We start from the raw sequence: 144,179 nt of genomic DNA, 5'->3' as shown, positions 1-144,179 counted from the left end.
TCAGTGAGCCTCATGGCACTGGAAAGTGTAGAGCAGACAGTGAGATCTGTAGAATCAGCCCTCGCTGGGATTCACAGAGCCTTCCTTTCTTATTCCATTTGGTGATCATCAGTGAGCCTCATGTCACTGGAAAGATTAGAGCAGACAGTGAGATCTGTAGAAGCAGCCCCCGCTGTGACACCCAGAGCCTTCCTTTCTTATTCCATGCCGTATAATCAGTGAGCCTCATGTCACTGGAAAGTGTAGAGCAGAAAGTGAGATCTGTAGAAGCAGCCCCTGCTGTGATGTACGGAGCCTTCCTTTCTTTTTCCATTTGTTATCATCATTGAGCCTTGTGTCCTGGAAATTGTATAGCAGACAATAAGATCTGTAGTAGCAACGCCCTCTGTGATGCGCAGAGCCTTCTCTTCTTATTCCATTTGCTATCATCAGTAAGCCTTGTGTCACTGGAAAGTTCAGAGCAGTCATTGAGGTCTCTAGAAGCAGATCCTGCTCTGACGCACAGAGCCTTCCTTTCTTATTCCATTTGGGGATCATCAGGGAGCCTCGTGTCACTGGAAAGTGAAGCGCAGACAGGGAGACCCGTAGAAGCAGCCCCACTGTGATGCACAGAGCCTTCCTTTCTTATTCCATTTGGTATCATCAGTCAGCCTTGTGTCACTGGAAAGTTTAGAGCAGACAGTGAGATCTGTCAAAGCAGCCCCCGCTGTGATACATGGAGCCTTCCTTTCCGATTCCATTTGGGATCATCAGTGAGCCTCATGGCACTGGAAAGTGTAGCGCAGACAGTGAGATCTGTAGAAGTAGCCCTGCTGTGATGCACAGAGCCTTCCTTTCTTATTCCATTTGGTGATCATCAGTGAGCCTCATGTCACTGGAAAGAGTATAGCAGACAGTGAGATCTGTAGAAGCAGCCCCCGCTGTGATGCACAGAGCCTTTCTTTCCTACTCCATTTGGTGATCATCCGTGAGCCTCATGTCACTGGAAAGTGTAGAGCAGACAGTGAGATCTGTAGAAGTATCCCCGCTGTGATGCACAGAGCCTTCCTTTCTTATTCCATTTGGTGATCATCAGTGAGCCTCATGGCACTGGAAAGTGTAGAGCAGACAGTGAGATCTGTAGAATCAGCCCTCGCTGGGATTCACAGAGCCTTCCTTTCTTATTCCATTTGGTGATCATCAGTGAGCCTCATGCACTGGAAAGTGTAGAGCAGACTGTGAGATCTGTAGGAGCAGACCCCGCTGTGACGCACAGAGTCTTCTTTTCTTATTCCATTTGGTGATCATCAGTGAGCCTCATGTCACTGGAAAGATTAGAGCAGACAGTGAGATCTGTAGAAGCAGCCCCCGCTGTGACACACAGAGCCTTCCTTTCTTATTCCATGCCGTATAATCAGTGAGCCTCATGTCACTGGAAAGTGTAGAGCAGAAAATGAGATCTGTAGAAGCAGCCCCTGCTGTGATGTACGGAGCCTTCCTTTCTTTTTCCATTTGTTATCATCATTGAGCCTCGTGTCCTGGAAATTGTATAGCAGACAATAAGATCTGTAGTAGCAGCCCCCGCTGTGATGCGCAGAGCCTTCTCTCTTATTCCATTTGCTATCATCAGTAAGCCTTGTGTCACTGGAAAGTTCAGAGCAGTCATTGAGGTCTGTAGAAGCAGATCCTGCTGTGACGCACAGAGCCTTCCTTTCTTATTCCATTTGGTGATCATCTGTGAGCCTCAAGTCACTGGAAAGTGTAGAGCAGGAAGTGAGGTCTGTAGAAGCAGCCCTCTCTGTGATACACAGAGCCTTCCTTTCTTATTCCATTTGGTGATCATCAGTGAGCCTTATCTCACTAGAAAGAGTAGAACAGACAGTGAGATCTGTAAAAGCATCCCCCACTGTGGCACTCAGAGCCTTCCTTTCTTATTCCATTCTGTATAATCAGTGGGGTTCATGTCACTGGAAAGTGTAGAGCAGGCAGTGAGATCTGTAGAAGCAGCCCCACTGTGATGCACGGAGCCTTCCTTTCTTATTCCATTTGGGGATCATCAGGGAACCTCGTGTCACTGGAAAGTGTAGCGCAGACAGGGAGACCCATAGAAGCAGCCCCACTGTGATGCATGCAGCCTTCCTTTCTTATTCCATTTAGGGATCATCAGTGAGCCTCATGGCACTGGAAAGTGTAGATCAGATGGTGAGATCTGCAGAAGCAGCCCCCACCGTGATGCACGGAGCCTTCCTTTCTTATACCATTTGGTATCATCAGTGAGCCTCGTGTCACTGGAAAGTGTAGAGCAGACAGTGAGATCTGTAGAAGTATCCCCCAGCTGTGATGCACAGAGCCTTCCTTTCTTATTCCATTTGGTATCATCATTCAGCCTTTTGTCACTGGAAAGTGTAGAGCAGACAGTGAGATCTGTAGAAGCAGCCCCCGCTGTGAAGCATGGAGCCTTCCTTTCTTATTCAATTTGGTGATCATCAGTAGGCCTCATGTCACTTGAAAGTGTAAAGCAGAATTGAGATCTGTAGAAGCAGCCCCCACTGTGGCACACAGAGCCTTCCTTTCTTATTCCATTCTGTATAATCAGTGAGACTCATGTCACTGGAAAGTGTAGAGCAGGCAGTGAGATCTATAGAAGCAGCCCCACTGTGATGCACAGAGCTTTCCTTTCTTATTCCATTTCGGGATCATCAGGGAGCCTCGTGTCACTGGAAAGTGTAGGGCAGACAGGGAAACCCATAGAAGCAGCCCCACCGTGATGCACAGAGCCTTCCTTTCTTATTCCATTTAGGGATCATCAGTGCGCCTCATGACACTGGAAAGTGTAGAGCAGACGGTGAGATCTGCAGAAACAGCCCCCACTGTGATGCACACAGCCTTCCTTTCTTATTCCATTTGGTATCATCAGTGAGCCTCGTGTCACTGGAAAGTGTAGAGCAGACAGTGAGATCAGTAGAAGCATGCCCCAGCTGTGATGCACAGAGCCTTCCTTTCTTATTCCATTTGGTATCATCAGTCAGCCTTTTGTCACTGGAAAGTGTAGAGCAGACAGTGAGATCTCCAGAAGCAGTCCCCACTGTGAAGCACAGAGCCTTCCTTTCTTATTCCATTTGGTGATCATCAGTAAGCCTCAAGTCACTGGAAAGTGTAGAGCAGACAGTGAGATCTGTAGAAGCAGCCCCTGCTGTGATGCACAGAGCCTTCCTTTCTTATTCCATTTGGTGATCATCAGTGAGCCTCATGTCACTGGAAGTGTGGAGCAAACAGTGAGATCTTTCAAAGCAGCCCCCACTGTGATGCACAGAGCCTTCCTTTGCGATTCCATTTGGGATCATCAGTGAGCCTCATGGCACTGTAAAGTGTGGTGCAGACTGTAATATCTGTAGAAGCAGTCCCAGCTGTGATGCACAGATTCTTCTTTTCCTATTCCATTTGATGATCATCAGTGAGCCTCATGTCACTGGAAAGAGTAGAGCAGACAGTGAGACCGGTAGAGCAGCCCCCACTGTGATGCACAGAGCCTTCCTATCCTATTCCATTTGGGGATCATCAGTGAGCCTCATGTCACTGGAAAGTGTAGAGCAGATAGTGAGATCTGTAGAAGCATCCCCCGCTGTGATGCACAGAGCCTTCCTTTCTTATTCCATTTGGTATCATCAGTAAGCCTTGTGCCACTGGAAAGTGTAGAGCAGACAGTAAGATCTGTAGAAGCAGCCCCTGCTGTGATATAAGGAGCCTTCCTTTCCTATTGTGATTGGTGATCATCAGTGAGCCTCATGTCCCTGGAAAGTGCAGAGCAGTGAGATCTGTAGAAGCAGCCCCTGCTGTGATACACAGAGACGTCCTTTCTTATTCCATTTGGGGATCATCAGTGAGCCTCATGGCACTGGAGAGCAGATAGTGAGATCTGTAGAAGCATCTCCCGCTGTGATGCACAGAGCCTTCCTTTCTTATTCCATTTGGTATCATCAGTACGCCTTGTGCCTCTAGAAAGTGTAGAGCAGACTGTGAGATCTGTAGAAGCAGCCCCCGCTGTGATACATGGAGCCTTCCTTTCCTATTTTATTTGGTGATCATCAGTGAGCCTCATGGCACTGTAAAGTGTAGAGCAGACAGTGAGATCTGTAGAAGCAGCCCCCGCTGTGACGCACAGAGCCTTCCTTTCTTATTCCATTTGGTGATCATCAGTGAGTCTCATGTCACTGGAAAGTGTAGAGCAGACAGAGAGATCTGTAGAAGCATCCCCCGCTGTGATGCATGGAGCCTTCATTTCTTATTCCATTTGGGATCATCAGGGAGCCTCGTGTCACTGGAAAGTGAAGCGCAGACAGGGAGACCCGTAGAAGCAGCCCCACTGTGATGCACAGAGCCTTCCTTTCTTATTCCATTTGGTATCATCAGTGAGCCTCATGGCACTGGAAAGTGTAGAGCAGACAGTGAGATCTGTAGAAGCAGCCCCCGCTGTGACGCACAGAGCCTTCCTTTCTTATTCCATTTGGTGATCATCAGTGAGTCTCATGTCACTGGAAAGTGTAGAGCAGACAGAGAGATCTGTAGAAGCATCCCCCGCTGTGATGCATGGAGCCTTCATTTCTTATTCCATTTGGGATCATCAGGGAGCCTCGTGTCACTGGAAAGTGAAGCGCAGACAGGGAGACCCGTAGAAGCAGCCCCACTGTGATGCACAGAGCCTTCCTTTCTTATTCCATTTGGTATCATCAGTGAGCCTTGTGTCACTGGAAAGTTTAGAGCAGACAGTGAGATCTGTAGAAGCAGCCCCCGCTGTGATGCACAGAGCCTTTCTTTCCTACTCCATTTGGTGATCATCCGTGAGCCTCATGTCACTGGAAAGTGTAGAGCAGACAGTGAGATCTGTAGAAGTATCCCCGCTGTGATGCACAGAGCCTTCCTTTCTTATTCCATTTGGTGATCATCAGTGAGCCTCATGGCACTGGAAAGTGTAGAGCAGACAGTGAGATCTGTAGAATCAGCCCTCGCTGGGATTCACAGAGCCTTCCTTTCTTATTCCATTTGGTGATCATCAGTGAGCCTCATGCACTGGAAAGTGTAGAGCAGACTGTGAGATCTGTAGGAGCAGACCCCGCTGTGACGCACAGAGTCTTCTTTTCTTATTCCATTTGGTGATCATCAGTGAGCCTCATGTCACTGGAAAGATTAGAGCAGACAATGAGATCTGTAGAAGCAGCCCCCGCTGTGACACACAGAGCCTTCCTTTCTTATTCCATGCCGTATAATCAGTGAGCCTCATGTCACTGGAAAGTGTAGAGCAGAAAGTGAGATCTGTAGACGCAGCCCCTGCTGTGATGTACGGAGCCTTCCTTTCTTTTTCCATTTGTTATCATCATTGAGCCTCGTGTCCTGGAAATTGTATAGCAGACAATAAGATCTGTAGTAGCAGCCCCCGCTGTGATGCGCAGAGCCTTCTCTTCTTATTCCATTTGCTATCATCAGTAAGCCTTGTGTCACTGGAAAGTTCAGAGCAGTCATTGAGGTCTGTAGAAGCAGATCCTGCTCTGACGCACAGAGCCTTCCTTTCTTATTCCATTTGGTGATCATCTGTGAGCCTCAAGTCACTGGAAAGTGTAGAGCAGGAAGTGAGGTCTGTAGAAGCAGCCCTCTCTGTGATACGCAGAGCCTTCCTTTCTTATTCCATTTGGTGATCATCAGTGAGCCTTACCTCACTAGAAAGAGTAGAACAGACAGTGAGATCTGTAAAAGCATCCCCCACTGTGGCACTCAGAGCCTTCCTTTCTTATTCCATTCTGTATAATCAGTGGGTCTCATGTCATTGGAAAGTGTAGAGCAGGCAGTGAGATCTGTAGAAGCAGGCCCACTGTGATGCACAGAGCCTTCCTTTCTTATTCCATTTGGGGATCATCAGGGAACCTCGTGTCACTGGAAAGTGTAGTGCAGACAGGGAGACCCATAGAAGCAGCCCCATTGTGATGCACGCAGCCTTCCTTTCTTATTCCATTTAGGGATCATCAGTGAGCCTCATGGCACTGGAAAGTGTAGATCATATGGTGAGATCTGCAGAAGCAGCCCCTACCGTGATGCACGGAGCCTTCATTTCTTATTCCATTTGGTATCATCAGTGAGCCTCGTGTCACTGGAAAGTGTAGAGCAGACAGTGAGATCTGTAGAAGCATCCCCCCGCTGTGATGCACAGAGCCTTCCTTTCTTATTCCATTTGGTATCATCATTCAGCCTTGTGTCACTGGAAAGTGTAGAGCAGACAGTGAGATCTGTAGAAGCAGCCCCCGCTGTGAAGCAAAGAGCCTTCCTTTCTTATTCAATTTGGTGATCATCAGTAGGCCTCATGTCACTTGAAAGTGTAAAGCAGAAGTGAGATCTGTAGAAGCAGCCCCCACTGTGGCACACAGAGCCTTCCTTTCTTATTCCATTCTGTATAATCAGTGAGACTCATGTCACTGGAAAGTGTAGAGCAGGCAGTGAGATCTGTAGAAGCAGCCCCACTGTGATGCACAGAGCTTTCCTTTCTTATTCCATTTCGGGATCATCAGGGAGCCTCGTGTCACTGGAAGGTGTAGCGTAGACAGGGAGACCCGTAGAAGCAGCCCCACCGTGATGCACGGAGCCTTCCTTTCTTATTCCATTTGGGGATCATCAGTGAGCCTCATGGCACTGGAAAGGGTAGAGCAGATAGTGAGATCTGTAGAAGCATCCCCCGCTGTGATGCACAGAGCCTTCCTTTCTTATTCCATTTGGTATCATCAGTACGCCTTGTGCCTCTAGAAAGTGTAGAGCAGACTGTGAGATCTGTAGAAGCAGCCCCCGCTGTGATACATGGAGCCTTCCTTTCCTATTTTATTTGGTGATCATCAGTGAGCCTCATGGCACTGTAAAGTGTAGAGCAGACAGTGAGATCTGTAGAAGTAGCCCCCGCTGTGACGCACAGAGCCTTCCTTTCTTATTCCATTTGGTGATCATCAGTGAGTCTCATGTCACTGGAAAGTGTAGAGCAGACAGAGAGATCTGTAGAAGCATCCCCCGCTGTGATGCATGGAGCCTTCATTTCTTATTCCATTTGGGGATCATCAGGGAGCCTTGTGTCACTGGAAAGTGAAGCGCAGACAGGGAGACCCGTAGAAGCAGCCCCACTGTGATGCACAGAGCCTTCCTTTCTTATTCCATTTGGTATCATCAGTCAGCCTTGTGTCACTGGAAAGTTTAGAGCAGACATTGAGATCTGTAGAAGCAGCCCCCGCTGTGATGCACAGAGCCTTTCTTTCCTACTCCATTTGGTGATCATCCGTGAGCCTCATGTCACTGGAAAGTGTAGAGCAGACAGTGAGTTCTGTAGAAGTATCCCCGCTGTGATGCACAGAGCCTTCCTTTCTTATTCCATTTGGTGATCATCAGTGAGCCTCATGGCACTGGAAAGTGTAGAGCAGACAGTGAGATCTGTAGAATCAGCCCTCGCTGGGATTCACAGAGCCTTCCTTTCTTATTCCATTTGGTGATCATCAGTGAGCGTCATGCACTGGAAAGTGTAGAGCAGACTGTGAGATCTGTAGGAGCAGACCCCGCTGTGACGCACAGAGTCTTCTTTTCTTATTCCATTTGGTGATCATCAGTGAGCCTCATGTCACTGGAAAGATTAGAGCAGACAGTGAGATCTGTAGAAGCAGCCCCCGCTGTGACACCCAGAGCCTTCCTTTCTTATTCCATGCCGTATAATCAGTGAGCCTCATGTCACTGGAAAGTGTAGAGCAGAAAGTGAGATCTGTAGAAGCAGCCCCTGCTGTGATGTACGGAGCCTTCCTTTCTTTTTCCATTTGTTATCATCATTGAGCCTTGTGTCCTGGAAATTGTATAGCAGACAATAAGATCTGTAGTAGCAACGCCCTCTGTAATGCGCAGAGCCTTCTCTTCTTATTCCATTTGCTATCATCAGTAAGCCTTGTGTCACTGGAAAGTTCAGAGCAGTCATTGAGGTCTGTAGAAGCAGATCCTGCTCTGACGCACAGAGCCTTCCTTTCTTATTCCATTTGGGGATCATCAGGGAGCCTCGTGTCACTGGAAAGTGAAGCGCAGACAGGGAGACCCGTAGAAGCAGCCCCACTGTGATGCACAGAGCCTTCCTTTCTTATTCCATTTGGTATCATCAGTCAGCCTTGTGTCACTGGAAAGTTTAGAGCAGACAGTGAGATCTGTCAAAGCAGCCCCCGCTGTGATACATGGAGCCTTCCTTTCCGATTCCATTTGGGATCATCAGTGAGCCTCATGGCACTGGAAAGTGTAGCGCAGACAGTGAGATCTGTAGAAGTAGCCCTGCTGTGATGCACAGAGCCTTCCTTTCTTATTCCATTTGGTGATCATCAGTGAGCCTCATGTCACTGGAAAGAGTATAGCAGACAGTGAGATCTGTAGAAGCAGCCCCCGCTGTGATGCACAGAGCCTTTCTTTCCTACTCCATTTGGTGATCATCCGTGAGCCTCATGTCACTGGAAAGTGTAGAGCAGACAGTGAGATCTGTAGAAGAATCCCCGCTGTGATGCACAGAGCCTTCCTTTCTTATTCCATTTGGTGATCATCAGTGAGCCTCATGGCACTGGAAAGTGTAGAGCAGACAGTGAGATCTGTAGAATCAGCCCTCGCTGGGATTCACAGAGCCTTCCTTTCTTATTCCATTTGGTGATCATCAGTGAGCCTCATGCACTGGAAAGTTTAGAGCAGACTGTGAGATCTGTAGGAGCAGACCCCGCTGTGACGCACAGAGTCTTCTTTTCTTATTCCATTTGGTGATCATCAGTGAGCCTCATGTCACTGGAAAGATTAGAGCAGACAGTGAGATCTGTAGAAGCAGCCCCCGCTGTGACACACAGAGCCTTCCTTTCTTATTCCATGCCGTATAATCAGTGAGCCTCATGTCACTGGAAAGTGTAGAGCAGAAAATGAGATCTGTAGAAGCAGCCCCTGCTGTGATGTACGGAGCCTTCCTTTCTTTTTCCATTTGTTATCATCATTGAGCCTCGTGTCCTGGAAATTGTATAGCAGACAATAAGATCTGTAGTAGCAGCCCCCGCTGTGATGAGCAGAGCCTTCTCTCTTATTCCATTTGCTATCATCAGTAAGCCTTGTGTCACTGGAAAGTTCAGAGCAGTCATTGAGGTCTGTAGAAGCAGATCCTGCTGTGACGCACAGAGCCTTCCTTTCTTATTCCATTTGGTGATCATCTGTGAGCCTCAAGTCACTGGAAAGTGTAGAGCAGGAAGTGAGGTCTGTAGAAGCAGCCCTCTCTGTGATACACAGAGCCTTCCTTTCTTATTCCATTTGGTGATCATCAGTGAGCCTTATCTCACTAGAAAGAGTAGAACAGACAGTGAGATCTGTAAAAGCATCCCCCACTGTGGCACTCAGAGCCTTCCTTTCTTATTCCATTCTGTATAATCAGTGGGGTTCATGTCACTGGAAAGTGTAGAGCAGGCAGTGAGATCTGTAGAAGCAGCCCCACTGTGATGCACGGAGCCTTCGTTTCTTATTCCATTTGGGGATCATCAGGGAACCTCGTGTCACTGGAAAGTGTAGCGCAGACAGGGAGACCCATAGAAGCAGCCCCACTGTGATGCATGCAGCCTTCCTTTCTTATTCCATTTAGGGATCATCAGTGAGCCTCATGGCACTGGAAAGTGTAGATCAGATGGTGAGATCTGCAGAAGCAGCCCCCACCGTGATGCACGGAGCCTTCCTTTCTTATTCCATTTGGTATCATCAGTGAGCCTCGTGTCACTGGAAAGTGTAGAGCAGACAGTGAGATCTGTAGAAGCATCCCCCAGCTGTGATGCACAGAGCCTTCCTTTCTTATTCCATTTGGTATCATCATTCAGCCTTTTGTCACTGGAAAGTGTAGAGCAGACAGTGAGATCGGTAGAAGCAGCCCCCGCTGTGAAGCATGGAGCCTTCCTTTCTTATTCAATTTGGTGATCATCAGTAGGCCTCATGTCACTTGAAAGTGTAAAGCAGAATTGAGATCTGTAGAAGCAGCCCCCACTGTGGCACACAGAGCCTTCCTTTCTTATTCCATTCTGTATAATCAGTGAGACTCATGTCACTGGAAAGTGTAGAGCAGGCAGTGAGATCTATAGAAGCAGCCCCACTGTGATGCACAGAGCTTTCCTTTCTTATTCCATTTCGGGATCATCAGGGAGCCTCGTGTCACTGGAAAGTGTAGCGCAGACAGGGAAACCCGTAGAAGCAGCCCCACCGTGATGCACGGAGCCTTCCTTTCTTATTCCATTTAGGGATCATCAGTGCGCCTCATGACACTGGAAAGTGTAGAGCAGACGGTGAGATCTGCAGAAACAGCCCCCACTGTGATGCACACAGCCTTCCTTTCTTATTCCATTTGGTATCATCACTGAGCCTCGTGTCACTGGAAAGTGTAGAGCAGACAGTGAGATCAGTAGAAGCATGCCCCAGCTGTGATGCACAGAGCCTTCCTTTCTTATTCCATTTGGTATCATCAGTCAGCCTTTTGTCACTGGAAAGTGTAGAGCAGACAGTGAGATCTCCAGAAGCAGTCCCCACTGTGAAGCACAGAGCCTTCCTTTCTTATTCCATTTGGTGATCATCAGTAAGCCTCAAGTCACTGGAAAGTGTAGAGCAGACAGTGAGATCTGTAGAAGCAGCCCCTGCTGTGATGCACAGAGCCTTCCTTTCTTATTCCATTTGGTGATCATCAGTGAGCCTCATGTCACTGGAAGTGTGGAGCAAACAGTGAGATCTTTCAAAGCAGCCCCCACTGTGATGCACAGAGCCTTCCTTTGCGATTCCATTTGGGATCATCAGTGAGCCTCATGGCACTGTAAAGTGTGGTGCAGACTGTAATATCTGTAGAAGCAGCCCCAGCTGTGATGCACAGATTCTTCTTTTCCTATTCCATTTGATGATCATCAGTGAGCCTCATGTCACTGGAAAGAGTAGAGCAGACAGTGAGACCGGTAGAGCAGCCCCCACTGTGATGCACAGAGCCTTCCTATCCTATTCCATTTGGGGATCATCAGTGAGCCTCATGTCACTGGAAAGTGTAGAGCAGATAGTGAGATCTGTAGAAGCATCCCCCGCTGTGATGCACAGAGCCTTCCTTTCTTATTCCATTTGGTATCATCAGTAAGCCTTGTGCCACTGGAAAGTGTAGAGCAGACAGTAAGATCTGTAGAAGCAGCCCCTGCTGTGATATAAGGAGCCTTCCTTTCCTATTGTGATTGGTGATCATCAGTGAGCCTCATGTCCCTGGAAAGTGCAGAGCAGTGAGATCTGTAGAAGCAGCCCCTGCTGTGATACACAGAGACTTCCTTTCTTATTCCATTTGGGGATCATCAGTGAGCCTCATGGCACTGGAGAGCAGATAGTGAGATCTGTAGAAGCATCTCCCGCTGTGATGCACAGAGCCTTCCTTTCTTATTCCATTTGGTATCATCAGTACGCCTTGTGCCTCTAGAAAGTGTAGAGCAGACTGTGAGATCTGTAGAAGCAGCCCCCGCTGTGATACATGGAGCCTTCCTTTCCTATTTTATTTGGTGATGATCATCAGTGAGCCTCATGGCACTGTAAAGTGTAGAGCAGACAGTGAGATCTGTAGAAGCAGCCCCCGCTGTGACGCACAGAGCCTTCCTTTCTTATTCCATTTGGTGATCATCAGTGAGTCTCATGTCACTGGAAAGTGTAGAGCAGACAGAGAGATCTGTAGAAGCATCCCCCGCTGTGATGCATGGAGCCTTCATTTCTTATTCCATTTGGGATCATCAGGGAGCCTCGTGTCACTGGAAAGTGAAGCGCAGACAGGGAGACCCGTAGAAGCAGACCCCACTGTGATGCACAGAGCCTTCCTTTCTTATTCCATTTGGTATCATCAGTCAGCCTTGTGTCACTGGAAAGTTTAGAGCAGACAGTGAGATCTGTAGAAGCAGCCCCCGCTGTGATGCACAGAGCCTTTCTTTCCTACTCCATTTGGTGATCATCCGTGAGCCTCATGTCACTGGAAAGTGTAGAGCAGACAGTGAGATCTGTAGAAGTATCCCCGCTGTGATGCACAGAGCCTTCCTTTCTTATTCCATTTGGTGTCATCAGTCAGCCTTGTGTCACTGGAAAGTTTAGAGCAGACAGTGAGATCTGTAGAAGTATCCCCGCTGTGATGCACAGAGCCTTCCTTTCTTATTCCATTTGGTGATCATCAGTGAGCCTCATGGCACTGGAAAGTGTAGAGCAGACAGTGAGATCTGTAGAATCAGCCCTCGCTGGGATTCACAGAGTCTTCTTTTCTTATTCCATTTGGTGATCATCAGTGAGCCTCATGTCACTGGAAAGATTAGAGCAGACAATGAGATCTGTAGAAGCAGCCCCCGCTGTGACACACAGAGCCTTCCTTTCTTATTCCATGCCGTATAATCAGTGAGCCTCATGTCACTGGAAAGTGTAGAGCAGAAAGTGAGATCTGTAGACGCAGCCCCTGCTGTGATGTACGGAGCCTTCCTTTCTTTTTCCATTTGTTATCATCATTGAGCCTCGTGTCCTGGAAATTGTATAGCAGACAATAAGATCTGTAGTAGCAGCCCCCGCTGTGATGCGCAGAGCCTTCTCTTCTTATTCCATTTGCTATCATCAGTAAGCCTTGTGTCACTGGAAAGTTCAGAGCAGTCATTGAGGTCTGTAGAAGCAGATCCTGCTCTGACGCACAGAGCCTTCCTTTCTTATTCCATTTGGTGATCATCTGTGAGCCTCAAGTCACTGGAAAGTGTAGAGCAGGAAGTGAGGTCTGTAGAAGCAGCCCTCTCTGTGATACGCAGAGCCTTCCTTTCTTATTCCATTTGGTGATCATCAGTGAGCCTTACCTCACTAGAAAGAGTAGAACAGACAGTGAGATCTGTAAAAGCATCCCCCACTGTGGCATTCAGAGCCTTCCTTTCTTATTCCATTCTGTATAATCAGTGGGTCTCATGTCATTGGAAAGTGTAGAGCAGGCAGTGAGATCTGTAGAAGCAGGCCCACTGTGATGCACAGAGCCTTCCTTTCTTATTCCATTTGGGGATCATCAGGGAACCTCGTGTCACTGGAAAGTGTAGCGCAGACAGGGAGACCCATAGAAGCAGCCCCATTGTGATGCACGCAGCCTTCCTTTCTTATTCCATTTAGGGATCATCAGTGAGCCTCATGGCACTGGAAAGTGTAGATCATATGGTGAGATCTGCAGAAGCAGCCCCTACCGTGATGCACGGAGCCTTCCTTTCTTATTCCATTTGGTATCATCAGTGAGCCTCGTGTCACTGGAAAGTGTAGAGCAGACAGTGAGATCTGTAGAAGCATCCCCCCGCTGTGATGCACAGAGCCTTCCTTTCTTATTCGATTTGGTATCATCATTCAGCCTTGTGTCACTGGAAAGTGTAGAGCAGACAGTGAGATCTGTAGAAGCATCCCCCCGCTGTGATGCACAGAGCCTTCCTTTCTTATTCCATTTGGTATCATCATTCAGCCTTGTGTCACTGGAAAGTGTAGAGCAGACAGTGAGATCTGTAGAAGCAGCCCCCGCTGTGAAGCACAGAGCCTTCCTTTCTTATTCAATTTGGTGATCATCAGTAGGCCTCATGTCACTTGAAAGTGTAGAGCAGGCAGTGAGATCTGTAGAAGCAGCACCACTGTGATGCACAGAGCTTTCCTTTCTTATTCCATTTCGGGATCATCAGGGAGCCTCGTGTCACTGGAAGGTGTAGCGTAGACAGGGAGACCCGTAGAAGCAGCCCCATTGTGATGCACGCAGCCTTCCTTTCTTATTCCATTTGGGGATCATCAGTGAGCCTCATGGCACTGGAAAGGGTAGAGCAGATAGTGAGATCTGTAGAAGCATCCCCCGCTGTGATGCACAGAGCCTTCCTTTCTTATTCCATTTGGTATCATCAGTACGCCTTGTGCCTCTAGAAAGTGTAGAGCAGACTGTGAGATCTGTAGAAGCAGCCCCCGCTGTGATACATGGAGCCTTCCTTTCCTATTTTATTTGGTGATCATCAGTGAGCCTCATGGCACTGTAAAGTGTAGAGCAGACAGTGAGATCTGTAGAAGTAGCCCCCGCTGTGACGCACAGAGCCTTCCTTTCTTATTCCATTTGGTGATCATCAGTGAGTCTCATGTCACTGTAAAGTGTAGAGCAGACAGTGAGATCTGTAGAAGTAGCCCCCGCTGTGACGCACAGAGCCTTCCTTTCTTATTCCATTTGGTGATCATCAGTGAGTCTCATGTCACTGGAAAGTGTAGAGCAGACAGAGAGATCTGTAGAAGCATCCCCCGCTGTGATGCATGGAGCCTTCATTTCTTATTCCATTTGGGGATCATCAGGGAGCCTTGTGTCACTGGAAAGTGAAGCGCAGACAGGGAGACCCGTAGAAGCAGCCCCACTGTGATGCACAGAGCCTTCCTTTCCTACTCCATTTGGTGATCATCCGTGAGCCTCATGTCACTGGAAAGTGTAGAGCAGACAGTGAGTTCTGTAGAAGTATCCCCGCTGTGATGCACAGAGCCTTCCTTTCTTATTCCATTTGGTGATCATCAGTGAGCCTCATGGCACTGGAAAGTGTAGAGCAGACAGTGAGATCTGTAGAATCAGCCCTCGCTGGGATTCACAGAGCCTTCCTTTCTTATTCCATTTGGTGATCATCAGTGAGCCTCATGCACTGGAAAGTGTAGAGCAGACTGTGAGATCTGTAGCAGCAGACCCCGCTGTGACGCACAGAGTCTTCTTTTCTTATTCCATTTGGTGATCATCAGTGAGCCTCATGTCACTGGAAAGATTAGAGCAGACAGTGAGATCTGTAGAAGCAGCCCCCGCTGTGACACCCAGAGCCTTCCTTTCTTATTCCATGCCGTATAATCAGTGAGCCTCATGTCACTGTAAAGTGTAGAGCAGAAAGTGAGATCTGTAGAAGCAGCCCCTGCTGTGATGTACGGAGCCTTCCTTTCTTTTTCCATTTGTTATCATCATTGAGCCTTGTGTCCTGGAAATTGTATAGCAGACAATAAGATCTGTAGTAGCAACGCCCTCTGTGATGCGCAGAGCCTTCTCTTCTTATTCCATTTGCTATCATCAGTAAGCCTTGTGTCACTGGAAAGTTCAGAGCAGGAAGTGAGGTCTGTAGAAGCAGATCCTGCTCTGACGCACAGAGCCTTCCTTTCTTATTCCATTTGGTGATCATCTGTGAGCCTCAAGTCACTGGAAAGTGTAGAGCAGGAAGTGAGGTCTGTAGAAGCAGCCCTCTCTGTGATACACAGAGCCTTCCTTTCTTATTCCATTTGGTGATCATCAGTGAGCCTTATCTCACTAGAAAGTGTAGAGCAGGCAGTGAGATCTGTAGAAGCAGCCCCACTGTGATGCACGGAGCCTTCCTTTCTTATTCCATTTGGGGATCATCAGGGAACCTCGTGTCACTGGAAAGTGTAGCGCAGACAGGGAGACCCATAGAAGCAGCCCCACTGTGATGCACGCAGCCTTCCTTTATTATTCCATTTAGGGATCATCAGTGAGCATCATGGCACTGGAAAGTGTAGATCAGATGGTGAGATCTGCAGAAGCAGCCCCCACCATGATGCACGGAGCCTTCTTTTCTTATTCCATTTGGTATCATCAGTGAGCCTCGTGTCACTGGAAAGTGTAGAGCAGACAGTGAGATCTGTAGAAGCATCCCCCCGCTGTGATGCACAGAGCCTTCCTTTCTTATTCCATTTGGTATCATCATTCAGCCTTGTGTCACTGGAAAGTGTAGAGCAGACAGTGAGATCTGTAGAAGCAGCCCCCGCTGTGAAGCACAGAGCCTTCCTTGCTTATTCAATTTGGTGATCATCAGTAGGCCTCATGTCACTTGAAAGTGTAAAGCAGAAGTGAGATCTGTAGAAGCAGTCCCTACTGTGGCACACAGAGCCTTCCTTTCTTATTCCATTCTGTATAATCAGTGAGACTCATGTCACTGGAAAGTGTAGAGCAGGCAGTGAGATCTGTAGAAGCAGCCCCACTGTGATGCACAGAGCTTTCCTTTCTTATTCCATTTCGGGATCATCAGGGAGCCTTGTGTCACTGGAAGGTGTAGCGTAGACAGGGAGACCCGTAGAAGCAGCCCCACCGTGATGCACGGAGCCTTCCTTTCTTATTCCATTTGGGGATCATCAGTGAGCCTCATGGCACTGGAAAGGGTAGAGCAGATAGTGAGATCTGTAGAAGCATCCCCCGCTGTGATGCACAGAGCCTTCCTTTCTTATTCCATTTGGTATCATCAGTACGCCTTGTGCCTCTAGAAAGTGTAGAGCAGACTGTGAGATCTGTAGAAGCAGCACCCGCTGTGATACATGGAGCCTTCCTTTCCTATTTTATTTGGTGATCATCAGTGAGCCTCATGGCACTGTAAAGTGTAGAGCAGACAGTGAGATCTGTAGAAGTAGCCCCCGCTGTGACGCACAGAGCCTTCCTTTCTTATTCCATTTGGTGATCATCAGTGAGTCTCATGTCACTGGAAAGTGTAGAGCAGACAGTGAGATCTGTAGAAGTAGCCCCCGCTGTGACGCACAGAGCCTTCATTTCTTATTCCATTTGGGATCATCAGGGAGCCTCGTGTCACTGGAAAGTGAAGCGCAGACAGGGAGACCCGTAGAAGCAGCCCCACTGTGATGCACAGAGCCTTCCTTTCTTATTCCATTTAGGGATCATCAGTGCGCCTCATGGCACTGGAAAGTGTAGAGCAGACGGTGAGATCTGCAGAAACAGCCCCCACTGTGATGCACGCAGCCTTCCTTTCTTATTCCATTTGGTATCATCAGTGAGCCTCGTGTCACTGGAAAGTGTAGAGCAGACAGTGAGATCAGTAGAAGCATGCCCCAGCTGTGATGCACAGAGCCTTCCTTTCTTATTCCATTTGGTATCATCAGTCAGCCTTTTGTCACTGGAAAGTGTAGAGCAGACAGTGAGATCTCCAGAAGCAGTCCCCACTGTGAAGCACAGAGCCTTCCTTTCTTATTCCATTTGGTGATCATCAGTAAGCCTCATGTCACTGGAAAGTGTAGAGCAGACAGTGAGATCTGTAGAAGCAGCCCCTGCTGTGATGCACAGAGCCTTCCTTTCTTGTTCCATTTGGTGATCATCAGAGAGCCTTGTGTCACTGGAAAGTGTAGAGCAGACAGTGAGATCTGTAGAAGCAGCCCCCGCTGTGATACACAGACCCTACCTTTCTTATTCCATTTGGTGATCATCAGTGAGCCTCATGTCACTGGAAGTGTGGAGCAAACAGTGAGATCTTTCAAAGCAGCCCCCACTGTGATGCACAGAGCCTTCCTTTACGATTCCATTTGGGATCATCAGTGAGCCTCATGGCACTGTAAAGTGTGGTGCAGACTGTAATATCTGTAGAAGCAGCCCCCGCTGTGATGCACAGATTCTTCTTTTCCTATTCCATTTGGTGATCATCAGTGAGCCTCATGTCACTGGAAAGAGTAGAGCAGACAGTGAGACCGGTAGAGCAGCCCCCACTGTGATGCACAGAGCCTTCCTATCCTATTCCATTTGGGGATCATCAGTGAGCCTCATGTCACTGGAAAGTGTAGAGCGGATAGTGAGATCTGTAGAAGCAACCCCCGCTGTGATGCACAGAGCCTTCCTTTCTTATTCCATTTGGTATCATCAGTAAGCCTTGTGCCACTGGAAAGTGTAGAGCAGACAGTAAGATCTGTAGAAGCAGCCCCTGCTGTGATATAAGGAGCCTTCCTTTCCTATTGTGATTGGTGATCATCAGTGAGCCTCATGTCCCTGGAAAGTGCAGAGCAGACAGTGAGATCTGTAGAAGCAGCCCCTGCTGTGATACACAGAGCCTTCCTTTCTTATTCCATTTGGGGATCATCAGTGAGCCTCATGGCACTGGAAAGTGTAGAGCAGATAGTGAGATCTGTAGAAGCATCCCCTGCTGTGATGCACAGAGCCTTCCTTTCTTATTCCATTTGGTATCATCAGTAAGCCTTGTGCCACTGGAAAGTGTAGAGCAGACAGTAAGATCTGTAGAAGCAGCCCCCGCTGTGATATAAGGAGCCTTCCTTTCCTATTCTGATTGGTGATCATCAGTGAGCCTCATGTCCCAGGAAAGTGCAGAGCAGACAATAAGATCTGTAGAAGCAGCCCCCGCTGTGATGCGCAGAGCCTTCTCTTCTTATTCCATTTGCTATCAACAGTAAGCCTTGTGTCACTGGAAAGTTCAGAGCAGTCATTGAGGTCTGTAGAAGCAGATCCTGCTGTTACGCACAGAGCCTTCATTTCTTATTCCATTTGGTGATCATCTGTGAGCCTCAAGTCACTGGAAAGTGTAGAGCAGGCAGTGAGGTCTGTAGAAGCAGCCCTCTCTGTGATACACAGAGCCTTCCTTTCCTATTCCATTTGGTGATCATCAGTGAGCCTTATCTCAGTAGAAAGAGTAGAACAGACAGTGAGATCTGTAAAAGCATCCCCCACTGTGGCACACAGAGCCTTCCTTTCTTATTCCATTCTGTATAATCAGTGGGCCTCATTTCACTGGAAAGTGGAGAGCAGGCAGTGAGGTCTGTAGAAGCAGCCCCTGCTGTGATACACAGAGCCTTCCTTTCTTATTCCATTTGGTGATCATCAGTGAGCCTCATCTCACTAGAAAGAGTAGAACAGACAGTGAGATATGCAAAAGCATCCCCCACTGTGGCACACAGATCCTTCCTTTCTTATTCCATTCTGTATAATCAGTGGGCCTCATGTCACTGGAAAGTGTAGAGCAGACAGGGAGACGTGTAGAAGCAGCCCCTGCTGTGATGCACGGAGCCTTCCTTTCTTATTCCATTTAGGGATCATCAATGAGCCTCATGGCACTGGAAAGTGTAGATCAGATGGTGAGATCTGCAGAAGCAGCCCCCACCGTGATGCACGGAGCCTTCCTTTCTTATGCCATTTGGTATCATCAGTGAGCCTCCTGTCACTGGAAAGTGCAGAGCAGACAATAAGATCTGTAGAAGCAGTCCCCGCTGTGATGCGCAGAGCCTTCCTTTCTTATTCCATTTGTTATCATCAGTGAGCCTCGTGTCCTGGAAATTGTATAGCAGACAATAAGATCTGTAGAAACAGCCCCCGCTGTGATGCGCAGAGCCTTCCCTTCTTATTCCATTTGCTATCACCAGTAAGCCTTGTGTCACTGGAAAGTTCAGAGCAGTCATTGAGGTCTGTAGAAGCAGATCCTGCTGTGACGCACAGAGCCTTCCTTTCTTATTCCATTTGGTGATCATCTGTGAGCCTCAAGTCACTGGAAAGTGTAGAGCAGGCAGTGAGGTCTGTAGAAGCAGCCCTCTCTGTGATACACAGAGCCTTCCTTTCTTATTCCATTTGGTGATCATCAGTGAGCCTTATCTCACTAGAAAGAGTAGAACAGACAGTGAGATCTGTAAAAGCATCCCCCACTGTGGCACACAGAGCCTTCCTTTCTTATTCCATTCTGTATAATCAGTGGGCCTCATGTCACTGGAAAGTGGAGAGCAGGCAGTGAGGTCTGTAGAAGCAGCCCTCTCTGTGATACACAGAGCCTTCCTTTCTTATTCCATTTGGTGATCATCAGTGAGCCTTATCTCACTAGAAAGAGTAGAACAGACAGTGAGATATGCAAACGCATCCCCCACTGTGGCACACAGAGCCTTCCTTTCTTATTCCATTCTGTATAATCAGTGGGCCTCATGTCACTGGAAAGTGTAGAGCAGACAGGGAGACATGTAGAAGCAGCCCCACTGTGATGTACGCAGCCTTCCTTTCTTATTCCATTTAGGGATCATCAGTGAGCCTCATGGCACTGGAAAGTGTAGATCAGATGGTGAGATCTGCAGAAGCAGCCCCCACTGTGATGCATGGAGCCTTCCTTTCTTATTCCATTTGGTATCATCAGTGAGCCTCCTGTCACTGGAAAGTGTAGAGCAGACAGTGAGATCTGTAGAATCATCCCCCAGCTGTGATGCACAGAGCCTTCCTTTCTTATTCCATTTGGTATCATCATTCAGCCTTGTGTCACTGGAAAGTGTAGAGCAGACAGTGAGATCTGTAGAAGCAGCCCCCGCTGTGAAGCACGGAGCCTTCCTTTCTTATTCAATTTGGTGATCAATAGGCCTCATGTCACTTGAAAGTGTAAAGCAGAAGTGAGATCTGTAGAAGCTCCCCCACTGTGGCACACAGAGCCTTCCTTTCTTATTCCATTCTGTATAATCAGTGAGACTCATGTCACTGGAAAGTGTAGAGCAGGCAGTGAGATCTGTGGAAGCAGCCCCACTGTGATGCACGGAGCTTTCCTTTCTTATTCCATTTCGGGATCATCAGGGAGCCTCGTGTCACTGGAAAGTGTAGCGCAGACAGGGAGACCGGTAGAAGCAGCCCCACTGTGATGCACAGAGCCTTCCTTTCTTATTCCATTTAGGGATCATCAGTGCGCCTCATGGCACTGGAAAGTGTAGAGCAGATGGTGAGATCTGCAGAAACAGCCCCCACTGTGATGCACGCAGCCTTCCTTTCTTATTCCATTTGGTATCATCAGTGAGCCTCGTGTCACTGGAAAGTGTAGAGCAGACAGTGAGATCTGTAGAAGCATCCCCCAGCTGTGATGCACAGAGCCTTCCTTTATTATTCCATTTGGTATCATCAGTCAGCCTTTTGTCACTGGAAAGTGTAGAGCAGACAGTGAGATCTCTAGAAGCAGTCCCCACTGTGAAGCACAGAGACTTCCTTTCTTATTCCATTTGGTGATCATCAGTAAGCCTCATGTCACTGGAAAGTATAGAGCAGACAGTGAGATCTGTAGAAGCAGCCAATGCTGTGATGCACAGAGCCTTCCTTTCTTATTCCATTTGGTGATCATCAGTGAGCCTCATGTCACTGGAAAGTGTAGAGCAGACAGTGAGATCTGTAGAAGCACCCCCCGCTTGAAGCACAGAGCCTTCCTTTCTTATTCCATTTGGCAATCATCAGTGAGCCTCATGTCCCTGGAAAGTGTAAAGCAGACAGTGAGATCTGTAGAAGCAGCCCCCACTGTGATACACATAACCTTCCTTTCTTATTCCATTTGGCAATCATCAGTGAGCCTCATGTCCCTGGAAAGTGTAAAGCAGACAGTGAGATCAGTAGAAGCAGCCTCCACTGTGATACACAGAGTCTTCCTTTCTAACTCCATTTGGTGTCATCAGTGAGCCTCGTGTCACTGGAAAGTGTAGAGCAGACAGTGAGATCTGTAGAAGCATCCCCCGCTGTGATGCACAGAGCCTTCCTTTCTTATTCCATTTGGTATCATCAGTACGCCTTGTGCCTCTAGAAAGTGTAGAGCAGACTGTGAGATCTGTAGAAGCAGCCCCCGCTGTGATACATGGAGCCTTCCTTTCCTATTGTATTTGGTGATCATCAGTGAGCCACATGGCACTGTAAAGTGTAGAGCAGACAGTGAGATCTGTAGAAGCAGCCCCGGCTGTGACGCACAGAGCCTTCCTTTCTTATTCCATTTGGTGATCATCAGTGAGTCTCATGTCACTGGAAAGTGTAGAGCAGACAGAGAGATCTGTAGAAGCATCCCTCGCTGTGATGCATGGAGCCTTCATTTCTTATTCCATTTGGGGATCATCAGGGAGCCTTGTGTCACTGGAAAGTGAAGCGCAGACAGGGAGACCCGTAGAAGCAGCCCCAATGTGATGCACAGAGCTTTCCTTTCTTATTCCATTTGGTATCATCAGTCAGCCTTGTGTCACTGGAAAGTTTAGAGCAGACAGTGAGATCTGTCAAAGCAGCCCCCGCTGTGATACATGGAGCCTTCCTTTCCGATTCCATTTGGGATCATCAGTGAGCCTCATGGCACTGGAAAGTGTAGCGCAGACAGTGAGATCTGTAGTAGTATCCCTGCTGTGATACACAGCGCCTTCCTTTCTTATTCCATTTGGTGATCATCAGTGAGCCTCATGTCACTGAAAAGAGTATAGCAGACAGTGAGATCTGTAGAAGCAGCCCCCGCTGTGATGCACAGAGCCTTTCTTTCCTACTCCATTTTGTGATCATCCGTGAGCCTCATGTCACTGGAAAGTGTAGAGCAGACAGTGAGATCTGTAGAAGTATCCCCGCTGTGATGCACAGAGCCTTCTTTTCTTATTCCATTTGGTGATCATCAGTGAGCCTCATGGCACTGGAAAGTGTAGAGCAGACAGTGAGATCTGTAGAATCAGCCCTCGCTGGGATTCACAGAGCCTTCCTTTCTTATTCCATTTGGTGATCATCAGTGAGCCTCATGCACTGGAAAGTGTAGAGCAGACTGTGAGATCTGTAGGAGCAGACCCCGCTGTGACGCACAGAGTCTTCTTTTCTTATTCCATTTGGTGATCATCAGTGAGCCTCATGTCACTGGAAAGATTAGAGCAGACAGTGAGATCTGTAGAAGCAGCCCCCGCTGTGACACACAGAGCCTTCCTTTCTTATTCCATGCCATATAATCGGTGAGCCTCATGTCACTGGAAAGTGTAGAGCAGAAAGTGAGATCTGTAGAAGCAGCCCCTGCTGTGATGTACGGAGCCTTCCTTTCTTTTTCCATTTGTTATCATCATTGAGCCTCGTGTCCTGGAAATTGTATAGCAGACAATAAGATCTGTAGTAGCAGCCCCCGCTGTGATGCGCAGAGCCTTCTCTTCTTATTCCATTTGCTATCATCAGTAAGCCTTGTGTCACTGGAAAGTTCAGAGCAGTCATTGAGGTCTGTAGAAGCAGATCCTGCTGTGACACACAGAGCCTTCCTTTCTTATTCCATTTGGTGATCATCTGTGAGCCTCAAGTCACTGGAAAGTGTAGAGCAGGAAGTGAGGTCTGTAGAAGCAGCCCTCTCTGTGATACACAGAGCCTTCCTTTCTTATTCCATTTGGTGATCATCAGTGAGCCTTATCTCACTAGAAAGAGTAGAACAGACAGTGAGATCTGTAAAAGCATCCCCCACTGTGGCACTCAGAGCGTTCCTTTCTTATTCCATTCTGTATAATCAGTGGGCCTCATGTCACTGGAAAGTGTAGAGCAGGCAGTGAGATCTGTAGAAGCAGCCCCACTGTGATGCACGGAGCCTTCCTTTCTTATTCCATTTGGGGATCATCAGGGAACCTCGTGTCACTGGAAAGTGTAGCGCAGACAGGGAGACCCATAGAAGCAGCCCCACTGTGATGCACGCAGCCTTCCTTTCTTATTCCATTTAGGGATCATCAGTGAGCCTCATGGCACTGGAAAGTGTAGATCAGATGGTGAGATCTGCAGAAGCAGCCCCCACCTTGATGCACGCAGCCTTCCTTTATTATTCCATTTGGTATCATCAGTGAGCCTTGTGTCACTGGAAAGTGTAGAGCAGACAGTGAGATCTGTAGAAGCATCCCCCCGCTGTGATGCACAGAGCCTTCCTTTCTTATTCCATTTGGTATCATCATTCAGCCTTGTGTCACTGGAAAGTGTAGAGCAGACAGTGAGATCTGTAGAAGCAGCCCCCGCTGTGAAGCACGGAGCCTTCCTTTCCTATTCAATTTGGTGATCATCAGTAGGCCTCATGTCACTTGAAAGTGTAAAGCAGAAGTGAGATCTGTAGAAGCAGCCCCCACTGTGGCACACAGAGCCTTCCTTTCTTATTCCATTCTGTATAATCAGTGAGACTCATGTCACTGGAAAGTGTAGAGCAGGCAGTGAGATCTGTAGAAGCAGCCCCACTGTGATGCACGGAGCTTTCCTTTCTTATTCCATTTCGGGATCATCAGTGCGCCTCATGGCACTGGAAAGTGTAGAGCAGACGGTGAGATCTGCAGAAACAGCCCCCACTGTGATGCACGCAGCCTTCCTTTCTTATTCCATTTGGTATCATCAGTGAGCCTCGTGTCACTGGAAAGTGTAGAGCAGACAGTGAGATCAGTAGAAGCATACCCCAGCTGTGATGCACAGAGCCTTCCTTTCTTATTCCATTTGGTATCATCAGTCAGCCTTTTGTCACTGGAAAGTGTAGAGCAGACAGTGAGATCTCCAGAAGCAGTCCCCACTGTGAAGCACAGAGCCTTCCTTTCTTATTCCATTTGGTGATCATCAGTAAGCCTCATGTCACTGGAAAGTGTAGAGCAGACAGTGAGATCTGTAGAAGCAGCCCCTGCTGTGAAGCACAGAGACTTCCTTTCTTATTCCATTTGGTGATCATCAGTGAGCCTCATGTCACTGGAAGTGTGGAGCAAACAGTGAGATCTTTCAAAGCAGCCCCCACTGTGATGCACAGAGCCTTCCTTTACGATTCCATTTGGGATCATCAGTGAGCCTCATGGCACTGTAAAGTGTGGTGCAGACTGTAATATCTGTAGAAGCAGCCCCCGCTGTGATGCACAGATTCTTCTTTTCCTATTCCATTTGGTGATCATCAGTGAGCCTCATGTCACTGGAAAGAGTAGAGCAGACAGTGAGAACGGTAGAGCAGCCCCCATTGTGATGCACAGAGCCTTCCTATCCTATTCCATTTGGGGATCATCAGTGAGCCTCATGTCACTGGAAAGTGTAGAGCAGATAGTGAGATCTGTAGAAGCATCCCCCGCTGTGATGCACAGAGCCTTCCTTTCTTATTCCATTTGGTATCATCAGTAAGCCTTGTGCCACTGGAAAGTGTAGAGCAGACAGTAAGATCTGTAGAAGCAGCCCCTGCTGTGATATAAGGAGCCTTCCTTTCCTATTGTGATTGGTGATCATCAGTGAGCCTCATGTCCCTGGAAAGTGCAGAGCAGACAATAAGATCTGTAGAAGCAGCCTCCGCTGTGATGCGCAGAGCCTTCTCTTCTTATTCCATTTGCTATCATCAGTAAGCCTTGTGTCACTGGAAAGTTCAGAGCAGTCATTGAGGTCTGTAGAAGCAGATCAGATCCTGCTGTGACGCACAGAGCCTTCCTTTCTTATTCCATTTGGTGATCATCTGTGAGCCTCAAGTCACTGGAAAGTGTAGAGCAGGCAGTGAGGTCTGTAGAAGCAGCCCTCTCTGTGATACACAGAGCCTTCCTTTCTTATTCCATTTGGTGATCATCAGTGAGCCTTATCTCACTAGAAAGAGTAGAACAGACAGTGAGATCTGTAAAAGCATCCCCCACTGTGGCACACAGAGCCTTCCTTTCTTATTCCATTCTGTATAATCAGTGGGCCTCATGTCACTGGAAAGTGGAGAGCAGGCAGTGAGGTCTGTAGAAGCAGCCCCACTGTGATGCACGCAGCCTTCCTTTCTTATTCCATTTAGGGATCATCAGTGAGCCTCATGGCACTGGAAAGTGTAGAGCAGACAGTGAGATCTGTAGAAGCAGCCCCCACTGTGAAGCACGGAGCCTTCCTTTCTTATTCCATTCTGTATAATCAGTGAGACTCATGTCACTGGAAAGTGTAGCGCAGACAGGGAGACCCGTAGAAGCAGCCCCACCGTGATGCACGGAGCTTTCCTTTCTTATTCCATTTAGGGATCATCAGTGCACCTCATGGCACTGGAAAGTGTAGAGCAGATGGTCAGATCTGCAGAAACAGCCCCCACTGTGATGCACGCAGCCTTCCTTTCTTATTCCATTTGGTATCATCAGTGAGCCTCGTGTCACTGGAAAGTGTAGAGCAGACAGTGAGATCTGTAGAAGCATCCCCCAGCTGTGATGCACAGAGCCTTCCTTTCTTATTCCATTTGGTATCATCAGTCAGCCTTTTGTCACTGGAAAGTGTAGAGCAGACAGTGAGATCTCTAGAAGCAGTCCCCACTTTGAAGCACAGAGACTTCCTTTCTTATTCCATTTGGTGATCATCAGTAAGCCTCATGTCACTAGAAAGTGTAGAGCAGACAGTGAGATCTGTAGAAGCAGCCAATGCTGTGATGCACAGAGCCTTCCTTTCTTATTCCATTTGGTGATCATCAGCGAGCCTCATGTCACTGGAAAGTGTAGAGCAGACAGTGAGATCTGTAGAAGCACCCCCCGCTTGATGCACAGAGCCTTCATTTCTTATTCCATTTGGGGATCATCGGCCAGCCTCATGGCACTGGAAAGGGTAGAGGAAACAGTGAGATCTGTCAAAGCAGCCCCCACTGTGATGCACAGAGCCTTCATTTCTTATTCCATTTGGTATCATCAGAGAGCCTTGTGTCACTGGAAAGTGTAGAGCAGACAGTGAGATCTGTAGAAGCAGCCCCCGCTGTGATGCACAGAGCCTTCCTTTCTTATTCCATTTAGCAATCATCAGTGAGCCTCATGTCCCTGGAAAGTGTAAAGCAGACAGTGAGATCTGTAGAAGCAGCCCCCACTGTGATACACAGAGTCTTCCTTTCTAATTCCATTTGGTGTCATCAGTGAGCCTCGTGTCACTGGAAAGTGTAAAGCAGACAGTGAGATCTGTAGAAGCATCGACCACTGTGATGCACAGAGCCTTCATTTCTTATTCCATTTGGTATCATCAGAGAGCCTTGTGTCACTGGAAAGTGTAGAGCAGACAGTGAGATCTGTAGAAGCAGCCCCCGCTGTGATGCACAGAGCCTGCCTTTCTTATTCCATTTGGCAATCATCAGTGAGCCTCATGTCCCTGGAAAGTGTAAAGCAGACAGTGAGATCTGTAGAAGCAGCCCCTGCTGTGATACACAGAGCCTTCCTTTTTTATTCTATTTGGGGATCATCAGTGAGCCTCATGGCACTGTAAAGTGTAGAGCACACAGTGAGATCTGTAGAAGCAGCCCCCACTGTGATACACAGAGCCTTCCTTTCTCATTCCATTTGGTGATCATCACTGAGTCTCATGTCACTGGAAAGTGCAGAGCAGATAGAGAGATCTGTAGAAGCATCCCCCGCTGTGATGCATGGAGCCTTCCTTTCTTATTCCATTTGGTATCATCAGTCAGCCTTGTGTCACTGGAAAGTTTAGAGCAGACAGTGGGATCTGTAGAAGCAGCCCCCGCTGTGAAGCACGGAGCCTTCCTTATTCCATTTGGTGATCATCAGTAAGCCTCATGTCACTGGAAAGTGTAGAGCAAACAGTGAGATCTGTCAAAGCAGCCCCCGCTGTGATACATGGAGCCTTCCTTTCCGATTCCATTTGGGATCATCAGTGAGCCTCATGGCACTGGAAAGTGTAGCGCAGACAGTGAGATTTGTAGAAGTAGCCCTGCTGTGATGCACAGAGCCTTTCTTTCTTATTCCATTTGGTGATCATCAGTGAGCCTCATGTCACTGGAAAGAGTATAGCAGACAGTGAGATCTGTAGAAGCAGCCCCCGCTGTGATGCACAGAGCCTTTCTTTCCTATTCCATTTGGTGATCATCCGTGAGCCTCATGTCACTGGAAAGTGTAGAGCAGACAGTGAGATCTGTAGAAGTATCCCCGCTGTGATGCACAGAGCCTTCCTTTCTTATTCCATTTGGTGATCATCAGTGAGCCTCATGGCACTGGAAAGTGTAGAGCAGACAGTGAGATCTGTAGAATCAGCCCTCGCTGGGATTCACAGAGCCTTCCTTTCTTATTCCATTTGGTGATCATCAGTGAGCCTCATGCACTGGAAAGTGTAGAGCAGACTGTGAGATCTGTAGGAGCAGACCCCGCTGTGACGCACAGAGTCTTCTATTCTTATTCCATTTGGTGATCATCAGTGAGCCTCATGTCACTGGAAAGATTAGAGCAGACAGTGAGATCTGTAGAAGCAGCCCCCGCTGTGACACACAGAGCCTTCCTTTCTTTTTCCATTTGTTATCATCATTGAGCCTCGTGTCCTGGAAATTGTATGGCAGACAATAAGATCTGTAGAAGCAGCCCCCGCTGTGATGCGCAGAGCCTTCTATTATTATTCCATTTCCTATCATCAGTAAGCCTTGTGTCACTGGAAAGTTCAGAGCAGTCATTGAGGTCTGTAGAAGCAGATCCTGCTGTGACGCACAGAGCCTTCCTTTCTTATTCCATTTGGTGATCATCTGTGAGCCTCAAGTCACTGGAAAGTGTAGAGCAGGCAGTGAGATCTGTCAAAGCAGCCCCCACTGTGATGCACAGAGCCTTCATTTCTTATTCCATTTGGGGATCATCGGCCAGCCTCATGGCACTGGAAAGGGTAGAGCAAACAGTGAGATCTGTCAAAGCAGCCCCCACTGTGATGCACAGAGCCTTCATTTCTTATTCCATTTGGTATCATCAGAGAGCCTTGTGTCACTGGAAAGTGTAGAGCAGACAGTGAGATCTGTAGAAGCAGCCCCCGCTGTGATACACAGACCCTACCTTTCTTATTCCATTTGGTGATCATCAGTGAGCCTCATGTCACTGGAAAGTGTAGAGCAAACAGTGAGATCTTTCAAAGCTGCCCCCACTGTGATGCACAGAGCCTTCCTTTACGATTCCATTTGGGATCATCAGTGAGCCTCATGGCACTGTAAAGTGTGGTGCAGACTGTAATATCTGTAGAAGCAGCCCCTGCTGTGATGCACGGATTCTTCTTTTCCTATTCCATTTGGTGCTCATCAGTGAGCCTCATGTCACTGGAAAGAGTAGAGCAGACAGTGAGATATGTAGAAGCAGCCCCCGCTGTGACTCACAGAGCCTTTCTTTCTTATTCCATTTGCTGTCATCATTTAGCCTTGTGTCACTGGAAAGTCTAGAGCAGTCATTGAGATCTGTAGAAGCAGCCCCCTCTGTGATACACAGAGTCTTCCTTTCTTATTCCATTTGGGGATCATCAGTGAGCCTCATGTCACTGGAAAGTGTAGAGCAGATAGTGAGATCTGTAGAAGCATCCCCCGCTGTGATGCACGGAGCCTTCCTTTCTTATTCCATTTGGTATCATCAGTAAGCCTTGTGCCACTGGAAAGTGTAGAGCAGACAGTAAGATCTGTAGAAGCAGCCCCCGCTGTGATATAAGGAGCCTTCCTTTCCTATTGTGATTGGTGATCATCAGTGAGCCTCAGGTCCCTGGAAAATGCAGAGCAGACAGTGAGATCTGTAGAAGCAGCCCCTGCTGTGATACACAGAGCCTTCCATTCTTATTCCATTTGGTGATCATCAGTGAGCCTTATCTCACTAGAAAGAGTAGAACAGACAGTGAGATCTGTAAAAGCATCCCCCACTGTGGCACACAGAGCCTTTCTTTCTTATTCCATTCTGTATAATCAGTGGGCCTCATGTCACTGGAAAGTGTAGAGCAGGCAGTGAGATCTGTAGAAGCAGCCCCACTGTGATGCACAGAGCCTTCCTTTCTTATTCCATTTGGGGATCATCAGGGAGCCTTGTGTCACTGGAAAGTGTAGCGCAGACAGGGAGACCCATAGAAGTAGCCCCACTGTGATGCACGCAGCCTTCCTTTCTTATTCCATTTAGGGATCATCAGTGAGCCTCATGGCACTGGAAAGTGTATATCAGATGGTGAGATCTGCAGAAGCAGCCTCCACCGTGATGCACGGAGCCTTCCTTTCTTATTCCATTTGGTATCATCAGTGAGCCTCGTGTCACTGGAAAGTGTAGAGCAGACTGTGAGATCTGTAGAAGCATCCCCCAGCTGTGATGCACAGAGCCTTCCTTTCTTATTCCATTTGGTATCATCATTCAGCCTTGTGTCACTGGAAAGTGTAGAGCAGACAGTGAGATCTGTAGAAGCAGCCCCCGCTGTGAAGCACGGAGCCTTCCTTTCTTATTCAATTTGGTGATCATCAGTAGGCCTCATGTCACTTGAAAGTGTAAAGCAGAAGTGAGATCTGTAGAAGCAGCCCCCACTGTGGCACACAGAGCCTTCCTTTCTTATTCCATTCTGTATAATCAGTGAGACTCATGTCACTGGAAAGTGTAGAGCAGGCAGTGAGATCTGTAGAAGCAGCCCCACTGTGATGCACGGAGCTTTCCTTTCTTATTCCATTTCGGGATCATCAGGGAGCCTCGTGTCACTGGAAAGTGTAGCGCAGACAGGGAGACCCGTAGAAGCAGCCCCACTGTGATGCACGGATCCTTCCTTTCTTATTCCATTTAGGGATCATCAGTGCGCCTCATGGCACTGGAAAGTGTAGAGCAGACGGTGAGATCTGCAGAAACAGCCCCCACTGTGATGCACGCAGCCTTCCTTTCTTATTCCATTTGGTATCATCAGTGAGCCTCGTGTCACTGGAAAGTGTAGAGCAAACAGTGAGATCTGTAGAAGCATCCCCCAGGTGTGATGCACAGAGCCTTCCTTTCTTATTCCATTTGGTATCATCAGTCAGTCTTTTGTCACTGGAAAGTGTAGAGCAGACAGTGAGATCTCTAGAAGCAGTCCCCACTGTGAAGCACAGAGCCTTCCTTTCTTATTCCATTTGGTGATCATCAGTAAGCCTCATGTCACTGGAAAGTGTAGAGCAGACAGTGAGATCTGTAGAAGCAGCCCCTGCTGTGATGCACAGAGCCTTCCTTTCTTATTCCATTTGGTGATCATCAGTGAGCATCATGTCACTGGAAAGTGTAGAGCAGACATTGAGATTTGCAGAAGCACCCCCCGCTTGATGCACAGAGCCTTCATTTCTTATTCCATTTGGGGATCATCAGCCAGCCTCATGGCACTGGAAAGGGTAGAGGAAACAGTGAGATCTGTCAAAGCAGCCCCCACTGTGATGCACAGAGCCTTCATTTCTTATTCCATTTGGTATCATCAGAGAGCCTTGTGTCACTGGAAAGTGTAGAGCAAACAGTGAGATCTTTCAAAGCAGCCCCCACTTTGATGCACAGAGCCTTCCTTTACAATTCCATTTGGGATCATCAGTGAGCCTCATGGCACTGTAAAGTGTGGTGCAGACTGTAATATCTGTAGAAGCAGCCCCCGCTGTGATGCACAGATTCTTCTTTTCCTATTCCATTTGGTGATCATCTTTGAGCCTCATGTCACTGGAAAGAGTAGAGCAGACAGTGAGATATGTAGAAGCAGCCCCCGCTGTGACGCACAGAGCCTTTCTTTCTTATTCCATTTGTTAGTATCATTTAGCCTTGTCTCACTGGAAAGTCTAGAGCAGTCATTGAGATCTGTAGAAGCAGCCCCCACTGTGATACACAGAGCCTTCCTTTCTTATTCCATTTGGGGATCATCAGTGAGCCTCATGTCACTGGAAAGTGTAGCGCAGACAGGGAGACCGTGAGAAGCACCCCCCACTGTGATGCACAGAGCCTTCCTATCCTATTCCATTTGGGGATCATCAGTGAGCCTCATGTCACTGGAAAGTGTAGAGCAGATAGTGAGATCTGTAGAAGCATCCCCCGCTGTGATGCACGGAGCCTTCCTTTCTTATTCCATTTGGTATCATCCGTAAGCCTTGTGCCACTGGAAAGTGTAGAGCAGACAGTAAGATCTGTAGAAGAAGCCCCCGCTGTGATATAAGGAGCCTTCCTTTCCTATTTTGATTGGTGATCATCAGTGAGCCTCATGTCCCTGGAAAGTGCAGAGCAAACAGTGAGATCTGTAGAAGCAGACCCTGCTATGACACACGTAGCCTTCCTTTCTTATTCCATTTGGGGATCATCAGTGAGCCTCATGGCACTGGAAAGTGTAGAGCAGACAGTGAGATCTGTAGAAGCAGACCCCGCTGTGACACACTGAGCCTTCCTTTCTTATTCCATTTGGTGATCATCAGTGAGCCTCATGTCCTGGAAAGTGTAGAGCAGACAGTGAGATCTGTAGAAGCAACCCCCGCTGTGACACACAGAGCCTTCCTTTCTTATTCCATTTGGTGATCATCAGTGAGTCTCATGTCACTGGAAAGTGTAGAGCAGACAGCGAGATCTGTAGAAGCATCCCCTGCTGTGATGCACAGAGCCTTCCTTTCTTATTCCACTTGGTGATCATCAGTGAGCCTCATGGCACTGGAAAGTGTAGAGCAGACTGTGAGATCTGTAGAAGAAGACCCCGCTGTGACACACAGAGCCTTCCTTTCTTTGCTTATTCCATTTCGTGATCATCAGTGAACTTCATGTCACTGGAAAGTGTGGAGCAGACAGTGAGGTCTGTAGAATGTAGAAGCAGCTGCCTCTGAGATACACAGAGCCTTCTTTTCTTATTCCATTTGGTGATCATCAGTGAGCCTCATGTCACTGGAAAGAGTAGAGCAGACAGTGAGATCTGTAGAAGCAGCCCCCGCTGTGACACACAGAGCCTTCCTTTCTTATTCCATGCTGTATAATCAGTGAGCCTCATGTCACTGGAAAGTGTAGAGCAGAAAGTGAGATCTGTAGAAGCAGTCCCGTTGTGATTCACAGAGCCTTCCTTTCTTATTCCATTTGGGATAGTAGCGGAAAAAAGGTTGTTACTCCAAATGTATGCATATTAAAAATCTGACACTTTATCATCTGAAACCCATATCCCTGGTGCACATTTGTGCAAAATCTGGAAAGGTTTAGAGGTCGTGATCTGGATGAAAAGGGCAGAATTCTGTCATAAGTGGACACAACATCTTACAAAGACAGGGATCGGATGGTTTGGTGCTACAGAAAATATGTTAACTGGACGTATAATATTAGAAAAATGGTATATAGATAAATATGTATTTGGATCAGAAATAGATTTTTGTGCAATTTGACAAGGGGTGGATCCTCTGACCATAAACCTACCTCATCACTCTGACTCACAACCCAGTTTCCCCTATCAAGGAAGAGAGGAGGAACTGGCCAATGATAAGTTGAGAGGGTTGGGCATGCAGAATTAGCCGACCCACCCACTTTCTAAACACATTAAAAGAGCCACTGGAAGCAAGATAGGGTTTTTCTTTTTCACTTTCTGCGGAGCATTTTGACAGACAACTCCACATCCTGATTTCAGACTTCACATCCAAAAACTCCAAGAACTCTAGAACCCAACAGCTGAACTCCTATCAGCAGGCCTTCAAAACCTAGCAACCAAACCAAACTATTCAGACAGCCTGGCTGAGCTGTCTGATTCTGGCTAAAAGCCTGTGCCAGAAACACAAGGAAAGCAGAGCTGTACCTGGAACCAGAGACCAGACCGCCGTGCAGTGCCAAGAACTTTTGTCAGAACCAGAGATCCATACCGCTGTGCAGTGCCGCTAGCAGAGCTGACCCAGATCGCAGTGAGCAGAACCAGAAATCGTCCGTGGCGAGAGAACCACCAGGAGTCCAGTCCACCCGGTAGACCCGATCCGTGACGAAGTCGCATTCCTGTCCAAAATCTAGTGTGAGTACCCAGCTAGCACTGTGCCAAAACCAATCTCTTAGTTTAAAATAATCGAACCCAAATTATTTTAACCTATTTAGAACTGCCTCCTAGAATCGTGTCATCCTTTAAACCTGAAAACTGTCATCTGTCATTCTGAGCTTTCAAATTTCAAATCCGAAAAACTACCTTTACTAAATCGTCCGTTTCTCCGGAACCTTTTGTGCTAGAAGCGAGTTTTAACTGTCATCTTAAAGCTAAGATTCTAAGCTTTCCAACGGGCCTAAATACTTGCTAACCCTTATAGTGCCTCTGTAATTGCGCTTGACGCACGCGACTAAATTGCTGCGATTTGACATTTTGCTTCATTTTAGCCACGGGTAAAAATATGTGTCTTTGCTTCCTTCCCTGAAATCTGTTTTCAACCTAATAACCATCCCTGAATCATTGATAGGGCTGGCCTGAACTGATTCAAAGTATCTATCACCTACCCTGAACCTCCTATAGGGAATTAAAAGCAATTTGAGTATATGTTTCACTTCATTGCCACCACATTTAAAAGGATTTTGCCTGTGTTTAAAACTCCTACCTGTTTTCCTCTAAGCTTGCTAGGGGGGAACTGAATTATATTTGATTGCATTCCTGAGAACTGTGTGCTTTCCTTCCATCGCTTTACATTGCATAAAGGGGGGGTGGGAGGGGTTGAATTGCTACCAGGGGGAAAAGTGATTACATTGTTTTGGTTGAAATCATATCAAGTTTATTTTCTGTACTGCATTTCATTCATCATTGCATTGTCTTTGAAGCCATAAAAGCATTCTCAGCTACTTTATCCTCTCTATATCACTTCTAAGCCATCAAAAAGAGTGTACCACTGTAACATTATCCATTGTTGATCACTATCGTCTTCACAAGTGTGCTATCAAATATTAATTTATTATAAAAGTGATATATATTTATATTGTTTAATTTTCAAATACACCTTTTAATTTGCAAAACAAACCTACTTCTTGGCTCATTGGGGTCAGGGGGATTCTAAGAGAGGGGCGTTATATAAGGGTTGTCATCCAGAGTAAATGAACTGGACATAAAAATATATCAATAAGGGTTTCCCTCAGCATCCCAGACTAGGCATTGACTTAGCTGTAGGGTTGAATTGAATCCGCTTACAGTTATCATCAGTGAGCCTTGTGTCCTGGAAAGTGTAGAGCAGACAATAAGATCTGTAGAAGCAGCCCCCGCTGTGATGCGCAGAGCCTTTCCTTCTTATTCCATTTGGTATCATCAGTGAGCCTCGGGTCACTGGAAAGTGTAGAGCAGACAGTGAGATCTGTAGAAGCAGCCCCCAGCTGTGATGCACAGAGTCTTCCTTTCTTATTCCATTTGGTATCATCAGTGAGCCTCATGTCACTGGAAAGTGTAGAGCAGTCATTGAGATCTGTAGAAGCATCCACCTCTGTGATACACAGAGCCTTCCTTTCTTATTCCATTTGCTATCATCAGTAAGCCTTGTGTCACTGGAAAGTGTAGAGCAGACAGTGAGATCTGTAGAAGCAGCCCCAATGTGATACACGGAGCCTTCCTTTCTTATTCCATTTGGGGATCATCAGGGAGCCTCGTGTCACTGGAAAGTGTCGCACAGACAAGGAGACCTGTAGAAGCAACCCCACTGTGATGCACGGTGCCTTCCTTTCTTATTCCATTTAGGGATCATCAGGGACCCTCATGGCACTGGAAAGTGTAGAGCAGACAGTGAGATCTGTAGAAGCAGCCCCTGCTGTGATGCACAGAGCCTTCCTTTCTTATTCCATTTGGCGATCATCAGTGAGCCTCATGTCACTGGAAAGTGTAGAGCAGGCAGTGAGATCTGTAGAAGCAGCCCACTGTGATACACAGAGCCTTCCTTTCTTATTCCATTTAGGGATCATCAGGGACCCTCATGGCACTGGAAAGTGTAGAGCAGACAGTGAGATCTGTAGAAGCAGCCCCCACTGTGATGCACAGAGACTTCCTTTCTTATTCCATTTGGTGATCATCAGTGAGTCTCATGTCACTGGAAAGTGTAGAGCAGACAGTGAGATCCGTAGAAGCATCCCCCGCTCTGATGCACGGAGCCTTCATTTCTTATTTCATTTGGCGATCATCAGTGAGCCTCATGTCACTGGAAAGTGTAGAGCAGGCAGTGAGATCTGTAGAAGCAGCCCACTGTGATACACAGAGCCTTCTTTTCTTATTCCATTTAGGGATCATCAGGGACCCTCATGGCACTGGAAAGTGTAGAGCAGACAGTGAGATCTGTAGAAGCAGCCCCCACTGTGATGCACAGAGCCTTCCTTTCTTATTCCATTTGGTATCATCAGTGAGCCTCCTGTCACTGGAAAGTGTCAAGCGGACAGTGAGATCTGTAGAAGCATCCCCAAGCTGTGATGCACAGAGCCTTCCTTTCTTATTCCATTTGGTGATCATCAGTCAGCCTTGTGTCACTGGAAAGTGTAGAGCAGACAGTGAGATCTGTAGAAGCAGCCCCCGCTGTGAAGCACAGAGTCTTCCTTTCTTATTCCATTTGGTGATCATCAGTGAGCCTCATGTCACTGGAAATTATAGAGTAGACAGTGAGATCTGTAGAATCAGCCCCCGCTGTGATGCACAGAGCCTTCCTTTCTTATTCCATTTGGTGATCATCAGTGAACCTCATGTCACTGGAAAGTGTAGAGCAGACAGTGAGATCTGTAGAAGCACCCCCCGCTTGATGCAGAGAGCCTTCATTTCTTATTCCATTTGGGGACCATCGGCGAGCCTCATGGCACTGGAAAGGGTAGAACAGACAGTGTTATCTGTAGAAGCAGTTCCCACTGTTTTGCACGGAGCCTTGCTTTCTTATTCCATTTGGTATCATCAGTGAGCCTCGTGTCACTGGAAAGTGTAGAGCAGATCTGTAGAAGCATCCCCCGCTGTGATGCACAGAGCCTTCATTTCTTATTCCATTTGGTATCATCAGTGAGCCTTGAGTCACTGGAAAGTGTAGAGCAGACAGTGAGATCTGTAGAAGCAGCCCCCGCTGTGATGCACAGAGCCTTTCTTTCCTATTCCATTTGGTGATCATCCGTGAGCCTCATGTCACTGGAAAGTGGAGAGCAGAGAGTGAGATCTGTAGAAGTAGCCCCGCTGTGATGCACAGAGCCTTCCTTTCTTATTCCATTTGGTGATCATCAGTGAGCCTCATGGCACTGGAAAGTGTAGAGCAGACAGAGAGATCTGTAGAATCAGCCCTCGCTGGGATTCACAGAGCCTTCCTTTCTTATTCCATTTGGTGATCATCAGCGAGCCTCATACACTGGAAAGTGTAGAGCAGACTGTGAGATCTGTAGAAGCAGTCCCCGCTGTGACACACAGAGCCTTCCTTTCTTATTCCATTTGGTATAATCAGTGAGCCTCATGTCACTGGAAAGTGTAGAGCAGAAAGTGAGATCTGTAGAAGCAGTCCCGCTGTGAATCACGGAGCGTTCCTTTCTTATTCCATTTGGTTATCATCAGCGAGCCTCATACACTGGAAAGTGTAGAGCAGACTGTGAGATCTGTAGAAGCAGTCCCCGCTGTGACACACAGAGCCTTCCTTTCTTATTCCATTTGGTATAATCAGTGAGCCTCATGTCACTGGAAAGTGTAGAGCAGAAAGTGAGATCTGTAGAAGCAGTCCCGCTGTGAATCACGGAGCGTTCCTTTTTTATTCCATTTGGTGATCATCAGTGAGCCTCATGGCACTAGAAAGTGTAGAGCAGACAGTGAGATCTGTAGAAGCAGCCCCTGCCGTGATGCACGGAGCCTTCCCTTCTTATTCCATTTGCTATCATCAGTAAGCATTGTGCCTCTGGAAAGTTCAGAGCAGTCATTGAGGTCTGTAGAAGCAGATCCTGCTGTGACACACAGGGTCTTCCTTTCTTATTCCATTTGGTGATCATCAGTGAGCCTTATCTCACTAGAAAGAGTTGAGCAGACAGTGAGATCTGTAAAAGCAGCCCCCACTGTGGCACACAGAGCCTTCCTTTGTTATTCCATTCTGTATAATCAGTGAGCCTCATGTCACTGGAAAGTGTAGAGCAGGCAGTGAGATCTGTAGAAGCAGCCCACTGTGATACACAGAGCCTTCCTTTCTTATTCAATTTGGTGATCATCAGGGAGCCTCGTGTCTCTGGAAAGTGTAGCGCAGACAGGGAGACCCGTAGAAGCAGCCCCACTGTGATGCACAGAGCCTTCCTTTCTTATTCCATTTAGGGATCATCAGTGAGCCTCATAGCACTGGAAAGTGTAGAACAGATGGTGAGATCTGCAGAAGCAGCCTCCACCGTGATGTACGGAGCCTTCCTTTCTTATTCCATTTGGTATCATCAGTGAGCCTTGTGTCACTGGAAAGTGTAGAGCAGACAGTGAGATCTGTAGAAGCACCCCCCAGCTGTGAAGCACAGAGCCTTCCTTTCTTATTCCATTTGGAATCATCAGTCAGCCTTTTGTCAATGAAAAGTGTAGAGCAGACAGTGAGATCTGTAGAAGCAGCCCCCGCTGTGAAGCACGGAGCCTTCCTTTCTTATTCCATTTGGTGATCATCAGTAAGCCTCATGTCACTGGAAAGTGTAGAGCAGACAGTGAGATCTGTAGAAGCAGCCCCCGCTGTAATGAACAGAGCCTACCTTTCTTATTCCAATTGGTGATCATAAGTGAGCCTCATGTCACTGGAAATTGTAGAGCAGACAGTGAGATCTGTAGAATCACCGAATGCTTGATGCATAGAGTCTTCATTTCTTATTTCATTTGGGGATCATCGGCGAGCCTCATGGCACTGGAAAAGGTAGAGCAGACAGTGAGATCTGTAGAAGCAGCCCCCACTATGATACACAGAGCCTTCCTTTCTTATTCCATTTGGGGATTATCAGTGAGCCTCATGTCACTGGAAAGTGTAGCGCAGACAATGAGACTGGTAGAAGCAGCCCCCACTGTGATGCACAGAGCCTTCCTATCCTATTCCATTTGAGGATCATCAGTGAGCCTAGTGTCACTGGAAAGTGTAGAGCAGATAGTGAGATCTGTAGAAGTATCCCAGCTGTGATGCATAGAGCCTACTTTTCTTATTCCATAAGGGGATCATCAATGAGCCTCATGTCACTGGAAAGTGTAGAGCAGACAGTGAGACCTGTAGAAGCATGCCCCGCTGTGATGCACGGAGCCTTCCTTTCTTATTCCATTTGGTATCATCAGTAAGCCCTGTGCCACTGGAAAGTGTAGAGCAGACAGTGAATCTGTAGAAGCAGCCCCCGCTGTGATACATGGAGCCTTCCTTTCCTATTGTATTTGATGATCATCAGTGAGCCTCATGTCCCTGGAAAGTGTCGAGCAGACAGTGAGATCTGTAGAAGAAACCCCCGCTGTGACACACAGAGCCTTCCTTTCTTATTCCATTTGGTGATTATCAGTGAATCTCATGTCACTGGAAAGTTTAGAGCAGACAGAGAAATCTGTAGAAGCATCCCCCGCTGTGATGCATGGAGCCTTCATTTCTTATTCCATTTGGTGATCATCAGTGAGCCTCATGTCACTGGAAAGTGTAGAGCGGACAGCGAGATCTGTAGAAGCATCTCCTGCTGTGATGCACAGAGCCTTAATTTCTTATTTCATTTGGTGATCATCAGTGACCCTCATGTCACTGGAAAGTGTAGAGCAACCAGTGAGATCTGTAGAAGCAGCCCCACTGTGATGCACGGAGCCTTCCTTTCTTATTCCATTTGGTATCATCAGTGAGCCTCATGTCACTGGAAAGTGTAGAGCAGACAGTGAGATCTGTAGAAGCATCCCCCAGCTGTGATGCACAGAGCCTTCCTTTCTTATTCCATTTGGGGACCATCGGCGAGCCTCATGGCACTGGAAAGGGTAGAGCAGACAGTGAGATCTGTAGAAGCAGCCCCCGCTGTGAAGCATGGAGCCTTCCTTTCTCATTCCATTTGGTAATCATCAGTAAGCCTCGTGTCACTCTAAAGTGTAGAGCAGACAGTGACATCTGTAGAAGCAGCCCCCGCTGTGAAGCATGGAGCCTTCCTTTCTCATTCCATTTGGTAATCATCAGTAAGCCTCATGTCACTGGTAAGTGTAGAGCAGACAGTGAGATCTGTAGAAGCACCCCCCGCTTGATGCACAGAGCCTTCATTTCTTATTCCATTTGGGGACCATCGGCGAGCCTCATGGCACTGGAAAGGGTAGAGCAGACAGTGAGATATGTAGAAGCAGTAACCACTGTGATGCACAGAGCCTTCCTTTCTTATTCCATTTGGTATCCTCAGTGAGCCTAGTGTCACTGGAAAGTGTAGAGCAGACAGTGAGATCTGTAGAAGCATCCCCCACTGTGATGCACAGAGCCTTCATTTCTTATTCCATTTGGTATCATCAGTGAGCCTAGTGTCACTGGAAAGTGTAGAGCAGACAGTGTGATCTGTAGAAGCAGCCCCCGCTGTGATGCATAGGGCCTTTCTTTCCTATTCCATTTGGTGATCATCCGTGAGCCTCATGTCACTGGAAAGTGTAGAGCAGACAGTGAGATCTGTAGAAGCAGTTCTGCTGTGAATCACGGAGCGTTCCTTTTTTATTCCATTTGGTGATCATCAGTGAGCCTCATGGCACTAGAAAGTGTAGAGCAGACAGTGAGATCTGTAGAAGCAGCCCCTGCCGTGATGTACGGAGCCTTCCTTTCTTATTCCATTTGTCATCATCAGTGAGCGTCGTGTCCTGGAAAGTGTAGAGCAGACAGTGAGATCTGTAGAAGCATCCCCCGCTGTGATGCACAGAGCCTTTCCTTCTTATTCCATTTGTTATCATCAGTAAGCCTTGTGTCACTGGAAAGTGTAGAGCACACAGTGAGATCTGTAGAAGCAGCCCCCACTGTGATGCACAGAGCCTTCCCTTCTTATTCCATTTGCTATCATCAGTAAGCCTTGTGTCACTGGAAAGTTCAGAGCAGTCATTGAGGTCTGTAGAAGCAGATCCTGCTGTGACACACAGGGTCTTCCTTTCTTATTCCATTTGGTGACCATCAGTGAGCCTCAAGTCACTGGAAAGTGTAGAGCAGGCAGTGAGGTCTGTAGAAGCAGCCCTCTCTGTGATACACAGAGCCTTCCTTTCTTATTCCATTTGGTGATCATCAGTGAGCCTTATCTCACTAGAAAGAGTTGAGCAGACAGTGAGATCTGTAAAAGCAGCCCCCACTGTGGCACACAGAGCCTTCCTTTGTTATTCCATTCTGTATAATCAGTGAGCCTCATGTCACTGGAAAGTGTAGAGCAGGCAGTGAGATCTGTAGAAGCAGCCCACTGTGATACACAGAGCCTTCCTTTCTTAGTCAATCTGGTGATCATCAGGGAGCCTCGTGTCTCTGGAAAGTGTAGCGCAGACAGGGAGACCCATAGAAGCAGCCCCACTGTGATGCACAGAGCCTTCCTTTCTTATTCCATTTAGGGATCATCAGTGAGCCTCATAGCACTGGAAAGTGTAGAACAGATGGTGAGATCTGCAGAAGCAGCCTCCACCGTGATGTACGGAGCCTTCCTTTCTTATTCCATTTGGTATCATCAGTGAGCCTTGTGTCACTGGAAAGTGTAGAGCAGACAGTGAGATCTGTAGAAGCATCCCCCAGCTGTGATGCACAGAGCCTTCCTTTCTTATTCCATTTGGTATCATCAGTCAGCCTTGTGTCACTGGAAAGTGTAGAGCAGACAGTGAGATCTGTAGAAGCAGCCCCCGCTGTGAAGCACGGAGCCTTCCTTTCTTATTCCATTTGGTGATCATCAGTAAGCCTCATGTCACTGGAAAGTGTAGAGCAGGCAGTGAGATCTGTAGAAGCAGCCCCCGCTGTAATGAATAGAGCCTACCTTTCTTATTCCATTTGGTGATCATAAGTGAGCCTCATGTCACTGGAAATTGTAGAGCAGACAGTGAGATCTGTAGAATCACCGAATGCTTGATGCATAGAGTCTTCATTTCTTATTCCATTTGGGGATTCCATTTGGGGATCATCGGCGAGCCTCATGGCACTGGAAAAGGTAGAGCAGACAGTGAGATCTGTAGAAGCAGCCCCCACTATGATACACAGAGCCTTCCTTTCTTATTCCATTTGGGGATTATCAGTGAGCCTCATGTCACTGGAAAGTGTAGCGCAGACAATGAGACTGGTAGAAGCAGCCCCCACTGTGATGCACAGAGCCTTCCTATCCTATTCCATTTGAGGATCATCAGTGAGCCTAGTGTCACTGGAAAGTGTAGAGCAGATAGTGAGATCTGTAGAAGTATCCCAGCTGTGATGCATAGAGCCTACTTTTCTTATTCCATAAGGGGATCATCAATGAGCCTCATGTCACTGGAAAGTGTAGAGCAGACAGTGAGACCTGTAGAAGCATGCCCCACTGTGATGCACGGAGCCTTCCTTTCTTATTCCATTTGGTATCATCGGTAAGCCCTGTGCCACTGGAAAGTCTAGAGCAGACAGTGAATCTGTAGAAGCAGCCCCCGCTGTGATACATGGAGCCTTCCTTTCCTATTGTATTTGATGATCATCAGTGAGCCTCATGTCCCTGGAAAGTGTCGAGCAGACAGTGAGATCTGTAGAAGAAACCCCCGCTGTGACACACAGAGCCTTCCTTTCTTATTCCATTTGGTGATTATCAGTGAATCTCATGTCACTGGAAAGTTTAGAGCAGACAGAGAAATCTGTAGAAGCATCCCCCGCTGTGATGCATGGAGCCTTCATTTCTTATTCCATTTGGTGATCATCAGTGAGCCTCATGTCACTGGAAAGTGTAGAGCGGACAGCGCGATCTGTAGAAGCATCCCCTGCTGTGATGCACAGAGCCTTAATTTCTTATTTTATTTGGTGATCATCAGTGAGCCTCATGTCACTGGAAAGTGTAGAGCAGGCAGTGAGATCTGTAGAAGCAGCCCCACTGTGATGCACGGAGCCTTCCTTTCTTATTCCATTTGGTATCATCAGTGAGCCTCATGTCACTGGAAAGTGTAGAGCAGACAGTGTGATCTGTAGAAGCATCCCCCAACTGTGATGCACAGAGCCTTCCTTTCTTATACCATTTGGGGACCATCGGCGAGCCTCATGGCACTGGAAAGGGTAGAGCAGACAGTGAGATCTGTAGAAGCAGCCCCCGCTGTGAAGCATGGAGCCTTCCTTTCTCATTCCATTTGGTAATCATCAGTAAGCCTCGTGTCACTGGAAAGTGTAGAGCAGACAGTGACATCTGTAGAAGCAGCCCCGGCTGTGAAGCATGGAGCCTTCATTTCTTATTCCATTTGGGGACCATCGGCGAGCCTCATGGCACTGGAAAGGGTAGAGCAGACAGTGAGATATGTAGAAGCAGTAACCACTGTGATGCACAGAGCCTTCCTTTCTTATTCCATTTGGTATCATCAGTGAGCCTAGTGTCACTGGAAAGTGTAGAGCAGACAGTCCGATCTGTAGAAGCATCCTCCGCTGTGATGCACAGAGCCTTCATTTCTTATTCCATTTGGTATCATCAGTGAGCCTTGTGTCACTGGAAAGTGTAGAGCAGACAGTGTGATCTGTAGAAGCAGCCCCCGCTGTGATGCACAGAGCCTTTCTTTCCTATTCCATTTGGTGATCATCCGTGAGCCTCATGTCACTGGAAAGTGTAGAGCAGACAGTGAGATCTGTAGAAGTAGCCCCGCTGTGATGCACAGAGCCTTCCTTTCCTATTCCATTTGGTGATCATCAGTGAGCCTCATGGCACTGGAAAGTATAGAGCAGACTGTGAGATCTGTAGAAGCAGACCCCGCTGTGACCCACAGAGCCTTCTTTTCTTATTCCATATGGTAATCATCAGTGAGCCTCATGTCACTGGAAAGTGTAGAGCAGACAGTGAGATCTGTAGAAGCATCCCCCAGCTGTGATGCACAGAGTCTTCCTTTCTTATTCCATTTGGTATCATCAGTCAGCCTTGTGTCACTGGAAAGTGTAGAGCAGACAGTGACATCTGTAGAAGCAGCCCCCGCTGTGAAGCATGGAGCCTTCCTTTCTCATTCCATTTGGTCATCATCAGTAAGCCTCATGTCAATGGAAAGTGTAGAGCAGACAGTGAGATCTGTAGAAGCATCCCCCGCTTGATGCACAGAGCCTTCATTTCTTATTCCATTTGGGGACCATCGGCGAGCCTCATGGCACTGGAAAGGGTAGAGCAGACAGTGAGATCTGAAGAAGCAGCCCCCACTGTGACGCACAGAGCCTTCCTTTCTTATTCCATTTGTGATCATCAGTGAGCCTCATGGCACTGGATAGGGTAGAGCACACAGTGAGATCTGTAGAAGCAGTCCCCACTGTGATGCACAGAGCCTTCCTTTCTTATTCCATTTGGTATCATCAGTGAGCCTAGTGTCACTGGAAAGTGTAGAGCAGACAGTGAGATCTGTAGAAGCATCCCCCACTGTGATGCACAGAGCCTTCCCTTCTTATTCCATTTGCTATCATCAGTAAGCCTTGTGTCACTGGAAAGTTCAGAGCAGTCATTGAGGTCTGTAGAAGCAGATCCTGCTGTGACGCACAGAGCCTTCATTTCTTATTCCATTTGGTGATCATCAGTGAGCCTCATGTCACTGGAAAGTGTAGAGCAGGCAGTGAGATCTGTAGAAGCAGCCCACTGTGATACACAGCGCCTTCCTTTCTTATTCCATTCAGTGATCATCAGGGAGCCTCATGTCACTGGAAAGTGTAGCGCAGACAGGGAGACCGGTAGAAGCAGCCCCACTGTGATGCACGCAGCCTTCTTTTCTTATTCCATTTAGGGATCATCAGTGAGCCTCATAGCACTGGAAAGTGTAGAGCAGATGGTGAGATCTGCAGAAGCAGCCTCCACCGTGATGTACAGAGCCTTCCTTTCTTATTCCATTTGGTATCATCAGTGAGCCTTGTGTCACTGGAAAGTGTAGAGCAGACAGTGAGATCTGTAGAAGCATCCCCCAGCTGTGATGCACGGAGCCTTCCTTTCTTATTCCATTTGGTGATCATCAGTAAGCCTCATGTCACTGGAAAGTGTAGAGCAGACAATGAGATCTGTAGAAGCAGCCCCCGCTGTGATGCACAGAGCCTACCTTTCTTAATCCATTTGGTGATCATCAGTGAGCCTCATGTCACTGGAAAGTGTAGAGCAGACAGTGAGATCTGTAGAATCACCGAATGCTTGATGCATAGATTCTTCATTTCTTATTCCATTTGGGGATCATCGGCGAGCCTCATGGCACTGGAAAAGGTAGAGCAGACAGTGAGATCTGTAGAAGCAGCCCTCACTATGATACACAGAGCCTTCCTTTCTTATTCCATTTGGGGATTATCAGTGAGCCTCATGTCACTGGAAAGTGTAGCGCAGACAATGAGACTGGTAGAAGCAGCCCCCACTGTGATGCACAGAGCCTTCCTATCCTATTCCATTTGAGGATCATCAGTGAGACTCATGTCCCTGGAAAGTGTAGAGCAGATAGTGAGATCTGTAGAAGTATCCCTGCTGTGATGCATAGAGCCTACTTTTCTTATTCCATAAGGGGATCATCAATGAGCCTCATGTCACTGGAAAGTGTAGAGCAGACAGTGAGACCTCTAGAAGCAGACCCCGCTGTGACGCACAGAGCCTTCTTTGCTTATTCCATTTGGTAATCATCAGTGAGCCTCGTGTCACTGGAAAGTGTAGAGCAGACAGTGAGATCTGTAGAAGCATCCCCCAGCTGTGATGCACAGAGTCTTCCTTTCTTATTCCATTTGGTATCATTAGTCAGCCTTGTGTCACTGGAAAGTGTAGAGCAGACAGTGACATCTGTAGAAGCAGCCCCCGCTGTGAAGCATGGAGCCTTCCTTTCTCATTCCATTTGGTAATCATCAGTAAGCCTCATGTCACTGGAAAGTGTAGAGCCGACAGTGAGATCTGTAGAAGCACCCCCCGCTTGATGCACAGAGCCTTCATTTCTTATTCCATTTGGGGACCATCGGCGAGCCTCATGGCACTGGAAAGGGTAGAGCAGACAGTGAGATCTGTAGAAGCATCCCCCACTGTGATGCACAGAGCCTTCATTTCTTATTCCATTTGGTATCATCAGTGAGTCTCATGCACTGGAAAGTGTAGAGCACACAGTGAGATCTGTAGAAGCAGCCCCCGCTGTGATGTACAGAGCCTTTCCTTCTTATTCCATTTGTCATCATCAGTGAGCCTCGTGTCCTGGAAAGTGTAGAGCACACAGTGAGATCTGTAGAAGCAGCCCCCGCTGTGATGTACAGAGCCTTTCCTTCTTATTCCATTTGTCATCATCAGTGAGCCTCGTGTCCTGGAAAGTGTAGAGCAGACAATAAGATCTGTAGAAGCAGCCCCCGCTGTAATGCGCAGAGCCTTCCCTTCTTATTCCATTTGCTATCATTAGTAAGTCTTGTGTCACTGGAAAGTGTAGAGCAGTCATTGAGATCTGTAGAAGCAGCCCCCACTGTGATACACAGAGCCTTCCTTTCTTATTCCATTTGGGGATCATCAGTGAGCCTCATGTCCCTGGAAAGTGTAGAGCAGACAGTGAGATCTGTAGGAGCAGCCCCCACTGTGATACACAGAACCTTCCTTTCTTATTCCATTTGGCAATCATCAGTGAGCTTCATGTCCCTGGAAAGTGTAGAGCAGACAGTGGGATCTGTAGAAGCAGCCCCCACTGTGATACACGGAGTCTTCCTTTCTTACTCCATTTGGTGTCATCAGTGAGCCTCGTGTCACCGGAAAGTGTAGAGCAGACAGGGAGATCTGTAGAAGCATCCCCGGCTGTGATGCACGGAGCCTTCCTTTCTTATTCCATTTGGTATCATCAGTAAGCCTTGTGCCTCTGGAAAGTGTAGAGCAGACAGTGAGATCTGTAGAAGCAGCCCCTGCTGTGATACACAGAGCCTTCCTTTCTTATTCCATTTGGGGATCATCAGTGAGCCTCATGGCACTGCAAAGTGTAGAGCAGACAGTGAGATCTGTAGAAGCAGACCACGCTGTGACACACGGAGTCTTCCTTTCTTATTCCATTTGGTGATCATCAGTGAGCCTCCTGTCCTGGAAAATGTAGAGCAGACAGTGAGATCTGTCGAAGCAGCCCCCGCTGTGATGTACAGAGCCTTCCTTTCTTATTCCATTTGTTATCATCAGTGAGCCTCGTGTCCTGGAAAGTGTGTAGCAGACAATAAGATCTGTAGAAGCAGCCCCCGCTGTGATGCACAGAGCCTTCCCTTCTTATTCCATTTGCTATCATCAGTAATATTGGACAACACAGACATTTTCGCCCCCATCCTGACAAAGATCATTAATGCCTCTTTTAGAGATCAGGAAGTCCCTAATGCCATCAAAAAAGTCACAGTAACCCCTCTGGTAAAAAAACCCAATCTCGACCAACGCGATCCGAATAATCTCAGACCCATAACAAACTGCAACTTCATCCTCAAATCATGGATAAGATCGCCACCATGCAGCTCCAGGCACACGTAGAGGAATCTAATTCCCTCCACCCACAGCAGTCTGGTTTTCGCTCCGCACACAGTACCGAGACGGCCATGTTAGATCTGCAGACCAAAATGCTCGGTATTATTGACAAGGGTAAGACAGGCCTCCTCGTTCTACTCGACCTCAGCGCTGCATTTGATCTCCTCGACCATAACCTACTCCAGAACGCGCTAAAAAAGACTACCAACTGCTCTGTTGAAGCCATCAGATGGATAATGTCCTTTCTAAAAAACAGAATATCCAGAGTGCACTGGGGAGACAAGTTCTCCCTTGAAAAAGAAATCCTCTGTGGAGTTCCCCAAGGGGCCAGTATGTCACCCCTACTGTTCAATCTTTACTTAAAATACCTATGCCTTGTTCTAGACCAAATAAACACTTATTTCACTAACTATGCTGACGACACACAGCTTGTATTCGAACTAAGTGGCAATTATCAGAAAGATAGCGAGCAACTTACCACGATATACAACCACGTGGAGCAATGGATGGACACCAATTGGATGTGCCTAAACGGAAAAAAAACGGAACTCATGATTTTCGGCTCATCCTCTGCTCGTGCTAAGCTACCCGCATCCTACACATCCTTCCACATTAAAGATACCCCCATTCCGGTCCTAAGCAAGGTTAAAACCCTAGGTATGCTGCTAGAAGCATCGTTGGGTGCGGACGCCCAAGTACAGTTCATCAAAAAAAACTGTGCCTACCACCTCCGTCTAATAAAAGCCATCAGACCTTTCATATCCGAGGAAAATTGTGCGACCATAGCAAGAGCCACCATCTTATCGCGCCTTGACTATGGCAACGCTCTAGTCCTGGGTGCCTCCAAGCAATGCCTACAAAGCTACCAAATTGTACAGAACAACGCGGTAAGAATTGTCAAGCTCAAAACTAAAACAGAACGTATCAGCAACTCCAGAAGAGAGCTTCATTGGCTGAAAATCGAAGATAGGGTGCATTTCAAAACCTTAACCATCGTTCACAGATGCATCTACGGAAAGGCACCAACCTACTTAAAAACTAGGATCAAACCATACGTTCCTAATAGAACACTGAGATCATCCCAACTTGTTAAAATTGCTACGTCACCTCACAAACTCAAAAGTGGCTTAGGTAGAGCCTTTCCAACCCTTGCAGCCAACCTTTGGAACAACCTACCAGACCACCTTAGACTGGAAACCAACTACTCGCGTTTTCGCAAACAGGTAAAAACCCATATCTTCAAATAAACGGCCATCACGGCATATGCCTCAGTTAGCTTAATTCTATGTGACTGTCCCGTCTGCTCTGTCTAATCACTATCTGTTCCGTCCGTTCTCGTGTCCTTGTTTCTGTGCCCCGAGGCTCGCGAGCTACCAGCGCAATATACATATTAAATAAATAAATAAAATAAGTAAGCCTTGTGTCACTGGAAAGTGTAGAGCAGTCATTGAGATCTGTAGAAGCAGCCCCCACTGTGATACACAGAACCTTCCTTTCGTATTCCATTTGGCAATCATCAGTGAGCCTCATGTCCCTGGAAAGTGTAAAGCAGACAGTGAGATCTGTAGAAGCAGCCCCCACTGTGATACACAGAACCTTCCTTTCTTATTCCATTTGGCAATCATCAGTGAGCCTCATGTCCCTGGAAAGTGTAAAGCAGACAGTGAGATCAGTAGAAGCAGCCCCCACTCTGATACACAGAGTCTTCCTTTCTAACTCCATTTGGTGTCATCAGTGAGCCTCGTGTCACCGGAAAGTGTAGAGCAGACAGTGTGATCTGTAGAAACATCCCCCGCTGTGATGCACAGAGCCTTCCTTTCTTATTCCATTTGGTATCATCAGTACGCCTTGTGCCTCTAGAAAGTGTAGAGCAGACTGTGAGATCTGTAGAAGCAGCCCCTGCTGTGATACATGGAGTCTTCCTTTCCTATTTTATTTGGTGATCATCAGTGAGCCTCATGGCACTGTAAAGTGTAGAGCAGACAGTGAGATCTGTAGAAGCAGCCCCCGCTGTGATGCATGGAGCCTTCATTTCTTATTCCATTTGGGGATCATCAGGGAGCCTCGTGTCACTGGAAAGTGAAGCGCAGACAGGGAGACCCGTAGAAGCAGCCCCACTGTGATGCACAGAGCCTTCCTTTCTTATTCCATTTGGTATCATCAGTCAGCCTTGTGTCACTGGAAAGTTTAGAGCAGACAGTGAGATCTGTCAAAGCAGCCCCCGCTGTGATACATGGAGCCTTCCTTTCCGATTCCATTTGGGATCATCAGTGAGCCTCATGGCACTGGAAAGTGTAGTGCAGACAGTGAGATCTGTAGAAGTAGCCCTGCTGTGATGCACAGAGCCTTCCTTTCTTATTCCATTTGGTGATCATCAGTGAGCCTCATGTCACTGGAAAGAGTATAGCAGACAGTGAGATCTGTAGAAGCAGCCCCCGCTGTGATGCATAGAGCCTTTCTTTCCTACTCCATTTGGTGATCATCCGTGAGCCTCATGGCACTGTAAAGTGTAGAGCAGACAGTGAGATCTGTAGAAGCAGCCCCCGCGGTGACGCACAGAGCCTTCCTTTCTTATTCCATTTGGTGATCATCAGTGAGTCTCATGTCACTGGAAAGTGTAGCGCAGACAGTGAGATCTCTAAAAGTAGCCCTGCTGTGATGCACAGAGCCTTCCTTTCTTATTCCATTTGGTGATCATCAGTGAGCCTCATGTCACTGGAAAGAGTATAGCAGACAGTGAGATCTGTAGAAGCAGCCCCCGCTGTGATGCACAGAGCCTTTCTTTCCTACTCCATTTGGTGATCATCCGTGAGCCTCATGGCACTGTAAAGTGTAGAGCAGACAGTGAGATCTGTAGAAGCAGCCCCCGCTGTGACGCACAGAGCCTTCCTTTCTTATTCCATTTGGTGATCATCAGTGAGTCTCATGTCACTGGAAAGTGTAGAGCAGACAGAGAGATCTGTAGAAGCATCCCCCAGCTGTGATGCATGGAGCCTTCATTTCATATTCCATTTGGGGATCATCAGGGAGCCTCGTGTCACTGGAAAGTGAAGCGCAGGCAGGGAGACCCGTAGAAGCAGCCCCACTGTGATGCACAGAGCCTTCTTTTCTTATTCCATTTGGTATCATCAGTCAGCCTTGTGCCTCTGGAAAGTGTAGAGCGGACAGTGAGATCTGTAGAAGCAGCCCCTGCTGTGATACACAGAGCCTTCCTTTCTTATTCCATTTGGGGATCATCAGTGAGCCTCATGTCACTGGAAAGAGTAGAGCAGACAGTGAGACCGGTAGAAGCAGCCCCCACTGTGATGCACAGAGCCTTCCTATCCTATTCCATTTGGGGATCATCAGTGAGCCTCATGTCACTGGAAAGTGTAGAGCAGATAGTGAGATCTGTAGAAGCATCCCCCGCTGTGATTCACAGAGCGTGCCTTTCTTATTCCATTTGGTGATCATCAGTGAGCCTCATGTTACTGGAAAGTGTAGAGCACACAGTGAGATCTGTAGAAGCAGCCCCCGCTGTGATGCACAGAGCCTTCCCTTCTTATTCCATTTGCTATCATTAGTAAGTCTTGTGTCACTGGAAAGTGTAGAGCAGTCATTGAGATCTGTAGAAGCAGCCCCCACTGTGATACACAGAGCCTTCCTTTCTTATTCCATTTGGGGATCATCAGTGAGCCTCATGTCCCTGGAAAGTGTAGAGCAGACAGTGAGATCTGTAGGAGCAGCCCCCACTGTGATACACAGAACCTTCCTTTCTTATTCCATTTGGCAATCATCAGTGAGCCTCATGTCCCTGGAAATTGTAAAGCAGACAGTGAGATCAGTAGAAGCAGCCCCTGCTGTGATACACAAAGTCTTCCTTTCTAACTCCATTTGGTGTCATCAGTGAGCCTCGTGTCACTGGAAAGTGTAGAGCAGACAGTGAGATCTGTAGAAGCATCCCCCGCTGTGATGCACAGAGCCTTCCTTTCTTATTCCATTTGGTATCATCAGTACGCCTTGTGCCTCTAGAAAGTGTAGAGCAGACTGTGAGATCTGTAGAAGCAGCCCCCGCTGTGATACATGGAGCCTTTCTTTCCTATTTTATTTGGTGATCATCAGTGAGCCTCATGGCACTGTAAAGTGTAGAGCAGACAGTGAGATCTGTAGAAGCAGCCCCCGCTGTGACGCACAGAGCCTTCCTTTCTTATTCCATTTGGTGATCATCAGTGAGTCTCATGTCACTGGAAAGTGTACAGCAGACAGAGAGATCTGTAGAAGCATCCCCCGCTGTGATGCATGGAGCCTTCATTTCATATTCCATTTGGGGATCATCAGGGAGCCTCGTGTCACTGGAAAGTGAAGCGCAGACAGGGAGACCCGTAGAAGCAGCCCCACTGTGATGCACAGAGCCTTCCTTTCTTATTCCATTTGGTATCATCAGTCAGCCTTGTGCCTCTGGAAAGTTTAGAGCAGACAGTGAGATCTGTAGAAGCAGCCCCTGCTGTGATATAAGGAGCCTTCGTTTCCTATTGTGATTGGTGATCATCAGTGAGCCTCATGTCCCTGGAAAGTGTAAAGCAGACAGTGAGATCTGTAGAAGCAGCCCCCACTGTGATACACAGAATCTTCCTTTCTTATTCCATTTGGCAATCATCAGTGAGCCTCATGTCCCTGGAAAGTGTAAAGCAGACAGTGAGATCAGTAGAAGCAGCCCCCACTGTGATACACAGAGTCTTCCTTTCTAACTCCATTTGTTGTCATCAGTGAGCCTCGTGTCACTGGAAAGTGTAGAGCAGACAGTGAGATCTGTAGAAGCATCCCCCGCTGTGATGCACAGAGCCTTCCTTTCTTATTCCATTTGGTATCATCAGTAAGCCTTGTGCCTCTAGAAAGTGTAGAGCAGACTGTGAGATCTGTAGAAGCAGCCCCCGCTGTGACGCACAGAGCCTTCCTTTCTTATTCCATTTGGTGATCATCAGTGAGTCTCATGTCACTGGAAAGTGTAGAGCAGACAGAGAGATCTGTAGAAGCATCCCCCGCTGTGATGCATGGAGCCTTCATTTCTTATTCCATTTGGGGATCATCAGGGAGCCTCGTGTCACTGGAAAGTGAAGCGCAGACAGGGAGACCCGTAGAAGCAGCCCCCACTGTGATGCACAGAGCCTTCCTTTCTTATTCCATTTGGTGTCATCAGTGAGCCTCGTGTCACTGGAAAGTGTAGAGCAGACAGTGAGTTCTGTAGAAGCATCCCCCACTGTGATGCACAGAGCCTTCCTTTCTTATTCCATTTGGTATCATCAGTCAGCCTTGTGTCACTGGAAAGTTTAGAGCAGACAGTGAGATCTGTCAAAGCAGCCCCCGCTGTGATACATGGAGCCTTCCTTTCCGATTCCATTTGGGATCATCAGTGAGCCTCATGGCACTGGAAAGTGTAGCGCAGACAGTGAGATCTGTCTAAGTAGCCCTGCTGTGATGCACAGAGCCTTCCTTTCTTATTCCATTTGGTGATCATCAGTGAGCCTCATGTCACTGGAAAGAGTATAGCAGACAGTGAGATCTGTAGAAGCAGCCCCCGCTGTGATGCACAGAGCCTTTCTTTCCTACTCCATTTGGTGATCATCCGTGAGCCTCATGTCACTGGAAAGTGTAGAGCAGACAGTGAGATCTGTAGAAGTATCCCCGCTGTGACGCACAGAGCCTTCCTTTCTTATTCCATTTGGTGATCATCAGTGAGTCTCATGTCACTGGAAAGTGTAGAGCAGACAGAGAGATCTGTAGAAGCATCCCCCGCTGTGATGCATGGAGCCTTCATTTCTTATTCCATTTGGGGATCATCAGGGAGCCTCGTGTCACTGGAAAGTGAAGCGCAGACAGGGAGACCCGTAGAAGCAGCCCCACTGTGATGCACAGAGCCTTCCTTTCTTATTCCATTTGGTATCATCAGTGAGCCTCATGCACTGGAAAGTGTAGAGCAGACTGTGAGATCTGTAGGAGCAGACCCCGCTGTGACGCACAGAGTCTTCTTTTCTTATTCCATTTGGTGATCATCAGTGAGCCTCATGTCACTGGAAAGATTAAAGCAGACAGTGAGATCTGTAGAAGCAGCCCCCGCTGTGACACACAGAGCCTTCCTTTCTTATTCCATGCCGTATAATCAGTGAGCCTCATGTCACTGGAAAGTGTAGAGCAGAAAGTGAGATCTGTAGAAGCAGCCCCTGCTGTGATGTATGGAGCCTTCCTTTCTTTTTCCATTTGTTATCATCATTGAGCCTCGTGTCCTGGAAATTGTATAGCAGACAATAATATCTGTAGTAGCAGCCCCCGCTGTGATGCGCAGAGCCTTCTCTTCTTATTCCATTTGCTATCATCAGTAAGCCTTGTGTCACTGGAAAGTTCAGAGCAGTCATTGAGGTCTGTAGAAGCAGATCCTGCTGTGACGCACAGAGCCTTCCTTTCTTATTCCATTTGGTGATCATCTGTGAGCCTCAAGTCACTGGAAAGTGTAGAGCAGGCAGTGAGATCTGTAGAAGCAGCCCCACTGTGATGCACGGAGCCTTCCTTTCTTATTCCATTTGGGGATCATCAGGGAACCTTGTGTCACTGGAAAGTGTAGCGCTGACAGGGAGACCCATAGAAGCAGCCCCACTGTGATGCACGAAGCCTTCCTTTCTTATTCCATTTAGGGATCATCAGTGAGCCTCATGGCACTGGAAAGTGTAGATCAGATGGTGAGGTCTGCAGAAGCAGCCCCCACCGTGATGCACAGAGCCTTCCTTTCTTATTCCATTTGGTGATCATCAGTGAGCCTCGTGTCACTGGAAAGTGTAGAGCAGACAGTGAGATCTGTAGAAGAATCCCCCAGCTGTGATGCACAGAGCCTTCCTTTCTTATTCCATTTGGTATCATCATTCAGCCTTGTGTCACTGGAAAGTGTAGAGCAGACAGTGAGATCTGTAGAAGCAGCCCCCGCTGTGAAGCACGGAGCCTTCCTTTCTTATTCAATTTGGTGATCATCAGTAGGCCTCATGTCACTTGAAAGTGTAAAGCAGAAGTGAGATCTGTAGAAGGAGCCCCCACTGTGGCACACAGAGCCTTCCTTTCTTATTCCATTCTGTATAATCAGTGAGACTCATGTCACTGGAAAGTGTAGAGCAGGCAGTGAGATCTGTAGAAGCAGCCCCACTGTGATGCACAGAGCTTTCCTTTTTTATTCCATTTCGGGATCATCAGGGAGCCTCGTGTCACTGGAAAGTGTAGCGCAGACAGGGAGACCCGTAGAAGCAGCCCCACCGTGATGCACAGAGCCTTCCTTTCTTATTCCATTTAGGGATCATCAGTGCGCCTCATGGCACTGGAAAGTGTAGAGCAGACGGTGAGATCTGCAGAAACAGCCCCCACTTTGATGCACGCAGCCTTGCTTTCTTATTCCATTTGGTATCATCAGTGAGCCTCGTGTCACTGGAAAGTGTAGAGCAGACAGTGAGATCTCCAGAAGCAGTCCCCACTGTGAAGCACAGAGCCTTCCTTTCTTATTCCATTTGGTGATCATCAGTAAGCCTCATGTCACTGGAAAGTGTAGAGCAGACAGTGAGATCTGAAGAAGCAGCCCCTGCTGTGATGCACAGAGCCTTCCTTTCTTATTCCATTTGGTGATCATCAGAGAGCCTTGTGTCACTGGAAAGTGTAGAGCAGACAGTGAGATCTGCAGAAACAGCCCCCACTATGATGCATGCAGCCTTCCTTTCTTATTCCATTTGGTATCATCAGTCAGCCTTTTGTCACTGGAAAGTGTAGAGCAGACAGTGAGATCTCCAGAAGCAGTCCCCACTGTGAAGCACAGAGCCTTACTTTCTTATTCCATTTGGTGATCATCAGTAAGCCTCATGTCACTGGAAAGTGTAGAGCAGACAGTGAGATCTGTAGAAGCAGCCCCTGCTGTGATGCACAGAGCCTTCCTTTCTTATTCCATTTGGTGATCATCAGTGAGCCTCATGTCACTGGAAAGAGTAGAGCAGACAGTGAGACCGGTAGAGCAGCCCCCACTGTGATGCACAGAGCCTTCCTTTCTTATTCCATTTGGTATCATCAGTAAGCCTTGTGCCACTGGAAAGTGTAGAGCAGACAGTAAGATCTGTAGAAGCAGCCCCTGCTGTGATATAAGAAGCCTTCCTTTCCTATTGTGATTGGTGATCATCAGAGAGCCTCATGTCCCTGGAAAGTGCAGAGCAGACAGTGAGATCTGTAGAAGCAGCCCCAGCTGTGATACACAGAGCCTTCCTTTCTTATTCCATTTGGGGATCATCAGTGAGCCTCATGGCACTGGAAAGTGTAGAGCAGATAGTGAGATCTGTAGAAGCATCCCCCGCTGTGATGCACAGAGCCTTCCTTTCTTATTCCATTTGGTATCATCAGTAAGCCTTGTGCCACTGGAAAGGGTAGAGCAGACAGTAAGATCTGTAGAAGCAGCCCCCGCTGTGATATAAGGAGCCTTCCTTTCTTATTCCATTTGGTGATCATCTGTGAGCCTCAAGTCACTGGAAAGTGTAGAGCAGGCAGTGAGGTCTGTAGAAGCAGCCCTCTCTGTGATACACAGAGCCTTCCTTTCTTATTCCATTTGGTGATCATCAGTGAGCCTTATCTCACTAGAAAGAGTAGAACAGACAGTGAGATCTGTAAAAGCATCCCCCACTGTGGCACACAGAGCCTTCCTTTCTTATTCCATTCTGTATAATCAGTGGGCCTCATGTCACTGGAAAGTGGAGAGCAGGCAGTGAGGTCTGTAGAAGCAGCCCTCTCTGTGATACACAGAGCCTTCCCTTCTCATTCCATTTGGTGATCATCAGTGAGCCTTATCTCACTAGAAAGAGTAGAACAGACAGTGAGATCTGTAAAAGCATCCCCCACTGTGGCACACAGAGCCTTCCTTTCTTATTCCATTCTGTATAATCAGTGGGCCTCATGTCACTGGAAAGTGGAGAGCAGGCAGTGAGGTCTGTAGAAGCAGCCCTCTCTGTGATACACAGAGCCTTCCCTTCTCATTCCATTTGGTGATCATCAGTGAGCCTTATCTCACTAGAAAGAGTAGAACAGACAGTGAGATATGCAAAAGCATCCCCCACTGTGGCACACAGAGCCTTCCTTTCTTATTCCATTTGGTGATCATCAGGGAGCCTCATGTCACTGGCAAGTGTAGCGCTGACAGGGAGACCCGTAGAAGCAGCCCCACTGTGATGTACGCAGCCTTCCTTTCTTATTCCATTTAGGGATCATCAGTGAGCCTCATGGCACTGGAAAGTGTAGATCAGATGGTGAGATCTGCAGAAGCAGCCCCCACCGTGATGCACAGAGCCTTCCTTTCTTATTCCATTTGGTATCATCAGTGAGCCTCGTGTCACTGGAAAGTGTAGAGCAGACAGTGAGATCTGTAGAAGCATCCCCCAGCTGTGATGCACAGAGCCTTCTTTTCTTATTCCATTTGGTATCATCATTCAGCCTTGTGTCACTGGAAAGTGTAGAGCAGACAGTGAGATCTGTAGAAGCAGCCCCCGCTGTGAAGCACGGAGCCTTCCTTTCTTATTCAATTTGGTGATCATCACTAGGCCTCATGTCACTTGAAAGTGTAAAGCAGAAGTGAGATCTGTAAAAGCAGCCCCCACTGTGGCACACAGAGCCTTCCTTTCTTATTCCATTCTGTATAATCAGTGAGACTCATGTCACTGGAAAGTGTAGAGCAGGCAGTGAGATCTGTAGAAGCAGCCCCACTGTGATGCACAGAGCTTTCCTTTCTTATTGAATTTTGGGATCATCAGGGAGCCTCGTGTCACTGGAAAGTGTAGCACAGACAGGGAGACCCGTAGAAGCAGCCCCACTGCGATGCACGGAGCCTTCCTTTCTTATTCCATTTAGGGATCATCAGTGCACCTCATGGCACTGGAAAGTGTAGAGCAGACGGTGAGATCTGCAGAAACAGCCCCCACTGTGATGCACGCAGCCTTCCTTTCTTATTCCATTTGGTATCATCAGTGAGCCTCGTGTCACTGGAAAGTGTAGAGCAGACAGTGAGATCTGTAGAAGCATCCCCCAGCTGTGATGCACAGAGCCTTCCTTTCTTATTCCATTTGGTATCATCAGTCAGTCTTTTGTCACTGGAAAGTGTAGAGCAGACAGTGAGATCTCTAGAAGCAGTCCCCACTGTGAAGCACAGAGACTTCCTTTCTTATTCCATTTGGTGATCATCAGTAAGCCTCATGTCACTGGAAAGTGTAGAGCAGACAGTGAGATCTGTAGGAGCAGCCCCCACTGTGATACACAGAACCTTCCTTTCTTATTCCATTTGGCAATCATCAGTGAGCCTCATGTCCCTGGAAATTGTAAAGCAGACAGTGAGATCAGTAGAAGCAGCCCCTGCTGTGATACACAAAGTCTTCCTTTCTAACTCCATTTGGTGTCATCAGTGAGCCTCGTGTCACTGGAAAGTGTAGAGCAGACAGTGAGATCTGTAGAAGCATCCCCCGCTGTGATGCACAGAGCCTTCCTTTCTTATTCCATTTGGTATCATCAGTACGCCTTGTGCCTCTAGAAAGTGTAGAGCAGACTGTGAGATCTGTAGAAGCAGCCCCCGCTGTGATACATGGAGCCTTTCTTTCCTATTTTATTTGGTGATCATCAGTGAGCCTCATGGCACTGTAAAGTGTAGAGCAGACAGTGAGATCTGTAGAAGCAGCCCCCGCTGTGACGCACAGAGCCTTCCTTTCTTATTCCATTTGGTGATCATCAGTGAGTCTCATGTCACTGGAAAGTGTACAGCAGACAGAGAGATCTGTAGAAGCATCCCCCGCTGTGATGCATGGAGCCTTCATTTCATATTCCATTTGGGGATCATCAGGGAGCCTCGTGTCACTGGAAAGTGAAGCGCAGACAGGGAGACCCGTAGAAGCAGCCCCACTGTGATGCACAGAGCCTTCCTTTCTTATTCCATTTGGTATCATCAGTCAGCCTTGTGCCTCTGGAAAGTTTAGAGCAGACAGTGAGATCTGTAGAAGCAGCCCCTGCTGTGATATAAGGAGCCTTCGTTTCCTATTGTGATTGGTGATCATCAGTGAGCCTCATGTCCCTGGAAAGTGTAAAGCAGACAGTGAGATCTGTAGAAGCAGCCCCCACTGTGATACACAGAATCTTCCTTTCTTATTCCATTTGGCAATCATCAGTGAGCCTCATGTCCCTGGAAAGTGTAAAGCAGACAGTGAGATCAGTAGAAGCAGCCCCCACTGTGATACACAGAGTCTTCCTTTCTAACTCCATTTGTTGTCATCAGTGAGCCTCGTGTCACTGGAAAGTGTAGAGCAGACAGTGAGATCTGTAGAAGCATCCCCCGCTGTGATGCACAGAGCCTTCCTTTCTTATTCCATTTGGTATCATCAGTAAGCCTTGTGCCTCTAGAAAGTGTAGAGCAGACTGTGAGATCTGTAGAAGCAGCCCCCGCTGTGACGCACAGAGCCTTCCTTTCTTATTCCATTTGGTGATCATCAGTGAGTCTCATGTCACTGGAAAGTGTAGAGCAGACAGAGAGATCTGTAGAAGCATCCCCCGCTGTGATGCATGGAGCCTTCATTTCTTATTCCATTTGGGGATCATCAGGGAGCCTCGTGTCACTGGAAAGTGAAGCGCAGACAGGGAGACCCGTAGAAGCAGCCCCCACTGTGATGCACAGAGCCTTCCTTTCTTATTCCATTTGGTGTCATCAGTGAGCCTCGTGTCACTGGAAAGTGTAGAGCAGACAGTGAGTTCTGTAGAAGCATCCCCCACTGTGATGCACAGAGCCTTCCTTTCTTATTCCATTTGGTATCATCAGTCAGCCTTGTGTCACTGGAAAGTTTAGAGCAGACAGTGAGATCTGTCAAAGCAGCCCCCGCTGTGATACATGGAGCCTTCCTTTCCGATTCCATTTGGGATCATCAGTGAGCCTCATGGCACTGGAAAGTGTAGCGCAGACAGTGAGATCTGTCTAAGTAGCCCTGCTGTGATGCACAGAGCCTTCCTTTCTTATTCCATTTGGTGATCATCAGTGAGCCTCATGTCACTGGAAAGAGTATAGCAGACAGTGAGATCTGTAGAAGCAGCCCCCGCTGTGATGCACAGAGCCTTTCTTTCCTACTCCATTTGGTGATCATCCGTGAGCCTCATGTCACTGGAAAGTGTAGAGCAGACAGTGAGATCTGTAGAAGTATCCCCGCTGTGACGCACAGAGCCTTCCTTTCTTATTCCATTTGGTGATCATCAGTGAGTCTCATGTCACTGGAAAGTGTAGAGCAGACAGAGAGATCTGTAGAAGCATCCCCCGCTGTGATGCATGGAGCCTTCATTTCTTATTCCATTTGGGGATCATCAGGGAGCCTCGTGTCACTGGAAAGTGAAGCGCAGACAGGGAGACCCGTAGAAGCAGCCCCACTGTGATGCACAGAGCCTTCCTTTCTTATTCCATTTGGTATCATCAGTGAGCCTCATGCACTGGAAAGTGTAGAGCAGACTGTGAGATCTGTAGGAGCAGACCCCGCTGTGACGCACAGAGTCTTCTTTTCTTATTCCATTTGGTGATCATCAGTGAGCCTCATGTCACTGGAAAGATTAAAGCAGACAGTGAGATCTGTAGAAGCAGCCCCCGCTGTGACACACAGAGCCTTCCTTTCTTATTCCATGCCGTATAATCAGTGAGCCTCATGTCACTGGAAAGTGTAGAGCAGAAAGTGAGATCTGTAGAAGCAGCCCCTGCTGTGATGTATGGAGCCTTCCTTTCTTTTTCCATTTGTTATCATCATTGAGCCTCGTGTCCTGGAAATTGTATAGCAGACAATAATATCTGTAGTAGCAGCCCCCGCTGTGATGCGCAGAGCCTTCTCTTCTTATTCCATTTGCTATCATCAGTAAGCCTTGTGTCACTGGAAAGTTCAGAGCAGTCATTGAGGTCTGTAGAAGCAGATCCTGCTGTGACGCACAGAGCCTTCCTTTCTTATTCCATTTGGTGATCATCTGTGAGCCTCAAGTCACTGGAAAGTGTAGAGCAGGCAGTGAGATCTGTAGAAGCAGCCCCACTGTGATGCACGGAGCCTTCCTTTCTTATTCCATTTGGGGATCATCAGGGAACCTTGTGTCACTGGAAAGTGTAGCGCTGACAGGGAGACCCATAGAAGCAGCCCCACTGTGATGCACGAAGCCTTCCTTTCTTATTCCATTTAGGGATCATCAGTGAGCCTCATGGCACTGGAAAGTGTAGATCAGATGGTGAGGTCTGCAGAAGCAGCCCCCACCGTGATGCACAGAGCCTTCCTTTCTTATTCCATTTGGTGATCATCAGTGAGCCTCGTGTCACTGGAAAGTGTAGAGCAGACAGTGAGATCTGTAGAAGAATCCCCCAGCTGTGATGCACAGAGCCTTCCTTTCTTATTCCATTTGGTATCATCATTCAGCCTTGTGTCACTGGAAAGTGTAGAGCAGACAGTGAGATCTGTAGAAGCAGCCCCCGCTGTGAAGCACGGAGCCTTCCTTTCTTATTCAATTTGGTGATCATCAGTAGGCCTCATGTCACTTGAAAGTGTAAAGCAGAAGTGAGATCTGTAGAAGGAGCCCCCACTGTGGCACACAGAGCCTTCCTTTCTTATTCCATTCTGTATAATCAGTGAGACTCATGTCACTGGAAAGTGTAGAGCAGGCAGTGAGATCTGTAGAAGCAGCCCCACTGTGATGCACAGAGCTTTCCTTTTTTATTCCATTTCGGGATCATCAGGGAGCCTCGTGTCACTGGAAAGTGTAGCGCAGACAGGGAGACCCGTAGAAGCAGCCCCACCGTGATGCACAGAGCCTTCCTTTCTTATTCCATTTAGGGATCATCAGTGCGCCTCATGGCACTGGAAAGTGTAGAGCAGACGGTGAGATCTGCAGAAACAGCCCCCACTTTGATGCACGCAGCCTTGCTTTCTTATTCCATTTGGTATCATCAGTGAGCCTCGTGTCACTGGAAAGTGTAGAGCAGACAGTGAGATCTCCAGAAGCAGTCCCCACTGTGAAGCACAGAGCCTTCCTTTCTTATTCCATTTGGTGATCATCAGTAAGCCTCATGTCACTGGAAAGTGTAGAGCAGACAGTGAGATCTGAAGAAGCAGCCCCTGCTGTGATGCACAGAGCCTTCCTTTCTTATTCCATTTGGTGATCATCAGAGAGCCTTGTGTCACTGGAAAGTGTAGAGCAGACAGTGAGATCTGCAGAAACAGCCCCCACTATGATGCATGCAGCCTTCCTTTCTTATTCCATTTGGTATCATCAGTCAGCCTTTTGTCACTGGAAAGTGTAGAGCAGACAGTGAGATCTCCAGAAGCAGTCCCCACTGTGAAGCACAGAGCCTTACTTTCTTATTCCATTTGGTGATCATCAGTAAGCCTCATGTCACTGGAAAGTGTAGAGCAGACAGTGAGATCTGTAGAAGCAGCCCCTGCTGTGATGCACAGAGCCTTCCTTTCTTATTCCATTTGGTGATCATCAGTGAGCCTCATGTCACTGGAAAGAGTAGAGCAGACAGTGAGACCGGTAGAGCAGCCCCCACTGTGATGCACAGAGCCTTCCTTTCTTATTCCATTTGGTATCATCAGTAAGCCTTGTGCCACTGGAAAGTGTAGAGCAGACAGTAAGATCTGTAGAAGCAGCCCCTGCTGTGATATAAGAAGCCTTCCTTTCCTATTGTGATTGGTGATCATCAGAGAGCCTCATGTCCCTGGAAAGTGCAGAGCAGACAGTGAGATCTGTAGAAGCAGCCCCAGCTGTGATACACAGAGCCTTCCTTTCTTATTCCATTTGGGGATCATCAGTGAGCCTCATGGCACTGGAAAGTGTAGAGCAGATAGTGAGATCTGTAGAAGCATCCCCCGCTGTGATGCACAGAGCCTTCCTTTCTTATTCCATTTGGTATCATCAGTAAGCCTTGTGCCACTGGAAAGGGTAGAGCAGACAGTAAGATCTGTAGAAGCAGCCCCCGCTGTGATATAAGGAGCCTTCCTTTCTTATTCCATTTGGTGATCATCTGTGAGCCTCAAGTCACTGGAAAGTGTAGAGCAGGCAGTGAGGTCTGTAGAAGCAGCCCTCTCTGTGATACACAGAGCCTTCCTTTCTTATTCCATTTGGTGATCATCAGTGAGCCTTATCTCACTAGAAAGAGTAGAACAGACAGTGAGATCTGTAAAAGCATCCCCCACTGTGGCACACAGAGCCTTCCTTTCTTATTCCATTCTGTATAATCAGTGGGCCTCATGTCACTGGAAAGTGGAGAGCAGGCAGTGAGGTCTGTAGAAGCAGCCCTCTCTGTGATACACAGAGCCTTCCCTTCTCATTCCATTTGGTGATCATCAGTGAGCCTTATCTCACTAGAAAGAGTAGAACAGACAGTGAGATCTGTAAAAGCATCCCCCACTGTGGCACACAGAGCCTTCCTTTCTTATTCCATTCTGTATAATCAGTGGGCCTCATGTCACTGGAAAGTGGAGAGCAGGCAGTGAGGTCTGTAGAAGCAGCCCTCTCTGTGATACACAGAGCCTTCCCTTCTCATTCCATTTGGTGATCATCAGTGAGCCTTATCTCACTAGAAAGAGTAGAACAGACAGTGAGATATGCAAAAGCATCCCCCACTGTGGCACACAGAGCCTTCCTTTCTTATTCCATTTGGTGATCATCAGGGAGCCTCATGTCACTGGCAAGTGTAGCGCTGACAGGGAGACCCGTAGAAGCAGCCCCACTGTGATGTACGCAGCCTTCCTTTCTTATTCCATTTAGGGATCATCAGTGAGCCTCATGGCACTGGAAAGTGTAGATCAGATGGTGAGATCTGCAGAAGCAGCCCCCACCGTGATGCACAGAGCCTTCCTTTCTTATTCCATTTGGTATCATCAGTGAGCCTCGTGTCACTGGAAAGTGTAGAGCAGACAGTGAGATCTGTAGAAGCATCCCCCAGCTGTGATGCACAGAGCCTTCTTTTCTTATTCCATTTGGTATCATCATTCAGCCTTGTGTCACTGGAAAGTGTAGAGCAGACAGTGAGATCTGTAGAAGCAGCCCCCGCTGTGAAGCACGGAGCCTTCCTTTCTTATTCAATTTGGTGATCATCACTAGGCCTCATGTCACTTGAAAGTGTAAAGCAGAAGTGAGATCTGTAAAAGCAGCCCCCACTGTGGCACACAGAGCCTTCCTTTCTTATTCCATTCTGTATAATCAGTGAGACTCATGTCACTGGAAAGTGTAGAGCAGGCAGTGAGATCTGTAGAAGCAGCCCCACTGTGATGCACAGAGCTTTCCTTTCTTATTGAATTTTGGGATCATCAGGGAGCCTCGTGTCACTGGAAAGTGTAGCACAGACAGGGAGACCCGTAGAAGCAGCCCCACTGCGATGCACGGAGCCTTCCTTTCTTATTCCATTTAGGGATCATCAGTGCACCTCATGGCACTGGAAAGTGTAGAGCAGACGGTGAGATCTGCAGAAACAGCCCCCACTGTGATGCACGCAGCCTTCCTTTCTTATTCCATTTGGTATCATCAGTGAGCCTCGTGTCACTGGAAAGTGTAGAGCAGACAGTGAGATCTGTAGAAGCATCCCCCAGCTGTGATGCACAGAGCCTTCCTTTCTTATTCCATTTGGTATCATCAGTCAGTCTTTTGTCACTGGAAAGTGTAGAGCAGACAGTGAGATCTCTAGAAGCAGTCCCCACTGTGAAGCACAGAGACTTCCTTTCTTATTCCATTTGGTGATCATCAGTAAGCCTCATGTCACTGGAAAGTGTAGAGCAGACAGTGAGATCTGTAGAAGCAGCCAATGCTGTGATGCACAGAGCCTTCCTTTCTTATTCCATTTGGTGATCATCAGTGTGCCTCATGTCACTGGAAAGTGTAGAGCAGACAGTGAGATTTGTAGAAGCACCCCCCGCTTGATGCACAGAGCCTTCATTTTTTATTCCATTTGGGGATCATCAGCCAGCCTCATGGCACTGGAAAGGGTAGAGGAAACAGTGAGATCTGTCAAAGCAGCCCCCACTGTGATGCACAGAGCCTTCATTTCTTATTCCATTTGGTATCATCAGAGAGCCTTGTGTCACTGGAAAGTGTAGAGCAGACAGTGAGATCTTTCAAAGCAGCCCCCACTGTGATGCACAGAGCCTTCCTTTACGATTCCATTTGGGATCATCAGTGAGCCTCATGGCACTGTAAAGTGTGGTGCAGACTGTAATATCTGTAGAAGCAGCCCCCGCTGTGATGCACAGATTCTTCTTTTCCTATTCCATTTGGTGATCATCAGTGAGCCTCATGTCACTGGAAAGAGTAGAGCAGACAGTGAGATATGTAGAAGCAGCCCCCGCTGTGACGCACAGAGCCTTTCTTTCTTATTCCATTTGCTAGTATCATTTAGCCTTGTCTCACTGGAAAGTCTAGAGCAGTCATTGAGATCTGTAGAAGCAGCCCCCACTGTGATACACAGAGCCTTCCTTTCTTACTCCATTTGGGGATCATCAGTGAGCCTCATGTCACTGGAAAGTGTAGCGCAGACAGGGAGACCATGAGAAGCACCCCCCACTGTGATGCACAGAGCCTTCCTATCCTATTCCATTTGGGGATCATCAGTGAGCCTCATGTCACTGGAAAGTGTAGAGCAGATAGTGAGATCTGTAGAAGCATCCCCCGCTGTGATGCACGGAGACTTCCTTTCTTATTCCATTTGGTATCATCAGTACGCCTTGTGCCACTGGAAAGTGTAGAGCAGACAGTAAGATCTGTAGAAGAAGCCCCCGCTGTGATATAAGGAGCCTTCCTTTCCTATTGTGATTGGTGATCATCAGTGAGCCTCATGTCCCTGGAAAGTACAGAGCAAACAGTGAGATCTGTAGAAGCAGACCCCGCTATGACACACGTAGCCTTCCTTTCTTATTCCATTTGGGGATCATCAGTGAGCCTCATGGCACTGGAAAGTGTAGAGCAGACAGTGAGATCTGTAGAAGCAGACCCCGCTGTGACACACGGAGCCTTCCTTTCTTATTCCATTTGGTGATCATCAGTGAGCCTCATGTCCTGGAAAGTGTAGAGCAGACAGTGAGATCTGTAGAAGCAACCCCCGCTGTGACACACAGAGCCTTCCTTTCTTATTCCATTTGGTGATCATCAGTGAGTCTCATGTCACTGGAAAGTGTAGAGCAGACAGCGAGATCTGTAGAAGCATCCCCTGTTGTGATGCACAGAGCCTTCCTTTCTTATTCCACTTGGTGATCATCAGTGAGCCTCATGGCACTGGAAAGTGTAGAGCAGGCTGTGAGATCTGTAGAAGCAGACCCCGCTGTGACACACAGAGCCTTCCTTTCTTTGCTTATTCCATTTGGTGATCATCAGTGAGCCTCATGTCACTGGAAAGTGTGGAGCAGACAGTGAGGTCTGTAGAATGTAGAAGCAGCCGCCTCTGAGATACACAGAGCCTTCTTTTCTTATTCCATTTGGTGATCATCAGTGAGCATCATGTCACTGGAAAGAGTAGAGCAGACAGTGAGATCTGTAGAAGCAGCCCCCGCTGTGACACACAGAGCCTTCCTTTCTTATTCCATGCTGTATAATCAGTGAGCCTCATGTCACTGGAAAGTGTAGAGCAGAAAGTGAGATCTGTAGAAGCAGTCCCGCTGTGATTCACAGAGCCTTCCTTTCTTATTCCATTTGGGATAGTAGCAGAAAAAAAGGTTGTTACTCCAAATGTATGCATGTTAAAAATCTGACACTTTATCATCTGAAACCCATATCCCTGGTGCACATTTGTGCAAAATCTGGAAAGGTTTAGAGGTCGTGATCTGGATGAAAAGGGCAGAATTCTGTCATAAGTGGATACAACATCTTACAAAGACAGGGATCGGATGGTTTGGTGCTACAGAAAATATGTTAACTGGACGTATAATATTAGAAAAATGGTATATAGATAAATATGTATTTGGATCAGAAATAGATTTGTGTGCAATTTGACAAGGGGTGGATCCTCTGACCATAAACCTACCTCATCACTCTGACTCACAACCCAGTTTCCCCAATCAAGGAAGAGAGGAGGAACTGGCCAATGATAAGTTGAGAGGGTTGGGCATGCAGAATTAGCCGACCCACCCACTTTCTAAACACATTAAAAGAGCCACTGGAAGCAAGATAGGGTTTTTCTTTTTCACTTTCTGCGGAGCATTTTGACAGACAACTCCACATCCTGATTTCAGACTTCACATCAAAAAACTCCAAGAACTCTAGAACCCAACAGCTGAACTCCTATCAGCAGGCCTTCAAAACCTAGCAACCAAACCAAACTATTCAGACAGCCTGGCTGAGCTGTCTGATTCTGGCTAAAAGCCTGTGCCAGAAACACACAGAAAGCAGAGCTGTACCTGGAACCAGAAACCAGACCGCCGTGCAGTGCCAAGAACTTTTGTCAGAATCAGAGATCCATACCGCTGTGCAGTACCGCTAGCAGAGCTGACCCAGATCGCAGTGAGCAGAGCCAGAAATCGTCCGTGGCGAGAGAACCACCAGGAGTCCAGTCCAACCGGTTGACCCGATCCGTGACGAAGTCGCATTCCTGTCCAAAATCTAGTGTGAGTACCCAGCTAGCACTGTGCCAAAACCAATTTCTTAGTTTAAAATAATCTAACCCAAATTATTTTAACCTATTTAGAACTGCCTCCTAGAATCGTGTCATCCTTTAAACCTGAAAATTGTCATCTGTCATTCTGAGCTTTCAAATTTCAAATCCGAAAAACTACCTTTACTAAATCGTCCGTTTCTCCGGAACCTTTTGTGCTAGGAGCGAGTTTTAACTGTCATCTTAAAGCTAAGATTCTAAGCTTTCCAACGGGCCTAAAGACTTGCTAACCCTTATAGTGCCTCTGTAATTGCGCTTGACGCACGCGACTAAATTGCTGCGATTTGACATTTTGCTTCATTTTAGCCACGGGTAAAAATATTTGTCTTTGCTTCCTTCCCTGAAATCTGTTTTCAACCTAATAACCATCCCTGAATCATTGATAGGGCTGGCCTGAACTGATTCAAAATATCTATCACCTACCCTGAACCTCCTATAGGGAATTAAAAGCAATTTGAGTATATGTTTCACTTCATTGCCACCACATTTAAAAGGATTTTGCCTGTGTTTAAAACTCCTACCTGTTTTCCTCTAAGCTTGCTAGGGGGGAACTGAATTATATTTGATTGCATTCCTGAGAACTGTGTGCTTTCCTTCCATCTCTTTACATTGCATAAAGGGGGGGGTGGGGGTGGGTTAAATTGCTACCAGGGGGAAAAGTGATTACATTGTTTTGGTTGAAATCATATCAAGTTTATTTTCTGTACTGCATTTCATTCATCATTGCATTGTCTTTGAAGCCATAAAAGAATTCTCAGCTACTTTATCCTCTCTATATCACTTCTAAGCCATCAAAAAGAGTGTACCACTGTAACATTATCCATTGTTGATCACTATCGTCTTCACAAGTGTGCTATCAAATATTAATTTATTATAAAAGTGATATATATTTATATTGTTTAATTTTCAAATACACCTTTTAATTTGCAAAACAAACCTACTTCTTGGCTCATTGGGGTCAGGGGGATTCTAAGAGAGGGGTGTTATATAAGGGCTGTCATCCAGAGTAAATGAACTGGACATAAAAATATATCAATAAGGGTTTCCCTCAGCATCCCAGACTAGGCATTGACTTAGCTGTAGGGTTGAATTGAATCCGCTTACAGTTATCATCAGTGAGCCTTGTGTCCTGGAAAGTGTAGAGCAGACAATAAGATCTGTAGAAGCAGCCCCCGCTGTGATGCGCAGAGCCTTTCCTTCTTATTCCATTTGGTATCATCAGTGAGCCTCGGGTCACTGGAAAGTGTAGAGCAGACAGTGAGATCTGTAGAAGCAGCCCCCGTTGTGATGTACAGAGCCTTCCGTTCTTATTCCATTTAGGGATCATCAGGGACCCTCATGGCACTGGAAAGTGTAGAGCAGACAGTGAGATCTGTAGAAGCAGCCCCCGCTGTGATGCACGGAGCCTTCCTTTCTTATTCCATTTAGGGATCATCAGGGACCCTCATGGCACTGGAAAGTGTAGAGCAGACAGTGAGATCTGTAGAAGCAGCCCCCACTGTGATGCACGGAGCCTTCCTTTCTTATTCCATTTAGGGATCATCAGGGACCCTCATGGCACTGGAAAGTGTAGAGCAGACAGTGAGATCTGTAGAAGCAGCCCCCACTGTGATGCACGGAGCCTTCCTTTCTTATTCCATTTGGTATCATCAGTGAGCCTCGTGTCACTGGAAAGTGTAGAGCAGACAGTGAGATCTGTAGAAGCAACCCCCGCTGTGAAGCACGGAGCCTTCCTTTCTTATTCCATTTGGTGATCATCAGTGAGCCTCATGTCAGTGGAAAGTATAGAGTAGACAGTGAGATCTGTAGAATCAGCCCCCACTGTGATGCACAGAGCCTTCCTTTCTTATTCCATTTGGTGATCATCAGTGAACCTCATGTCACTGGAAAGTGTAGAGCAGACAGTGAGATCTGTAGAAGCACCCCCCGCTTGATGCAGAGAGCCTTCATTTCTTATTCCATTTGGGGACCATCGGCGAGCCTCATGGCACTGGAAAGGGTAGAACAGACAGTGTTATCTGTAGAAGCAGTCCCCACTGTTTTGCACAGAGCCTTGCTTTCTTATTCCATTTGGTATCATCAGTGAGCCTCGTGTCACTGGAAAGTGTAGAGCAGACAGTGAGATCTGTAGAAGCATCCCCCACTGTGATGCACAGAGCCTTCATTTCTTATTCCATTTGGTATCATCAGTGAGCCTTGAGTCACTGGAAAGTGTAGAGCAGACAGTGAGATCTGTAGAAGCAGCCCCCGCTGTGATGCACAGAGCCTTTCTTTCCTATTCCATTTGGTGATCATCCGTGAGCCTCATGTCACTGGAAAGTGGAGAGCAGAGAGTGAGATCTGTAGAAGTAGCCCCGCTGTGATGCACAGAGCCTTCCTTTCTTATTCCATTTGGTGATCATCAGTGAGCCTCATGGCACTGGAAAGTGTAGAGCAGACAGAGAGATCTGTAGAATCAGCCCTCGCTGGGATTCACAGAGCCTTCCTTTCTTATTCCATTTGGTGATCATCAGCGAGCCTCATACACTGGAAAGTGTAGAGCAGACTGTGAGATCTGTAGAAGCCGTCCCCGCTGTGACACACAGAGCCTTCCTTTCTTATTCCATTTGGTATAATCAGTGAGCCTCATGTCACTGGAAAGTGTAGAGCAGAAAGTGAGATCTGTAGAAGAAGTCCCGCTGAGAATCACGGAGCGTTCCTATCTTATTCCATTTGGTGATCATCAGCGAGCCTCATACACTGGAAAGTGTAGAGCAGACTGTGAGATCTGTAGAAGCAGTCCCAGCTGTGACACACAGAGCCTTCCTTTCTTATTCCATTTGGTATAATCAGTGAGCCTTATGTCACTGGAAAGTGTAGAGCAGAAAGTGAGATCTGTAGAAGCAGTCCCGCTGTGAATCACGGAGCGTTCCTTTCTTATTCCATTTGGTGATCATCAGCGAGCCTCATACACTGGAAAGTGTAGAGCAGACAGTGAGATCTGTAGAAGCAGCCCCCGCTGTGATGCACAGAGCCTTTCTTTCCTATTGCATTTGGTGATCATCCGTGAGCCTCATGTCACTGGAAAGTGGAGAGCAGAGAGTGAGATCTGTAGAAGTAGCCCCGCTGTGATGCACAGAGCCTTCCTTTCTTATTCCATTTGGTGATCATCAGTGAGCCTCATGGCACTGGAAAGTGTAGAGCAGACAGTGAGATCTGTAGAATCAGCCCTCGCTGGGATTCACAGAGCCTTCCTTTCTTATTCCATTTGGTGATCATCAGCGAGCCTCATACACTGGAAAGTGTAGAGCAGACTGTGAAATCTGTAGAAGAAGTCCCCGCTGTGACACACAGAGCCTTCCTTTCTTATTCCATTTGGTATAATAAGTGAGCCTCATGTCACTGGAAAGTGTAGAGCAGAAAGTGAGATCTGTAGAAGCAGTCATGCTGTGAATCACGGAGCGTTCCTTTTTTATTCCATTTGGTGATCATCAGTGAGCCTCATGGCACTAGAAAGTGTAGAGCAGACAGTGAGATCTGTAGAAGCAGCCCCTGCCGTGATGTACGGAGCCTTCCCTTCTTATTCCATTTGCTATCATCAGTAAGCCTTGTGTCACTGGAAAGTTCAGAGCAGTCATTGAGGTCTGTAGAAGCAGATCCTGCTGTGACACACAGGGTCTTCCTTTCTTATTCCATTTGGTGATCATCAGTGAGCCTCAAGTCACTGGAAAGTGTAGAGCAGGCAGTGAGGTCTGTAGAAGCAGCCCTCTCTGTGATACACAGAGCCTTCCTTTCTTATTCCATTTGGTGATCATCAGTGAGCCTTATCTCACTAGAAAGAGTTGAGCAGACAGTGAGATCTGTAAAAGCAGCCCCCACTGTGGCACACAGAGCCTTCCTTTGTTATTCCATTCTGTATAATCAGTGAGCCTCATGTCACTGGAAAGTGTAGTGCAGGCAGTGAGATCTGTAGAAGCAGCCCACTGTGAGCCTTCATTTCTTATTCCATTTGGGGACCATCGGCGAGCCTCATGGCACTGGAAAGGGTAGAACAGACAGTGTTATCTGTAGAAGCAGTCCCCACTGTTTTGCACAGAGCCTTGCTTTCTTATTCCATTTGGTATCATCAGTGAGCCTCGTGTCACTGGAAAGTGTAGAGCAGACAGTGAGATCTGTAGAAGCATCCCCCACTGTGATGCACAGAGCCTTCATTTCTTATTCCATTTGGTATCATCAGTGAGCCTTGAGTCACTGGAAAGTGTAGAGCAGACAGTGAGATCTGTAGAAGCAGCCCCCGCTGTGATGCACAGAGCCTTTCTTTCCTATTCCATTTGGTGATCATCCGTGAGCCTCATGTCACTGGAAAGTGGAGAGCAGAGAGTGAGATCTGTAGAAGTAGCCCCGCTGTGATGCACAGAGCCTTCCTTTCTTATTCCATTTGGTGATCATCAGTGAGCCTCATGGCACTGGAAAGTGTAGAGCAGACAGAGAGATCTGTAGAATCAGCCCTCGCTGGGATTCACAGAGCCTTCCTTTCTTATTCCATTTGGTGATCATCAGCGAGCCTCATACACTGGAAAGTGTAGAGCAGACTGTGAGATCTGTAGAAGCCGTCCCCGCTGTGACACACAGAGCCTTCCTTTCTTATTCCATTTGGTATAATCAGTGAGCCTCATGTCACTGGAAAGTGTAGAGCAGAAAGTGAGATCTGTAGAAGAAGTCCCGCTGAGAATCACGGAGCGTTCCTATCTTATTCCATTTGGTGATCATCAGCGAGCCTCATACACTGGAAAGTGTAGAGCAGACTGTGAGATCTGTAGAAGCAGTCCCAGCTGTGACACACAGAGCCTTCCTTTCTTATTCCATTTGGTATAATCAGTGAGCCTTATGTCACTGGAAAGTGTAGAGCAGAAAGTGAGATCTGTAGAAGCAGTCCCGCTGTGAATCACGGAGCGTTCCTTTCTTATTCCATTTGGTGATCATCAGCGAGCCTCATACACTGGAAAGTGTAGAGCAGACAGTGAGATCTGTAGAAGCAGCCCCCGCTGTGATGCACAGAGCCTTTCTTTCCTATTGCATTTGGTGATCATCCGTGAGCCTCATGTCACTGGAAAGTGGAGAGCAGAGAGTGAGATCTGTAGAAGTAGCCCCGCTGTGATGCACAGAGCCTTCCTTTCTTATTCCATTTGGTGATCATCAGTGAGCCTCATGGCACTGGAAAGTGTAGAGCAGACAGTGAGATCTGTAGAATCAGCCCTCGCTGGGATTCACAGAGCCTTCCTTTCTTATTCCATTTGGTGATCATCAGCGAGCCTCATACACTGGAAAGTGTAGAGCAGACTGTGAAATCTGTAGAAGAAGTCCCCGCTGTGACACACAGAGCCTTCCTTTCTTATTCCATTTGGTATAATAAGTGAGCCTCATGTCACTGGAAAGTGTAGAGCAGAAAGTGAGATCTGTAGAAGCAGTCATGCTGTGAATCACGGAGCGTTCCTTTTTTATTCCATTTGGTGATCATCAGTGAGCCTCATGGCACTAGAAAGTGTAGAGCAGACAGTGAGATCTGTAGAAGCAGCCCCTGCCGTGATGTACGGAGCCTTCCCTTCTTATTCCATTTGCTATCATCAGTAAGCCTTGTGTCACTGGAAAGTTCAGAGCAGTCATTGAGGTCTGTAGAAGCAGATCCTGCTGTGACACACAGGGTCTTCCTTTCTTTTTCCATTTGGTGATCATCAGTGAGCCTCAAGTCACTGGAAAGTGTAGAGCAGGCAGTGAGGTCTGTAGAAGCAGCCCTCTCTGTGATACACAGAGCCTTCCTTTCTTATTCCATTTGGTGATCATCAGTGAGCCTTATCTCACTAGAAAGAGTTGAGCAGACAGTGAGATCTGTAAAAGCAGCCCCCACTGTGGCACACAGAGCCTTCCTTTGTTATTCCATTCTGTATAATCAGTGAGCCTCATGTCACTGGAAAGTGTAGTGCAGGCAGTGAGATCTGTAGAAGCAGCCCACTGTGATACACAGAGCCTTCCTTTCTTATTCAATTTGGTGATCATCAGGGAGCCTCGTGTCTCTGGAAAGTGTAGCGCAGACAGGGAGACCCGTAGAAGCAGCCCCACTGTGATGCACAGAGCCTTCCTTTCTTATTCCATTTAGGGATCATCAGTGAGCCTCATAGCACTGGAAAGTGTAGAACAGATGGTGAGATCTGCAGAAGCAGCCTCCACCGTGATGTACGGAGCCTTCCTTTCTTATTCCATTTGGTATCATCAGTGAGCCTTGTGTCACTGGAAAGTGTAGAGCAGACAGTGAGATCTGTAGAAGCATCCCCAAGCTGTGATGCACAGAGCCTTCCTTTCTTTTTCCATTTGGTATCATCAGTCAGCCTTGTGTCACTGGAAAGTGTAGAGCAGACAGTGAGATCTGTAGAAGCAGCCCCCGCTGTGAAGCACGCAGCGTTCCTTTCTTATTCCATTTGGTGATCATCAGTAAGCCTCATGTCACTGGAAAGTGTAGAGCAGACAGTGAGATCTGTAGAAGCAGCCCCCGCTGTAATGAACAGAGCCTACCTTTCTTATTCCATTTGGTGATCATAAGTGAGCCTCATGTCACTGGAAATTGTAGAGCAGACAGTGAGATCTGTAGAATCACCTAATGCTTGATGCATAGAGTCTTCATTTCTTATTCCATTTGGGGATCATCGGCGAGCCTCATGGCACTGGAAAAGCTAGAGCAGACAGTGAGATCTGTAGAAGCAGCCCCCACTATGATACACAGAGCCTTCCTTTCTTATTCCATTTGGGGATTATCAGTGAGCCTCATGTCACTGGAAAGTGTAGCACAGACAGTGAGACTGGTAGAAGCAGCCCCCACTGTGATGCACAGAGCCTTCCTATCCTATTCCATTTAAGGATCATCAGTGAGCCTAGTGTCACTGGAAAGTGTAGAGCAGATAGTGAGATCTGTAGAAGTATCCCAGCTGTGATGCATAGAGCCTACTTTTCTTATTCCATAAGGGGATCATCAATGAGCCTCATGTCACTGGAAAGTGTAGAGCAGACAGTGAGACCTGTAGAAGCATGCCCCGCTGTGATGCACGGAGCCTTCCTTTCTTATTCCATTTGGTATCATCAGTAAGCCCTGTGCCACTGGAAAGTGTAGAGCAGACAGTGAATCTGTAGAAGCAGCCCCCGCTGTGATACATGGAGCCTTCCTTTCCTATTGTATTTGATGATCATCAGTGAGCCTCATGTCCCTGGAAAGTGTCGAGCAGACAGTGAGATCTGTAGAAGAAACCCCCGCTGTGACACACAGAGCCTTCCTTTCTTATTCCATTTGGTGATTATCAGTGAATCTCATGTCACTGGAAAGTTTAGAGCAGACAGAGAAATCTGTAGAAGCATCCCCCGCTGTGATGCATGGAGCCTTCATTTCTTATTCCATTTGGTGATCATCAGTGAGCCTCATGTCACTGGAAAGTGTAGAGCGGACAGCGAGATCTGTAGAAGCATCCCCTGCTGTGATGCACAGAGCCTTAATTTCTTATTTCATTTGGTGATCATCAGTGAGCCTCATGTCACTGGAAAGTGTAGAGCAGGCAGTGAGAACTGTAGAAGCAGCCCCACTGTGATGCACGGAGCCTTCCTTTTTTATTCCATTTGGTATCATCAGTGAGCCTCATGTCACTGGAAAGTGTAGAGCAGACAGTGAGATCTGTAGAAGCATCCCCCAGCTGTGATGCACAGAGCCTTCCTTTCTTATTCCATTTGGGGACCATCGGCGAACCTCATGGCACTGGAAAGGGTAGAGCAGACAGTGAGATCTGTAGAAGCAGCCCCCGCTGTGAAGCATGGAGCCTTCCTTTCTCATTCCATTTGGTAATCATCAGTAAGCCTCATGTCACTGGAAAGTGTAGAGCAGACTGTGAGATCTGTAGAAGCAGCCCCCGCTTGATGCACAGAGCCTTCATTTCTTATTCCATTTGGGGACCATCGGCGAGCCTCATGGCACTGGAAAGGGTAGAGCAGACAGTGAGATATGTAGAAGCAGTAACCACTGTGATGCACAGAGCCTTCCTTTCTTATTCCATTTGGTATCCTCAGTGAGCCTAGTGTCACTGGAAAGTGTAGAGCAGACAGTGAGATCTGTAGAAGCATCCCCCACTGTGATGCACAGAGCCTTCATTTCTTATTCCATTTGGTATCATCAGTGAGCCTAGTGTCACTGGAAAGTGTAGAGCAGACAGTGCGATCTGTAGAAGCATCCTCCGCTGTGATGCACAGAGCCTTCATTTCTTATTCCATTTGGTATCATCAGTGAGCCTTGTGTCACTGGAAAGTGTAGAGCAGACAGTGTGATCTGTAGAATCAACCCCCGCTGTGATGCTCAGAGCCTTTCTTTCCTATTCCATTTGGTGATCATCCGTGAGCCTCATGTCACTGGAAAGTGTAGAGCAGACAGTGAGATCTGTAGAAGTAGCCCCGCTGTGATGCACAGAGCTTTCCTTTCTTATTCCATTTGGTGATCATCAGTGAGCCTCATGGCACTGGAAAGTATAGAGCAGACTGTGAGATCTGTAGAAGCAGACCCCGCTGTGACGCACAGAGCCTTCTTTGCTTATTCCATATGGTAATCATCAGTGAGCCTCGTGTCACTGGAAAGTGTAGAGCAGACAGTGAGATCTGTAGAAGCATCCCCCAGCTGTGATGCACAGAGTCTTCCTTTCTTATTCCATTTGGTGATCATCAGTGAGCCTCATGGCACTGGAAAGTATAGAGCAGACTGTGAGATCTGTAGAAGCAGACCCCGCTGTGACGCACAGAGCCTTCTTTGCTTATTCCATATGGTAATCATCAGTCAGCCTTGTGTCACTGGAAAGTGTAGAGCAGACAGTGACATCTGTAGAAGCAGCCCCCGCTGTGAAGCATGGAGCCTTCCTTTCTCATTCCATTTGGTAATCATCAGTAAGCCTCATGTCACTGGAAAATGTAGAGCAGACAGTGAGATCTGTAGAAGCATCCCCCGCTTGATGCACAGAGCCTTCATTTCTTATTCCATTTGGGGACCATCGGCGAACCTCATGGCACTAGACAGGGTAGAGCAGACAGTGAGATCTGTAGAAGCAGTCCCCACTGTGATGCACAGAGCCTTCATTTCTTATTCCATTTGGTATCATCAGTGAGCCTAGTGTCACTGGAAAGTGTAGAGCAGAAAGTGAGATCTGTAAAAGCAGTCCCGCTGTGAATCACGGAGCGTTCCTTTTTTATTCCATTTGGTGATCATCAGTGAGCCTCATGTCACTAGAAAGTGTAGAGCAGACAGTGAGATCTGTAGAAGCAGCCCCCACTGTGATGCGCAGAGCCTTCCCTTCTTATTCCATTTGTTATCATCAGTGAGCCTCATGTCCGGGAAAGTGTAGAGCAGACAGTGAGATCTGTAGAAGCAGCCCCCGCTTGATGCACAGAGCCTTCATTTCTTATTCCATTTGGGGACCATCGGCGAGCCTCATGGCACTGGAAAGGGTAGAGCAGACAGTGAGATCTGTAGAGGCATCCCCCACTGTGATGCACAGAGCCTTCCCTTCTTATTCCATTTGGGATCATCAGTGAGCCTCATGGCACTGGAAAGTGTAGCGCAGACAGTGAGATCTGTAGAAGCAGCCCCCGCTGTGATGCACAGAGCCTTTCTTTCCTACTCCATTTGGTGATCATCCGTGAGCCTCATGTCACTGGAAAGTGTAGAGCAGACAGTGAGATCTGTAGAAGTATCCCCGCTGTGATGCACAGAGCCTTCCTTTCTTATTCCATTTGGTGATCATCAGTGAGCCTCATGGCACTGGAAAGTGTAGAGCATACAGTGAGATCTGTAGAATCAGCGATCGCTGGGATTCACAGAGCCTTACTTTCTTATTCCATTTGGTGATCATCAGTGAGTCTCATGCACTGGAAAGTGTAGAGCAGACTGTGAGATCTGTAGGAGCAGACCCCGCTGTGATGCACAGAGTCTGCTTTTCTTATTCCATTTGGTGATCATCAGTGAGCCTCATGTCACTGGAAAGATTAGAGCAGACAGTGAGATCTGTAGAAGCAGCCCCCGCTGTGACACACAGAGCCTTCCTTTCTTATTCCATGCCGTATAATCAGTGAGCCTCATGTCACTGGAAAGTGTAGAGCAGAAAGTGAGATCTGTAGAAGCAGCCCCTGCTGTGATGTACGGAGCCTTCCTTTCTTTTTCCATTTGTTATCATCATTGAGCCTCGTGTCCTGGAAATTGTATAGCAGACAATAAGATCTGTAGTAGCAGCCCCCGCTGTGATGCGCAGAGCCTTCTCTTCTTATTCCATTTGCTATCATCAGTAAGCCTTGTGTCACTGGAAAGTTCAGAGCAGTCATTGAGGTCTGTAGAAGCAGATCCTGCTGTGACACACAGAGCCTTCCTTTCTTATTCCATTTGGTGATCATCTGTGAGCCTCAAGTCACTGGAAAGTGTAGAGCAGGCAGTGAGATCTGTAGAAGCAGCCCCAATGTGATGCACGGAGCCTTCCTTTCTTATTCCATTTGGGGATCATCAGGGAACCTCGTGTCACTGGAAAGTGTAGCGCAGACAGGGAGACCCATAGAAGCAGCCCCACTGTGATGCACGAAGCCTTCCTTTCTTATTCCATTTAGGGATCATCAGTGAGCCTCATGGCACTGGAAAGTGTAGATCAGATGGTGAGATCTGCAGAAGCAGCCCCCACCGTGATGCACGGAGCCTTCCTTTCTTATTCCATTTGGTATCATCAGTGAGCCTCGTGTCACTGGAAAGTGTAGAGCAGACAGTGAGATCTGTAGAAGCATCCCCCAGCTGTGATGCACAGAGCCTTCCTTTCTTATTCCATTTGGTATCATCATTCAGCCTTGTGTCACTGGAAAGTGTAGAGCAGACAGTGAGATCTGTAGAAGCAGCCCCCGCTGTGAAGCACGGGGCCTTCCTTTCTTATTCAATTTGGTGATCATCAGTAGGCCTCATGTCACTTGAAAGTGTAAAGCAGAAGTGAGATCTGTAGAAGCAGCCCCCACTGTGGCACACAGAGCCTTTCTTTCTTATTCCATTCTGTATAATCAGTGAGACTCATGTCACTGGAAAGTGTAGAGCAGGCAGTGAGATCTGTAGAAGCAGCCCCACTGTGATGTACAGAGCTTTCCTTTTTTATTCCATTTCGGGATCATCAGGGAGCCTCGTGTCACTGGAAAGTGTAGCGCAGACAGGGAGACCCGTAGAAGCAGCCCCACCGTGATGCACGGAGCCTTCCTTTCTTATTCCATTTAGGGATCATCAGTGCGCCTCATGGCACTGGAAAGTGTAGAGCAGACGGTGAGATCTGCAGAAACAGCCCCCACTGTGATGCACGCAGCCTTCCTTTCTTATTCCATTTGGTATCATCAGTGAGCCTCGTGTCACTGGAAAGTGTAGAGCAGACAGTGAGATCACTAGAAGCATGCCCCAGCTGTGATGCACAGAGCCTTCCTTTCTTATTCCATTTGGTATCATCAGTCAGCCTTTTGTCACTGGAAAGTGTAGAGCAGACAGTGAGATCTCCAGAAGCAGTCCCCACTGTGAAGCACAGAGCCTTCCTTTCTTATTCCATTTGGTGATCATCAGTAAGCCTCATGTCACTGGAAAGTGTAGAGCAGACAGTGAGATCTGTAGAAGCAGCCCCTGCTGTGATGCACAGAGCCTTCCTTTCTTATTCCATTTGGTGATCATCAGAGAGCCTTGTGTCACTGGAAAGTGTAGAGCAGACAGTGAGATCTGTAGAAGCAGCCCCCGCTGTGATACACAGACCCTACCTTTCTTATTCCATTTGGTGATCATCAGTGAGCCTCATGTCACTGGAAGTGTGGAGCAAACAGTGAGATCTTTCAAAGCAGCCCCCACTGTGATGCACAGAGCCTTCCTTTACGATTCCATTTGGGATCATCAGTGAGCCTCATGGCACTGTAAAGTGTGGTGCAGACTGTAATATCTGTAGAAGCAGCCCCCGCTGTGATGCACAGATTCTTCTTTTCCTATTCCATTTGGTGATCATCAGTGAGCCTCATGTCACTGGAAAGAGTAGAGCAGACAGTGAGACCGGTAGAGCAGCCCCCACTGTGATGCACAGAGCCTTCCTATCCTATTCCATTTGGGGATCATCAGTGAGCCTCATGTCACTGGAAAGTGTAGAGCAGATAGTGAGATCTGTAGAAGCATCCCCCGCTGTGATGCACAGAGCCTTCCTTTCTTATTCCATTTGGTATCATCAGTAAGCCTTGTGCCACTGGAAAGTGTAGAGCAGACAGTAAGATCTGTAGAAGCAGCCCCTGCTGTGATATAAGGAGCCTTCCTTTCCTATTGTGATTGGTGATCATCACTGAGCCTCATGTCCCTGGAAAGTGCAGAGCAGACAGTGAGATCTGTAGAAGCAGCCCCCGCTGTGATACACAGAGCCTTCCTTTCTTATTCCATTTGGGGATCATCAGTGAGCCTCATGGCACTGGAAAGTGTAGAGCAGATAGTGAGATCTGTAGAAGCATCCCCCGCTGTGATGCACAGGGCCTTCCTTTCTTATTCCATTTGGTATCATCAGTAAGCCTTGTGCCACTGGAAAGGGTAGAGCAGACAGTAAGATCTGTAGAAGCAGCCCCCGCTGTGATATAAGGAGCCTTCCTTTCCTATTGTGATTGGTGATCATCAGTGAGCCTCATGTCCCTGGAAAGTGCAGAGCAGACAATAAGATCTGTAGAAGCAGCCCCCGCTGTGATGCGCAGAGCCTTCTCTTCTTATTCCATTTGCAATCATCAGTAAGCCTTGTGTCACTGGAAGAAAGTTCAGAGCAGTCATTGAGGTCTGTAGAAGCAGATCCTGCTGTGACGCACAGAGCCTTCCTTTCTTATTCCATTTGGTGATCATCTGTGAGCCTCAAGTCACTGGAAAGTGTAGAGCAGGCAGTGAGGTCTGTAGAAGCAGCCCTCTCTGTGATACACAGAGCCTTCCTTTCTTATTCCATTTGGTGATCATCAGTGAGCCTTATCTCACTAGAAAGAGTAGAACAGACAGTGAGATCTGTAAAAGCATCCCCCACTGTGGCACACAGAGCCTTCCTTTCTTATTCCATTCTGTATAATCAGTGGGCCTCATGTCACTGGAAAGTGGAGAGCAGGCAGTGAGGTCTGTAGAAGCAGCCCTCTCTGTGATACACAGAGCCTTCCTTTCTTATTCCATTTGGTGATCATCAGTGAGCCTTATCTCACTAGAAAGAGTAGAACAGACAGTGAGATATGCAAAAGCATCCCCCACTGTGGCACACAGAGCCTTCCTTTCTTATTCCATTCTGTATAATCAGTGGGCCTCATGTCACTGGCAAGTGTAGAGCAGGCAGTGAGATCTGTAGAAGCAGCCCCACTGTGATGCACGCAGCCTTCCTTTCTTATTCCATTTAGGGATCATCAGTGAGCCTCATGGCACTGGAAAGTGTAGATCAGATGGTGAGATCTGCAGAAGCAGCCCCCACCGTGATGCACAGAGCCTTCCTTTCTTATTCCATTTGGTATCATCAGTGAGCCTCGTGTCACTGGAAAGTGTAGAGCAGACAGTGAGATCTGTAGAAGCATCCCCCAGCTGTGATACACAGAGCCTTCCTTTCTTATTCCATTTGGTATCATCATTCAGCCTTGTGTCACTGGAAAGTGTAGAGCAGACAGTGAGATCTGTAGAAGCAGCCCCCGCTGTGAAGCACGGAGCCTTCCTTTCTTATTCAATTTGGTGATCATCACTAGGCCTCATGTCACTTGAAAGTGTAAAGCAGAAGTGAGATCTGTAGAAGCAGCCCCCACTGTGGCACACAGAGCCTTCCTTTCTTATTCCATTCTGTATAATCAGTGAGACTCATGTCACTGGAAAGTGTAGAGCAGGCAGTGAGATCTGTAGAAGCAGCCCCACTGTGATGCACGGAGCTTTCCTTTCTTATTGAATTTCGGGATCATCAGGGAGCCTCGTGTCACTGGAAAGTGTAGCGCAGACAGGGAGACCCGTAGAAGCAGCCCCACTGTGATGCACGGAGCCTTCCTTTCTTATTCCATTTAGGGATCATCAGTGTGCCTCATGGCACTGGAAAGTGTAGAGCAGATGGTGTGATCTGTAGAAACAGCCCCCACTGTGATGCACGCAGCCTTCCTTTCTTATTCCATTTGGTATCATCAGTGAGCCTCGTGTCACTGGAAAGTGTAGAGCAGACAGTGAGATCTGTAGAAGCATCCCCCAGCTGTGATGCACAGAGCCTTCCTTTCTTATTCCATTTGGTATCATCAGTCAGCCTTTTGTCACTGGAAAGTGTAGAGCAGACAGTGAGATCTGTAGAAGCAGCCAATGCTGTGATGCACAGAGCCTTCCTTTCTTATTCCATTTGGTGATCATCAGTGAGCCTCATGTCACTGGAAAGTGTAGAGCAGACAGTGAGATCTGTAGAAGCACCCCCCGCTTGATGCACAGAGCCTTCATTTCTTATTCCATTTGGGGATCATCGGCCAGCCTCATGGCACTGGAAAGGGTAGAGGAAACAGTGAGATCTGTCAAAGCAGCCCCCACTGTGATGCACAGAGCCTTCATTTCTTATTCCATTTGATATCATCAGAGAGCCTTGTGTCACTGGAAAGTGTAGAGCAGACAGTGAGATCTGTAGAAGCAGCCCCCGCTGTGATGCACAGAGCCTTCCTTTCTTATTCCATTTGGCAATCATCAGTGAGCCTCATGTCCCTGGAAAGTGTAAAGCAGACAGTGAGATCTGTAGAAGCAGCCCCCACTGTGATACACAGAGTCTTCCTTTCTAACTCCATTTGTTGTCATCAGTGAGCCTCGTGTCACTGGAAAGTGTAAAGCAGACAGTGAGATCTGTAGAAGCATCCCCCACTGTGATGCACAGAGCCTTCATTTCTTATTCCATTTGGTATCATCAGAGAGCCTTGTGTCACTGGAAAGATTAGAGCAGACAGTGAGATCTGTAGAAGCAGCCCCCGCTGTGACACACAGAGCCTTCCTTTCTTATTCCATGCCGTATAATCAGTGAGCCTCATGTCACTGGAAAGTGTACAGCAGAAAGTGAGATCTGTAGAAGCAGCCCCTGCTGTGATGTACGGAGCCTTCCTTTCTTTTTCCATTTGTTATCATCATTGAGCCTCGTGTCCTGGAAATTGTATAGCAGACAATAAGATCTGTAGTAGCAGCCCCCGCTGTGATGCGCAGAGCCTTCTCTTCTTATTCCATTTGCTATCATCAGTAAGCCTTGTGTCACTGGAAAGTTCAGAGCAGTCATTGAGGTCTGTAGAAGCAGATCCTGCTTTGACGCACAGAGCCTTCCTTTCTTATTCCATTTGGTGATCATCTGTGAGCCTCAAGTCACTGGAAAGTGTAGAGCAGGCAGTGAGATCTGTAGAAGCAGCCCCAATGTGATGCACGGAGCCTTCCTTTCTTATTCCATTTGGGGATCATCAGGGAACCTCGTGTCACTGGAAAGTGTAGCGCAGACAGGGAGACCCATAGAAGCAGCCCCACTGTGATGCACGAAGCCTTCCTTTCTTATTCCATTTAGGGATCATCAGTGAGCCTCATGGCACTGGAAAGTGTAGATCAGATGGTGAGATCTGCAGAAGCAGCCCCCACCGTGATGCACGGAGCCTTCCTTTCTTATTCCATTTGGTATCATCAGTGAGCCTCGTGTCACTGGAAAGTGTAGAGCAGACAGTGAGATCTGTAGAAGCATCCCCCAGCTGTGATGCACAGAGCCTTCCTTTCTTATTCCATTTGGTATCATCAGTCAGCCTTGTGTCACTGGAAAGTGTAAAGCAGACAGTGAGATCTGTAGAAGCAGCCCCCGCTGTTAAGCACGGGGCCTTCCTTTCTTATTCAATTTGGTGATCATCAGTAGGCCTCATGTCACTTGAAAGTGTAAAGCAGAAGTGAGATCTGTAGAAGCAGCCCCCACTGTGGCACACAGAGCCTTTCTTTCTTATTCCATTCTGTATAATCAGTGAGACTCATGTCACTCGAAAGTGTAGAGCAGGCAGTGAGATCTGTAGAAGCAGCCCCACTGTGATGTACAGAGCTTTCCTTTTTTATTCCATTTCGGGATCATCAGGGAGCCTCGTGTCACTGGAAAGTGTAGCGCAGACAGGGAGACCCGTAGAAGCAGCCCCACCGTGATGCACGGAGCCTTCCTTTCTTATTCCATTTAGGGATCATCAGTGCGCCTCATGGCACTGGAAAGTGTAGAGCAGACGGTGAGATCTGCAGAAACAGCCCCCACTGTGATGCACGCAGCCTTCCTTTCTTATTCCATTTGGTATCATCAGTGAGCCTCGTGTCACTGGAAAGTGTAGAGCAGACAGTGAGATCACTAGAAGCATGCCCCAGCTGTGATGCACAGAGCCTTCCTTTCTTATTCCATTTGGTATCATCAGTCAGCCTTTTGTCACTGGAAAGTGTAGAGCAGACAGTGAGATCTCCAGAAGCAGTCCCCACTGTGAAGCACAGAGCCTTCCTTTCTTATTCCATTTGGTGATCATCAGTAAGCCTCATGTCACTGGAAAGTGTAGAGCAGACAGTGAGATCTGTAGAAGCAGCCCCTGCTGTGATGCACAGAGCCTTCCTTTCTTATTCCATTTGGTGATCATCAGAGTGCCTTGTGTCACTGGAAAGTGTAGAGCAGACAGTGAGATCTGTAAAAGCAGCCCCCGCTGTGATACACAGACCCTACCTTTCTTATTGCATTTGGTGATCATCAGTGAGCCTCATGTCACTGGAAGTGTGGAGCAAACAGTGAGATCTTTCAAAGCAGCCCCCACTGTGATGCACAGAGCCTTCCTTTACGATTCCATTTGGGATCATCAGTGAGCCTCATGGCACTGTAAAGTGTGGTGCAGACTGTAATATCTGTAGAAGCAGCCCCCGCTGTGATGCACAGATTCTTCTTTTCCTATTCCATTTGGTGATCATCAGTGAGCCTCATGTCACTGGAAAGAGTAGAGCAGACAGTGAGACCGGTAGAGCAGCCCCCACTGGGATGCACAGAGCCTTCCTATCCTATTCCATTTGGGGATCATCAGTAAGCCTTGTGCCACTGGAAAGTGTAGAGCAGACAGTAAGATCTGTAGAAGCAGCCCCTGCTGTGATATAAGGAGCCTTCCTTTCCTATTGTGATTGGTGATCATCAGTGATCTAGCAGATAGTGAGATCTGTAGAAGCATCCCCCGCTGTGATGCACAGAGCCTTCCTTTCTTATTCCATTTGGTATCATCAGTGAGCCTCGTGTCACTGGAAAGTGTAGAGCAGACAGTGAGATCTGTAGAAGCATCCCCCAGCTGTGATGCACAGAGCCTTCCTTTCTTTTTCCATTTGGTATCATCATTCAGCCTTGTGTCACTGGAAAGTGTAGAGCAGACAGTGAGATCTGTAGAAGCAGCCCCCGCTGTGAAGCACGGAGCCTTCCTTTCTTATTCAATTTGGTGATCATCACTAGGCCTCATGTCACTTGAAAGTGTAAAGCAGAAGTGAGATCTGTAGAAGCAGCCCCACTGTGATGCACGGAGCTTTCCTTTCTTATTGAATTTCGGGATCATCAGGGAGCCTCGTGTCACTGGAAAGTGTAGCACAGACAGGGAGACCCGTAGAAGCAGCCCCACTGTGATGCACGGAGCCTTCCTTTCTTATTCCATTTAGGGATCATCAGTGCGCCTCATGGCACTGGAAAGTGTAGAGCAGATGGTGAGATCTGCAGAAACAGCCCCCACTGTGATGCACGCAGCCTTCCTTTCTTATTCCATTTGGTATCATCAGTGAGCCTCGTGTCACTGGAAAGTGTAGAGCAGACAGTGAGATCTGTAGAAGCATCCCCCAGCTGTGATGCACAGAGCCTTCCTTTCTTAATCCATGTGGTATCATCAGTCAGCCTTTTGTCACTGGAAAGTGTAGAGCAGACAGTGAGATCTGTAGAAGCAGCCAATGCTGTGATGCACAGAGCCTTCCTTTCTTATTCCATTTGGTGATCATCAGTGAGCCTCATGTCACTGGAAAGTGTAGAGCAGACAGTGAGATCTGTAGAAGCACCCCCCGCTTGATGCACAGAGCCTTCATTTCTTATTCCATTTGGGGATCATCGGTCAGCCTCATGGCACTGGAAAGGGTAGAGGAAACAGTGAGATCTGTCAAAGCAGCCCCCACTGTGATGCACAGAGCCTTCATTTCTTATTCCATTTGGTATCATCAGAGAGCCTTGTGTCACTGGAAAGTGTAGAGCAGACAGTGAGATCTGTAGAAGCAGCCCCCGCTGTGATGCACAGAGCCTTCCTTTCTTATTCCATTTGGCAATCATCAGTGAGCCTCATGTCCCTGGAAAGTGTAAAGCAGACAGTGAGATCTGTAGAAGCAGCCCCCACTGTGATACACAGAGTCTTCCTTTCTAACTCCATTTGTTGTCATCAGTGAGCCTCGTGTCACTGGAAAGTGTAAAGCAGACAGTGAGATCTGTAGAAGCATCCCCCACCGTGATGCACAGAGCCTTCATTTCTTATTCCATTTGGTATCATCAGAGAGCCTTGTGTCACTGGAAAGTGTAGAGCAGACAGTGAAATCTGTAGAAGCAGCCCCCGCTGTGATGCACAGAGCCTTCCTTTCTTATTCCATTTGGCAATCATCAGTGAGCCTCATGTCCCTGGAAAGTGTAAAGCAGACAGTGAGATCTGTAGAAGGGTGGTCGGTCAAAAGACCGAAAAAAAAATCTCGAAATACAATAATCTCGAATCCAAAATCCCGAAAAAAAAAAGTCGAATTTTTTATTTATTTAATTATATGCTTTTTTGGGGTCAGGTAAGTAAAAAAAATGGGTTAAAATAAAAAAAAAATAGAAAAAAGGGGGCTTGGGGGGGGAAACCCCCCATTTCGAACAAAAAACGTCATTAAAAAAAAATTCGACTTTTTTTTTTCGAGATTTTGGATTCGAGATTATTGTATTCGGGATTTTTGTTTTCGGTTTTATTACTATAAACCCTGTAGAAGCAGCCCACACTGTGATACACAGAGTCTTCCTTTCTAACTCCATTTGGTATCATCAGTCAGCCTTGTGCCTCTAGAAAGTGTAGAGCAGACTGTGAGATCTGTAGAAGCATCCCCCACTGTGATGCACAGAGCCTTCCTTTCTTATTCCATTTGGTATCATCAGAGAGCCTTGTGTCACTGGAAAGTGTAGAGCAGACAGTGAGATCTGTAGAAGCAGCCCCAGCTGTGATGCACAGAGCCTTCCTTTCTTATTCCATTTGGCAATCATCAGTGAGCCTCATGTCCCTGGAAAGTGTAAAGCAGACAGTGAGATCTGTAGAAGCAGCCCACACTGTGATACACAGAGTCTTCCTTTCTAACTCCATTTGGTATCATCAGTCAGCCTTGTGCCTCTAGAAAGTGTAGAGCAGACTGTAAGATCTGTAGAAACAGCCCCCGCTGTGATACATGGAGCCTTCCTTTCCTATTTTATTTGGTGATCATCAGTGAGCCTCATGTCCCTGGAAAGTGTAGAGCAGACAGTGAGATCTGTAGAAGCAGCCCCTGCTGTGATACACAGAGCCTTCCTTTTTTATTCTATTTGGGGATCATCAGTGAGCCTCATGGCACTGTAAAGTGTAGAGCACACAGTGAGATCTGTAGAAGCAGCCCCCACTGTGATACACAGAGCCTTCCTTTCTTATTCCATTTGGTGATCATCAGTGAGTCTCATGTCACTGGAAAGTGTAGAGCAGATAGAGAGATCTGTAGAAACATCCCCAGCTGTGATGCATGGAGCCTTCCTTTCTTATTCCATTTGGTATCATCAGTCAGCCTTGTGTCACTGGAAAGTTTAGAGCAGACAGTGGGATCTGTAGAAGCAGCCCCCGCTGTGAAGCACGGAGCCTTCCTTATTCCATTTGGTGATCATCAGTAAGCCTCATGTCACTGGAAAGTGTAGAGCAAACAGTGAGATCTGTCAAAGCAGCCCCCGCTGTGATACATGGAGCCTTCCTTTCCGATTCCATTTGGGATCATCAGTGAGCCTCATGGCACTGGAAAGTGTAGCGCAGACAGTGAGATTTGTAGAAGTAGCCCTGCTGTGATGGACAGAGCCTTCCTTTCTTATTCCATTTGGTGATCATCAGTGAGCCTCATGTCACTGGAAAGAGTATTGCAGACAGTGAGATCTGTAGAAGCAGCCCCCGCTGTGATGCAGAGAGCCTTTCTTTCCTATTCCATTTGGTGATCATCCGTGAGCCTCATGTCACTGGAAAGTGTAGAGCAGACAGTGAGATCTGTAGAAGTATCCCCGCTGTGATGCACAGAGCCTTCCTTTCTTATTCCATTTGGTGATCATCAGTGAGCCTCATGGCACTGGAAAGTGTAGAGCAGACAGTGAGATCTGTAGAATCAGCCCTCGATGGGATTCACAGAGCCTTCCTTTCCTATTCCATTTGGTGATCATCAGTGAGCCTCATGCACTGGAAAGTGTAGAGCAGACTGTGAGATCTGTAGGAGCAGACCCCGCTGTGACGCACAAAGTCTTCTATTCTTATTCCATTTGGTGATCATCAGTGAGCCTCATGTCACTGGAAAGATTAGAGCAGACAGTGAGATCTGTAGAAGCAGCCCCCGCTGTGACACACAGAGCCTTCCTTTCTTATTCCATGCCGTGTAATCAGTGAGCCTCATGTCACTGGAAAGTGTAGAGCAGAAAGTGAGATCTGTAGAAGCAGCCCCTGCTGTGATGTACGGAGCCTTCCTTTCTTTTTCCATTTGTTATTATCATTGAGCCTCGTGTCCTGGAAATTGTATGGCAGACAATAAGATCTGTAGAAGCAGCCCCCGCTGTGATGCGCAGAGCCTTCTCTTATTATTCCATTTGCTATCATCAGTAAGCCTTGTGTCACTGGAAAGTTCAGAGCAGTCATTGAGGTCTGTAGAAGCAGATCCTGCTGTGACGCACAGAGCCTTCCTTTCTTATTCCATTTGGTGATCATCTGTGAGCCTCAAGTCACTGGAAAGTGTAGAGCAGGCAGTGAGGTCTGTAGAAGCAGCCCTCTCTGTGATACACAGAGCCTTCCTTTCTTATTCCATTTGGTGATCATCAGTGAGCCTTATCTCACTGGAAAGAGTACAACAGACAGTGAGATCTGTAAAAGCATCCCCCACTGTGGCATACAGAGCCTTCCTTTCTTATTCCATTCTGTATAATCAGTGGGCCTCATGTCACTGGAAAGTGTAGAGCAGGCAGTGAGATCTGTAGAAGCAGCCCCAATGTGATGCACGGAGCCTTCCTTTCTTATTCCATTTGGGGATCATCAGGGAACCTCGTGTCACTGGAAAGTGTAGCGCAGACAGGGAGACCCATAGAAGCAGCCCCACTGTGATGCACGCAGCCTTCCTTTCTTATTCCATTTAGGGATCATCAGTGAGCCTCATGGCACTGGAAAGTGTAGATCAGATGGTGAGATCTACAGAAGCAGCCCCCACCGTGATGCACGGAGCCTTCCTTTCTTATTCCATTTGGTATCATCAGTGAGCCTCGTGTCACTGGAAAGTGTGGAGCAGACAGTGAGATCTGTAGACGTATCCCCCAGCTGTGATGCACAGAGCCTTCCTTTCTTATTCCAATTGGTATCATCATTCAGCCTTGTGTCACTGGAAAGTGTAGAGCAGACAGTGAGATCTGTGGAAGCAGCCCCCGCTGTGAAGCACGGAGCCTTCCTTTCTTATTCAATTTGGTGATCATTAGTGGGCCTCATGTCACTTGAAAGTGTAAAGCAGAAGTGAGATCTGTAGAAGCAGCCCCCACTGTGGCACACAGAGCCTTCCTTTCTTATTCCATTCTGTATAATCAGTGAGACTCATGTCACTGGAAAGTGCAGAGCAGGCAGTGAGATCTGTAGAAGCAGCCCCACTGTGATGCACAGAGATTTCCTTTCTTATTCCATTTCGGGATCATCAGGAAGCCTCGTGTCACTGGAAAGTGTAGCGCAGACAGGGAGACCCGTAGAAGTAGCCCCACTGTGATGCACAGTGCCTTCCTTTCTTATTCCATTTAGGGATCATCAGTGCGCCTCATTGCACTGGAAAGTGTAGAGCCGACGGTGAGATCTGCAGAAAAAAGCCCCCACTGTGATGCACGCAGCCTTCCTTTCTTATTCCATTTGATATCATCAGTGAGCCTCGTGTCACTGGAAAGTGTAGCGCAGACAGGGAGACCCGTAGAAACAGCCCCACTTTGATGCACAGAGCCTTCATTTCTTATTCCATTTGGGGATCATCGGCCAGCCTCATGGCACTGGAAAGGGTAGAGAAAACAGTGAGATCTGTCAAAGCAGCCCCCACTGTGATGCACAGAGCCTTCATTTCTTATTCCATTTGGTATCATCAGAGAGCCTTGTGTCACTGTAAACTGTAGAGCAGACAGTGAGATCTGTAGAAGCAGCCCCAGCTGTGATACACAGACCGTACCTTTCTTATTCCATTTGGTGATCATCAGTGAGCCTCATGTCACTGGAAAGTGTAGAGCAAACAGTGAGATCTTTCAAAGCTGCCCCCACTGTGATGCACATAGCCATCCTTTACGATTCCATTTGGGATCATCAGTGAGCCTCATGGCACTGTAAAGTGTGGTGCAGACTGTAATATCTGTAGAAGCAGCCATCGCTGCGATGCACGGATTCTTCTTTTCCTATTCCATTTGGTGATCATCAGTGAGCCTCATGTCACTGGAAAGAGTAGAGCAGACAGTGAGATATGTAGAAGCAGCCCCCGCTGTGACTCACAGAGCCTTTCTTTCTTATTCCATTTGCTATCATCATTTAGCCTTGTGTCACTGGAAAGTCTAGAGCAGTCATTGAGATCTGTAGAAGCAGCCCCCTCTGTGATACACAGAGTCTTCCTTTCTTATTCCATTTGGGGATCATCAGTGAGCCTCATGTCACTGGAAAGTGTAGAGCAGATAGTGAGATCTGTAGAAGCATCCCCCGCTGTGATGCACGGAGCCTTCCTTTCTTATTCCATTTGGTATCATCAGTAAGCCTTGTGCCACTGGAAAGTGTAGAGCAGACAGTAAGATCTGTAGAAGCAGCCCCCGCTGTGATATAAGGAGCCTTCCTTTCCTATTGTGATTGGTGATCATCAGTGAGCCTCATGTCCCTGGAAAGTGCAGAGCAGACAGTGAGATCTGTAGAAGCAGCCCCTGCTGTGATACACAGAGCCTTCCTTTCTTATTCCATTTGGTGATCATCAGTGAGCCTTATCTCACTAGAAAGAGTAGAACAGACAGTGAGATCTGTAAAAGCATCCCCCACTGTGGCACACAGAGCCTTCCTTTCTTATTCCATTCTGTATAATCAGCGGGCCTCATGTCACTGGAAAGTGTAGAGCAGGCAGTGAGATCTGTAGAAGCAGCCCCACTGTGATGCACAGAGCCTTCCTTTCTTATTCCATTTGGGGATCATCAGGGAGCCTTGTGTCACTGGAAAGTGTAGCGCAGACAGGGAGACCCATAGAAGTAGCCCCACTGTGATGCACGCAGCCTTCCTTTCTTATTCCATTTAGGGATCATCAGTGAGCCTCATGGCACTGGAAAGTGTATATCAGATGGTGAGATCTGCAGAAGCAGCCCCCACCGTGATGCACAGAGCCTTCCTTTCTTATTCCATTTGGTGATCATCAGTGAGCCTCGTGTCACTGAAAAGTGTAGAGCAGACAGTGAGATCTGTAGAAGCATCCCCCAACTGTGATGCACAGAGCCTTCCTTTCTTATTCCATTTGGGGATCATCAGGGAGCCTTGTGTCACTGGAAAGTGTAGCGCAGACAGGGAGACCCATAGAAGTAGCCCCACTGTGATGCACGCAGCCTTCCTTTCTTATTCCATTTGGTATCATCAGAGAGCCTTGTGTCACTGGAAAGTGTAGAGCAGACAGTGAGATCTGTAGAAGCAGCCCCAGCTGTGATGCACAGAGCCTTCCTTTCTTATTCCATTTGGCAATCATCAGTGAGCCTCATGTCCCTGGAAAGTGTAAAGCAGACAGTGAGATCTGTAGAAGCAGCCCACACTGTGATACACAGAGTCTTCCTTTCTAACTCCATTTGGTATCATCAGTCAGCCTTGTGCCTCTAGAAAGTGTAGAGCAGACTGTAAGATCTGTAGAAACAGTCCCCGCTGTGATACATGGAGCCTTCCTTTCCTATTTTATTTGGTGATCATCAGTGAGCCTCATGTCCCTGGAAAGTGTAGAGCAGACAGTGAGATCTGTAGAAGCAGCCCCTGCTGTGATACACAGAGCCTTCCTTTTTTATTCTATTTGGGGATCATCAGTGAGCCTCATGGCACTGTAAAGTGTAGAGCACACAGTGAGATCTGTAGAAGCAGCCCCCACTGTGATACACAGAGCCTTCCTTTCTTATTCCATTTGGTGATCATCAGTGAGTCTCATGTCACTGGAAAGTGTAGAGCAGATAGAGAGATCTGTAGAAGCATCCCCAGCTGTGATGCATGGAGCCTTCCTTTCTTATTCCATTTGGTATCATCAGTCAGCCTTGTGTCACTGGAAAGTTTAGAGCAGACAGTGGGATCTGTAGAAGCAGCCCCCGCTGTGAAGCACGGAGCCTTCCTTATTCCATTTGGTGATCATCAGTAAGCCTCATGTCACTGGAAAGTGTAGAGCAAACAGTGAGATCTGTCAAAGCAGCCCCCGCTGTGATACATGGAGCCTTCCTTTCCGATTCCATTTGGGATCATCAGTGAGCCTCATGGCACTGGAAAGTGTAGCGCAGACAGTGAGATTTGTAGAAGTAGCCCTGCTGTGATGGACAGAGCCTTCCTTTCTTATTCCATTTGGTGATCATCAGTGAGCCTCATGTCACTGGAAAGAGTATTGCAGACAGTGAGATCTGTAGAAGCAGCCCCCGCTGTGATGCAGAGAGCCTTTCTTTCCTATTCCATTTGGTGATCATCCGTGAGCCTCATGTCACTGGAAAGTGTAGAGCAGACAGTGAGATCTGTAGAAGTATCCCCGCTGTGATGCACAGAGCCTTCCTTTCTTATTCCATTTGGTGATCATCAGTGAGCCTCATGGCACTGGAAAGTGTAGAGCAGACAGTGAGATCTGTAGAATCAGCCCTCGATGGGATTCACAGAGCCTTCCTTTCCTATTCCATTTGGTGATCATCAGTGAGCCTCATGCACTGGAAAGTGTAGAGCAGACTGTGAGATCTGTAGGAGCAGACCCCGCTGTGACGCACAAAGTCTTCTATTCTTATTCCATTTGGTGATCATCAGTGAGCCTCATGTCACTGGAAAGATTAGAGCAGACAGTGAGATCTGTAGAAGCAGCCCCCGCTGTGAAGCACAGAGCCTTCCTTTCTTATTCCATGCCGTGTAATCAGTGAGCCTCATGTCACTGGAAAGTGTAGAGCAGAAAGTGAGATCTGTAGAAGCAGCCCCTGCTGTGATGTACGGAGCCTTCCTTTCTTTTTCCATTTGTTATTATCATTGAGCCTCGTGTCCTGGAAATTGTATGGCAGACAATAAGATCTGTAGAAGCAGCCCCCGCTGTGATGCGCAGAGCCTTCTCTTATTATTCCATTTGCTATCATCAGTAAGCCTTGTGTCACTGGAAAGTTCAGAGCAGTCATTGAGGTCTGTAGAAGCAGATCCTGCTGTGACGCACAGAGCCTTCCTTTCTTATTCCATTTGGTGATCATCTGTGAGCCTCAAGTCACTGGAAAGTGTAGAGCAGGCAGTGAGGTCTGTAGAAGCAGCCCTCTCTGTGATACACAGAGCCTTCCTTTCTTATTCCATTTGGTGATCATCAGTGAGCCTTATCTCACTGGAAAGAGTACAACAGACAGTGAGATCTGTAAAAGCATCCCCCACTGTGGCATACAGAGCCTTCCTTTCTTATTCCATTCTGTATAATCAGTGGGCCTCATGTCACTGGAAAGTGTAGAGCAGGCAATGAGATCTGTAGAAGCAGCCCCAATGTGATGCACGGAGCCTTCCTTTCTTATTCCATTTGGGGATCATCAGGGAACCTCGTGTCACTGGAAAGTGTAGCGCAGACAGGGAGACCCATAGAAGCAGCCCCACTGTGATGCACGCAGCCTTCCTTTCTTATTCCATTTAGGGATCATCAGTGAGCCTCATGGCACTGGAAAGTGTAGATCAGATGGTGAGATCTACAGAAGCAGCCCCCACCGTGATGCACGGAGCCTTCCTTTCTTATTCCATTTGGTATCATCAGTGAGCCTCGTGTCACTGGAAAGTGTGGAGCAGACAGTGAGATCTGTAGACGTATCCCCCAGCTGTGATGCACAGAGCCTTCCTTTCTTATTCCAATTGGTATCATCATTCAGCCTTGTGTCACTGGAAAGTGTAGAGCAGACAGTGAGATCTGTGGAAGCAGCCCCCGCTGTGAAGCACGGAGCCTTCCTTTCTTATTCAATTTGGTGATCATTAGTGGGCCTCATGTCACTTGAAAGTGTAAAGCAGAAGTGAGATCTGTAGAAGCAGCCCCCACTGTGGCACACAGAGCCTTCCTTTCTTATTCCATTCTGTATAATCAGTGAGACTCATGTCACTGGAAAGTGCAGAGCAGGCAGTGAGATCTGTAGAAGCAGCCCCACTGTGATGCACAGAGATTTCCTTTCTTATTCCATTTCGGGATCATCAGGAAGCCTCGTGTCACTGGAAAGTGTAGCGCAGACAGGGAGACCCGTAGAAGTAGCCCCACTGTGATGCACAGTGCCTTCCTTTCTTATTCCATTTAGGGATCATCAGTGCGCCTCATTGCACTGGAAAGTGTAGAGCCGACGGTGAGATCTGCAGAAAAAAGCCCCCACTGTGATGCACGCAGCCTTCCTTTCTTATTCCATTTGGTATCATCAGTGAGCCTCGTGTCACTGGAAAGTGTAGCGCAGACAGGGAGACTCGTAGAAACAGCCCCACTTTGATGCACAGAGCCTTCATTTCTTATTCCATTTGGGGATCATCGGCCAGCCTCATGGCACTGGAAAGGGTAGAGAAAACAGTGAGATCTGTCAAAGCAGCCCCCACTGTGATACACAGAGCCTTCATTTCTTATTCCATTTGGTATCATCAGAGAGCCTTGTGTCACTGGAAAGTGTAGAGCAGACAGTGAGATCTGTAGAAGCAGCCCCCGCTGTGATACACAGACCGTACCTTTCTTATTCCATTTGGTGATCATCAGTGAGCCTCATGTCACTGGAAAGTGTAGAGCAAACAGTGAGATCTTTCAAAGCTGCCCCCACTGTGATGCACATAGCCATCCTTTACGATTCCATTTGGGATCATCAGTGAGCCTCATGGCACTGTAAAGTGTGGTGCAGACTGTAATATCTGTAGAAGCAGCCCTCGCTGCGATGCACGGATTCTTCTTTTCCTATTCCATTTGGTGATCATCAGTGAGCCTCATGTCACTGGAAAGAGTAGAGCAGACAGTGAGATATGTAGAAGCAGCCCCCGCTGTGACTCACAGAGCCTTTCTTTCTTATTCCATTTGCTATCATCATTTAGCCTTGTGTCACTGGAAAGTCTAGAGCAGTCATTGAGATCTGTAGAAGCAGCCCCCTCTGTGATACACAGAGTCTTCCTTTCTTATTCCATTTGGGGATCATCAGTGAGCCTCATGTCACTGGAAAGTGTAGAGCAGATAGTGAGATCTGTAGAAGCATCCCCCGCTGTGATGCACGGAGCCTTCCTTTCTTATTCCATTTGGTATCATCAGTAAGCCTTGTGCCACTGGAAAGTGTAGAGCAGACAGTAAGATCTGTAGAAGCAGCCCCCGCTGTGATATAAGGAGCCTTCCTTTCCTATTGTGATTGGTGATCATCAGTGAGCCTCATGTCCCTGGAAAGTGCAGAGCAGACAGTGAGATCTGTAGAAGCAGCCCCTGCTGTGATACACAGAGCCTTCCTTTCTTATTCCATTTGGTGATCATCAGTGAGCCTTATCTCACTAGAAAGAGTAGAACAGACAGTGAGATCTGTAAAAGCATCCCCCACTGTGGCACACAGAGCCTTCCTTTCTTATTCCATTCTGTATAATCAGCGGGCCTCATGTCACTGGAAAGTGTAGAGCAGGCAGTGAGATCTGTAGAAGCAGCCCCACTGTGATGCACAGAGCCTTCCTTTCTTATTCCATTTGGGGATCATCAGGGAGCCTTGTGTCACTGGAAAGTGTAGCGCAGACAGGGAGACCCATAGAAGTAGCCCCACTGTGATGCACGCAGCCTTCCTTTCTTATTCCATTTAGGGATCATCAGTGAGCCTCATGGCACTGGAAAGTGTATATCAGATGGTGAGATCTGCAGAAGCAGCCCCCACCGTGATGCACAGAGCCTTCCTTTCTTATTCCATTTGGTGATCATCAGTGAGCCTCGTGTCACTGAAAAGTGTAGAGCAGACAGTGAGATCTGTAGAAGCATCCCCCAACTGTGATGCACAGAGCCTTCCTTTCTTATTCCATTTGGTATCATCATTCAGCCTTGTGTCACTGGAAAGTGTAGAGCAGACAGTGAGATCTGTAGAAGCAGCCCCCGCTGTGAAGCACGGAGCCTTCCTTTCTTATTCAATTTGGTGATCATCAGTAGGCCTCATGTCACTTGAAAGTGTAAAGCAGAAGTGAGATCTGTAGAAGCAGCCCCCACTGTGGCACACAGAGCCTTCCTTTCTTATTCCATTCTGTATAATCAGTGAGACTCATGTCACTGGAAAGTGTAGAGCAGGCAGTGAGATCAGTAGAAGCAGCCCCACTGTGATGCACGGAGCTTTCCTTTCTTATTCCATTTCAGGATCATCAGGGAGCCTCGTGTCACTGGAAAGTGTAGCGCATACAGGGAGACCCGTAGAAGCAGCCCCACTGTGATGCATGCAGCCTTCCTTTCTTATTCCATTTGGTATCATCAGTTAGCCTCATGTCACTGGAAAGTGTAGAGCAGAAAGTGAGATCTGTAGAAGCAGTCCCGCTGTGATTCACGGAGCGTTCCTTTCTTATTCCATTTGGTGATCATCAGTGAGCCTCATGTCACTGGAAAGTGTAGAGCAGAAAGTGAGATCTGTAGAAGCAGTCCCGCTGTGATTCACGGAGCGTTCCTTTCTTATTCCATTTGCTATCATCAGTAAGCCTTGTGTCACTGGACAGTGTAGAGCAGTCATTGAGATCTGTAGAAGCAGCCCCCACTGTGATACACAGAGCCTTCCTTTCTTATTCCATTTGGTGATCATCAGTGAGCCTCAGGTCACTGGAAAGTGTAGAGCAGGCAGTGAGGTCTGTAGAAGCAGCCCTCTCTTTGATACACAGAGCCTTCCTTTCTTATTCCATTTGGTGATCATCAGTGAGCCTTATGTCACTTGAAAGTGTAAAGCAGAAGTGAGATCTGTAGAAGCAGCCCCCACTGTGGCACACAGAGCCTTCCTTTCTTATTCCATTCTGTATAATCAGTGACCCTCAGGTCACTGGAAAGTGTAGAGCAGACAGTGAGATCTGTAAATGCATCCCCTGCTGTGATTCATGGAGCGTTCCTTTCTTATTCCATTTGTTGATCATCAGTGAGCATCATGTCACTGGAAAGTGTAGAGCAGACAGTGAGGTCTGTAGAAGCAGCCCCCGCTGTGATGTACAGAGCCTTCCTTTCTTATTCCATTTGGTATCATCAGTGAACCTTGTGTCCTGGAAAGTGTAGAGCAGACAGTGAGATATGTAGAAGCAGCCCCTGCTTTGATGCACAGAGCCTACCTTTCTTATTCCATTTGGTAATCATCAGTGAGCCTCATGTCACTGGAAAGTGTAGAGCAGACAGCGAGATCTCTAGACTGCCCAGAATACGCAATGTCGGAAATTCAGAACTTGATTATGACTTTGACTTACAATTCTGTTTCACTGGCTAAGTCTTGCCTCATTGCGGCATCTGCTGTAGACCCACCCCTGGCATTACCTCCAGCGGGTTCCAGGGATTGATTCTCACGTGTGCCATACATCTCACAACTGTGAATTAGGTCGACCAAACAGACTGAAGGGGAAAATAAGGGGATTTACGTCCTTTTTATAAGTGTGCTCCAGCAGGGGGCAGCTTTTGGTGTTAAAAGCCCAGCACGGCTGCACACACCAATGCCTCCTGCGGCTATGTAGTGATTCACACTGCACCCTGTACCTCCCATTTGCCCGGAGCTCATCCAGACAGACCACAAGCACAGGTCTCACAATGCTGTTGAGTGGTAATCCCTGGCACTTATATTCAATGAATCGACAGTAGCTGGGAAATTTGTTCTCTTGAGGCATTGTGAAGAGATACCCTGCCTGGCTCTTAAGTGATATGATATGGTAAGTCATTTATAACGCACCTGTACCCAAGTGTTTCTAGGCGCAACAAGACAAGGAGGGGGGTACAGAAGGAGGACAAAACAAGGATCTCACTAGGCTTTTTGTCATTCATATCGCACAAGTGCAGGGAGGAGAGAGGAGAGAAGTGCAGCTATCTCAATAAGTGCTGCCGGAGGGTGACTCATAAGAGCAGAGAGACAAGGGACTGTAGGATTGCAGATACAGACCAATTAGTGCTGGGGGAGCCCAGAGGCAGTGCAAGGGCAACTGGACATGCAGGAACCTTGGCCCGGGTTTTAGTGGGTGGCCAGGTGACCAGAGGAGAGAAAGCAGAAGCACAAAGGAGGGTCTTGAGTTGCTCCCAGAACCAAAGGTGGTTCTTCTCAAGTTTGAGAGAGGCAGTGAGGCTGTTCCAGAGGGAGGCCTCAGCCGAGAAAAGAGATCTACCTCCCACTCTCTGCTTGGAGAAGCATCTGACCCTCAGAGAGTTGGTGGTGGATGAGCGCTCAAGAGGGAAGATATTTAGGAAGAGAAAGTTGGAGTTAGTGTGGTCCCAGAACCCAGAAAGCCTTGTGGACAATGCAAACGGTCTTGAACTTGATCCTTGCAGCTACAGTGAGCCAGTGAAGAGATTTCAGAGCTGGAGAGATATGATCCCTGGGCTTGAGGCTAAGGACAAGTCACGCAGTCCTGTTCTGGATAAGTTGCAACGGTCGAAGAGTAGAGACAGGCAGATTTACAAAGAGGCTGTTGCAATAGTCCAGCCTAGAGAGGACCAGAGCTCTGGAGACAGTGAGCTTCTGGTGGAAAGTGAGAAAAGGAAGAATACCTCTGAGGAGGTGCAGCTGATAGTGTGACTTCATAGAGACATTGAAGATGTGAGGAGAGAATGAGAGGGTAGAGTCGAAGATGACACCAAGATTTCTAGCTTCAAAGGAAGGAGCAGGAAGAGGGCCCAGGGTGGGTGACCAGAGAGAGAGAGGAAAAGAGAGAGCACGTCTCCCGATGAGGAGGATCTCAGTCTTACTGGAATTAAGACAGAGGCCATTGGCGGCACACCATTCCTGAATTGCGGCCAGACAGTCTGGTATAAGAGAAGGAGCAGAGGTTGCTGAGGGGAGCCTGAAAGAGAGCTAGATGTCATCTGCATAACACTGAAAGTTAGAGCAGAATGTACTGATGCAGTGGGAAAGAGGTGCCAGGTAGTGGTTGAATAGCCATGGAGAAAGGTTACACCCCTGGTGAACACCACATGTAGAAAGAGAGATACAATAGAGGAAAGACCCAAGTTGGACCTGGGGGGATCGGTCAGTGAGAAATTAGGTCAACTAGGCCAGGGCCTGACCAGTGATCATGGAGACAACCAACAGATTCAGTGTGCAGATTAAGCTGCGAAATGGACAGGAAAGGAGTGATGGAAATAGAGCAATAGTTAGAGGAAGAATCAGCAGAGGGCTTCTTAAGTGGCGTGCTTAAGGGGGAGTGAAAGGTTCAAGTGGCAAAAGAGTGATTGCAGGAATTGGCTGGAGCAAGGGTGTGCATGGGGGCCTTCCAGGGGCCTGTGCTTCACCACCCGCTATCACTTGTGGGCCAAGAGCAAGAATGGGAAGGATCACTTGGCACCCACAATACTGGTGGCAGGATGCTGCCATTGCTCATCATGCTGCTACTGACAACTTAACAAATTAGACCCAGAAAGTTGCAAAGAAATCTGTGGCACCTGCAAGCCCACACCCGCACTATCTGACCTGTTTGGATAACACTCAGAAGCTTAGCACATTAGAGTGGATCAGAAGCAGTGCCCACTACTACGTCATACCCGCAAAGCACAGAGGAGACACAGTTCCGTTGAGCTCCTCACGCAGGATCCGGCATGTGCGTTCCAGTGCGCATTTGCGACTCAGAAAGCTCCAAGATGGTGTATTCTAAGTGTGGGAGTATGGCAGAGTGGAGCAGCAAGATGAGAAGATGGGGGTGCAGCAGGAGTCGAAGGAGCAGGAGGAGTTTAAAGTGCAGGAGAGTTGGAGGTGCAGGAGTTGTTTAAAGTGCAGAGGAGTTGGGATTGCAGTGGATTTAGAGAAACAGGGGTTGGAGGTGCAGAAGGGGTTGGAGGTGCAGGGGAGTTGGAGGAAGTGACCATGCAGAGGTAGGAAGGGAGAAAGAAGGAAAGGTTAAAGGAGGGGACAAAGTGGGGAAATTGAGTAAGAGGAATCCACCCGGAGAAAGGAACAAAGGGACTGGAAGGAAGAAGCAAAGGTAGTTGTATAAGACGAGAAGAAGCAGGAATTAATGGAGGTGGATAGTGAAAATTCTTTTGGGGTGGGGGAAAGTGACAACACAAGCCTACTTGTTGTCTAGGAGAAGGGGAGGAGGAACATGCATATGGTGAAACGTGAAGGAGGTTCCATGAGAGCCAGCTTGAAGTCTAGAGATGAGGACGAGTGATAGGCCAATGGCCTCACACAGGCGGGGATGCAAGACTGGCCTGGATGAGGGGGGTGAACCCTAAGTCAGTGAGGTGTGCCAGAACCCAAGCAGGTACCTAGAAATCAATCCTTCTTGCCAACCTCATCTCTCGGCAATGCAGTGTAATCTGCTGAAGAAGAGCTGAGAATGCCAACAACAGTGCCATCCATACAGAAGTCTACCGGAAGGAGAAGCAATTCATTTTGCTTTCAGAATTCTGTTTATGTATTAAGAAAAGGTGTTCCTTGAATGTTGTCTAGAATTGTGGGCACACACATACACACACCTAAAGTCAAACGGCTACTGGGCATCATCATTCTGGGTGGGCACAGAAAATGGGTCTTCCTGCATATCTAAGAACTTTGAGATGAAGGAACTTTATCCTCAGAATTTAGGGGGTACCCCTCCAAGACTTGGTCAACTGGTTTCAACATATGATATGACCCCCTCCATCCATGCAGTGAAACCCAAAGTTGGTCACAGGTGTCCCATATTCTCACGATTGATTCATTTATATTACGGTGAAGTCCAACTACATACACATTAATACACTTAATGTTTGGTGATTTAAAAAAAGGGTTATACATTTTTAGAATTAACCATATAGTGATTTACAACATAGCTAACAAGGGAAAAGTGTCCCAAACTGAAACACTGAATACAATTGTTTTGTCCGATAATCTTTAATGCAAGAGCTACAATTTTCCATTCCTGGGCATATTTTTACAACGTTTATGGATTCAGGGAAAAAGTACTCTAGATAGTCTCCTTAACTTGGTCTCAAATCGATCCTTCATGGGATCCAGTGTGGATCTACTAGCAGCATGTGGGTTGGGCAAAGCTTCTGCGAAGTCTGCCGTGTGTAGACATGGCGCGCCCAGTGAAGACGAATTATATATAGGAATCACAAACTACTTCCTTCTCCTGTGTTTTAGAAAGTATCGATCAACATTAGCTGAAGACTGTTGACAGTCATATCAACGGGCAAAAACCAGTACCATACCTTGATGTTTTTTATATAGCAAAAAAAGAATCAATAATTGTATTCATTTCATGAACACTTGTTTCATTGTTAAAAAACATATAACATATCATGTGAAGCCCTGAGGTGGAAAGGGCTGTGGAAGCAAAGCTGTTTGCTGTGGCGAGTGGAAGAGAGACATTATATCTATCTATCCTCCTCTTAATAACCTGAGAAAACCAGAGAAGCCCGTGGAAGAGGGGAGAGGTGCGTGTGCCTTTAACAGTTGGGTTGTCAGCTGACCACCCAGCTGACTACTTGAGGCCGCCTCCGTGACCCTTGCGGCGTGAAGCCCTGAGGTGGAAAGGGCTGTGGAAGCAAAGCTGTTTGCTGTTTGGCGAGCGGCGAGCAATGGAGTCTACCCAGTCCCCTGTGCTAAGGACCCGGGCACAGAGGCGGCGTGATGGTGTGGTAGCCTCTGACGAGATAATGGCCACTCGGCGACCTGCACGCTTACAGAAAGTAAGTTGTTATCACTCATGCACCTCTGAAACTGATGAGCACAATGAAGGTCTGATTCAAGCACACGAAACACAGCTCCCCGAAAACGCAGCAATCAACATTTCTAATCTACCCCCTCTCTGTGACAATGTGTTCGACACTGCATGTTTCACGCACAATGTCATTACGGGTCGCGACTTTACTCACGGCGGCGCGGGGCGGCAAACGAATGCCACGCGCAAGAGGTCGGTGAGCCCCTGCATGCGATCGCGGGGTCTGAGATTGCGCGGTTCTTGGAGCCCCGCCGACTCGAGGTGGCGTCAGCGCCAGTGGCGAACCATTTGGACACCGCCGCGGCGGTTCTCTCATCCCGGCACTTGACCTGGAGTGTGTTCGCTTGGCCGCCGCTCCCGCGAGCGATTACGCCGCGGGGGCGGGTCTCGGAGCGGGCGAGTCCTTGAACGCGCGCGGCCAAGGCAGCCTAGTCTCCGTCACGGCTAGAGGTCTCGCTGAAGACGGAGCAGCTCCCTCTAATAGTGAGCTCGCTGCAGAGCAGGATATTGATCAAACGAAGGAACCGAATTCTGCCGAAAATCAGACCGCTGGGCCTCGCCCGGCCATTTACTCTCCTGCTATCCTACCCTGTGACGATATGGGGCTCATTTTAAATTACTCTAGTACAATGATCACTGCGAGCTCTCCAGTGAGTGTAACCACGAGACGGTCCACAGTGGGCTTGCATGAAGAAATCGTATACATGAATGCGAATGATTCTAGCAATCAACATAGCATTTTTAACTCAAGTTTGCACGAGTGTGATCGCAATTGCGTTCTCAACTTGGAGCACGGTACAAGGGGCGAGCCAGAGGCGCGCGATTCAATGCTCACAAGAAGAGACTCCCTTGGGGTAGTGAACAACGTTCCTCAGAACTTATCGCTCTTGAACAAAATGTGCGCCAGTAATGCATCTAAAGAGCCGATCCTTTCAGCCGAAACGAAAGCAAAAACTGCAGTTAAACGCAACAACAGCCAGCTGCTGGGGGAAACTTCTGACATATGGCCTGACTCGTGTTATAAACGGTTAAAAGCAACCGATCAATCCTTAAAGGTCGACTCGAGGCACGAGACATCTGATTTACATCTGACTTCCCAAAAAAGACTTGCCACCTCTAAATGGAAGTCCAATGGAGCCATCGATGAATCTGATGGCAACGAACATTCTTCACATAACGAGTCTATGGACTCTTCATTAATGGAACGCCCATTTCCGAAAATTCGTCGTGACAAGGAGCCACATGAGACCAGACCTGCCGAGTCTCAACCCAATTCATCTTGCACAAACCTGCCGACGATGTCTTCTTCAACGGAAATACAAGCCCTTTTCATGGCCTCTTTGTCGATTTCCTTGGCCCCGTTTACGAAACTGTACGAAAATATACACAAAGCCACTAAGGACTTAACAACGGTGGTCGCAATGATGAGTTCCAAATTAACTCAGATTGAAAAAACTTGCGACCGCTCGTATGTAGAGCAACATGAGTGCCTTAAACGACTGGAAGGAGCGTTTACCTTGTTAAACGAGTGCAAGAAAACCGACTCCTCTGACAAAAGACTGTTCGCCGAAGTGGCGCGAGAGACCCTTGCTCTATTTAAACATGACATCAAAAACGCAAGTAGGCGGCTATCTGAAGAATGCCCATGTGGCAAGTTCACTAGCTTGAAAGATAAGCCTCAGGTTGAACAAGACCTTACTAGGACATCAAAACAACAGCACTCATCAATTGATGCTGCTCCAAATCAAGATCCTCTGTGCTCTCAATCGTCACAATCGACACATATCTCTTCAGTGGAAGTGGATCTTGCTCTGGCACCTGTAAAGGCCCTTGGAGCCCCTCACGATACAGGGCTCATGATCGTTTCACCTACTTCAATCACTGGGCCTTGCTCATCGGTTTTCCGTTTGTACCAAACAGTGTCAACGTGTCATTTAACACAGCATTTGAGCAAGCTAGATGTGCTGCTAACAAGGCCTCAGTAGACCCCCAAACGGCTTCTTCCTCGGGCATTGGTTCTGCAACTAAAGCGACTGCAGATGTTGCGACTATCCCCGCAAATGTAGGTTTACCCAAGGTCTTTTCCGTTTTTACAGGATCCTCTAATGTTACAAGAAAACTGGCGACTTCGTCTTTAAACTCAAAACTTGCTGTAACCAGTAAGAAACTGAAAATCCAAAAGACAAAGAAAAAAGTCTCAAAGGGATCTCAAAAATGTTTACGCAACATAAAGATGGTACAGGCCGCTTCTATTGACTCAGACAAAACTTTAACGGCTCAAGCTCCAGCTATAAGTAACGCCTTAATATCACAAAAAAGTGCACATTCGATTTCAGCCAATCATTCTCAATTAAAGAATACTAAGCCATCTGATGACGACATAACTGAACTCCTGGACTTCTCAACTTACGATGACCCAGAATTTGTAGAGTTAGAACCTGTCTCACCCACAAACTCTGAGGTGCCCCTAATCACTGTGCCATTACCTAAAGTTGATCCGATTTCACATGAGGAGAAATCCGTTCCATCATTGGTCAAAGTCGCTTCAAATACTGTAATAACAAATCAGCCTTGTACTAAGGAGGATACTGGTAACAATTCGACATTCAAACACAAGTCCCACGAAAGACACTGTGAGCTGATTGAAGTTTGTGATAATACGAACTCTACGTCCCTGCCAACAATCAGTCCTGTGTTTATGACCATGGCCGACAAGCGGAATTTTTGCATAGCTCGGGCTCAAATCACCAGACCAGACGGACCATTGGCATTGTCACGCTCCTCGATCAAAACAGACAAAAATAAGGAGCCCGTAAGGACTCCGCTGGAAGGTATCGAGGAAGATCATCTTGAAACCAATCGAAGAAGATTTAAAGAATTGGCGGTTGAAAGACATCCTCAAACTTCACACGATAAGGTTCCAAAATCAGTGCTGAATAAAGTCCACATATATAAGCTGGCAATTGAGAGCCTGGAACCAATCAAGAATCTGATCTTGAATCGAAGAACGGTGCTTCAGTTACTTCACCTCGTTCCAAGCCTTCGTGCAATCTCCTCAAACGACATAAAAGTCGTGGAGTTTCCAGCGGAAGGCACGAACGACAAGGTGTTGCTTCACTTTACATCGAACCTTCTGATCAACTCAATATTAAAAGAAAATGTAGCATTGTTTTCATTAGGTTTCGATGTTTACAATCTGAACGTCTCTGATGTACCACCGCAATACTCTAGTGGAGTGCCTAATAATGGAAGGGATGCACCTTCGATTGATGTTGCAGTTCCAATGCTGTCGAAAGATGTGCCAACAAGGACACCGGAAGGATCGTCTCTTTTGACAAACACCCGTATTCAAAGCTTTAACCAATCACCGCGCCGGCCAAGGACTCCTCAATTGCCATCTAGCGAGGCTACTGCTAAATGTGACGGCTCCAATGCTCAAATAAGAATTACAATTAAAAGAAAGGATTCTTTCAACGGAACTCTTAATGAGTGTCAGCACCTCGCAACACCTGCAGCTGAAAATCTAGAATGGAATTGGCTTGCCGGGGCGTTAAATGTTAAAAAGAGCCAATAACGCCAGGACTCTAATGCACCTACGGTTTGTTCTGTTGCCTCATGGAACACTCGAGGGTTTTTTCACCTGTTTAACAAACCTTGGTTAGAAAAGCTTCAAATTGTGTGCTTACAGGAAACATGGCTAAGTGAATTACCACTCATAGCGGACTTTGAGTCTGTAATAAATCCCGCCATAAAACCCAAGATGGGTCGCCCTAAGTCAGGGCTTCTAACGATGTTCAGAAGGACTTCTGGCTGGCGCGTCACAAATTCCGTTAATCACTCTCCATATATTCAGGAAACCACCATTGAAAATTTAGGGAGACGGGCCACGCAGAAGGACATGATGATAATATTGAACGTATATTGGAACCATCTACGTGCCGGTAAAATGGAGTTCATTGACCAGATCACCGGCGTTATTGATCATCTAATGGAACATTCTGACTCTCCAAACATTCTCCTGTGCGGCGACTTAAACATCGATCTATGTAAGGAGCCACAGTTAGCCCAAAACTCACTGGCACTGGCTTAGATAACTGAAATGAAGCTACGTAACTTTCAGATGTTGAATGGTAACACTCGCGGCGATTTACCATTTAGGCAAACATGGCACCGTATGGACTCATCCTCAACAATCGATTATATGTTCGCATCCGAAGCTTTACATCCGAGGATACAATCGTTGAGGATTTGTGAAAAAGATCATAGCGACCACAACATGTTGCTTATGGAATTTGTATCAAGCTGCACCATTCAAAGACCAAAATGGACTCATAAGCTTGAGGTTGAATCTAACAGAGTTCGCTTAAGACTAGAGGAGAGCGAAGTTAAGGGGGTGATGCTCCAGTATTGTCATCCGAGTGCTGACCTCGAATATGATCATCTCTTGACACAATTCAAAACGGTAAAAGTGGGCTCCAAAAATCCCAACATGGTCCGCGCCCACCATTTTGATATTGAGATATTGACGCAAAAACTAATGATGCGCACAGCCATAAGGAGAGCTAAGGCTCTTGACAGGGTCACTCGTAAACTAGAAATAAAGGCGGCAAAGCAAAAATACAAAAATTGGTTGAAAATGCACAAATACATACAAGTGCAAAACGATGCAGAACAGATGTTAAATACTTTAAAAAACAAAAACACGAGGGATTTTTGGAGACTCATTAACAACTTTCAGGCTCCTCAATTGGCACTACAGTCCAGCATGGTTTCAGAAGAAACCTGGATTAATCATTTTGAAGCCCTATATAAAGATAAAATCCCTGAGATCACCACTTTGGGATCATCCGCAAATCCATGGAATTTGACGTTCCCAAGAGAAGAGATTGTGTCTATTATTAACAAAGCAAAAAAATCAAGAGCCCCTGGACCGGATGGGCTTTCCAACTTCACGATCAAACAACAGCCTGAGCTATGGGCGTCCATATGCGTAATCCTATTTGATAGGATTTGTAAATCTCAAAAAACTCCGAAATCCTGGAAATCTGCGGTTATTGTCCCAATATTTAAGAAAGGCGACAGATCATGCCCAAAGAACTATCGTCCTGTGGCTTTACTCGACAGTTTGGGGAAAATCTATGCCACAATGTTACAACACAAACTGGTGAAATGGGCAAATGAGTCTAATCACGTAGATAAAAGACAATCAGGCTTCGTTAAGCAAGTAGGCTGCTCTTTAAACTTGTTAGTCCTAAATTTGTTGAAAATGGAAGCATTAAAATCTAAAACTAAGGTCTACTTGGCCTTTATTGACTTTTCTTGTGCCTTCGACACCATTGACAGGTCCCGCTTGTGGTCAAAATTGCAAAGTTGGGGATGTCCTGTCGACTTATTGGCAGCAATCCGCGAATTGCACTCTGAAACCTCCATAAAAATCCGGTTGGATCAAATTGGAAACGTAACAACCCCAATTAAAACCTATAAGGGGGTAAAGCAAGGTTGTCCCTTAGCAGCTGCAATATTCAGCCTATTTATCTCCGACATTGGATTGGCAATTAATGCCGTAAGATCTTTTCCGCCGAAGATTGGCAAGACCTGCTTAAGTTGGCTGTTATATGCTGACGACCTTGTTCTTATGGATCTAACTCCCGTAGGTTTGCAGAGGAAATTGAACGCAGTTGCCCAATATGTTGCATCAAACCACTTGGTAATAAACACAAAAAAGTGTGAAATTATGGTGTTAAAAAATCTTAATAGCGGAAGCCAAAACAAGAAAAATCATCCAAGATGGTATTTGGGTAGTGACACCATCCAGACAACTCTGAACGTAAAATATCTTGGAATGTTACTAAATTCATCAGTCAACGACGGCCCTTGGATAACTGAAAATAAAAGGAAATGCAAACAATTGGCCAGTCAAGCAGCCATCATACAGAACAAATATGGGAAATTTTCACTAAAACCGGTCCTTGCCTTTTACCATCAGAAGGTAATCCCAGTGTTACTATATGGCGCAGAAAACGCCTTGGGCTGCAGTTACGAGACATGGTCTTCGCTGGAGCATTGCTTTTGGTCGAAGGTACTGGCGTTGCCTCGGGGGATTGCTACTGCTTGTGTGAGGTACGAACTTTCGCTTATTTCGTTACACGCAAGGGTGTGCTGGGCCCTAATAAGCTTATTTCGAAAAATCGCGCCAGCGTGAACACATTCCACAATTTGACATCTTTCACGACCCTTCATCGGCATATAATAGCATGTTATCATTATGGTCGAGAAGATGCGAAGAGATCTTAAGTATTCATGGAATCACCATGGATCAGCTGCATAACGACCCGAACGCTGCAAAATTAAAAATCTGGCGTGCGGACTGGGAACAAACTTGTACTCGACGCACCACAGCTGCCATGATGAAGGACGCCCCGCTTGAGATAAGGCCTTTCAACATTCTACAACGTTACATTGAATTATTTCCAGGCCCACAGGCCCGAAGAGCGTTCATGCTGATGCGGCTGAATGCATTTAAAACTAGTGAACGGCTGGCGTCTTGGCGAGCAAATAAAGTTGCATCCTTGAAGTGTAGAATATGCACTAAAGACAAGGAAACCCTAAAGCACTTGGTGCTATTTTGCACTAAGCTTCGCTCTGAAAGGACATTTCATCTGGGGCCTTGGGGAGCAAATTATCCCTCCCGCTGTGCGGATGAGTGGTGGGCTGCTATGTTTCAAGGATGTGACAGGAAGCTGATATTACCATTAACCCGATTTCTGAGGTTGATTGAAAATCGACTGAACGTACTGTCGGTTGATGTTCAAGGGTGACAAAGTCTTGTATTGTTGTCGGCGATCTTGGAGGGGTATCGCTAAGCGATTGCTAAGGGACTGTCAAGCGATTGTTAACGGACACTTCTCTCTTGATGAAATCCAGTGTTGTTTGTTGTTTGTAAACATTTTAAAGGTTTGTAATAAACCGATAAAAATAAAAAAAAATAAAAAAAAAAATAACATATGTATTTCCCAATCATGTATGGCAATTATTCTTATTCTTCACGGTTAGTAGACAATAGATGGTGTGTTCCTTCTGCCATGGGTTCATTAGTTGATAAAATAAAAGTGATTACAGATGTTCCATAAACTTCTGAACGTCTTTCATCAGAACATCAGAAAGACTCAGAGAAGGACACATTTTCAATATTCTTTCTTCAGAGTTCTTACAAACATGGACAACGTGTTGCAATACGCCACATGTATTCATATATATATTCTTAAGAGAACCAATCCCTTATCTTGTCCTGTGTCCCTTTCCCTTCTCTGTCTTTACTGGTCTCTGAGGGATACCGAATGTCCGTAATCCCAACAGAACTCTTTTCAAAAGGATGTTTGAAAAGGTATTATGTCGACGCACTGCATTTCGGCCTGTCACTCAGAGGTAAACCCCATCCCAGGTAGGTTTCCCTGATCATTCCACGAGGCCTTCGCTAGGACAGAAAACAGGTGTTTCAATCTTCTAACCCCACACTCATTGAGACAATCTAAAAAGTCAAATAAAACATCACAGGTATTAGGGCCAGTATTTGTATTTCTTCATATTTACTAAGACTCTGACAGCTAAGAGGTCTATTCCGCTGACCTTGTTCAGTAGACAAAACAGGGACAGGCTTCATATTGCTAGGCCGCTTTCTCAGACAGCTCTTTCTCTCTGCGCAATTAATCACACTACGGGCGTAACGCTAAGTATACAAATTAATGAATACCCCAGCTTGTGTGGTCAGATGTCTCATACCGTCTGTAAATAACTTTGTGTCGAAAAATACAGGTTAGGCCATATACCTCCATTTTGTAATTAATGTACTTAATGTTTGGTGATTTAAAAAAAACGGTTGTACATTTTTAGAATGAACGATACATATAGTGATTTACTGCAAGGCTAAAAAGGGGTAAGTGTCCCAAACTGAAACACTGGATGCAATTGTTTTGTCCTACAATCTTTAATCCAGGAGCTACAATTTTACATTCCTGGGCACATTTTTACAATGTTTAGGGATTCAGGAAAAAGTACTCTAGATAGTCTCCCTAACTAGATCTCAAATGGATCCTTCATGGAATCCAGTGCGGATCTACTGGCAGCATGTGGGTTGGGCAAAGCCTCTGGGAAGTCTGCTGCGTGTAGACATGGCGTGCCCAGTGGAGACCCACTGCAGGGTCCATACTGACGGCAATCTTCAAGGCTCGTTGCTGCAGGTTCAGCGCAGACTGGATGGGCTCAGGCTTCAGTAGTCCCCAAATGATCCATATCCAGAGTTGGCAAGGACTGACTCTTTGCTGACAACAGATGCATAGTAAACGCATGTTCTGTTCATGCCTCAAAGTAGAGGCCCTCTGACCCCTTGCATCTCACCCTAGACCCCTGCAGCCGGAGCTCTATAGGCCCTTCACCAAGGCTACTGCTGCCTTAGGCTTCAGGCCCGCATGGGCCCCCATATACATGCATCCGTGTATACCTAGCTGGGAAGCCACTGAGCGCTGTACATACAGGACACAGTCAGGTGCTTACAAGTAGGATGTGGGGAAGCCGAGGAGCTAGCATGGCAATGGGGCACGGGAAAGAGGGCGGCTCTGCAGGGGTAGGGGTAAGCTAGAGTGGCGTGCTCAGCAAATGGGTTAGGTGTCTTTGACGAGTACAGTCTTGAGGTCCTTCTTGGTGCGTAGGATGCAGGGGCCAGTGTTATCTGTGTTGGTGACTTCTTTGTAATTTGTGGTGATGGTGAGAATAAGAGGCCAATACCTGCTTCCTGTTTTTTCCCTCCTGCAGTTCTTTGTCTTCAGTCTGGCGATGGCATGGCTTCTGGAGATTCTCAGGACTCCGCCAATGGTGAGTTTCTTACCCCTGTCTGAAGATCACACCTCCGGGTGATGGTATGACGGCTCGGCGTCCAGTGCTGCACCGTCCAGAACACAGTTCCAATGATGCAAGGAACACGTACGTGTTGGTATTTTTTAAGGATTCAGCTGTGAATACAGTCACTTTGTAGTCCAGCAGGAGCAGGATATGGAAGGGGAAGGGGAGGGGAAGAGGAAGGGGAAGAGGAATGGGAAGGGGATGCAAAGGGGAAGGGGAAGGAGAATGGGAAGGGGAAGGGGAAGGAGAATGGGAAGGGAAGGGGAAGGTGAAGAAGGGAAAAGGATGGATCTTCTCCTTCTTAGACTTGGAACATTTCTGATCAGTTTAGTTCAATGGGAAGGGGAAGGAGAAGGGTTAATACCTTCAAGTAATGTGATGGGCTAGGGAAAGGGAAGAACAGTGAGAACACACCTAGGCCAAGGTTTAGGTATAAACAAAATACACAGTCCAACAGGCCTACTAGACAGTGCTACACTAACCAACTCAGGGTACCACGCATCAAAAAAGCTAAAGCAGGAGGAATAAGCTTCCCCTATCTTGCCCCTAAGCTATGGAATGCACTAACCAATGCACTCAGATCCGAAACTTCTCTCTTTGCCTTCCGCAAAAATCTGAAAACAGCCTTATTCAACTAACTTACGACCCACAGTTATGTTTTTCTCCAATATTAGCATACTATATATTCCTAGCATGCCTCGCCATCTGCTTTCTATGTAACTAAGCAATGATCATTTCCTGTATGTATCTAAGTCATGATTACTCTCTGTAACAAGCACCACGATGCCTATGGGCTGCTGTGCACTCTACAAATGTGAATAAATAAATGAATAAATAAACAGTCACTTAATGAATGGTTAGCTGTAAAGAATACAGTCACTCACGAAAATGTAATGCTGATGTGCAGTGACTAACATGAGTATCAATGTGCTTCCGAGCCCGTGGAACACTCCTGGGAGAGATTCCCACTGGATGTTGCAGGGGCACCGTCTGAGCATGTTGGATCGTGCAAACCCAAGTGGCAAGCGGGCGCCAAGTAGTGGGTAATGCAGGCACTCTGGACAGTAGTAGGACGTCTATCCACTGTGCAGGTCCGACCGTTCCAGGATCTCGTAGCAGTTGGGCCAGGCCAAGTTGTGATTTAGTCGCTGCGAGGGGGTGATGCGTGAAACTTAAGTTGTTCAAGTCAGTGGGTGATCGAGGGGGCGTTGATGTAGAGGTTGATGGGGCGGCCGTTCAATGGCTAGATGGGTTTAGCTGTGGTTGGAACCCCTGGTCCGAGTCGGCGTGTGACTCACCAGTTTTTTGGCCCAGGTTCCAGAGTCGAGCAGTCAATTCGTACCTAGCAAGTGACGGCCCTAGTTAGGGCACGATGCAGCATCGAGCAGATATGAAGTGCAAGCAATATTTCAGATTGGTGGGGGAGCACAAAAGCCAGTGTCGCCACCTTCCCTCTCATTGAAGGTGCAGTGAACACAGAGTGACCAGTTCCGCTTGGTAGAACAGGGTACTTCGGCTGGTCTTGCCCTCCAGTTGCAGTGAGGCCCACTCAGGTGCAGTCAATGGCAGGATGCTTCCATTAAGGGTCTGCTCTCCCAGGTTCAGGAGGTCACACCTGAAGTGTCCAGGGAATGGGTAGGAGACAAATCTTCCTTCTGCCTTAGATGGCTCCTTCTTCACCTCAGGCTGAGGACTTTGGAAAGTACCACGTTCCGATCGGAATTCCAATGAGTTGTTTCAGAATGAATCTGCGAGTCTTGAGAGGTTCTGGATGAATCTGAGAGAGAATCTGAATAAAGGGCAGAAAAGCCCCCTTTTTAAAGGTAAACGTCCTCAGGTGATTGCACTACATCTAGCCTGTCTTAGTGGTTAAAACCCTGCCCTTGAATCGAGTGGACTTTGCCATTCTGATGCCACACCCATAATGTTTTGCTCTGGAGGAAGTAAAGGGGTCAGCAAAGAGAAAAAGAGACCCAGAGAAACAAGTCGGTGGTAGCCTCCTATCGCTGACCAGAGCACTGCTCTCTACTCTTGCACCGTCACCTTCCCTTCTCACTGAGAGAAAAGGCCTTTAGATAGGAAGCACCCTGGTCTGAGGCTACTCCTTTTGGATGGTTGTGCTCATTTGATGCCCTTGCCCAGGACAGCTGCCTGCTGTGCAGCTGTCTCTGGTGGAGGGTGTGGCCTTTCCTCAAAATAAGATCAAAGAAAAGGCCTGATCCTGCAGGTTCCTCTTCTGCCATTTGGGAGTCTGCAAGCGTTTGGCCAGAATACACATCACCTCACACAGCAGAGCTGACTAACAGGAGCTGACACATGTGCGATATCAATACGGATGCAGCGTCCATGATCGTAAGTAGTGCCGTGCACCACGCCTAAAGTTAGTCACAGCTTTATCTAGAGTTTAACCTGCCACCAGCCTGGGTCACTTATCATCATCATAGTTTTGGAACAGAGGGGGCATACCTTAAATGACTACAATGCAGAGACTTGGCTATTGCTGCAGCTCTCAAGTGGGCATCTCGTAACCTTTGAACCTGCTTGACACCACATGTAGGGACGGCCCTGCGGATCAGGCTACTGATGCAGCAGGGCACGAGTGCACTAGGTTTTTGGCATGAAGTTGGCGAAAAGGGGGATCTAGTTACCAGATTACCCTCATGGAGACAGAATTACCCATAAAAATTATTAAAAAGACAGGGCTTTTCATGCTTGCCAAATGGCAATTCCTCACAATATTGACACAATGATACAAAGTCACTGACCACATAACAACTGCTGCTTTCCCTCAATAAAGTAAGATAGCGGTGCAGCACCAAGTCCACAATCAAAGTAACTAGATCTAGAGACCGCGGCTGTGGGCCTCCGTAAACTCGAGCGTTTCTCGCCTCCAACAGCACCGATTCTCCTTCGGCAGGCTGCCGGGAGACTGCCCGTTGCAACACCATTTGCAGCTCTGATATACGCTTTGCCTGTCCTCTAGTCCTAGGACCAGGCTCTATATGGCTCTATATGTTTAGATATGGTTAGCAAACCATATGCCTACTGAGGATTGGGGGGAAACAAATGTATGGAGCAGTAAATAAGGTCTGACATACCTATTTCTTATTTGTGCCAATCATTTTGATCTGAAGAAAATCCTCGACAAATATCGTGTGGCAGAAACATGGCAACAGGCCAATGTGTCCTCCAAACAACATTGTTGAGCATCTCAACCCTGTTTATCCTTGTGTTTTTATGGCATAGAATATATATAGGCAGGTTGGGTTTCTGGGTCAATTTTGATAATATGTTTATGCTGTAAAATTATTTATGTAATCACATTGAATATGTGTGTATGTGTCGGTGTAATGGTTTGGGAATAAGATGCACAGCAAGAAGAGAGTGTGTGGTGATACACAGGATGTCTCCTTCAGCACTCATGAAGGTTCTGTCAGTTTCTCATCTCCCTCCAGTTTCTGGTGATATCACTCACACAGCATGTCAGCCTCCTCGTCTGTGCATCACATGTGTTCTCTGAATGTGTTGCCATTTGCTTTTCAATATATTTGGATTAATAACATGACGCCTTCTTACCTCACACTCCTATAAGTGGGCAGCTGCATGGATCTTACAGGTTTCAAAAGGATCAGAGACCCCCAAAGCCTTCCTGGCAATGATGAGACCCACCTGAATGTCAACCAAAAGTTTAAAAGTCTTGCTTGTGAATCCTTTGTCATGGTTTACAGGAATTCACATTTACTCACCTCTCGTGTATGCACACGCATCACCATGACACCCAAAGCGCTTCAGCGCAGTCACTAATTACCTCTTAGGGAAATTTAAAACTACACAACGTGTTTAGCATCTTTTGCCATCAGCTTCCTTGGACACAAAAATGTCCTGCAGTGCACCATTGTAGTCTAAGGCTAGGCACACTGCCACCTTGATGCCAAACACATGCATTTCTCACTGTGCCATGAAACTGTTAGGCTGTGTCATGGCGTCCATCTGTGCAGGGGCACAGGGACAGCTTCTCTTGATAATGTTACTGGACCACTGGAGTCAAGCATCTACCCCTTTTTGGGATAGAGGAGCCATCAATTTACTAATGTTCCAGAGCCCCAGAGATTAATGTGTGATGAGGGAAAGCCCCATTAATAATCTTCCTGGGCTTGTGTCCAGGCACTTGCTGTGGTGAATGAGTCTTCCCAACGCTAACTCATGAGGACACCCCAAGGATCCTGAATGCATCCACTTGCTGTGATGAAGGGAGAGCCCCATTAGTAATCTTCCAGGACTCATAGATGCTTGTGTCCAGGCACTTGCTGTGGTGAATGAGTCTTCCCAACGCTAACTCATGAGGACACACCTAGGATCCTGACTGCATCCACCTGCCGTGATGAAGGGAGAGCCCCATTAGTAATCTTCCAGGACTCATAGATGTTTGTGTCCAGGCACTTGCTGTGGTGAATGAGTCTTCCCAACGCTAACTCATGAGGACACCCCAGGACACTCAATGCATCCACCTACTGTGATGAAGGGTGGGCCCCATTAGTAATCTTCCAGGACTCATAGATGTTTGCGTCAAGGCACTTGCTGTGGTGAATGAGTCTTCCCAACACTAACTCAAGAGAACAACCCCAGGATGGTAAATGCATCCACCTGCTGTGATGAGGGGAGAGCCCCATTAGTAATCTTCCAGGACTCATAGATGCTTGTGTCCAGGCACTTGCTGTGGTGAATGAGTCTTCCCAACGCTAACTCATGAGGACACCGCAGGACACTCAATGCATCCACCTGCCGTGATGAAGGGAGAGCCCATTAGTAATCTTCCAGGACTCATAGATGCTTGGGTCCAGGCACTTACTGTGGTGAATGAGTCTTCCCAACGCTAACCTATGAGGACACCCCAAGGATCCTGAATGCATCCACCTGCTGTGATGAAGGGAGAGCCCCATTAGTAATCTTCCAGGACTCATAGATGCTTGTGTCCAGGCACTTGCTGTGGTGAATGAGTCTTCCCAACGCTAACTCATGAGAACACCGCAGGACACTCAATGCATCCACCTGCCGTGATGAAGGGAGAGCCCATTAGTAATCCTCCAGGACTCATAGATGCTTGGGTCCAGGCACTTACTGTGGTGAATGAGTCTTCCCAACGCTAACCTATGAGGACACCCCAAGGATCCTGAATGCATCCACCTGCTGTGATGAAGGGAGAGCCCCATTAGTAATCTTCCAGGACTCATAGATGCTTGTGTCCAGGCACTTGCTGTGGTGAATGAGTCTTCCCAACACTAACTCAAGAGAACAACCCCAGGATGGTGAATGCATCCACCTGCTGTGATGAGGGGAGAGCCCCATTAGTAATCTTCCAGGACTCATAGATGCTTGTGTCCAGGCACTTGCTGTGGTGATTGAGTCTTTCCAACGCTAAATCATGAGGACACCACAGGACACTCAATGCATCCACCTGCCGTGATGAAGGGAGAGCCCCAATAGTAATCTTCCAGGACTCATAGATGCTTGGGTCCAGGCACTTGCTGTGGTTAATGAGTCTTCCCAACGCTAACTCATGAGGACAACCCCAGGATACTGAAGGCATCCACCTGCTGTGATGAAGGGAGAGCCACATTAGTAATCTTCCAGGACTCATAGATGCTTGTGTCCAGGCACTTACTGTGGTGAATGAGTCTTCCCAATGCTAACTCATGAGGACACCCCAAGGATCCTGATTGCATCCACCTGCTGTGATGAAGGGAGAGCCCCATTAGTAATCTTCCAGGACTCATAGATGCTTGTGTCTAGGCACTTGCTGTGGTGAATGAGTCTTCCCAACACTAACTCAAGAGAACAACCCCAGGATGGTGAATGCATCCACCTGCTGTTATGATGGGAGGGCCCCATTAGTAATCTTCCAGGACTCATAGATGCTTGTGTCAAGGCACTTGCTGTGGTGAATGAGTCTTCCCAACGCTAACTCATGAGGACACCCCAAGACACTCAATGCATCCACCTGCCCTGATGAAGGGAGAGCCCCATTAGTAATCTTCAAGGACTCATAGATGCTTGTGTCCAGGCACTTGCTGTGTTGAATGAGTCTTCCCAACACTAACTCATGAGGACACCCAAGGATCCTGAATGCATCCACCTGCTGTGATGAAGGGAGAGCCCCATTAGTAATCTTCCAGGACTCATAGATGTTTGTGTCCAGGCACTTGCTGTGGTGAATGAGTCTTCCCAACGCTAACTCATGAGGACACCCCAGGACACTCAATGCATCCACCTACTGTGATGAAGGGTGGGCCCCATTAGTAATCTTCCAGGACTCATAGATGCTTGCGTCAAGGCACTTGCTGTGGTGAATGAGTCTTCCCAACACTAACTCAAGAGAACAACCCCAGGATGGTGAATGCATCCACCTGCTGTGATGAGGGGAGAGCCCCATTAGTAATCTTCCAGGACTCATAGATGCTTGTGTCCAGGCACTTGCTGTGGTGAATGAGTCTTCCCAACGCTAACTCATGAGGACACCGCAGGACACTCAATGCATCCACCTGCCGTGATGAAGGGAGAGCCCATTAGTAATCTTCCAGGACTCACAGATGCTTGGGTCCAGGCACTTACTGTGGTGAATGAGTCTTCCCAACGCTAACCTATGAGGACACCCCAAGGATCCTGAATGCATCCACCTGCTGTGATGAAGGGAGAGCCCCATTAGTAATCTTCCAGGACTCATAGATGCTTGTGTCCAGGCACTTGCTGTGGTGAATGAGTCTTTCCAACGCTAACTCATGAGGACACCGCAGGACACTCAATGCATCCACCTGCCGTGATGAAGGGAGAGCCCATTAGTAATCTTCCAGGACTCATAGATGCTTGGGTCCAGGCACTTACTGTGGTGAATGAGTCTTCCCAACGCTAACCTATGAGGACACCCCAAGGATCCTGAATGCATCAACCTGCTGTGATGAAGGGAGAGCCCCATTAGTAATCTTCCAGGACTCATAGATGCTTGTGTCCAGGCACTTGCTGTGGTGAATGAGTCTTCCCAACGCTAACTCATGAGGACACCGCAGGACACTCAATGCATCCACCTGCCGTGATGAAGGGAGAGCCCATTAGTAATCTTCCCGGACTCATAGATGCTTGGGTCCAGGCACTTACTGTGGTGAATGAGTCTTCCCAACGCTAACCTATGAGGACACCCCAAGGATCCTGAGTGCATCCACCTGCTGTGATGAAGGGAGAGCCCCATTAGTAATCTTCCAGGACTCATAGATGCTTGTGTCCAGGCACTTGCTGTGGTGAATGAGTCTTCCCAACACTAACTCAAGAGAACAACCCCAGGATGGTGAATGCATCCACCTGCTGTGATGAGGGGAGAGCCCCATTTGTAATCTTCCAGGACTCATAGATGCTTGTGTCCAGGCACTTGCTGTGGTGAATGAGTCTTCCCAACGCTAAATCATGAGGACACCACAGGACACTCAATGCATCCACCTGCCGTGATGAAGGGAGAGCCCCAATAGTAATCTTCCAGGACTCATAGATGCTTGGGTCCAGGCACTTGCTGTGGTTAATGAGTCTTCCCAACGCTAACTCATGAGGACAACCCCAGGATACTGAAGGCATCCACCTGCTGTGATGAAGGGAGAGCCCCATTAGTAATCTTCCAGGACTCATAGATGCTTGTGTCCACCACTTACTGTGGTGAATGAGTCTTCCCAATGCTAACTCATGAGGACACCCCAAGGATCCTGAATGCATCCACCTGCTCTGATGAAGGGAGAGCCCCATTAGTAATCTTCCAGGACTCATAGATGCTTGTGTCTAGGCACTTGCTGTGGTGAATGAGTCTTCCCAACACTAACTCAAGAGAACAACCCCAGGATGGTGAATGCATCCACCTGCTGTTATGATGGGAGGGCCCCATTAGTAATCTTCCAGGACTCATAGATGCTTGTGTCAAGGCACTTGCTGTGGTGAATGAGTCTTCCCAACGCTAACTCATGAGGACACCCCAAGACACTCAATGCATCCACCTGCCCTGATGAAGGGAGAGCCCCATTAGTAATCTTCCAGGACCCAGAGATGCTTGTGTCCAGGCATTTACTGTGGTGAATGAGTCTTCCCAACGCTAAATAATGAGGACAACCCCAGGATACTTAATGCATCCACCTGCTGTGATGAAGGGAGAGCCATATTAGTAATCTTCAAGGACTCATAGATGCTTGTGTCCAGGCACTTGCTGTGTTGAATGAGTCTTCCCAACACTAACTCATGAGGACACCCAAGGATCCTGAATGCATCCACCTGCTGTGATGAAGGGAGAGCCCCATTAGTAATCTTCCAGGACTCATAGATGCTTGTGTCCAGGCACTTGCTGTGGTGAATCGTCTTCCCAACGCTAACTCATGAAGACACCCCAAGACACTCAATGCATCCACCTGCCGTGATGAAGGGAGAGCCCTTTTAGTAATATTCCAGGACTCATAGATGCTTGTGTCCAGTCACTTGTTGTGGTGAATGAGTCTTCCCAACACTAACTGAAGAGGACAACCCCAGGATCCTGAATGCATCCACCTGCTGTGATGAAGGGAGAGCCCCATAAGTAATCTCCCAAGACTCATAGATGCTTGTCTCCAGGGACTTGCTGTGGTGAATGAGTCTTCCCAACGCTAACTCATGAGGACACCCCAAGGATCCTGAATGCATCCACCTGCTGTGATGAAGGGAGAGCCCCATGAGTAATCTTCCAGGACACAGAGATGCTTGTGTCCAGGCACTTACTGTGGTGATTGAGTCTTCCCAACGCTAAATCATGAGGACAACCCCAGGATACTGAATGCATCCACCTGCTGTGATGAAGGGAGAGCCCCATTAGTAATCTTCCAGCACTCATAGATGCTTGTGTCCAGGCTCTTGCTGTGGTGAATGATTCTTCCCAACGCTAACTCATGAGGACACCCCAAGGATCCTGAATGTGTCCACCTGCTGTGATGAAGGGAGAGCCCCATGAGTAATCTTCCAGGACTCAGAGATGCTTTTGTCCAGGTACTTACTGTGGTGAATGAATCTTCCCAACGCTAAATCATGAGGACAACCCCAGGATACTGAATGCATCTACCTGCTGTGATGAAGGGAGAGCCCCATTAGTAATCTTCCAGGACTCATAGATGCTTGTGTCCAGGCACTTACTGTGGTGAATGAGTCTTCCCAATGCTAACTCATGAGGACACCCCAAGGATCCTGAATGCATCCACCTGCTGTGATGAAGGGAGAGCCCCATTAGTAATCTTCCAGGACTCATAGATGCTTGTGTCCAGGGACTTGCTGTGGTGAGTGAGTCTTCCCAACACTAACTCAAGAGAACAACCCCAGGATGGTGAATGCATCCACCTGCTGTGATGAGGGGAGAGCCCCATTAGTAATTTTCCAGGACTCATAGATGCTTGTGTCCAGGCACTTGCTGTGGTGAATGAGTCTTCCCAACACTAACTCATGAGGACACCCCAAGGATCCTGAATGCATCCACCTGCTGTGATGAAGGGAGAGCCCCATTAGTAATCTTCCAGGACTCATAGATGCTTGTGTCCAGGGACTTGCTGTGGTGAATGAGTCTTCCCAACACTAACTCAAGAGAACAACCCCAGGATGGTGAATGCATCCACCTGCTGTGATGAGGGGAGAGCCCCATTAGTAATTTTCCAGGACTCATAGATGCTTGTGTCCAGGCACTTGCTGTGGTGAATGTGTCTTCCCAACGCTAACTCATGAGGACACCCCAGGACACTCAATGCATCCACCTGATGTGATGAAGGGAGAGCCCCATTAGTAATCTTCCAGGACTCATAGATGCTTGTGTCCAGGCACTTGCTGTGGTGAAAGAGTCTTCCCAACACTAACTCAAGAGAACAACCCCAGGATGGTGAATGCAACCACCTGCTGTGATGATGGAGAGACCCATTAGTAATCTTCCAGGACTCATAGATGCTTGTGTTCAGGCACTTACTGTGGTGAATGAGTCTTTCCAACGCTAATTCATGAGGACAACCCCAGGATCCTGAATGCATCCACCTGCCGTGATGAAGGGAAGCCCCATTAGTAATCTTCCAGGACTCATAGATGCTTGTGTCCAGGCACTTGCTGTGGTGAATGAGTCTTCCCAACGCTAACTGAAGAGACAACCCCAGGGTCATGAATGCATCCACCTGCTCTAATGAGGGAGAGTCCCATTAGTATTCTTCCAGGACTCATAGATGCTTGTGTACAGCCACTTACTGTGGTGAATGAGTCTTCCCAACGCTAACTCATGAGGACAACCCCAGGATACTGAATGCATCCACCTGCTGTGATGAAGGGAGAGCCCCATTAGTAATCTTCCAGGACTCATAGATGCTTGTGTCCAGGCACTTGCTGTGGTGAATGAGTCTTCCCAACGCTAACTCATGAGGACACCCCAAGGATCCTGACTGCATCCACCTGCTGTGATGAAGGGAGAGCCCCATTAGTAATCTTCCAGAACTCATAGATGCTTGTGTCCAGGCACTTGTTGTGTTGAATGAGTCTTTCCAACGCTACCTCATGAGGACAACCCAAGGATCCTGAATGCATCCACCTGCTGTGATAAAGGGAGAGCCCCATTAGTAATCTTCCAGGACTCATAGATGCTTGTGTCCAGGCACTTGTTGTGTTGAATGAGTCTTCCCAACGCTAACTCATGAGGACACCCCAAGGATCCTGAATGCATCCACCTACTGTGATGAAGGGAGAGCCCCATTAGTAATCTTCCAGGACTCATAGATGCTTGTGTCCAGGCACTTGTTGTGTTGAATGAGTCTTCCCAACGCTAACTCATGAGGACACCCCAAGGATCCTGAATGCATCCACCTGCTGTCATGAAGGGAGAGCCCCATTAGTAATCTTCCAGGACTCATAGATGCTTGTGTCCAGCCACTTACTGTGGTGAATGAGTCTTCCCAACGCTAACTCATGAGGACAACCCCAGGATACTGAATGCATCCACCTGCTGTGATGAAGGGAGGGCCCCATTAGTAATCTTCCAGGACTCATATATGCTTGTGTCCAGGCACTTGCTGTGGTGAATGAGTCTTCCCAACGCTAACTCATGAGGACACCCCAAGGATCCTGACTGCATCCACCTGCTGTGATGAAGGGAGAGCCCCATTAGTAATCTTCCAGGACTCATAGATGCTTGTGTCCAGGCACTTGTTGTGTTGAATGAGTCTTCCCAACGCTACCTCATGAGGACACCCCAAGGATCCTGAATGCATCCACCTGCTGTGATGAAGGGAGAGCCCCATTAGTAATCTTCCAGGACTCATAGATGCTTGTGTCCAGGCACTTACTGTGGTGAATGAGTCTTCCCAACGCTAACTCATGAGGACACCCTAAGGATCCTGAATGCAACCACCTGCTGTGATGAAGGGAGAGTCCCATTAGTAATCTTCCAGGACTCATAGATGCTTGTGTCCAGGCACTTGTTGTGTTGAATGAGTCTTCCCAACGCTAACTCATGAGGACACCCCAAGGATCCTGAATGCATCCACCTGCTGTGATGAAGGGAGAGCCCCATTAGTAATCTTCCAGGACTCATAGATGCTTGTGTCCAGGCACTTGTTGTGTTGAATGAGTCTTCCCAACGCTAACTCATGAGGACACCCCAAGGATCCTGAATGCATCCACCTACTGTGATGAAGGGAGAGCCCCATTAGTAATCTTCCAGGACTCATAGATGCTTGTGTCCAGGCACTTGTTGTGTTGAATGAGTTCTTCCCAACGCTAACTCATGAGGACACCCCAAGGATCCTGAATGCATCCACCTGCTGTCATGAAGGGAGAGCCCCATTAGTAATCTTCCAGGACTCATAGATGCTTGTGTCCAGGCACTTACTGTGGTGAATGAGTCTTCCTAACGCTAACTCATGACGACACCCTAAGGATCCTGAATGCAACCACCTGCTGTGATGAAGGGAGAGCCCCATTAGTGATCTTCCAGGACTCATAGATGCTTGTGTCCAGGCACTTGCTCTGGTGAATGAGTCTTCCCAACGCTAACTCATGAGGACACTGCAAGACACTCAATGCATCCACCTGCCGTGATGAAGGGAGAGCCCATTAGTAATCTTCCAAGACTCATAGATGCTTGGGTCCAGGCACTTACTGTGGTGAATGAGTCTGCCCAACGCTAACCTATGAGGACACCCCAAGGATCCTGAATGCATCCACCTGCTGTGATGAAGGGAGAGCCCCATTAGTAATCTTCCAGGACTCATAGATGCTTGTGTCCAGGCACTTGCTGTGGTGAATGAGTCTTCCCAACACTAACTCAAGAGAACAACCCCAGGATGGTGAATGCATCCACCTGCTGTGATGAGGGGAAAGCCCCATTAGTAATCTTCCAGGACTCATAGATGCTTGTGTCCAGGCATTTACTGTGGTGAATGAGTCTTCCCAACGCTAACTCCTGAGGACACCCCAGGATACTGAATGCATCCACCTGCTGTGATGAAGGGAGAGCCCTATTAGTAATCTTCCAGGACTCATAGATGCTTGTGTCCAGGCACTTGCTGTGTTGAATGAGTCTTCCCAACACTAACTCATGAGGACACCCAAGGATCCTGAATGCATCCACCTGCTCTGATGAAGGGAGAGCCCCATTAGTAATCTTCCAGGACTCAGAGATGCTTGTGTCCAGGCATTTACTGTGGTGAATGAGTCTTCCCAACGCTAACTCATGAAGACACCCCAGGATACTGAATGCATCCACCTGCTGTGATGAAGGGAGAGCCCTATTAATAATCCTCCAGGACTCATAGATGCTTGTGTCCAGGCACTTGCTTTGTTGAATGAGTCTTCCCAACACTAACTCATGAGGACACCCAAGGATCCTGAATGCACCCACCTGCTGTGATGAAGGGAGAGCCCCATTAGTAATCTTCCATGACTCATAGATGCTTGTGTCCAGGCACTTGCTGTGTTGAATGAGTCTTCCCAACGCTAACTCATGAGGACACCCCAAGGATCCTGAATGCATCCACCTGCTGTGATGAAGGGAGAGCCCCATTAGTAATATTCCAGGACTCATAGATGCTTGTGTCCAGGCACTTGCTGTGGTGAATGAGTCTTCCCAACGCTAACTCATGAGTACACCCCAAGACGCTCAATGCATCCACCTGCCGTGATGAAGGGAGAGCCCCATTAGTAATCTTCCAGGACTCATAGATGCTTGTGTCCAGTCACTTGCTGTGGTGAATGAGTCTTCACAACACTAACTCAAGAGGACAACCTCAGGATCTTGAATGCATCCACCCGCTGTGATGAAGGGAGAGCCCCATTAGTAATGGTCCAGGACTCAGAGATGCTTGTGTCCAGGCACTTACTGTGGTGAATGAGTCTTCCCAACGCTAAATCATGAGGACAACCCGGGATACTGAATGCATCCACCTGCTGTCATGAAGGGAGAGCCCCATTAGTAATCTTCCAGGACTCATAGATGCTTGTGTCCAGCCACTTACTGTGGTGAATGAGTCTTCCCAACGCTAACTCATGAGGACAACCCCAGGATACTGAATGCATCCACCTGCTGTGATGAAGGGAGAGCCCCATTAGTAATCTTCCAGGACTCATAGATGCTTGTGTCCAGGCACTTGCTGTGGTGAATGAGTCTTCCCAACGCTAACTCATGAGGACACCCCAAGGATCCTGACTGCATCCACCTGCTGTGATGAAGGGAGAGCCCCATTAGTAATCTTCCAGGACTCATAGATGCTTGTGTCCAGGCACTTGTTGTGTTGAATGAGTCTTCCCAACGCTACCTCATGAGGACACCCCAAGGATCCTGAATGCATCCACCTGCTGTGATGAAGGGAGAGCCCCATTAGTAATCTTCCAGGACTCATAGATGCTTGTGTCCAGGCACTTACTGTGGTGAATGAGTCTTCCCAACGCTAACTCATGAGGACACCCTAAGGATCCTGAATGCAACCACCTGCTGTGATGAAGGGAGAGCCCCATTAGTAATCTTCCAGGACTCATAGATGCTTGTGTCGAGGCACTTGTTGTGTTGCATGAGTCTTCCCAACGCTAACTCATGAGGACACCACAAGGATCCTGAATGCATCCACCTGCTGTGATGAAGGGAGAGCCCCATTAGTAATCTTCCAGGACTCAGAGATGCTTGTGTCCAGGCATTTACTGTGGTGAATGAGTCTTCCCAACGCTAACTCATGAAGACACCCCAGGATACTGAATGCATCCACCTGCTGTGATGAAGGGAGAGCCCTATTAATAATCCTCCAGGACTCATAGATGCTTGTGTCCAGGCACTTGCTTTGTTGAATGAGTCTTCCCAACACTAACTCATGAGGACACCCAAGGATCCTGAATGCACCCACCTGCTGTGATGAAGGGAGAGCCCCATTAGTAATCTTCCATGACTCATAGATGCTTGTGTCCAGGCACTTGCTGTGTTGAATGAGTCTTCCCAACGCTAACTCATGAGGACACCCCAAGGATCCTGAATGCATCCACCTGCTGTGATGAAGGGAGAGCCCCATTAGTAATATTCCAGGACTCATAGATGCTTGTGTCCAGACACTTGCTGTGGTGAATGAGTCTTCCCAACGCTAACTCATGAGGACACCCCAAGACGCTCAATGCATCCACCTGCCGTGATGAAGGGAGAGCCCCATTAGTAAACTTCCAGGACTCATAGATGCTTGTGTCCAGTCACTTGCTGTGGTGAATGAGTCTTCACAACACTAACTCAAGAGGACAACCTCAGGATCTTGAATGCATCCACCCGCTGTGATGAAGGGAGAGCCCCATTAGTAATGGTCCAGGACTCAGAGATGCTTGTGTCCAGGCACTTACTGTGGTGAATGAGTCTTCCCAACGCTAAATCATGAGGACAACCCGGGATACTGAATGCATCCACCTGCTGTCATGAAGGGAGAGCCCCATTAGTAATCTTCCAGGACTCATAGATGCTTGTGTCCAGCCACTTACTGTGGTGAATGAGTCTTCCCAACGCTAACTCATGAGGACAACCCCAGGATACTGAATGCATCCACCTGCTGTGATGAAGGGAGAGCCCCATTAGTAATCTTCCAGGACTCATAGATGCTTGTGTCCAGGCACTTGCTGTGGTGAATGAGTCTTCCCAACGCTAACTCATGAGGACACCCCAAGGATCCTGACTGCATCCACCTGCTGTGATGAAGGGAGAGCCCCATTAGTAATCTTCCAGGACTCATAGATGCTTGTGTCCAGGCACTTGTTGTGTTGAATGAGTCTTCCCAACGCTACCTCATGAGGACACCCCAAGGATCCTGAATGCATCCACCTGCTGTGATGAAGGGAGAGCCCCATTAGTAATCTTCCAGGACTCATAGATGCTTGTGTCCAGGCACTTACTGTGGTGAATGAGTCTTCCCAACGCTAACTCATGAGGACACCCTAAGGATCCTGAATGCAACCACCTGCTGTGATGAAGGGAGAGCCCCATTAGTAATCTTCCAGGACTCATAGATGCTTGTGTCGAGGCACTTGTTGTGTTGCATGAGTCTTCCCAACGCTAACTCATGAGGACACCACAAGGATCCTGAATGCATCCACCTGCTGTGATGAAGGGAGAGCCCCATTAGTAATCTTCCAGGACTCATAGATGCTTGTGTCCAGGCACTTGCTGTGGTGAATGAGTCTTCCCAACGCTAACTCATGAGGACACCGCAGGACACTCAATGCATCCACCTGCCGTGATGAAGGGAGAGCCCATTAGTAATCTTCCCGGACTCATAGATGCTTGGGTCCAGGCACTTACTGTGGTGAATGAGTCTTCCCAACGCTAACCTATGAGGACACCCCAAGGATCCTGAGTGCATCCACCTGCTGTGATGAAGGGAGAGCCCCATTAGTAATCTTCCAGGACTCATAGATGCTTGTGTCCAGGCACTTGCTGTAGTGAATGAGTCTTCCCAACACTAACTCAAGAGAACAACCCCAGGATGGTGAATGCATCCACCTGCTGTGATGAGGGGAGAGCCCCATTTGTAATCTTCCAGGACTCATAGATGCTTGTGTCCAGGCACTTGCTGTGGTGAATGAGTCTTCCCAACGCTAAATCATGAGGACACCACAGGACACTCAATGCATCCACCTGCCGTGATGAAGGGAGAGCCCCAATAGTAATCTTCCAGGACTCATAGATGCTTGGGTCCAGGCACTTGCTGTGGTTAATGAGTCTTCCCAACGCTAACTCATGAGGACAACCCCAGGATACTGAAGGCATCCACCTGCTGTGATGAAGGGAGAGCCCCATTAGTAATCTTCCAGGACTCATAGATGCTTGTGTCCAGCACTTACTGTGGTGAATGAGTCTTCCCAATGCTAACTCATGAGGACACCCCAAGGATCCTGAATGCATCCACCTGCTCTGATGAAGGGAGAGCCCCATTAGTAATCTTCCAGGACTCATAGATGCTTGTGTCTAGGCACTTGCTGTGGTGAATGAGTCTTCCCAACACTAACTCAAGAGAACAACCCCAGGATGGTGAATGCATCCACCTGCTGTTATGATGGGAGGGCCCCATTAGTAATCTTCCAGGACTCATAGATGCTTGTGTCAAGGCACTTGCTGTGGTGAATGAGTCTTCCCAACGCTAACTCATGAGGACACCCCAAGACACTCAATGCATCCACCTGCCCTGATGAAGGGAGAGCCCCATTAGTAATCTTCCAGGACCCAGAGATGCTTGTGTCCAGGCATTTACTGTGGTGAATGAGTCTTCCCAACGCTAAATAATGAGGACAACCCCAGGATACTTAATGCATCCACCTGCTGTGATGAAGGGAGAGCCATATTAGTAATCTTCAAGGACTCATAGATGCTTGTGTCCAGGCACTTGCTGTGTTGAATGAGTCTTCCCAACACTAACTCATGAGGACACCCAAGGATCCTGAATGCATCCACCTGCTGTGATGAAGGGAGAGCCCCATTAGTAATCTTCCAGGACTCATAGATGCTTGTGTCCAGGCACTTGCTGTGGTGAATCGTCTTCCCAACGCTAACTCATGAAGACACCCCAAGACACTCAATGCATCCACCTGCCGTGATGAAGGGAGAGCCCTTTTAGTAATATTCCAGGACTCATAGATGCTTGTGTCCAGTCACTTGTTGTGGTGAATGAGTCTTCCCAACACTAACTGAAGAGGACAACCCCAGGATCCTGAATGCATCCACCTGCTGTGATGAAGGGAGAGCCCCATAAGTAATCTCCCAAGACTCATAGATGCTTGTCTCCAGGGACTTGCTGTGGTGAATGAGTCTTCCCAACGCTAACTCATGAGGACACCCCAAGGATCCTGAATGCATCCACCTGCTGTGATGAAGGGAGAGCCCCATGAGTAATCTTCCAGGACACAGAGATGCTTGTGTCCAGGCACTTACTGTGGTGATTGAGTCTTCCCAACGCTAAATCATGAGGACAACCCCAGGATACTGAATGCATCCACCTGCTGTGATGAAGGGAGAGCCCCATTAGTAATCTTCCAGCACTCATAGATGCTTGTGTCCAGGCTCTTGCTGTGGTGAATGATTCTTCCCAACGCTAACTCATGAGGACACCCCAAGGATCCTGAATGCGTCCACCTGCTGTGATGAAGGGAGAGCCCCATGAGTAATCTTCCAGGACTCAGAGATGCTTTTGTCCAGGTACTTACTGTGGTGAATGAATCTTCCCAACGCTAAATCATGAGGACAACCCCAGGATACTGAATGCATCTACCTGCTGTGATGAAGGGAGAGCCCCATTAGTAATCTTCCAGGACTCATAGATGCTTGTGTCCAGGCACTTACTGTGGTGAATGAGTCTTCCCAATGCTAACTCATGAGGACACCCCAAGGATCCTGAATGCATCCACCTGCTGTGATGAAGGGAGAGCCCCATTAGTAATCTTCCAGGACTCATAGATGCTTGTGTCCAGGGACTTGCTGTGGTGAGTGAGTCTTCCCAACACTAACTCAAGAGAACAACCCCAGGATGGTGAATGCATCCACCTGCTGTGATGAGGGGAGAGCCCCATTAGTAATTTTCCAGGACTCATAGATGCTTGTGTCCAGGCACTTGCTGTGGTGAATGAGTCTTCCCAACACTAACTCATGAGGACACCCCAAGGATCCTGAATGCATCCACCTGCTGTGATGAAGGGAGAGCCCCATTAGTAATCTTCCAGGACTCATAGATGCTTGTGTCCAGGGACTTGCTGTGGTGAATGAGTCTTCCCAACACTAACTCAAGAGAACAACCCCAGGATGGTGAATGCATCCACCTGCTGTGATGAGGGGAGAGCCCCATTAGTAATTTTCCAGGACTCATAGATGCTTGTGTCCAGGCACTTGCTGTGGTGAATGTGTCTTCCCAACGCTAACTCATGAGGACACCCCAGGACACTCAATGCATCCACCTGATGTGATGAAGGGAGAGCCCCATTAGTAATCTTCCAGGACTCATAGATGCTTGTGTCCAGGCACTTGCTGTGGTGAAAGAGTCTTCCCAACACTAACTCAAGAGAACAACCCCAGGATGGTGAATGCAACCACCTGCTGTGATGATGGAGAGACCCATTAGTAATCTTCCAGGACTCATAGATGCTTGTGTTCAGGCACTTACTGTGGTGAATGAGTCTTCCCAACGCTAATTCATGAGGACAACCCCAGGATCCTGAATGCATCCACCTGCCGTGATGAAGGGAAGCCCCATTAGTAATCTTCCAGGACTCATAGATGCTTGTGTCCAGGCACTTGCTGTGGTGAATGAGTCTTCCCAACGCTAACTGAAGAGACAACCCCAGGGTCATGAATGCATCCACCTGCTCTAATGAGGGAGAGTCCCATTAGTATTCTTCCAGGACTCATAGATGCTTGTGTACAGCCACTTACTGTGGTGAATGAGTCTTCCCAACGCTAACTCATGAGGACAACCCCAGGATACTGAATGCATCCACCTGCTGTGATGAAGGGAGAGCCCCATTAGTAATCTTCCAGGACTCATAGATGCTTGTGTCCAGGCACTTGCTGTGGTGAATGAGTCTTCCCAACGCTAACTCATGAGGACACCCCAAGGATCCTGACTGCATCCACCTGCTGTGATGAAGGGAGAGCCCCATTAGTAATCTTCCAGAACTCATAGATGCTTGTGTCCAGGCACTTGTTGTGTTGAATGAGTCTTTCCAACGCTACCTCATGAGGACAACCCAAGGATCCTGAATGCATCCACCTGCTGTGATAAAGGGAGAGCCCCATTAGTAATCTTCCAGGACTCATAGATGCTTGTGTCCAGGCACTTGTTGTGTTGAATGAGTCTTCCCAACGCTAACTCATGAGGACACCCCAAGGATCCTGAATGCATCCACCTACTGTGATGAAGGGAGAGCCCCATTAGTAATCTTCCAGGACTCATAGATGCTTGTGTCCAGGCACTTGTTGTGTTGAATGAGTCTTCCCAACGCTAACTCATGAGGACACCCCAAGGATCCTGAATGCATCCACCTGCTGTCATGAAGGGAGAGCCCCATTAGTAATCTTCCAGGACTCATAGATGCTTGTGTCCAGCCACTTACTGTGGTGAATGAGTCTTCCCAACGCTAACTCATGAGGACAACCCCAGGATACTGAATGCATCCACCTGCTGTGATGAAGGGAGGGCCCCATTAGTAATCTTCCAGGACTCATATATGCTTGTGTCCAGGCACTTGCTGTGGTGAATGAGTCTTCCCAACGCTAACTCATGAGGACACCCCAAGGATCCTGACTGCATCCACCTGCTGTGATGAAGGGAGAGCCCCATTAGTAATCTTCCAGGACTCATAGATGCTTGTGTCCAGGCACTTGTTGTGTTGAATGAGTCTTCCCAACGCTACCTCATGAGGACACCCCAAGGATCCTGAATGCATCCACCTGCTGTGATGAAGGGAGAGCCCCATTAGTAATCTTCCAGGACTCATAGATGCTTGTGTCCAGGCACTTACTGTGGTGAATGAGTCTTCCCAACGCTAACTCATGAGGACACCCTAAGGATCCTGAATGCAACCACCTGCTGTGATGAAGGGAGAGTCCCATTAGTAATCTTCCAGGACTCATAGATGCTTGTGTCCAGGCACTTGTTGTGTTGAATGAGTCTTCCCAACGCTAACTCATGAGGACACCCCAAGGATCCTGAATGCATCCACCTGCTGTGATGAAGGGAGAGCCCCATTAGTAATCTTCCAGGACTCATAGATGCTTGTGTCCAGGCACTTGTTGTGTTGAATGAGTCTTCCCAACGCTAACTCATGAGGACACCCCAAGGATCCTGAATGCATCCACCTACTGTGATGACGGGAGAGCCCCATTAGTAATCTTCCAGGACTCATAGATGCTTGTGTCCAGGCACTTGTTGTGTTGAATGAGTTCTTCCCAACGCTAACTCATGAGGACACCCCAAGGATCCTGAATGCATCCACCTGCTGTCATGAAGGGAGAGCCCCATTAGTAATCTTCCAGGACTCATAGATGCTTGTGTCCAGGCACTTACTGTGGTGAATGAGTCTTCCTAACGCTAACTCATGACGACACCCTAAGGATCCTGAATGCAACCACCTGCTGTGATGAAGGGAGAGCCCCATTAGTGATCTTCCAGGACTCATAGATGCTTGTGTCCAGGCACTTGCTCTGGTGAATGAGTCTTCCCAACGCTAACTCATGAGGACACTGCAAGACACTCAATGCATCCACCTGCCGTGATGAAGGGAGAGCCCATTAGTAATCTTCCAAGACTCATAGATGCTTGGGTCCAGGCACTTACTGTGGTGAATGAGTCTGCCCAACGCTAACCTATGAGGACACCCCAAGGATCCTGAATGCATCCACCTGCTGTGATGAAGGGAGAGCCCCATTAGTAATCTTCCAGGACTCATAGATGCTTGTGTCCAGGCACTTGCTGTGGTGAATGAGTCTTCCCAACACTAACTCAAGAGAACAACCCCAGGATGGTGAATGCATCCACCTGCTGTGATGAGGGGAAAGCCCCATTAGTAATCTTCCAGGACTCATAGATGCTTGTGTCCAGGCATTTACTGTGGTGAATGAGTCTTCCCAACGCTAACTCCTGAGGACACCCCAGGATACTGAATGCATCCACCTGCTGTGATGAAGGGAGAGCCCTATTAGTAATCTTCCAGGACTCATAGATGCTTGTGTCCAGGCACTTGCTGTGTTGAATGAGTCTTCCCAACACTAACTCATGAGGACACCCAAGGATCCTGAATGCATCCACCTGCTCTGATGAAGGGAGAGCCCCATTAGTAATCTTCCAGGACTCAGAGATGCTTGTGTCCAGGCATTTACTGTGGTGAATGAGTCTTCCCAACGCTAACTCATGAAGACACCCCAGGATACTGAATGCATCCACCTGCTGTGATGAAGGGAGAGCCCTATTAATAATCCTCCAGGACTCATAGATGCTTGTGTCCAGGCACTTGCTTTGTTGAATGAGTCTTCCCAACACTAACTCATGAGGACACCCAAGGATCCTGAATGCACCCACCTGCTGTGATGAAGGGAGAGCCCCATTAGTAATCTTCCATGACTCATAGATGCTTGTGTCCAGGCACTTGCTGTGTTGAATGAGTCTTCCCAACGCTAACTCATGAGGACACCCCAAGGATCCTGAATGCATCCACCTGCTGTGATGAAGGGAGAGCCCCATTAGTAATATTCCAGGACTTATAGATGCTTGTGTCCAGGCACTTGCTGTGGTGAATGAGTCTTCCCAACGCTAACTCATGAGTACACCCCAAGACGCTCAATGCATCCACCTGCCGTGATGAAGGGAGAGCCCCATTAGTAATCTTCCAGGACTCATAGATGCTTGTGTCCAGTCACTTGCTGTGGTGAATGAGTCTTCACAACACTAACTCAAGAGGACAACCTCAGGATCTTGAATGCATCCACCCGCTGTGATGAAGGGAGAGCCCCATTAGTAATGGTCCAGGACTCAGAGATGCTTGTGTCCAGGCACTTACTGTGGTGAATGAGTCTTCCCAACGCTAAATCATGAGGACAACCCGGGATACTGAATGCATCCACCTGCTGTCATGAAGGGAGAGCCCCATTAGTAATCTTGCAGGACTCATAGATGCTTGTGTCCAGCCACTTACTGTGGTGAATGAGTCTTCCCAACGCTAACTCATGAGGACAACCCCAGGATACTGAATGCATCCACCTGCTGTGATGAAGGGAGAGCCCCATTAGTAATCTTCCAGGACTCATAGATGCTTGTGTCCAGGCACTTGCTGTGGTGAATGAGTCTTCCCAACGCTAACTCATGAGGACACCCCAAGGATCCTGACTGCATCCACCTGCTGTGATGAAGGGAGAGCCCCATTAGTAATCTTCCAGGACTCATAGATGCTTGTGTCCAGGCACTTGTTGTGTTGAATGAGTCTTCCCAACGCTACCTCATGAGGACACCCCAAGGATCCTGAATGCATCCACCTGCTGTGATGAAGGGAGAGCCCCATTAGTAATCTTCCAGGACTCATAGATGCTTGTGTCCAGGCACTTACTGTGGTGAATGAGTCTTCCCAACGCTAACTCATGAGGACACCCTAAGGATCCTGAATGCAACCACCTGCTGTGATGAAGGGAGAGCCCCATTAGTAATCTTCCAGGACTCATAGATGCTTGTGTCGAGGCACTTGTTGTGTTGCATGAGTCTTCCCAACGCTAACTCATGAGGACACCACAAGGATCCTGAATGCATCCACCTGCTGTGATGAAGGGAGAGCCCCATTAGTAATCTTCCAGGACTCAGAGATGCTTGTGTCCAGGCATTTACTGTGGTGAATGAGTCTTCCCAACGCTAACTCATGAAGACACCCCAGGATACTGAATGCATCCACCTGCTGTGATGAAGGGAGAGCCCTATTAATAATCCTCCAGGACTCATAGATGCTTGTGTCCAGGCACTTGCTTTGTTGAATGAGTCTTCCCAACACTAACTCATGAGGACACCCAAGGATCCTGAATGCACCCACCTGCTGTGATGAAGGGAGAGCCCCATTAGTAATCTTCCATGACTCATAGATGCTTGTGTCCAGGCACTTGCTGTGTTGAATGAGTCTTCCCAACGCTAACTCATGAGGACACCCCAAGGATCCTGAATGCATCCACCTGCTGTGATGAAGGGAGAGCCCCATTAGTAATATTCCAGGACTCATAGATGCTTGTGTCCAGACACTTGCTGTGGTGAATGAGTCTTCCCAACGCTAACTCATGAGGACACCCCAAGACGCTCAATGCATCCACCTGCCGTGATGAAGGGAGAGCCCCATTAGTAAACTTCCAGGACTCATAGATGCTTGTGTCCAGTCACTTGCTGTGGTGAATGAGTCTTCACAACACTAACTCAAGAGGACAACCTCAGGATCTTGAATGCATCCACCCGCTGTGATGAAGGGAGAGCCCCATTAGTAATGGTCCAGGACTCAGAGATGCTTGTGTCCAGGCACTTACTGTGGTGAATGAGTCTTCCCAACGCTAAATCATGAGGACAACCCGGGATACTGAATGCATCCACCTGCTGTCATGAAGGGAGAGCCCCATTAGTAATCTTCCAGGACTCATAGATGCTTGTGTCCAGCCACTTACTGTGGTGAATGAGTCTTCCCAACGCTAACTCATGAGGACAACCCCAGGATACTGAATGCATCCACCTGCTGTGATGAAGGGAGAGCCCCATTAGTAATCTTCCAGGACTCATAGATGCTTGTGTCCAGGCACTTGCTGTGGTGAATGAGTCTTCCCAACGCTAACTCATGAGGACACCCCAAGGATCCTGACTGCATCCACCTGCTGTGATGAAGGGAGAGCCCCATTAGTAATCTTCCAGGACTCATAGATGCTTGTGTCCAGGCACTTGTTGTGTTGAATGAGTCTTCCCAACGCTACCTCATGAGGACACCCCAAGGATCCTGAATGCATCCACCTGCTGTGATGAAGGGAGAGCCCCATTAGTAATCTTCCAGGACTCATAGATGCTTGTGTCCAGGCACTTACTGTGGTGAATGAGTCTTCCCAACGCTAACTCATGAGGACACCCTAAGGATCCTGAATGCAACCACCTGCTGTGATGAAGGGAGAGCCCCATTAGTAATCTTCCAGGACTCATAGATGCTTGTGTCGAGGCACTTGTTGTGTTGCATGAGTCTTCCCAACGCTAACTCATGAGGACACCACAAGGATCCTGAATGCATCCACCTGCTGTGATGAAGGGAGAGCCCCATTAGTAATCTTCCAGGACTCATAGATGCTTGTGTCCAGGCACTTGTTGTGGTGAATGAGTCTTCCCAACGCTAACTCATGAGGACACCCCAAGGATCCTGAATGCATCCACCTACTGTGATGAAGGGAGAGCCCCATTAGTAATCTTCCAGGACTCATAGATGCTTGTGTCCAGGCACTTGTTGTGTTGAAGGAGTCTTCCCAACGCTAACTCATGAGGACACCCCAAGGATCCTGAATGCATCCACCTGCTGTAATGAAGGGAGAGCCCCATTAGTAATCTTCCAGGACTCATAGATGCTTGTGTCCAGGCACTTGCTGTGGTGAATGCGTCTTCCCAACGCTAACTCATGAGGACACCCCAAGGATCCTGACTGCATCCACCTGCTGTGATGAAGGGAGAGCCCCATTAGTAATCTTCCAGGACTCATAGATGCTTGTGTCCAGGCACTTGTTGTGTTGAATGAGTCTTCCCAACGCTACCTCATGAGGACACCCCAAGGATCCTGAATGCATCCACCTGCTGTGATGAAGGGAGAGCCCCATTAGTAATCTTCCAGGACTCATAGATGCTTGTGTCCAGGCACTTACTGTGGTGAATGAGTCTTCCCAACGCTAACTCATGAGGACACCCTAAGGATCCTGAATGCAACCACCTGCTGTGATGAAGGGAGAGTCCCATTAGTAATCTTCCAGGACTCATAGATGCTTGTGTCCAGGCACTTGTTGTGTTGAATGAGTCTTCCCAACGCTAACTCATGAGGACACCCCAAGGATCCTGAATGCATCCACCTGCTGTGATGAAGGGAGAGCCCCATTAGTAATCTTCCAGGACTCATAGATGCTTGTGTCCAGGCACTTGTTGTGTTGAATGAGTCTTCCCAACGCTAACTCATGAGGACACCCCAAGGATCCTGAATGCATCCACCTACTGTGATGAAGGGAGAGCCCCATTAGTAATCTTCCAGGACTCATAGATGCTTGTGTCCAGGCACTTGTTGTGTTGAATGAGTTCTTCCCAACGCTAACTCATGAGGACACCCCAAGGATCCTGAATGCATCCACCTGCTGTCATGAAGGGAGAGCCCCATTAGTAATCTTCCAGGACTCATAGATGCTTGTGTCCAGGCACTTACTGTGGTGAATGAGTCTTCCTAACGCTAACTCATGACGACACCCTAAGGATCCTGCATGCAACCACCTGCTGTGATGAAGGGAGAGCCCCATTAGTGATCTTCCAGGACTCATAGATGCTTGTGTCCAGGCACTTGCTCTGGTGAATGAGTCTTCCCAACGCTAACTCATGAGGACACTGCAAGACACTCAATGCATCCACCTGCCGTGATGAAGGGAGAGCCCATTAGTAATCTTCCAAGACTCATAGATGCTTGGGTCCAGGCACTTACTGTGGTGAATGAGTCTGCCCAACGCTAACCTATGAGGACACCCCAAGGATCCTGAATGCATCCACCTGCTGTGATGAAGGGAGAGCCCCATTAGTAATCTTCCAGGACTCATAGATGCTTGTGTCCAGGCACTTGCTGTGGTGAATGAGTCTTCCCAACACTAACTCAAGAGAACAACCCCAGGATGGTGAATGCATCCACCTGCTGTGATGAGGGGAAAGCCCCATTAGTAATCTTCCAGGACTCATAGATGCTTGTGTCCAGGCATTTACTGTGGTGAATGAGTCTTCCCAACGCTAACTCCTGAGGACACCCCAGGATACTGAATGCATCCACCTGCTGTGATGAAGGGAGAGCCCTATTAGTAATCTTCCAGGACTCATAGATGCTTGTGTCCAGGCACTTGCTGTGTTGAATGTGTCTTCCCAACACTAACTCATGAGGACACCCAAGGATCCTGAATGCATCCACCTGCTCTGATGAAGGGAGAGCCCCATTAGTAATCTTCCAGGACTCAGAGATGCTTGTTTCCAGGCATTTACTGTGGTGAATGAGTCTTCCCAATGCTAACTCATGAAGACACCCCAGGATACTGAATGCATCCACCTGCTGTGATGAAGGGAGAGCCCTATTAATAATCCTCCAGGACTCATAGATGCTTGTGTCCAGGCACTTGCTTTGTTGAATGAGTCTTCCCAACACTAACTCATGAGGACACCCAAGGATCCTGAATGCACCCACCTGCTGTGATGAAGGGAGAGCCCCATTAGTAATCTTCCATGACTCATAGATGCTTGTGTCCAGGCACTTGCTGTGTTGAATGAGTCTTCCCAACGCTAACTCATGAGGACACCCCAAGGATCCTGAATGCATCCACCTGCTGTGATGAAGGGAGAGCCCCATTAGTAATATTCCAGGACTCATAGATGCTTGTGTCCAGGCACTTGCTGTGGTGAATGAGTCTTCCCAACGCTAACTCATGAGGACACCCCAAGACGCTCAATGCATCCACCTGCCGTGATGAAGGGAGAGCCCCATTAGTAATCTTCCAGGACTCATAGATGCTTGTGTCCAGTCACTTGCTGTGGTGAATGAGTCTTCACAACACTAACTCAAGAGGACAACCTCAGGATCTTGAATGCATCCACCCGCTGTGATGAAGGGAGAGCCCCATTAGTAATGGTCCAGGACTCAGAGATGCTTGTGTCCAGGCACTTACTGTGGTGAATGAGTCTTCCCAACGCTAAATCATGAGGACAACCCGGGATACTGAATGCATCCACCTGCTGTCATGAAGGGAGAGCCCCATTAGTAATCTTCCAGGACTCATAGATGCTTGTGTCCAGCCACTTACTGTGGTGAATGAGTCTTCCCAACGCTAACTCATGAGGACAACCCCAGGATACTGAATGCATCCACCTGCTGTGATGAAGGGAGAGCCCCATTAGTAATCTTCCAGGACTCATAGATGCTTGTGTCCAGGCACTTGCTGTGGTGAATGAGTCTTCCCAACGCTAACTCATGAGGACACCCCAAGGATCCTGACTGCATCCACCTGCTGTGATGAAGGGAGAGCCCCATTAGTAATCTTCCAGGACTCATAGATGCTTGTGTCCAGGCACTTGTTGTGTTGAATGAGTCTTCCCAACGCTACCTCATGAGGACACCCCAAGGATCCTGAATGCATCCACCTGCTGTGATGAAGGGAGAGCCCCATTAGTAATCTTCCAGGACTCATAGATGCTTGTGTCCAGGCACTTACTGTGGTGAATGAGTCTTCCCAACGCTAACTCATGAGGACACCCTAAGGATCCTGAATGCAACCACCTGCTGTGATGAAGGGAGAGCCCCATTAGTAATCTTCCAGGACTCATAGATGCTTGTGTCGAGGCACTTGTTGTGTTGCATGAGTCTTCCCAACGCTAACTCATGAGGACACCACAAGGATCCTGAATGCATCCACCTGCTGTGATGAAGGGAGAGCCCCATTAGTAATCTTCCAGGACTCATAGATGCTTGTGTCCAGGCACTTGTTGTGGTGAATGAGTCTTCCCAACGCTAACTCATGAGGACACCCCAAGGATCCTGAATGCATCCACCTACTGTGATGAAGGGAGAGCCCCATTAGTAATCTTCCAGGACTCATAGATGCTTGTGTCCAGGCACTTGTTGTGTTGAAGGAGTCTTCCCAACGCTAACTCATGAGGACACCCCAAGGATCCTGAATGCATCCACCTGCTGTAATGAAGGGAGAGCCCCATTAGTAATCTTCCAGGACTCATAGATGCTTGTGTCCAGGCACTTACTGTGGAGAATGAGTCTTCCCAACGCTAACTCATGAGGACACCCTAAGGATCCTGAATGCAACCACCTGCTGTGATGAAGGGAGAGCCCCATTAGTAATCTTCCAGGACTCATAGATGCTTGTGTCGAGGCACTTGTTGTGTTGCATGAGTCTTCCCAACGCTAACTCATGAGGACACCACAAGGATCCTGAATGCATCCACCTGCTGTGATGAAGGGAGAGCCCCATTAGTAATCTTCCAGGACTCATAGATGCTTGTGTCCAGGCACTTGCTGTGGTGAATGAGTCTTCCCAACGCTAACTCATGAGGACACCGCAGGACACTCAATGCATCCACCTGCCGTGATGAAGGGAGAGCCCATTAGTAATCTTCCCGGACTCATAGATGCTTGGGTCCAGGCACTTACTGTGGTGAATGAGTCTTCCCAACGCTAACCTATGAGGACACCCCAAGGATCCTGAGTGCATCCACCTGCTGTGATGAAGGGAGAGCCCCATTAGTAATCTTCCAGGACTCATAGATGCTTGTGTCCAGGCACTTGCTGTGGTGAATGAGTCTTCCCAACACTAACTCAAGAGAACAACCCCAGGATGGTGAATGCATCCACCTGCTGTGATGAGGGGAGAGCCCCATTTGTAATCTTCCAGGACTCATAGATGCTTGTGTCCAGGCACTTGCTGTGGTGAATGAGTCTTCCCAACGCTAAATCATGAGGACACCACAGGACACTCAATGCATCCACCTGCCGTGATGAAGGGAGAGCCCCAATAGTAATCTTCCAGGACTCATAGATGCTTGGGTCCAGGCACTTGCTGTGGTTAATGAGTCTTCCCAACGCTAACTCATGAGGACAACCCCAGGATACTGAAGGCATCCACCTGCTGTGATGAAGGGAGAGCCCCATTAGTAATCTTCCAGGACTCATAGATGCTTGTGTCCAGCACTTACTGTGGTGAATGAGTCTTCCCAATGCTAACTCATGAGGACACCCCAAGGATCCTGAATGCATCCACCTGCTCTGATGAAGGGAGAGCCCCATTAGTAATCTTCCAGGACTCATAGATGCTTGTGTCTAGGCACTTGCTGTGGTGAATGAGTCTTCCCAACACTAACTCAAGAGAACAACCCCAGGATGGTGAATGCATCCACCTGCTGTTATGATGGGAGGGCCCCATTAGTAATCTTCCAGGACTCATAGATGCTTGTGTCAAGGCACTTGCTGTGGTGAATGAGTCTTCCCAACGCTAACTCATGAGGACACCCCAAGACACTCAATGCATCCACCTGCCCTGATGAAGGGAGAGCCCCATTAGTAATCTTCCAGGACCCAGAGATGCTTGTGTCCAGGCATTTACTGTGGTGAATGAGTCTTCCCAACGCTAAATAATGAGGACAACCCCAGGATACTTAATGCATCCACCTGCTGTGATGAAGGGAGAGCCATATTAGTAATCTTCAAGGACTCATAGATGCTTGTGTCCAGGCACTTGCTGTGTTGAATGAGTCTTCCCAACACTAACTCATGAGGACACCCAAGGATCCTGAATGCATCCACCTGCTGTGATGAAGGGAGAGCCCCATTAGTAATCTTCCAGGACTCATAGATGCTTGTGTCCAGGCACTTGCTGTGGTGAATCGTCTTCCCAACGCTAACTCATGAAGACACCCCAAGACACTCAATGCATCCACCTGCCGTGATGAAGGGAGAGCCCTTTTAGTAATATTCCAGGACTCATAGATGCTTGTGTCCAGTCACTTGTTGTGGTGAATGAGTCTTCCCAACACTAACTGAAGAGGACAACCCCAGGATCCTGAATGCATCCACCTGCTGTGATGAAGGGAGAGCCCCATAAGTAATCTCCCAAGACTCATAGATGCTTGTCTCCAGGGACTTGCTGTGGTGAATGAGTCTTCCCAACGCTAACTCATGAGGACACCCCAAGGATCCTGAATGCATCCACCTGCTGTGATGAAGGGAGAGCCCCATGAGTAATCTTCCAGGACACAGAGATGCTTGTGTCCAGGCACTTACTGTGGTGATTGAGTCTTCCCAACGCTAAATCATGAGGACAACCCCAGGATACTGAATGCATCCACCTGCTGTGATGAAGGGAGAGCCCCATTAGTAATCTTCCAGCACTCATAGATGCTTGTGTCCAGGCTCTTGCTGTGGTGAATGATTCTTCCCAACGCTAACTCATGAGGACACCCCAAGGATCCTGAATGCGTCCACCTGCTGTGATGAAGGGAGAGCCCCATGAGTAATCTTCCAGGACTCAGAGATGCTTTTGTCCAGGTACTTACTGTGGTGAATGAATCTTCCCAACGCTAAATCATGAGGACAACCCCAGGATACTGAATGCATCTACCTGCTGTGATGAAGGGAGAGCCCCATTAGTAATCTTCCAGGACTCATAGATGCTTGTGTCCAGGCACTTACTGTGGTGAATGAGTCTTCCCAATGCTAACTCATGAGGACACCCCAAGGATCCTGAATGCATCCACCTGCTGTGATGAAGGGAGAGCCCCATTAGTAATCTTCCAGGACTCATAGATGCTTGTGTCCAGGGACTTGCTGTGGTGAGTGAGTCTTCCCAACACTAACTCAAGAGAACAACCCCAGGATGGTGAATGCATCCACCTGCTGTGATGAGGGGAGAGCCCCATTAGTAATTTTCCAGGACTCATAGATGCTTGTGTCCAGGCACTTGCTGTGGTGAATGAGTCTTCCCAACACTAACTCATGAGGACACCCCAAGGATCCTGAATGCATCCACCTGCTGTGATGAAGGGAGAGCCCCATTAGTAATCTTCCAGGACTCATAGATGCTTGTGTCCAGGGACTTGCTGTGGTGAATGAGTCTTCCCAACACTAACTCAAGAGAACAACCCCAGGATGGTGAATGCATCCACCTGCTGTGATGAGGGGAGAGCCCCATTAGTAATTTTCCAGGACTCATAGATGCTTGTGTCCAGGCACTTGCTGTGGTGAATGTGTCTTCCCAACGCTAACTCATGAGGACACCCCAGGACACTCAATGCATCCACCTGATGTGATGAAGGGAGAGCCCCATTAGTAATCTTCCAGGACTCATAGATGCTTGTGTCCAGGCACTTGCTGTGGTGAAAGAGTCTTCCCAACACTAACTCAAGAGAACAACCCCAGGATGGTGAATGCAACCACCTGCTGTGATGATGGAGAGACCCATTAGTAATCTTCCAGGACTCATAGATGCTTGTGTTCAGGCACTTACTGTGGTGAATGAGTCTTCCCAACGCTAATTCATGAGGACAACCCCAGGATCCTGAATGCATCCACCTGCCGTGATGAAGGGAAGCCCCATTAGTAATCTTCCAGGACTCATAGATGCTTGTGTCCAGGCACTTGCTGTGGTGAATGAGTCTTCCCAACGCTAACTGAAGAGACAACCCCAGGGTCATGAATGCATCCACCTGCTCTAATGAGGGAGAGTCCCATTAGTATTCTTCCAGGACTCATAGATGCTTGTGTACAGCCACTTACTGTGGTGAATGAGTCTTCCCAACGCTAACTCATGAGGACAACCCCAGGATACTGAATGCATCCACCTGCTGTGATGAAGGGAGAGCCCCATTAGTAATCTTCCAGGACTCATAGATGCTTGTGTCCAGGCACTTGCTGTGGTGAATGAGTCTTCCCAACGCTAACTCATGAGGACACCCCAAGGATCCTGACTGCATCCACCTGCTGTGATGAAGGGAGAGCCCCATTAGTAATCTTCCAGAACTCATAGATGCTTGTGTCCAGGCACTTGTTGTGTTGAATGAGTCTTTCCAACGCTACCTCATGAGGACAACACAAGGATCCTGAATGCATCCACCTGCTGTGATAAAGGGAGAGCCCCATTAGTAATCTTCCAGGACTCATAGATGCTTGTGTCCAGGCACTTGTTGTGTTGAATGAGTCTTCCCAACGCTAACTCATGAGGACACCCCAAGGATCCTGAATGCATCCACCTACTGTGATGAAGGGAGAGCCCCATTAGTAATCTTCCAGGACTCATAGATGCTTGTGTCCAGGCACTTGTTGTGTTGAATGAGTCTTCCCAACGCTAACTCATGAGGACACCCCAAGGATCCTGAATGCATCCACCTGCTGTCATGAAGGGAGAGCCCCATTAGTAATCTTCCAGGACTCATAGATGCTTGTGTCCAGCCACTTACTGTGGTGAATGAGTCTTCCCAACGCTAACTCATGAGGACAACCCCAGGATACTGAATGCATCCACCTGCTGTGATGAAGGGAGGGCCCCATTAGTAATCTTCCAGGACTCATATATGCTTGTGTCCAGGCACTTGCTGTGGTGAATGAGTCTTCCCAACGCTAACTCATGAGGACACCCCAAGGATCCTGACTGCATCCACCTGCTGTGATGAAGGGAGAGCCCCATTAGTAATCTTCCAGGACTCATAGATGCTTGTGTCCAGGCACTTGTTGTGTTGAATGAGTCTTCCCAACGCTACCTCATGAGGACACCCCAAGGATCCTGAATGCATCCACCTGCTGTGATGAAGGGAGAGCCCCATTAGTAATCTTCCAGGACTCATAGATGCTTGTGTCCAGGCACTTACTGTGGTGAATGAGTCTTCCCAACGCTAACTCATGAGGACACCCTAAGGATCCTGAATGCAACCACCTGCTGTGATGAAGGGAGAGTCCCATTAGTAATCTTCCAGGACTCATAGATGCTTGTGTCCAGGCACTTGTTGTGTTGAATGAGTCTTCCCAACGCTAACTCATGAGGACACCCCAAGGATCCTGAATGCATCCACCTGCTGTGATGAAGGGAGAGCCCCATTAGTAATCTTCCAGGACTCATAGATGCTTGTGTCCAGGCACTTGTTGTGTTGAATGAGTCTTCCCAACGCTAACTCATGAGGACACCCCAAGGATCCTGAATGCATCCACCTACTGTGATGAAGGGAGAGCCCCATTAGTAATCTTCCAGGACTCATAGATGCTTGTGTCCAGGCACTTGTTGTGTTGAATGAGTTCTTCCCAACGCTAACTCATGAGGACACCCCAAGGATCCTGAATGCATCCACCTGCTGTCATGAAGGGAGAGCCCCATTAGTAATCTTCCAGGACTCATAGATGCTTGTGTCCAGGCACTTACTGTGGTGAATGAGTCTTCCTAACGCTAACTCATGACGACACCCTAAGGATCCTGAATGCAACCACCTGCTGTGATGAAGGGAGAGCCCCATTAGTGATCTTCCAGGACTCATAGATGCTTGTGTCCAGGCACTTGCTCTGGTGAATGAGTCTTCCCAACGCTAACTCATGAGGACACTGCAAGACACTCAATGCATCCACCTGCCGTGATGAAGGGAGAGCCCATTAGTAATCTTCCAAGACTCATAGATGCTTGGGTCCAGGCACTTACTGTGGTGAATGAGTCTGCCCAACGCTAACCTATGAGGACACCCCAAGGATCCTGAATGCATCCACCTGCTGTGATGAAGGGAGAGCCCCATTAGTAATCTTCCAGGACTCATAGATGCTTGTGTCCAGGCACTTGCTGTGGTGAATGAGTCTTCCCAACACTAACTCAAGAGAACAACCCCAGGATGGTGAATGCATCCACCTGCTGTGATGAGGGGAAAGCCCCATTAGTAATCTTCCAGGACTCATAGATGCTTGTGTCCAGGCATTTACTGTGGTGAATGAGTCTTCCCAACGCTAACTCCTGAGGACACCCCAGGATACTGAATGCATCCACCTGCTGTGATGAAGGGAGAGCCCTATTAGTAATCTTCCAGGACTCATAGATGCTTGTGTCCAGGCACTTGCTGTGTTGAATGAATCTTCCCAACACTAACTCATGAGGACACCCAAGGATCCTGAATGCATCCACCTGCTCTGATGAAGGGAGAGCCCCATTAGTAATCTTCCAGGACTCAGAGATGCTTGTGTCCAGGCATTTACTGTGGTGAATGAGTCTTCCCAACGCTAACTCATGAAGACACCCCAGGATACTGAATGCATCCACCTGCTGTGATGAAGGGAGAGCCCTATTAATAATCCTCCAGGACTCATAGATGCTTGTGTCCAGGCACTTGCTTTGTTGAATGAGTCTTCCCAACACTAACTCATGAGGACACCCAAGGATCCTGAATGCACCCACCTGCTGTGATGAAGGGAGAGCCCCATTAGTAATCTTCCATGACTCATAGATGCTTGTGTCCAGGCACTTGCTGTGTTGAATGAGTCTTCCCAACGCTAACTCATGAGGACACCCCAAGGATCCTGAATGCATCCACCTGCTGTGATGAAGGGAGAGCCCCATTAGTAATATTCCAGGACTCATAGATGCTTGTGTCCAGGCACTTGCTGTGGTGAATGAGTCTTCCCAACGCTAACTCATGAGTACACCCCAAGACGCTCAATGCATCCACCTGCCGTGATGAAGGGAGAGCCCCATTAGTAATCTTCCAGGACTCATAGATGCTTGTGTCCA

Source organism: Ambystoma mexicanum, chromosome 5q (genome assembly GCF_040938575.1).
Source record: "Ambystoma mexicanum isolate Mex_15411 chromosome 5q, UKY_AmexF1_1, whole genome shotgun sequence".
Taxonomy (NCBI): domain Eukaryota; kingdom Metazoa; phylum Chordata; class Amphibia; order Caudata; family Ambystomatidae; genus Ambystoma; species Ambystoma mexicanum.
Note: the sequence above shows the minus strand (reverse complement) of the source record.